Source organism: Pelophylax lessonae (assembly GCF_965119305.1).
Source record: "Pelophylax lessonae genome assembly, chromosome: 2".
NCBI classification, from domain to species: domain Eukaryota; kingdom Metazoa; phylum Chordata; class Amphibia; order Anura; family Ranidae; genus Pelophylax; species Pelophylax lessonae.
In genome coordinates this window covers 672185473-672329651 of record NC_138769.1, presented here as the reverse complement: position 1 = coordinate 672329651, position 144179 = coordinate 672185473, and the positions used below count along the sequence as shown (strand labels likewise).

Genomic DNA, 144179 nt, shown 5'->3' with positions numbered 1-144179 from the left:
GATGCCAAATATTATTTGCAGCTCCTTGATCACAGGCGGAGACACCACTCAGGTGGATGGATCCCACACAGCTCAGCCTTAACACCCGACTCTCTCCTCTCACTCAGACAAGGTTTGATAAATGGACAAGCAAAGAGGAAAGACTCATTGTGCAGTATGTATGCTCTAAAAATGTAATACAACAGCTATTGCACTTATAAAAGCAATCAGGCGGTAAAGAGGAAGAACGTGGATTGCCCCATCAGGTCCGGATCACAGTAACATAACGTCTCAACCCCTGTCTCCTTCCAACGCGTTTCCCCGTAAAAGACTACTGTGACAAACTCACTCAGGACAGGGGCTTTTGGAGGGGGCCGCAGGCTACCCTCTTGACTACTGACTATGGGCCCTGGCTTTTTAGGGAACACTGCTCTTTGTGAGGTGTATGCTGGGGGGACCCTTGGAGTAATGTTACTTTGGATTCAAGTCCACGTCTCCCCAAGACACACAGAGTCTGGGACTCTAGGCCTAGGATCCATGTTAAAGACCTAGCTGCCTATTACCAATAAAGGACTGCTCCACACAGTCCGACTCATAGCAGAGGCTAATATCATCAGCTCTATCACCTGTGTTTCACACATTGTTAATTGTGCAAATTAACTCACATATTGTCTACTGTGGGGATGTGCTTACACTTATAATAATGTACAGTATATAATACTTAAATGTAGGAGACGGATAGTCTGCTACTGGGGTCTCCTGCTATTGTTTATTTAATAATGTGTTCTGTGTTTATACTTAGGCTAATGTGTAATGTACTTTGTTTTAGCCTTGTTGCAGTGCTGAGTTAATTAGCATGTTAATTATAACATTATCTGGGTCTGGATTCCCATTCACCTATTGTTTCTGTCCAGATGGCTAGGTAATTAGCCTAGGGTAATAATGTTTCTGTATACAATTTCATCTGCATATGATAATGTAATCACGCTCACCCGACCTGGGGTGGTATATATTGTGTGTGAGTTTGTTCAATAAATGTTCCAGATCTTAACAAGCTAAGTTCTCGGCTAGTTTTGTACGAGGCGGCTATAATATCTGATATCTATGAACAAGACTGGTAAGGAGGAGGTATACTGACGGAAGCACACAAGCACATTGTGAGTCGAGGTTCCCTTACAGCTACATCTGGGAATTCTTCTCTAATTGACTATATAATCTTTGTTTTTGAATTTTTTTCACTTATTGATTCCTCACTGAATTAATAAGCTGAGGTCATGGGATAGATAGCGCACATTGTAATTGTTTATTATTTGCCTGTTTCTGGTATTTGGAAACTTATTAAAGTGCAGCAATCTTATCCTTATCCTTTTAGTCTTTAAGCTCGAGGTATATCCTATATATATATTTATCCAGTATAGAAGGGTGCGGTGCTCTGCCAAGGGTGGCGCTGTATAGATCCAAATTAAAGAAATAGCTAGCACTCCTTAAACACTATGGGTACATTTGTTAAAATTTGCATAGCTGGTCATCCATCAAAACCGCATATAAAACTGGTCTGTGCAAAGTCGAATGTGCTCAGGTTATATTTTCTGCAGTTTGAATGTGGAAAATATTGAATATGGCCACTAGATGGCACACACTAGGCTCCTCGGCTCCATCTAGTGGCCATAATGCAATATTTTCCCCATTCACACATCTGAACTCAAGGAAACTTGGAAACTTCTGTTTTCGCTCCATTTGCGCAGAACAAATTTACATGCAGATTCAATGGACGAATGTGAATTTTTATAAATACACCCCTATGTAATAGAAACAAAGGTATTAGTTGCATAAAAAAACATTTTTGGATGCAGAATTTCGGGACAATGTTTAAATTTAAAAGCTGAACTCTAGGAAAAAAAATATTTTTAGATATTTGTGTTATAAAAATAGGTGTTTGTCCTATGAGCAGGGATGCTGTTGCATAACGTATAATTATTATTGCCTTACATTCTGTCACTAATGTAAGATGAACATCCAGCACTGAGACCTATAGTCTCTGCTCTCATACAATCCATAAAGTAAAGGATAGTGGGTGACTCACACTGAACATTTACATCTCATTCTATTTAATAAGCTTTTTGTAGTAAATTCATATAATACAAGGTGTTCTGTGATTGGATGAGGAAGGTATGTGTGGATGAACGTCACAATCTCCCCTCTTCTAATCACAAATACCTTGAATTCTGTGGACAGAATACAAAACGTTTTGTGAATGGGCAAGGTAGAGTGTACACGATCTGCTATCCTTCACTGTATGCATTATATGGGAGCCAGAACTGTAAAGCTGGCCATAAACTGATAGCCCAATGAAAATATACGTACATTGTCCCCTGGGAAGCAGAACACTGAAAAAACTGAAGCGAGATTTCTTCCAAAAAAACAGTAATAACACAAAAGAAAAACGTAATATATTGCAGCTTACCAATTCTTAAATATAACCGAAGTCTATTTTTTTTTTTTTTTTTTGCTAAACCAGTTCTGGACCGGAAGGTTTTACCCCTTAATGATCAGGCCATTTTTTGCGATTCGGCGCTGTGTTATTTTAACTGCCAATTGTACGGTCATGCGATGCTGTACTGAAATAAAATTGATGTTCTTTTTTTCCCCCACAAATAGAGCTTTCTTTTGGTGGTATTTGATCACCTGTGTGATTTTTATTTTTTGCGCTATAAACAAAAAAAAGAGCGACAATTCTGACAAAAAAAACAATATTTTTTACTTTCTGCTATAAAACATTCCCAAAAATAAAAATAAAAAGAATTAAATTTTTTCATTATTTGAGGACAATTTGTATTCTGCTACATATTTTTGGTAAAAAAAAAAATCTCAATAAGTGTATACTGTATTTATTTAGATTGCGCAAAAGTTATCGCTTCTAAAAACTAGGGGAAAGGTTTATGTCATTTTTATTTATTTTATTTTTTTACTAGTAATGCCGGCGATTAGCGTTTTTTTAGTGGTGAATGCGACATTGCGGCAGACAGTTTAGACCCTCAACTGACATTTTTGACATTTTTTCTGGGTACCAGTGACATTACTACAGTAATCAGTGCTAAAAATAGGCAGTTACTGTAATAATGACACTGGCAGGGAAGGGGTTAACTCAGGGGCGATCGAAGGATTAAGTGTATGCCTAGGGGGTGTTTACTAACTGTATGGAGGATGGGCTTGTGAAATCAACACAGAGACCTGAGAATAGGAGGAACACAGGTGCTCTGTGCTGCTTCCTGAGAGAACAACGGTCTGCTGTGTTCAACAGCAGACCGCTGTTCTCTCTCCACAGGGAGTGATCACAGGTGCCCTGAGGCAATCGCGGCCGCCAGCCCCGTGAATCAACTTCCCCGCTGGATAATGGGGGCGTGCGCGCCTCCGGCTTCACACGCGCGCCCCCAGAATCGCCGAGCCAGCCTCCCACAGTATATCTGTGGCGGGGGGTCAGCAAGTGTTTAAAAATAATAAACATGTTATACTTACCTCCTCTGTGCAGTTGGTTTTGCACAGAGCCACCCCGATCCTCCTCTTCTCGGGTCCCTGGCTGACGCTCCTGGCCGCTCCCTCCTGATGAGTGCCCCCACAGCAAGCAGATTGCTATGGGGGCACCCGAGCCAAGCTGCAGCTCCCTCTGTCCACACCCATTCTCTCTCCTCAGTGGCTCACTGACTTTGGTTGACAGCAGGGGGAGCCAATGGCACTGCATTGCTGTCTCAGCCAATGAGGGGGGAGAGTCCTGAGCAGCACCTGAGTCTCTCCTGCAACATCGCTGGATAGAGATAGGCTCAGGTAAGTATTGAGGGGGCTGAGGGGGGCTGCTGCTGCACAAAGAATGTTTGTGTTTTCTTAATGCATATAATGCATTTAGATAAAAAAAATCTTCTGCCTTTACAAGCACTTTAAGGTCTCTTGCACACTGTAGCTTGAAAAAGCTCAGTAAAGATTTTTTTTTTACTGAGCTAAAATCCAGCCCATTCATTGTAATGTTCCGGTGCGCACAGGCGCGTAAGCAAGCACCGTGCATTCTTCAGTAAAAAAAAATATTGAAAAATCAGTAATTTATGCCTTATGTGCGCAAATGCTCATTTGCATACTGTGCAGAACAAGAATGTGAGAATACATTTTTGCGCATTTGCACGTAAATGCACGTGCGCAAACGCATATGTGCAAAAATACACGCAAATACATAAAAAAAACAGCTGAAAAAGTAAAGGCTCAAACAGGAGTATTGTGTGCAAGAGGCCTAAATGTGGTGGCTGCATTATTTTCTTTTTTTAAGGCTTTTTCTACTTTATTTTCACCTGGTGTTACGGAGTGAGTAACACAACTCCTGTATTAGAGTGTCTCCACTCTGGATGAAGGAGCAACAGAGACACCTTTGGACAGCAGCTTTGGTAGTTGGGGTAGGGGAGTGTTAGATGGACGGACTTGACTAACAAGTTAAAGCCCACCTAAAGGGAGGAATATTCAACTTTCCTTCAATGATGCCCGTCTGTCTCTAGCATTTTGTTCTGTGTGATGGTTTACCTCCCTCTTTATTGGCTGGCGCCAGCTGACAAAGTACCCCATCACTGTTAATTTGTTTGGACTGCTTGGCATGCTATAGGAAGTTAGAAAATATAACACTTAGGGCTCATTTACACCTGGTTTGCTCTTTGAAGAGCAATCTATGTTTGGGTTGCTCTTCAGTGAACATTTGACAGGCAGTGAGGGGGCTGGAACACCAGGTAAAAATAATGGAAAAAAAAACCTAAAAAGGAAAACGAATGCAGCCAGTCACATCTAAGAACTGGAAAGTTGCAATATAATAAATGCTTGCTTTTGGGTCTAACCCTTAACTGCCAGATCTGTACGGCGTATGGACCTACAGCACTGCTTGCAGCTGGCTAGGTCTGTACACCGTACGGACCTAATTTCTTCCCCTGCTATAAGTTCATGGTCACTTCACTGACAATGAACTTATAACAGAATTGCTAGGGGATGTTTTTTTAAATTTCAGCTTCGGCTTCTACCCCCTGTCTGCGTCTCCTCCCTCCTCCTCCTCCATGCCCAATGGCATGGCTTCTCCTTTCAGCCAATCGGGAAACAGGTCTCAAAACCCGCTTCCTGATTGGCCAGGAGGAGGATTCATGTGACAATAGCGAATTTTCATTGTCACAGAACTGGGTGGGCTCGGTGTGCACTGCTCTGCGCCGCGAGCCCACCCTTTTTTTTAGCCTGTGAGAGCCTTTGGCTCTAGTCACATGGTTTAAAAAAAAAAGCCCCATTGAACTCCATGCATCGGGCGCTCCGCATGTAGAATAGGGGGCCGGATGCATGGATAGGGGGGCGGCGCCCCTGCGCCCAATATACACCAGCCGCCACTGATAGGGACTGTAGGTTTGTTCTTACAGCGGAGTTCCGGGCACAGAAGTCAATTTTCAATAAGCATACCCCCGGGACAGTCAGGGCTAGCACATTCCACAATGGCTAGCCTCTGATCTGTCCCGGTTCGCACTTACCTTTTAGAAGAAATACTCACTTATAAAATTTCTTCCACAGCGTTTCCATCTCTCTTGTGGGCAGCTGAAGCCGGCGCGGTCCTCTTCTGTGTCTTCTTCCGCGTCTTCTTGTCCCAGAATGCGCCTGCACCGGCCCCTCTCGTCACTTCCGGTGCGGCGCCGCATTCCTCCACAGCTTCTGGGCATGCCCAGAAGCTGTTTAGCAGGGGAATGCGGCGTCGCCCGGAAATGACGAGCGGGGCCGGTGCCGTCGCATTGATTCCTGGGAGCTATGACGTTCAGCTCCCAGGAATCATAGCGAGACAGGAAGTGAGGTGGTGAGCCGCGGCTCAGAGGGAGGAAGTACCCTGAGGTGAGTATTTATGATCTTCAATTAAAAGGTGAGTGAACAAAAAAAAAAAAATAACTATCCAATTCCTTTTCAGGTCAGGTCTACCTAGCGGAGGGGCACAAAAAAAAAAATATCGTTTTTGGGCCCGGAACCCTGCTTTAAAGCGGAGTTCCGGCCTATTTTGCAACTTTAGTGATTCCTGGAGTGCTCGCTATGCTGATCAACAATTGGACATTTTCAATTTTCGAATACAAACGTTTTATTGAGCTTTGTAAACACAAAAAAGTCAACAAGCAACAAAATCAAAGTATGACATATCTGAGCTGTGCAAATACATGTTATTCCAAACAAGTGTCTTACATATCACATAGTAATAAAAGGGGAGAAGAAAATATATCATATGACATATAATGATATGTAAAGTGGCGGTGTAGTATGCTTTATAAGCGGTGATGTAGACATGCATTCGTAGAGAACATAGGAAACGGAATGACAAACTAAAGTCACCTCCATAGTCCAACTATACCGATTTTCAATTTTTTTCGGGGGTCACTTACCTTATTTTCAGGGCATTTTTGATTGTACTTCCTCCTTCTCCCCCCTCTGTCCACAGCCACCGACATCACTTCCGCCTTTGCATTGCATCCTGGGAGCTGTTTGTCATCACTCCCAGGAGGCTGGAATCTGGAAGAACTCCCAGAACACTCCCTGGAATCAGGAAGAAGGACACAGCAGATTACACTGCGGCTTCAGATGCCCACATCCAAGATGGCTGCGCCCAGACAGCGTTTTTAAAAGTAAGATTTTTACTAAAATCCAATACTGTACACCTTGTAAGTATGAGAATAGCGGTTCTGTAAAGGGCGATGGATTAGTATTATAGGGGTATTTTTTAGTTAAAGGCCGGAACTCCGCTTTAAGTTGAATTTGTTTGTAAGTCAGGACAGGTACATTTTTTTAAGTGTAATTCCAGCCCAAAAAATGATTTTTACGTTTTTTGGATAGCATAGAGAAGGGTTAACACCCCTGTAACATTTTGTTTTGCTGTCTGTACCCCTGTTCAGAAGATTTCACCCCACTTTCCGTCCCTATGACAATTTGGATTTTGAAAATTTTGGGTTGTTGTGGAAACAAGGATTGGTGATAAAGCTTCAGTGGAGACACCTTTTTCCCGTGAGAACTCTTCCAGGAGTGAATTCTCCTTCCTAGGGGAAGATTTCTCCTCACTTCCTGTTGTCTCCCTCCGTTTTGTAAGTAGGAGTCTTTTGTAAGTCCGGTGTTTGTAACCCGGGGACCGTCTGTACTGGTCAGTTTATTAGGCACTTATGTGCAAATACGATCTGCTATTTCAGTGGGCTAGAGACCGTGTTGCTCCGGGACAAAAAGCCTTCCTTCAAAGTTCAGCCTCAGAGAGGAAATTCAGGTGCACGCCTTGGTTGCAACAGAAGCATTTGGAAGAAATGGACTGGATGGCGGCACTCCAAAAAACAAGTCCTTTATTGAAGAAAACAAAAATACATGAAGGATAATCATACCACAGCGGAGATGATGACACTGGCAGCTAACGTGTTTCACACCCAAGCTGGTGCTTATTCCTAGGCTATGACTAACCACCAGCTTGGGTGCGAAACGCATTAGCTGCCAGTGTCATCATCTCTGCTGTGGTATGATTATCCTTCATGTATTTTTGTATTTTTGTTTTCTTCAATAAAGGACTCATTTTTTGGAGTGCCGCCATCCAGTCCATTTCTTCCATATTTCAGCGGGCTACTAACTTTTTACTTTATGCACTTGGTGTGTTTATTATTTATTTTCCAAGGTTTTGTCCTATAATGCAATCAAATGGAATAAATGCATTTATCAAAACAGACATTAAAACAAATATAACAAAGGGGCGTTACTATTGCACATTTTTTTAACCCGCATGTTTTACATGATGTAAGTAACATAAATACATAAGGGATTAAGCTTCATACTCAACTGTCTCAATATGACATCTGCATCTCATAGGCAAAAATAGAAATGTATATCGTCCCCGAGACAAATTAAAGACATGAAACATGAGAAGCACGTTCATTTTGATATTAATAGCAAATTTATTTTTACAGTATAAAACATTTAAAGCAGTACTCCACCCCCAACCTTTGAAATGTTTTGGGTGGTTTGAACAGGGATCAATTGCAAACCAGGTCATTATTTTTCTCTGGGATCTTGCAAAAAAAAAAAAAAAAATCCAATGTGTCCCTTGTGATGCTAACTGTGGGATTACTTGAAGTCTTCCTCCTTCGACCCCCCCCCCCCCCCCCTCCCCTTGCCACCAGAATCTTCTGGTGCAGATGGCTTAATAGTAATAAGGAAGCTGTCGTAGGCACCCTTTAAGAGGGATAACCATGCCAGTCCCCCTTCTCCATTTATAAAAACTATAGCTTCTATGAATGAAGGCACATAGAGGTGGGGAAGAGGCCTTTATCCTTTAACATTGAGATAAGAGTAATTTGCAAGGGTGGAAAGTTTTCCAACTCCAACTTGCAAGTTACATCCATTCCCAATGGTTGACCACTTAAGCCCGGACAATTGCGCGGTCGTGCGACGCTGTACCTAAACTAATTTGACGTCCTTTTTTTCCTACAAACAGAGCTTTCTTTTGGTGGTATTTGATCACCTGTGCGATTTTTTGATCATGCGCTATAAACAAAAAAAATAGCGTAAATTTTGCAAAAATAACAATATTTTTCAATTTTTTTTACCGTATATACTCGAGTATAAGCCGAGTTTTTCAGCACATTTTTTTGTGCTGAAAACGTCCCCCTCGGCTTATACTCAAGTCAAGGAAAAAAAAGTCCGCTCCGACGGGCTTAAGCTTTAAAAATGGCGCCTCCCGTCGCATACATGTCACCGCGCACGCGCCGCCGCCGCTCGGGAGAGGCCGGGAATAGCCGAAATTATACGAGCGGTGGCGGCGCGTGCGCAATGACGTGTCGGCGCCGGGCGGCACCATTTTTAAAATGAAGGCGCCTCTGGAACAGGTAAGTGAAACAGCTTCACTACCTGCCATTATGCAGGGCTGCGGGCACACTACAAGGGATGCAGTGCTGCGGGCATGGTCCACCTGTACCATGCCCACAGCACTGCATCTCCTGTAGTATGCCCACAACCCCGGATCCTCTTGTACCATGCCAGTACCCTGCATTCTCCTGCACCATGCCAGTACCCTGCATTCTCCTGCACCATGCCAGTACCCTGCATTCTCCTGCACCTTGCCAGTACCCTGCATTCTCCTGCACCATGCCAGTACCCTGCATTCTCCTGCACCATGACAGTACCCTGCATTCTCCTGTACCATGCCAGTACCCTGAATTCTCCTGCACCATGCCAGTACCCTGCATTTTCCTGTACCATGCAAGTACCCTGCATTCTCCTGCACCATGCCAGTACCCTGCATTCTCCTGCACCATGCCAGTACCCTGCATTCTCCTGCACCATGCCAGTCACCCTGCATTCTCCTGTACCATGCCCGCCGCCCTGCATTCTCACCCTAGGCTTATACTCGAGTCAATGATTTTTCCCATCTTTTTGTGCTAAAAGTAGGGGCCTCGGCTTATACTCGGGTCGGCTTATACTCGAGTATATACGGTATATGAAATTCCCCCCAAAAAAAATGTAAAAATCAAAATTTTTTAACATTTTCAGACAATTTGTTTTATGCTACATATGTTTGGTAAAAAAAAATCGCAAAAAGAGTATTTTGATTGGTTTGCGCAAAAGTTATTGCGTTTACTAACAAAGGGAAAGATTTTTGTAATTTTTGTTGTTTTTTTTTTTTAACGAGTAATGGCAGCGATCTTCGATTTTTTGTGCGGGACTGCGACATTGCGGCGGACAGATCGGACCCTTGACTGACATTTTTGACACTTTTGGGGCTACCAGTGACATTACTGCAGTAACCAGTGCTATACATATGCACTGTTACTGTAAAAATGACACTGGCAGTGAAGGAGTTAACTGTATTGGAGAGGGAGGGGTTAAGTGTGTCCTAGGGGTGTGTTTCTAACTGTGATTGGCTGTGGCTACTAGTGTAAGAACAGAGATCAACGGTCCTACATAGTAGAACCGTCTGATCTCCATTCTTACACAGGGAAGAATGACAGGCGGCTTTCTTTACATTAGCCGCCTGCCTTTCTTCCGTTGTAACGGACGATCGCGAGTGCCCGGCGGACATCGGGTCTGCCGGGCACACGCGCGGGGGGTCCGTGACCGGCGGCGCGCGCCCGCTCCCTAGACCCTCACAGGCTAGCGACGTAGACCTACGCCGCTTTGCCTGTGAGGGGCTGACTGCCGACGTAAATAGTCGTGCGGTGGTCGGCAAGCGGTTAAAGACAAATGGCCAGGTATGGTACAGGAAGAGAGGGCACATGCTTGTTGCCCTCACTTTTATGGCCCCCTGGGCTGCATGCCTGGATAAGGGTCTGGTTGGAATATTAAGGTGAATCCCAAGCTGTTCTTTTAAATAAATGTGTACTGTCATTTGCCACCATCCTGGCCCTCCACAGCAGGCTGCCTCTTCTGGTTCCTGCCTCCCAGCCATTCTGTAAATGGGCTTCTGCGGACTCCGGGAATAGGTTGCAGGGGTTACCCAGGGGGCTGTAGGGCTAGAACAGTGGGTGGGATAGGGCAACCAGAAAAAAAAAAAATCCAATAAAAGAAAAATACTCTACTATTATTTGGGGGGGGGGGGGGGGTTGGCAGATGCAAGTTTTGCTTGAATGCAGCTCTGTATTTATTAATACATACCGTAAATTCATTATGTTTCAATGCAGTCAGAGTTAGTGAGTTTATCTTGTTATTAGCCTTAGAGTAGGATATGATGTGCAAGAGCCGATCAGTTGTGCTTCACTACTCATGTGCTAACAAGAGGCATGCTGATAGAAGGAGAGACAAAGATGTCAGATCACTAGTATGCTGCTTCTTCTTTTACTATCCACTGACAAGATGAGCAATGGACCTGTTCATGTTACTTAAGAAAAAAAAATGAGAAGCAAAAAATTAGGTCTCCTACCCCACCTCAAATCTTGTGCTAAGTGCAAAGGTGTGCGCAGGGAGTGTGCCAGATGTGCCTGGGCACAACCTAATAACCCCCTGCGGCACAGATTCCCCCTGCTGATATTTCATCAAAGCCCCCCCCCCCCCCCCAAAGGGGCTCCTAGAAAAATTGTAAAACATAAAAATAAAAATAATAAAAATAAAAAACAACTCCACTGACCCCAACCTCAGCCCTACTGACATGTCCACTGCCCTACTGACCCCAACCTCAGCCCTACTGACATGTCCACTGCCCTACTGACACCAACCTCTGCCCTACTGACATGTCCACTGCCCTACTGACACCAACCTCTTCCCTACTGACATGTCCACTGCCCTACTGACCCCGACCTCAGCCCTACTGACATGTCCACTGCCCTACTGACCCCAACCTCAGCCCTACTGACATGTCCACTGCCCTACTGACACCAACCTCTTCCCTACTGACATGTCCACTGCCCTACTGACCCCAACCTCAGCCCTACTGACATGTCCACTGCCCTACTGACCCCAACCTCTGCCCTACTAACATGTCCACTGCCCTACTGACACCAACCTCCTCCCTACTGACATGTCAACTGCCCTACTGACACCAACCTCAGCCCTACTGACATGTCCACTGCCCTACTGACCCCAGCCTCTGCCCTACTGACATGTCCACTGCCCTACTGACCCCAACCTCAGCCCTACTGACATGTCCACTGCCCTACTGACCCCAACCTCAGCCCTACTGACATGTCCACTGCCCTATTGACCCCAACCTCTGCCCTACTAACATGTCCACTGCCCTACTGACACCAACCTCTTCCCTACTGACATGTCCACTGCCCTACTGACCCCAACCTCAGCCCTACTGACATGTCCACTGCCCTACTGACCCCAACCTCTGCCCTACTAACATGTCCACTGCCCTACTGACACCAACCTCTTCCCTACTGACATGTCAACTGCCCTACTGACACCAACCTTAGCCCTACTGACATGTCCACTGCCCTACTGACCCCAACCTCTGCCCTACTGACATGTCCACTGCCCTACTGACCCCAACCTCTGCCCTACTAACATGTCCACTGCCCTACTGACACCAACCTCTTCCCTACTGACATGTCAACTGCCCTACTGACACCAACCTTAGCCCTACTGACATGTCCACTGCCCTACTGACCCCAACCTCTGCCCTACTGACATGTCCACTGCCCTACTGACCTCAACCTCAGCCCTACTGACATGTCCACTGCCCTACTGACCCCAACCTCTGCCCTACTGACATGTCCACTGCCCTACTGACCCCAACCTCTGCCCTACTGACACTGTCCACTGCCCTACTGACACCAACCTCTACCCTACTGACATGTCCGCTGCCCTGCTGACACCAACATCTGCCTTACTAACATGTCCACTGCCCTGCTGACCCCAACCTCTGCCCTACTGACATGTCCACTGCCCTACTGACCCCAACCTCTACCCTACTGACATGTCCACTGCCCTGCTGACACCAACATCTGCCTTACTAACATGTCCACTGCCCTGCTGACCCCAACCTCTGCCCTACTGACATGTCCACTGCCCTACTGACCCCAACCTCTACCCTACTGACATGTCCACTGCCCTGCTAACACCAACCTCTGCCTTACTAACATGTCCACTGCCCTACTGACACCAACCTCTGCCCCACTGACATGTCCACTGCCCTACTGACCCCAACCTCTGCCTTACTGACATCTCCACTGCCCTACTGAACCCAACCTCAGCCTTACTGACATGTCCACTGCCCTACTGAAACCAACCTCTGCCCCACTGACATGTCCACTGCCCTACTGACACCAATCTCTGCCCTACTGACATGTCCATTGCCCTACTGACACCAGTCTCTGCCCTACTGACATGTCCACTGCCCTACTGACACCAATTTCTGCCCTACTGACATGTCCGTTGCCCTACTGACACCAGTCTCTGCCCTACTGACATGTCCATTGCCCTACTGACACCAATCTCTGCCCTACTGACATGTCCATTGCCCTACTGACACCAATCTCTGCCCTACTGACATGTCCACTGCCCTACTGACACCAACCACTGCCCTACAAACACTGTCCATTTTTTAACATATTTGGGGTGCACACCTTAATGCAATAGGCTGTAGTGGTAAAGCTGTACAAATATCAGGACCAGGTGGACAGAAATTAAAGTCTTTTGCCAAGTAAAACAGCTTCCTTATACAGTATATATTTTCAGATTCCTAATACTTTATTAATCCCAAAGGGAAATTATTATTTGATCTGAGTATTTAGCTGTTTGCTTGAATTTCAGCTTTTAAGTGGTTGTAAACGCTTAAAGTGTTACTAAACCCAGGAGCCTGCATTCACTATATCTGGTCTCCCACAGTACATAGAACACGGAAATGCAATTATTTTAGTAAATATAAACTGCTAAATACCTTTTCTCATCAGCAGTATATAGCAGTCTTGTAACTTCTATCAGTGTCAAGTTAAAGCTTGTAGGAGGAATTTTCATTTATCTCTGACTGTCCTATGAGGCTATATAACCCCTATCTTTCTGTTCAGACAGTGCTGATTGGCCCTGTGCTGATCACATGCACTCTTCCAAAAAAAAAAAAAAAGGGTAAGCAATACACACTAAACTGAGGATGTGCAGAGTGCCCCCAAGGGTCTGTCGTATCAGCAGAATGATTGGGGACAGTAAAAGAAGGGGAGGATCAGAGAAGACAGGATCAAACAGCCCTTTTAAACAATGCAGTGGATTAACCCCTTAGTTTTCACAGTGAATATAACAAGAATGCTTTACTGCATATACAGACTGATTTTACTGTTGTGGGTTTAGTAACACTTTATGGTGCTTTATCTTAATGCATTCTCTGCATTAGGTTAAAAATTAAACCTTCCATGATCAGTTCCGCCCCAACCCCCTAAATACTTACCAGAGCCCAATTTCTATCCAGGTTGTGCCTGGGTGCAGCAGCGTTTCCATCTCTTTCCTCCCAGGAACTCAGGCAGCAGCGGGAGCCATTCACTTCTGTTGCTGTCTGTGAAATCCTGTGAATAAGGAGCAGGGGTGTGGGGGGGGGGGGGGGCAAGACGCACTGTGTATGTCATACACAGCCTGGCTCAGGATTGAGCCTGCATTAATGCCCCCATAGCAAGTGGCTTACTATGGAGGCACTCATAAGGCAGGAGACGCTGAGAGTGTCATCAGGGAACCCCAGAAAAGGAGGTCCGGGAAATACCATTACACAGAGCAGGTAAGTATAAGTTGATGTATAGAAGATGTTTATTATTTTAATTTTTTAAAAATGTACACCCCTTCAATCACTTTAATCCTTTAACCACTTTACCACCGGAGGATTTTGCTGTCTTCCGTCCAGGCCACTTTTTGCGATTCGGCGCTGTGCGACTTCAACTGACAATTGCGCGGTCGTGCGACGCCGTACCCAAACGAAATTTACGTCCTTTTTTTCCCACAAACAGAGCTTTCTTTTGGTCAATTTGTTTTCTGCTACCTATGTTTGGTAAAAAAAATCGCAATAAGCGTATTTTGATTGGTTTGCGCAAAAGTTATTGCGTTTACTAACAAAGGGAAAGATTTCTGTCATTTTTGGTGTTTTTTTTTTTAACGCGTAATGGCGGCGATCTGCGATTTTTTTTGCGGGACTGCGACATTGCGGCGGACAGATCGGACCCTTGACTGACATTTTTGACACTTTTGGGGGTACCAGTGACATTACTGCAGTAATCAGTGCTATATATATGCACTGTTACTGTAAAAATGACACTGGCAGGGAAGGGGTTAATTTTATTGGAGAGGGAGGGGTTAATGTATGCCTGGTGCTTACTGACGTGTAGGGGGGGAGGTGACTGAGTGAGTCATGGACAGATCGGATGTCCAGCTATGCTGAACAGTCCGATCTGTCACTCCCTGTCACTATGGAGATCCCCGACGATCGGGTAAGAGCAGCGGCGATCGCCGCTGCTCCTCCCCTGGCCCGACTCCCACTGTGAATGAAAACAGCGGGAGCGAGCCTCCGGCGGCGCGCAAGCGCCGCCCAGAAGGGGGAGTGTCTGACGACGTAGTACTACGTCGTCAGACGATAACGAGCCACTCTGCCGCAGTAATATTACTGTGAGCAGTCGTTAAGTGGTTAATACACATCAGGACAAAAAAACTTCAAGGATCTGTAGACTTTTGGTATTTAACCAACTAAAACAGCGAAAAGTTGCTATGTTAAAGATAATAGGGATCGACAGATTATCAGCAGGGCCGATATTGACTCTTGCTGATATATCTGTATTGGCCCCCGGAACTGGCTGATATTGCCGATATTCCAAATATTGCTCATCTAAGGGTAAAATTATGTCACACACCATAATTCCGTTTACAAATGTTATTGAATATGCCACTCACATATGTACAAATTAAAGATATAAGCAATTCCACATTAGCAGATCAGCTGGCAGATCGGTATCTTTCACCCACTTGCCGTAAGTGACACCCGGGTGATACCGATCCGTCCGGCATAGGATCTTGGAGGTCACGTGCGTGGTCACGCCCGGCGTCATCGTATGCCGGACGGAGCAGTATCACCCTGGTGTCACTTACGGCAAGTGGGTGAGAGACGGATCGGTATCGGGTGGGTGGGAGATGGAGCGGGTGAGAGACAGAGCAGTATTGAGTGGATGCCGAATGGAGCGGTATCACCCGGGTATCACTTACAGCAAGTGGGTGAGAGATACTGATCTGCCAGCAGATCTGCTAATGCGGAATTGCTTATATCTTTAATTTGTACATATGTGAGTGGCATATTCAATAACATTTGTAAACTGAATTATGCTATGTGACATCATTTTACCCTTACATGAGCATCACCACCTAATGGTTGGAGGAGGAGAAGACTAGTCTCGGACCCTGAATTTAAATGTACAAAATATCGGCCCATATCGGCCGATACCGATTCGCGATGGCCAAAATATCGTTATCAGTTTCGGCAATGAAAAACCGATATCGGTCGATCCCTAATAGATAACACTGAGAAATGTTAAAGTGGAAATCCATGCTACAACTAACTAGGGTTAAAATGACTCCCATTCCCCTCCTAACTCCTAACTACCCTGTAGAAGGAAGATGTGTATACTTACCTATTCTTGGAGCCCACCTGTCTGGTCATGTGATCGGTCTCAGTAGTAGCTTTAGGGGAGAGGAGGGGCAGCCGGCAACGGATGACCCATAGTAAGTCTATGGGTGACATCATCGCTCAGGTATTTCAGGCATTGTCTCACCTTTCCCTTGAAGCTGGCTACTGGGGAGATCATGTGACCAGACTGGAGTGCTCTGAAAATAGTTAAAGCGGTTGTATCCCGCTTTTTGACACTTTTACCTACAGGTAAGCCTATAATAAGGTTTACCTGTAGGTACAAATAATATCTCCTAAACCGGCACGGTTTAGGAGATATTTACAATGCATGCAGCCGCTCGCGCGAGCGGTGCATGCGCTCTGAAGGTCCGGGGGGACCTTCAATTAACTTGCCGGGAGCTTGCCGGAAAAATCACTCCCGCGCGCATGCGCGGGAGTGACGTCATCGCGGCTCCGGCCAATCAGCGCGCTGGAGCCGTCTCTTCCGGCCAATCAGCGCGCCGGAGCCGCCGAACCCGGAAGAGACGACGAGGGATCATGGCAGCGCCCGCATCGATGTCCGGGGGTCCGTGTCGGGGCTTCGTTTTAAGGTAAGTTAAACATAATGGGCTAGTATGCGATGCATACTAGCTCATTATGCCTTTGTCTTGCAGGTTTTTTTTTTTTATTTTTTTTTTTCATAGGGTTTACAACCGCTTTAAGTGTATTAATCTTTCTTCTACAGGGTAGTTAGAATAGGAGTAAGATGGGGCAGAGAGCTGTTTTAAGCTTAATTACATCTAGCATTAAATTCCACTTTAATTATGACTTCCTAACGCCCAGAAATATGTTCCTTTTGTCTTAAATTCCTCCTAAAAAATAGCAGAGTGCTTCTTGGCATGCATTCCTGCAGTTAAAAGAGAAGTACATCCAAAGTATGTTTGGCTGTACTCCTCCTGTGGCTCACAGGAGTGCAGAAGGAACTGCACTCCTGTGAGCCAATTTCAGCTAACAGCGGGCTGAAGTCCGCTGTTGGCTGACATCACAGAGCCAGTCCTGACTGGGGAAAGATTGTGACCATATTGTCAGGATCCACCCAGGAGCCTGGATTGGCAAGTCGCTGATACCCCATGCCAGCCACTCCTGCCCCCTCCGCAGCCTAGTGCCCCAGTGAGCGTGGGGGCAGAGCAACAAAGAGCAGACTGACTCTCTGCTCACGGAGCTCAGAGAACTTCTGGTTTTGGGGAACCCCTGCTAAAAATTAAAAATCTACAACTCATGACACATTAGTGTGACAGTCAGTGGGAAGAATGCTCCTTACTCTTGTCATCATTGGGAGGAATTACTCCCTTACAGATAGCTAAAAGGAACAATGGTGTCATTGGAAACTTATCTGAGAGGCAGAAATTGCCATTGCTCAAGGAACCCCTAGCAACCTCAGGAGGAACCCTGGTTGAGATACCCTGTGTAATGTAATAATGGTGATGAGTCCTTTGATCTCTGCCTGTCTTTTTTGGACACAGCTTGCAGAATACAGTTCTTCTTTAAAAGAGAACTCATATCACAAGACATATGTTTAGTTTTTTTAAACTGTAAATTGAAACCATTGTGCTTCCCTTTGTACCACACCCTTTTCCTCCTAAGACTGATTCTCTTGGCAGTGGCTTTGTTTATGCGTTGATGCTAATATTACTACAACCACCATTTATTTAATATATGCTGGTGTACATTTTAGAATTATATTGTTTTAGTAATCTTCAGCCCAACAATAGGAATGGAGTGACATGAATAGAATGATTTATGACTCCAGTTTATTCAGTTCTCAGGATGAATAATACATGAGACCTGATCGCATGTGGCATTTAATTTGTTTCTAGAATAAAATCATTTGGATTTCAAAACATGAATAACAAATATTAATAGATAATGCACAGAGATAAGTAATCCATAAAAGCCAGATTTCAGTTCCTTGCTATCAGGTCAGTCCTTCAGACTGGTTGCGTTGAGTTGTTGGTACATTGCTTTATTAAATAAGCTAGTAAATTACCCAACATTAACCACTTAAGCCCCGGAGGATTTTCCTGCTCAAAGACCAAGGCCCTTTTTTGCGATTCGGCACTGCGGGACTTTAACAGACAATTGCGCGGTCGTGCGGCGCTGTTCCCACAAACAGAGCTTTCTTTTGGTGGTATTTGATCACCTGTGCGATTTTTACTTTTTGCGCTATAAACAAAAAAAGAGCGACAATTTTGAAAAAATAACAATATTTTTCAAATTTGTTTATATGAAATTCCCCCCCAAAAAAATTTAAAAATCAAAATTTTTTACAATTTTAGGCCAATTTGTTTTCTGCTACATATGTTTGGTAAAAGAAATCACAATAAGCGTGTTTTGATTGGTTTGCGCAAAAGTTATTGCGTCTACTGACTACGGGAAAGATTTATGTCATTTTTATTGGTTTTTTTTTTTTTTGTTACTAGTAATGGCAGCGATCTGCGATTTTTGTTTGCGGGACTGCGACATTACGGCGGACAGATCGGACCCTTGACTGACATTTTTTACACTTTTGGGGGTACCAGTGACATTACTACAGTAATCAGTGCTATACATATGCACTGTTACTGTAAAAATGACACTGGCAGGGAAGGGGTTAACTTTATTGAGTTAGAGGCTCGTAGGCGAGCGACGTAGCCCTACGTCGGTTTGCCTGTACGTGGCTGACTGCCGCAGTAAATAGTCGTGCGGCGGTCGGAAAGCGGTTAAGAAGAATAAAAAACTAAGAATACATTTTTAAATATGTATCAGACTTCATTCACATGGGGGTTTATCTGTGGCAAGGGACGACCATTGGCAAAAATCTGTAGATTCTTGCTGGTGGTTGGAAGCACTGCTTTCCCCCACTTTGTGCAAACAGCAGCAGTTGTCAGCATAGGCGTGTGCAAGGGGTGTGCGGGGTGTGCCTGGGCACACCCTAATCACCCTGTGTCTGTTAGTGTAGGGCCTGCTGTCTCCCGAGATCTCCATCTTTGGCACTGAGGGTAGTGAGATACTCGGTGGAGAGGTGGCTGTGCTGTTGGCTCCAGCAGATAGTGCAGCTTACCAGAGCCGTTCAGTGTGTGTGACACTGTCAGGTAATGTTACTGCTTTCAGGGGAAAGACCAGCTGTCAGAACTCAGGGGTGATGTCGGGGATGGGCGGACCGAACAGCTATCAAACACCAGCCAATGGGATGGGGTCTGGGCGGCTGCTTAATTTATGTGGCTACGCCCCTTTCTTAAGCAGCCCAATCATTGGCTGGTGTTTGACAGCTGCTCGATCCCACCCCCGACATCACCGCAAGCAGCTACAGGACAGTGTCACACACACACAGTGGGGTACCAATGGGGGGGGGTGCACTGGGGGTATCAGCCAGCGTCTTCTGAGAGATCCTGTATGGCAGTGTGAAGGCAGCTGCAGTGGCAGCTCCTTCAATCCGTGCTGCCAGCGGGGTGCGGAGCCTCGGCGAGAAGAAAGGGGGCGGAGCCTCGGCGGGAAGAAAGGGGCGGGGCCTCGGCGGAAAGAAGGGGGCGGGGCCTTGGCGGGAAGAAGGTGAGTGCCCATTGCTCAAGGGTGTTTTCTCTGTGCTGGATAGGAGGGGGATGGGGAACCTGCATATAGAGGAATTCATCCTTCCCTATTCTTCCTGCAGCTGCTGAATAACTGATTGTCCTCCTCTCCCTCCTGCAGGAAGAATAGGGGAAGATCAATTCCTCTATATGCAGCTGCCCCATCCCCCTCCTATACAACTTCCTTTGCTGACCCTCCAATGCTCTTCAGCTCCCCACAGTGCTTTTCATCTCCCTCCCCCTATTCTCTCTGTCCCCCCCAGTGCTCTCCACCCCCCTGGTTTTCCCTGCTCACCCCCCCAGTCCTCTCCACCCCCTGCGCCTTCCAACCCCCCTACAATGCTTTCCAAACCCCCTCTTAATTCTCTCCTGTCCCCCCCCCCCTCCCACCGTGCCCTTCACCTCCTCCAGTGCTCTCTGCTTCCCCTGTGCTCTCCGGCCCCCCTAGTGCTCTTCTATCTTCTATCATGTCTGCAGTCTCTGACCATCTCCTGTATCACATCTGCAGTCTCTGACCATCTCCTGTATCATGTCTGCAGTCTCTGACCATCTCCTGTATCACATCTGCAGTCTCTGACCATCTCCTGTATCATGTCTGCAGTCTCTGACCATCTCCTGTATCATGTCTGCAGTCTCTGACCATCTCCTGTATCATGTCTGCAGTCTCTGACCATCTCCTGTATCACATCTGCAGTCTCTGACCATCTCCTGTATCATGTCTGCAGTCTCTGACCATCTCCTGTATCATGTGTGCAGTCTCTGACCATCTCCTGTATCACATCTGCAGTCTCTGACCATCTCCTGTATCATGTCTGCAGTCTCTGACCATCTCCTGTATCACATCTGCAGTCTCTGACCATCTCCTGTATCATGTCTGCAGTCTCTGACCATCTCCTGTATCACATCTGCAGTCTCTGACCATCTCCTGTATCATGTCTGCAGTCTCTGACCATCTCCTGTATCATGTCTGCAGTCTCTGACCATCTCCTGTATCACATCTGCAGTCTCTGACCATCTCCTGTATCATGTCTGCAGTCTCTGACCATCTCCTGTATCATGTCTGCAGTCTCTGACCATCTCCTGTATCACATCTGCAGTCTCTGACCATCTCCTGTATCATGCCTGCAGTCTCTGACCATCTCCTGTATCATGTCTGCAGTCTCTGACCATCTCCTGTATCACATCTGCAGTCTCTGACCATCTCCTGTATCATGTCTGCAGTCTCTGACCATCTCCTGTATCATGTCTGCAGTCTCTGACCATCTCCTGTATCACATCTGCAGTCTCTGACCATCTCCTGTATCATGTCTGCAGTCTCTGACCATCTCCTGTATCACATCTGCAGTCTCTGACCATCTCCTGTATCATGTCTGCAGTCTCTGACCATCTCCTGTATCATGTCTGCAGTCTCTGACCATCTCCTGTATCACATCTGCAGTCTCTGACCATCTCCTGTATCATGTCTGCAGTCTCTGACCATCTCCTGTATCATGTCTGCAGTCTCTGACCATCTCCTGTATCACATCTGCAGTCTCTGACCATCTCCTGTATCATGTCTGCAGTCTCTGACCATCTCCTGTATCATGTCTGCAGTCTCTGACCATCTCCTGTATCACATCTGCAGTCTCTGACCATCTCCTGTATCATGTCTGCAGTCTCTGACCATCTCCTGTATCACATCTGCAGTCTCTGACCATCTCCTGTATCATGTCTGCAGTCTCTGACCATCTCCTGTATCATGTCTGCAGTCTCTGACCATCTCCTGTATCATGTCTGCAGTCTCTGACCATCTCCTGTATCATGTCTGCAGTCTCTGACCATCTCCTGTATTATGTCTGCAGTCTCTGACCATCTCCTGTATCACATCTGCAGTCTCTGACCATCTCCTGTATCATGTCTGCAGTCTCTGACCATCTCCTGTATCATGTCTGCAGTCTCTGACCATCTCCTGTATCATGTCTGCAGTCTCTGACCATCTCCTGTATCATGTCTGCAGTCTCTGACCATCTCCTGTATTATGTCTGCAGTCTCTGACCATCTCCTGTATCACATCTGCAGTCTCTGACCATCTCCTGTATCACATCTGCAGTCTCTGACCATCTCCTGTATCATGTCTGCAGTCTCTGACCATCTCCTGTATCATGTCTGCAGTCTCTGACCATCTCCTGTATCATGTCTGCAGTCTCTGACCATCTACTGTATCACGTCTGCAGTCTCTGACCATCTCCTGTATCACGCCTGCAGTCTCTGACCATCTCTTGTATCACGTCTGCAGTCTCTGACCATCTCCTGTATCCTGTCTGCAGTCTCTGACCATCTCCTGTATCCTGTCTGCAGTCTCTGACCATCTCCTGTATTATGTCTGCAGTCTCTGACCGTCTCCTGTATTATGTCTGCAGTCTCTGACCATCTCCTGTATCATGTCTGCAGTCTCTGACCATCTCCTGTATCATGTCTGCAGTCTCTGACCATCTCCTGTATCACATCTGCAGTCTCTGACCATCTCCTGTATCACATCTGCAGTCTCTGACCATCTCCTGTATCATGTCTGCAGTCTCTGACCATCTCCTGTATCATGTCTGCAGTCTCTGACCATCTACTGTATCACGTCTGCAGTCTCTGACCATCTCCTGTATCACGTTTGCAGTCTCTGACCATCTACTGTATCATGTCTGCAGTCTCTGACCATCTCTTGTATCATGTCTGCAGTCTCTGACCATCTCCTGTATCCTGTCTGCAGTCTCTGACCATCTCCTGTATCATGTCTGCAGTCTCTGACCATCTCATGCCAAGGTTCGCCATCACTGCTCTTTATATATATATATACACGCATGTGTGTTTGAGCTTTGGGGTGCACACCCTAATGCAATAGGCTGCGCACGCCTATGGTTGTCAGTGACAGCTGTCAGATTTGTACCATCTACTCATCTGAGCCATTACATGTGTAGCATTACTCCCTTGGGAGCTGCTGGCTATGGATTACCCTGGGTTACCCATAGCAACAACATCACAGTTTAGCATTTTCAAAGTGCTTGGCTCAGTCAGAAAACAGTCTAGGGGTTTTTTTTTTTTGTAGTTTTATTTGAGAACTTGGATAGGAGAAGGGATGAGTGGGATACCCCAACTTGAATGAACTATGCACAATTTGCTGGGACGTCTAGACATAACTGAGTGCGGCAAGGCCACTGCTTCACCTTGTCACTAGCAATGAAGAAGAATTTAATGAATTTGTATTGCTCTGTGAATCGCTCTTCAGGGCCCCACTAGGCACCCCCTTTATCCTTATTCTTCAGGGTTCTACACGGCCCAGAGCCCACCCGTTGTGTGACAATAGCGAATGAAAATTCGATATTGCCACACCGATCCTCCTCCTTGCTAATCTGGAAGCGCGTCCGATACGTGCTTCCTGATTGGCTGCAAGGCAAACCCCATGCCATTTGCCGAGGAGGAGGCGGGAGCGGGAGGACTGCAGGAGATGCGCCGGGGGACAGAGTGAGGAGAAGCCGCCGCCAGGACTGAAGAGAAGCCGCCGCCAGGTAAGTGCATTGGTCTCGGGGGGGGGGGAGAGCCCACACTGCATTGAAGGGGGCACGCATGATGGTCTCTGCATTGATGGGGGCATGCTGTGGCACTCTGCAATGATTGGGGGCACACTGTGGCGCTCTTCATTGATTGGGGGGCACGCTGTGGCATTCTGCATTAATTGGGGGGCATGCTGTGGCACTCTGCATTGATTGGGGGCATGCTGTGGCACTCTGCATTGATGGGGGATGCTGTGGCACTCTGTATTGATGGGGGCACACTGTGGCACTCTGCATTGATGGGGGCATGCTGTGGCACTCTGCATTGATTGGGGGGCATGCTATGGCACTCTGCATTGATTGGGGGCATGCTGCTGCATTCTGCATTGATGGGGGCATGCTGTGGCACTCTGCATTGATTGGGGGGCACGCTGTTGCACTCTGCATTGATTGGGGGCACGCTGTGGCACTCTGCATTGATTGGGGGGCATGCTGTGGCACTCTGCATTGATTGGGGGCATGCTGTGGCATTCTGCATTGATGGGGGCATGCTGTGGCACTCTGCATTGATTGGGGGGCATGCTGTGGCACTCTGCATTGATTGGGGGGCACACTGTGGCACTCTGCATTGATTTGGGGCACGCTGTGGCATTCTGCATTGATGGGGCATGCTGTGGCACTCTGCATTGATTGGGGGGCACGCTGTGGCACTCTGCATTGATTGGGGGCATGCTGTGGCACTCTGCATTGATTGGGGGCATGCTGTGGCACTCTGCATTGATTAGGGGGCATGCTGTGGCACTCTGCATTGATTGGGGGCAAGCTGTGGCATTCTGCATTGATGGGGGCATGCTGTGGCACTCTGCATTGATTGGGGGCACGCTGTGGCATTCTGCATTGATTGGGGGCATGCTGTGGCACTCTGCATTGATTGAGGGGCACACTGTGGCATTCTGCATTGATTGGGGGGCACACTGTGGCGCTTTGCATTGATTGGAGGCACGCTGTGGCGCTCTGCATTGATTGGGGGCACGCTGTGGTGCTCTGCATTGATTGGGGGCACGCTGGTCACTCATTTTTCAGTTTGCGCCCCCCCCAAAATTTTGAGCACCAGCCGCCACTGTGCCTATGGTTACGCTCAGCCACTTCAAACAAAGCCCCTTACCTAAATGCTGCCAAACGCTTAATACCTGCATATTGGAAGCTCCCTCCGGTCCCGAGCTGTGAGGAATGGACCAGGAAAGTTCATGAAATTATGGAGGCTGAGGAATGGATTTCTACCTATAAAGGTACAATTGATAAACATCGTGGCACTTGGATGGCATGGCAGGAAGACACAGCGGCTGCAGACTTTGTCTCATCAAGCCTTGATATAGCCTTACTGAAACTAGCAGACCCCAACTTTGGGTTGCCTAGCTGACTCAGTATTGATCTTCTGTTAGTAAAAGGATATAAGCCGGTGTGAGTGGTCTCGTGGAATTCAAGGTATATAATGTGTCTACTAACCCCCATCCCTCTCTTCTCTTCTCCCCCTGTTTATTCTTCTTACCATCTCATCTCACCTTCTTCCTCTCCTACTCTTCTTTTGCCCCCCCCCCTCCCCTTTTTTCTTTACATTTACATTCCTTTGGTCACTTAATATTTCTACTGCACTTAGGGGAGTTTGGTGCTTGAGGGCCTTGGATATTACTGCGCTGGGCAACACAGCAATGTCGTCCTGGGGATCCTTGAGCCGAATGGACTTTGTGGCGGGTGCCAGGGCAAACCCCTCAAGTGGTGTTCTCACCCCGAGGCCCATTAATTACCTCCCAGATCTTATAGGGTTTGGCTTGGTTTTTTCCCTCTGCTGGGAGGCATCTGAACTATATGGTTACCCTGGATGTTGGTGGTTTAAATTCCCCTTCTGTGGGTTCTGCAATATCCTAGGGTAAACAAGCTTTGACCTCTATCTTGACATTATGCTATCTTATGTTAGTCTGTATTATATACTCTCAGATATGTCGAACTGTTGTTTGTTGCTCCGTGTATTTTAGACATGCTTTGACTTATGGGGCATGATGTTCATGTCTGCTATACTGCTCTCTCTCTGTTTAATTTTTCATGTTTAAGTTGAAAAAAAGATGACATAAAAAATAAAAAAGAACCTGCTAAGGAGAAAGTAAATAATCACCTCTCTTGCTGCCCATGCTGCTGTACATCCCTTCATTAAACAGAAAGCCTCTGGTGAGGTCTCCTCAGAAACACACACTTTCAGGAGCATTGATCTTCTGTGTGCCCCGCTGTTCTGTGTTTTTTCATCCACCGGCATTGGAAGAAACCATTGAGCGTAGCAGGGAAAACAGAAGATTGACACTCCCGGCAGTGTGGGTTTCTGAGGAGACTTCACCAGAGGTTTTCTGTTTAACCGCTTGCCGACCGTATACTGTAAATAAATGGCGGCAAGCGGCTCTGCTGCGCAGGATTACATACCTAGTGCATGACCCTGCACTTCTGGGGCACTTGGGCCCTGTGATTAGACACAGCAGGAGCTGATCGGCAGGTACGGCGGACTCGATGTCTGCTGGCATCCACTGATCATTTGGTACACAGGTAGAAAGGCGATCTGCCTATGTAAACAAGGCAGATCGTCGTTCTGTCGTTCTGTCAGTACAGAAGATATGGAGCCTGTGTCTCTGCTAAGAAGGGGCACCGATCCATGCCTTCCCCTAGTACAGGCACCTTCCTCACAGTGGTAAAGCACTGATCAGGCACACATTTAACTCTTTGATCGCCCACAATGTTAACCCCTTCCCTGCCAGTGTCATTAGTACAGTGACAGTGAATATTTTTTAGCACTGATCACTGTATTAGTGTCATGGTCCCCAAAAAGTGTAAAAAGTGTCAGTTTCCCGACTGTCTGCCACAATATCGCAGTCCTGCTATGAGTCGCTGATCACCGCCATTACTTGTAAAAATAAATGAATAAATAAATATAAATATCCCATAGTTTGTAGATGCTATAACTTTTGCACAAACCAATCACTATACGCTTAGTGAGATTTTTTTTTTCTTTTTACCAAAAATATGTCGAGGAATACATATTGGCATAACTTAATAAGGAAATTTGATTATTTTACTGTTTTTTATTGGATATGTTTCATAGCAGAAAGTAAAAAATATTGTTTTTTTCTTTTTTTGTTAAATTGACGATCTTTTTTTTGTTTATAGCACAAAAAAAAAAAAAAAAATGTGATCATATAGCATCAAAAGAAATCTCTATTTGTGGGAAAAAAAGGATCACATTTTGTATAAGTACAGTGTTCCATGGCCACGCAATTGTAAGTTAAAGTAACGCAGTGCTGTATCGCAAAACATTGTCTGGTCATAAAGGGAGGTAAACCTTCCAGAGGTCAAGTGGTTGATGAAGGGATGTAAAGCAGCATGGGCAGCAGGAGAGGTGAGTATTTACCTCTACGGGTACTTTTTTTACCAGCATTTGTATTTAGGTTATGGAGTCACTTTGACATTTCATTCAATTTGCATGAATGCTTCTGACATTCATGTAACCGTTGTTTTATAAATAAACGCCTTTAGCACTTTTCGGACTGCTGAAATGCCAAAGATCCTGAGAGCATTATCCTTTGATTTAGGGGAACAACGGGGACAGGATTTATCATTCAACCAAACTGGTGCATGTGTCAAGGTTATATCGATGTCTGAAACCAAGTAAATCAGGACTTTGGATATGATTTAATAAAATAGTAAATCATGTTCACTTGTGTAGCGATGTCCCCGTAGGGCTTGCTGTGTGATGACTTCTTGGGTCTCCTTCTGATTACCTGCAAACAGTTGCTGAGTTTTTTTTCACATATCCCTCCTTACTCCCGTTTGCGCATTACTCATGAGACAGTCCAGGGTATTTTTGCATTTATATTTATTGTGTTTTTGTATTTATTGTGGAACTTGGATGGGAGAAGGGAATAGTGGGATACTCCAATTGAACTATTCACAGTAGTGAAGGACAACGTGGCCTCACCAGATTACTTGTGGAAGCAGACACACTGCTTTTACCATACTGCCACTTGTATGGAAGAAATATTCTCTCTCTAGCAGCAGACTTGATGCAACTACATTATCTTTAGTTAATATATAAATAAAGGATTGCAGTGCACATGAAAACATTTTAAATAGATAGAACCTGGAGAGGGAATGGATAAAAAACTGGAAAAGTTTCTCTCTGACTTTCTGGCCCTCAGGTTGACTACTCAAGGCCGCATGGCAACTTCTACAGAGGAAGGGTATCTGCCCCCTCCCTCTGGGACTCCGATTTCCAGTTGAAGACCCTAAGCACATGTGCCTTTGGCATTTATACAGTCTCCCAGCATGCACCGAGGCACTTTCCTTTGCCAATAGCCAGTGCTGTAACAATGCCTGTGCCCTCCCTTGTCAGGTTTCCTCCAACTTTCCAATATGCCTCCCTTTTGGAACAGTGTGAAACATTCAGAGAAGCTGAGCTGCACCTGAGCATCATGAGCACACCCTATCAATAGATCCTGCTCCCTGGTAGGCAGAGAGCACTATAAGTTTACCTGGCAATCTTCCTGGTAAGCAGAAAGACCCCAAAACTATACTTTCTTCTAGAACCTACCTAGGAAGTTGCCACACTTGCAAAGTGAATCTTCAATAAAATTAGTAAATGAGGTGAAAAAAAAAATTAATTTAAAATAAAAAAATAAAATAAAATAGGAATTGTTCTTGCACACAATTTGATGATTGTTAGCACACCATTCACTAAGCTAAATGAAGATTTACCTTGAAAGTGATAATTTTCTACTCCATTAATAAATCAGACAATGATCCCTGATGACGTCAGACGTATGCTGATGAAACACATCAGGTCCTGAGGTACGTCTCCACGTCAAATCCGGTCTTTGGAACGCAAACCGGAAACTGGAAGCCGGAACGGCGCCTCCTCAATCTAGCCGGCATTTGTTAACTCAGATGTAAGTGACTACTTTTTTCAAATAAACCCATATATTGTGTACTACACTATGAGCCTCCCTGCCTCTTTTACATCCCTATGCTGATACCCCTACCACCAACGAGCCATATGAGCGGATATTAGAAGAATCCATACACAGCCCCCACACCGCGCTCTCTACAGAGGGGATACCAGCGGAGCCTCCCATAGGAAAACCCCCCACTCCAGAGGAAGACCCCCTGATGTACCGTGCCATATAGAGGGACTTCTGAAAGCTGCCTACTGGGGCCACTTACCTACGCTAGACCCCAATGGGTCATCTGGTACGTGGGCTGCATATACGGTGGAGGATATTCACGTATCAAATTCCCACTGGAGCCTACACTTGTTTAATAAGCACAAAAGCACCTTTTGGATTTTTTCTGAATTATTGACACTTTGAAAGCACGATTCACTTTATAGATTTGCTACTGAATATTGTTGTTTGCACAAAGGACCATTTTTATCTGCACAAAGTATTTAATGTTCCACACACGTTGCACACAGTCACCTTTATACGTATTATTTATACTATTTATGAGCACAATTGGTGTCAATTTTATTTAGTAATCATACATATTATTTTATGCTATTTGTCAAATTTATTTAGTAATCATATGTATTATTTTATGCTATTTTAGCACTCTTGGTTTGTAGTGAACTAATTATTTCATACATCATATATAATCAAATTTTATGGGGTAATATTTTTACACTATTTTGTGAGCGCTGTCTTCCATTGTTTTTTGCAAATCAGGCAGTGGTGTATTAATAGCCATAGCAGCCCACACAACTACTATGGGGCCTGGGGGTAAAAGGGGCCCCATTACGCGGGGGGGGCTGTTAAGGCTAATGCATGTGAAGATAACACAGATCTAGGTCCGAATCCTTAAGGATTACAGAGGTTGCTGTTGACATTGACCCTATACCCTCTGCGACATTTTCAGTCAAGAGGAGTCAATGTAGACACACAGGATGGGGGAGACTTCAGAATTTTGGTCACAGATCCCTTTTACAGGCTGCGGTTAGGTTGACCACATTTCCAAACTGCCATTCAGGGATACATCCCCTTTCCCCACAATGCACCAGTCGGTGATGTCACAAGGGGGCGGTGCCACCATGTGACATCACCGGGTTGCCCCACCCCTTACCTATGTAAGAAATGTCACTCAGCTTACAATGCAGTCGGTGGGTAGCCGTGCTCAAGAGCAGAGCAGGGTTTATAAGCAACTTTAGTTTCTTAGATAGAAAAAGCATTTGTATAATGTATGTTAGCCAAATATTGCAGTTGCAGGCAGCCACTTAAACTTAGAGTGTAATTGTTCCTTCAATGTTAGGCTAACATACATTAAACAAATGAAATAAAAAAAAAAAACATACTTTAGACTACAATAGGAATGCAAATGACCTGAGGGATCTGGAGTAAAAATTTGAAAAAATGAAGCCTCAAGACAAATCTAAAATGAGCTTTCCCTACTTATATGTACAAACCCATGCACAATGTAGTGAAAGGAAAACAGGAATGGCTAACACCCATGGCTCCTCCTTTGTGAAAGTGCCCAACTAGGAAGGGGAGGGGGATTTATCCACCTCTTGCTGTGTTTCTCCAGGAGAGGCAGGGCACTGCACAGCATGCCAGGATGAAGTCATCGGCAATTGATGCAGCCGTTCTCTGCATCGATGCAGAATTGCGAACGGCTGCATGGGCGGTGTCATTTTAATTCCAGGACACTGTATTGTCCCAGAATGAAGGTGCCCAGTACCCAGGACAGACCTGTAAAATGCGTGACTGTCCCGGGCAATCCGGGACATGTGGTTACCCTATGTGCAGTAAAGAGAATTTGTTTAGATCTTATATTAATCTAGATGTATTGCCCCAGAGCTTCTGGTCATCCTGGGCAGCACTGAAATTATTTTTTTGCCCTGACTACTAGACCACCTCTTTCAGCATTTGCTTGCTGTCACAGCAAAATGGATGATAGGATTTAGCATTTACAGAGTAGTAGGCTAAAAAATGAATGTACAAAGTTAATTCTCTAAACCGCTGTCACCTCTTCCCTAAGCTGACAGTTCACCTGCAACTGTCCTTGATTTAGACATACTGTTTGTCAAGATCAATGACAATTGAGAGGCTGCTTGGGGGCCGCATCAAAACCTTGCTATAGGACCCCGTGATTTGTAAATGAATGACCGATGCAGCGTTCACTTCAGGGTTCCAGAATACAGATGTTAGTAATCTTAATAATCAGTGCTCTGGCTCCAAGTGTCCTCCAAACACCCAAACAGAATGCAGATAGATAAGGAGAGCTGGCAACATGCACATCTGTATCAAAGTCTTTTTTTTTAGCTGCAGAATAGTGAAGATAAGAAAAGCTTACATGTTTGGGCAAATAGCCTTAGTTATAGTCAGCATGGCTTTGACTAAGGCCAAACATACATGGAGCCAATTTCTTTTGCTTGATCAAGGAATTTGCTTGATTCCCCCAACAACACAAACAGTGTTGATGTGAGAATCCCTCCTGCCAGGCCAGTGTCTTCTGCCGGTGGGAAGGGCGAGGGAAGCCATCCTCACTGGAAGAAGACAGTGATCATTGCTAGCAGCTATAGCAGCTGCTAGCGATAATTGCAGGTAAAACATGGCATGCTGGTTGTACCCAAGTTGATCGATCAATCAACTTGGTACATTCTGCCTACCCATACACGTTTAGAATCTCCCGGCTGAGATTTGAACCACGCATGGCTTGCTTAAGGCTATTTGCCGAAATATGTAAGCTGTTCTTATCTTCACTATTCTGTAGCTAAATAAAGACTTTGATACGGATGTGCAAGTTGCCAGCTCTCCTTCTCTATCTGCCCCATAATTTGTAGTTATGCCCCTAAAAGCTGAATAACTGTTTCAAACATCACATACTGCTACAGGCCCAAAACTTTATAAATATTATTTTCTTTTATTCCAAAAAAGTACATCTAAAAACATAGAGTAGACAAGGCTAAATACATCTACATGTTCATTGTAGCTTTTTGTTCCTTGGTGTTGCCCTTTAAATAAACCATTGTATATACAATATTGATGTTCTAAAAATGATATTAAAATTTCAAACATAATCATCATTTAAAAAATGGATAGTGAGTTCTCTTGATTTTCATAGAAGCAGACTTTATCTTGACTATCGAATTGTTTTCCTTCCATGTGTCCCATTGAATGCCTGCTATGTCTATACTTCTGGTCACACGGTGGACCCCGTTCAGGTTGGCTAAACCACACTTGCTGAACCACCAGCCACTCTTGTTGTTGTGCTGACTACAGCTGTTCACTTTGGTGTCATTGAAGAAGCACGAAGGATAACAGTTATCATTGTCGATATCATAGGTGCTGAAAGGCATTGCATTCTGGTTATCTTCTTTCTTGTACCCACGGATGGCATCACCTGCACAAAAGTGTACAATTTATTTTTAGGATCTCATTCAGACCCACTGATTTAAAGCAAATGTAAATCTTAGTGCTGTTGATCTCCAGCTAACTTGAAACCACTCCCTGTCTGTATGCACTCTAGCAATGGCTGCATAGCTTTTCCTAGGGTGGCTTTCCTGATGGTGACAACAGTGGACTTTACCTGAATAATGTGTGTTGAAATTGAAACTTGTAGTCTCTATAAGAAGCCTGTGTGACAGGTGTAACAATGAAGCTGCACAACTGGGAGACAGGGACAGTGTTGTCACTCTGGAGTTGATTTACTAAAACTGGAGAGTTCAAAATCTGGTGCAGCTGTGCATGGTAGCCAATCAGCTTCTAACTTCAGCTTGTTCAAATAAACTTTGACAATTAAATCTGGAAGCTGATTGGTTACTATGCAGAGCTGCACCTAATATGGCACCCTCTAGTTTTAGTAAATCAATCTCTCTATCACAAAGGTTCTGCCTGAACAAGGATCTTCATGACAGAATCAACAAGTATAACTTTATTTTAAGATGCAGATTTAAAAAAATATTGAAAATGGCCCCTCCATAAAATTTAAATTTACCAGAATTTATCTGGACCGGTCAACTACATGCTGAAGGTACCCCCTGGAACCAGGCACATTTGAGCCACTAAAACCTCTATTTTTGCCTTATATTGTAAGAAAGTGTTAATTTATTTTTTTGCAGGCCAGCTGCTAAGTGTAATGTGAAATTTTCTGTTTGTATTGTGCAATGCCCTTTCATGTAAATCTTACTTAAAAAAATAGTTATAAATTGGGGTGGTTTCCATTTTTGTAAAGCTTGCTCACCGGATTTGGCATGGAGACACACTAAACACCTTCATCTGCCTTTGTACTTTTGCTGGGCTTCTAATGTGTCCCTGTGCCCTAAAATGAGGAACGGGCTCCTTCTAGGTATACCTGTTCTTAATTTATCCACTGTTATATATGCTCTAACTTAGAGACTTTCAAATTCAAAAGTTAGGCCACACTTTACAGAAGAGCCTTGGTGAGGCAGTGTAGCTTCCTCATGCACAATCCATCCTTTGCCTTGCTCCTGAACCCAGTGAAAAAAAAGACAATAGAAGGGGTACTTTTCCTGCCTAGAACTGTAGGTTTCAGGCACTGTAGTATGCGGCCTCATGCTGACATGTTTCATATATGTGAGAAAGCTGTCCCTGGTTGCCGAGTAGAGGTTGATGTTGGGTCCATCCATCACAAAACCCTTCTCCCAACAGCATCCTCCAGTGGTCATTGGGAGTAGCTTTCTTACACACAAGAGCTGCTGTCAGTTCACCACTCTAATGCCTCATTTCCACTGAGTGGTACGGTACGGTTCAGTTCAGTACGGTACGGTTCCGAACGGTACACCTTGCGTTTCCACTGCCAATAGTACCCTTTCATGATAGGCGTGGTGTAGCAGGAAAGCTGTGATAGACAATTCTCTGTCAACCAATCAAAGTTCTGCAGTGTAGCTCCACCCTGTTGGTACGGTACTAATGTGCTTGGTACCCCAGTGAAAGGGTCCCAAAAAAGTGGTTCGGTACGGTTCGGAATTAGGGTACCATTCACAATGGAAACTGCAAAAATAACGTACCGTACCGAACCGTACCGCTCAGTGGAAACGAGCCAAAAGACTCTGAAAACCAAGGTGTCTCCAACCTGCAGACTTTTGAAGTATTCCTTTTTAATGGCATTTTTTCACAGGCTATATGGGCAAGGCACAGTAGAGCGCAAGTGCTGCAAGTGAACTCCTGGCATGTACGGTAATTAGCCTCATTATCTATCTTGTATCCATAAACAAAAAAAGAGCCCTTCTATATAAACCATGATCTCTATGAGGACACAAAGCGATTCAGCAGAAAGTAACATCTAGGATCTCTGCCAATAAAAATATATCCTTTATTAGTAATCCATAGAACAACAGATGAGCCCTGAGCCCTGTGTGGGCTACAGAAACCAAAACTATCCTGAGTAACAAATGATGTGGCTGAAAAGCACAATACATTTGTTCTCATGGCTGGGAGTTCAGTTTTCGGTAAGAGACTCTTGGCACTGAAAACTACGTATATAGTGTAGCTGCCCAGTGTTATACTAAGAAAGAAAATATTCAATGCACCAAACGTTTAACTCATACCTTTGGTACTGTTTTAGTCTATCCTTTAACACAGTTTTTTTGTAACCTTTATATACAAAATATGAGAAACAGACATCAATAGTTAAAAACAAAAACTTAAAGGGTATGTCAAGTCAAAAACCTTTTTTGCCAGTTTTGCATAGAGTGGGGAAGGATAAGAACTCTTATAGGGTCTTTACAATTAGGCCTCACAACCAGCCCTGATGACCACATTTTACTAGACAGGAAATGGGGAAAGAAAGTGCAACAGGGACACAAACAGAAATATAAATCCAAAAAGGGGTTTTAGCCTTCTCCTATTCTACAAAAGAAAAGGGCTACAAGATTGTGGAATTCTCTACCACAAGAGGTGGTTTCTGCGGGAAGTATGGTGGCTTTCAAAAGACTCTTAGACTTACATCTCAAGGATCAGGACATTAAGGGCTATGTGAGATGATTACAGCCACGCACACCTACACAGGTTGAACTGGGTGGACTATTGTCTTTATTCAACCTCACCTACTATGTAACTATGTAAGTAAAAGCATTTTTATTGTTTGTGTTGCTGTTGGAGAGTTCCCTCATTTCCTGTCTGGTAAAATGTGGTCAGCTTAACAGGAAGTGAAGATAAATGTATTTAACCTTCCTAGCGGTATTTCCGAGTGTGGCTCGGGGTTAAATTTCAGTGCCAAAAGCGGTAACCCCGAGCCACACTCGGGGTACTGCTAGGAAGCTAGCGATGTATCCCGACGGTGTGTGGCGGCGGATCTTCCTCCCGATCCTCTGTGTGCCCCTGCTTCCATCTCCTGCGACGTGATGTTCGCAGGGGGGTGGAACCGGCGGCAAATTCAAATGTAAAACACACCAAACACACTGATACAATGCAAAATAAAATAAATTCACATTAGTTTGCCCCCCAGTGCCCTTTCCTGCAGTTTTATTGTACTTTTTATGTGTATATATATATATATACATATATATATATATATATATATATATATATATATATATATATATATATATATATATATATGTGTGTATATATATATATATAAACACACACATACATATATATATATATATATATATATATATATATACATACATATACATACATATATATATATATATATAATATATGTATACATGTATATATATATATATATATATATATATATATATATATATATATGTATACATGCATACATACATATATACTTTAACTTATTTATAGTTTTTTATTATATTATAATTTATGATTTTGTGTTTCAAACTTTATCATACCCGAGATGTTATAAAGAAGAACACACAGTAAAAAAAAAATCATATGTAAATAGTTGGTTTGGGCTGCTCATTCTTAAGAATTACATGCAAAATAATGGTACCGCTTTCAGTACCTAAAATCCGAAAGAATTATACATACCTCCAGGGAGGTTAATAAAGCCCCAGATAGCAGTAAAAATCCAAGAGTTCTAATCCTTTCCCAGTCTATCGAAATCTAGACAAAAGTTCACTTAAAGCTTACCCTTCTGCCAACATCCCCTAAGGCCCCTTTCACACCTGAGCAATTTTTTGCTTGAAGCTTGTAGCTCTAAAACACTCAATAAGCCAAATCCCATTCATTTCAATGGTCCCTGTTCACATATAAGTGTCCTGTCCCTTGAAGCAAAACGGCTGGTCGCTCAAAACAGTACATAAGGTTCATGTTGGCAAATTACAAGCGTTTTGGCCCCAACGACTTCAATAGAAATGCCTGAAAACACTTGACTTGAGCGTTTTACAAGTATTTTGTCAAACGCATTTTCTGCTCAAAATAGCAGCTCTCCCCCACTCCTCCCCCTAGTGCTTTCTATTGGCTAATCAAAAACGTCTGAAGCTGTAAACCACTTGAAATACACTTATAAAAGCTTATAATACAGTTCTAAAATGCTCAAAAACTCTCAAATAAAATTGCCAGTAAATCGCTACACTCAGGTGTGAATGCAGTCTAAAACACCAAACCTCTACACCCATCACTAACCTAATCCAAACTAAAGCTGGCCATAGATGGATCGAGATTCGACCAGTTCAGCAGGAAACTGGCAGATTTGGATCCATCGCTGGCAATTCCTACTTGGCAGAAGTTGATCATTAGAATGGAAATGTTGGAAAAAGTTAATTTGACCACCGGCTGCAGCGCTGATTGGTGTATCCTGACAACGGAAGAGTCCTGCTGTCAGAATACAATAGCACAGCTGGGAGAATTTTGTGGCAATTTTGGCTCTTAGGAAGAGGGTTGAAAAGAAGGAGATCCCACCCCCCTTTCTCTCCCTCGGGAGGAAAAAGGGATGGAAACACTAAGAGGTATTTAGAGGTGCCTTTAAATCCCTCTTAGTGTTTGCATCCCTTTTTCCTCCCGAGGGAGAGAAAGGGGGTGGGGTCTCCCTCTTTTCTACTTTATTGTCTGAGGGAAAGGTCCTTGGCATATAATTACCATTATTGTCTGATATAGTGTCAGAACAGAATCTCTCCCCATTTTTCCCCCTTTTACATGAGGAAGAGGGTTCTCCCTCGAAACGCATAAGCCAGGTCATTGTGGACGCCATCACGCCATCCAGTGTTCTGGAGGCTATTGGTTCCTATTTCTTACATGCATGTATACAGCTTACGTTTGTGAATATAATGTATGCTACCTATTTGGATTTTAATAAACTTTTTTAGTGGTAATGCACAAGGTCAGTGCGCCCTTCTCTCATGGTTGTCTTTCAGGGAGAATTCCTCCACCTCACTTGTGTGGATGGGGGAACCCTTTGTTTTTTTCCCCACTAGCACTGAGGTTGATCACAAAAACAAATAATAATAAAACATATATGGCCAGCTTAAAGCCTAGTACACACAGGCTGAATTTCAATAGAAACCGTCCAACATTCCGACATTCGACCCATGTGAATGGCAGCCGGTCTGAAGGGTCATGACTAAAAATGGTCTGCCGATTGGCTCCCAATCAGTGCTTTCAGCCAATAGCTGAGAGCACTGACTGGAGTGTTCTGGCAGGGGGGCCTCCTCCTGTTAAAACACAATAGAACAGCAGGGGAGATCGCTGTACTAACATCAGATTGTAGAAATGTGGCTCCGACTTGAGCTGTCAGGCTTTTTTTTTTTTCGTTCAACCCAGCATTTAAAAAACTAGTAGTGTGTACAAGGCTTAAGTCTTTACTCTAACTCCTATTTACTGCATGTTCATTGCATTATGTACCAAGATCCTCTGTGCTGAAAGTATGCAATGTTGAGATCCCCCAGACAGGATCAATAATTCCATCAAAAATAACAGTGTGCACCCATCCTAATTATATCGGGGGTACTTTTTTGCTTTGCATTAAAACCATAAAATTTAAAGGAGCAATGCTGTATGCATGATCCATGAAAAGTTCCTAAAATCAATATTTTTCCAACCTGCAGTTCCAAAGTATCGCCCAACATGCATTATGAAGGAGGTCTTCTCATCTTCAATCCAGAAATTATCATAGGTTGCATACGCCTGTGACCCATCTTCAGCCTCCAGTGCAATATTCAGCATGAAACTCGTGTTTTTCTGATTCAAAATGCAGAAAGTTTTCCTCAGACCCAACCAGAATTCCCCTGCAAATACAGTAAAACAAACTATGTTATGCTGCCTCAATGTGTTAAAAAAAAGATCTTATCGGTTTGACACCTTCCAGTCTGGGCCAATTCTGACATTCCATTCCTACACGTAAAAATATATTTTTTGTTTTTCTGATTTTTCTGATTAAAAATGCAGAAAGTTTTCCTCAGACCCAACCAAAATTCCCCTGCAAATACAGTAAAACAAACTATGTTATGCTGCCTCAATGTGTTAAAAAGAAATAAAAGGAAGATCTTATCGGCTTGACACCTTCCAGTCTGGGCCAATACTTCCATTCCATTCCTACACGTAAAAATATATTTTTTGACAGAAAACTACCTAGAATCCCCAAACATTATATATATTTTTTTAGGTAGAGGCCCTAGACAATAAAATGGTGGGTGTTGCATATTTCTATGTCACACAATATTTGCTCAGCAGTTTTTCTAATGCTAATTTTTAGGAAAATTTACACTTAAATGAATTTTAATGCACACAAACACTATAGAACACCCATTTTTTGGTAAAATATAAAAGATGATATGCCAAGTAAATAGATACCAAACATGTCACGCTTTTAAATAAAGTATGCCTGTGGAAAAGTGCCAAACTACGGTACCTAAAAATCTCCACAGGCAACGCTTAAAAAGCCTTTACAGGTTACCAGTTTAGAGTTACACAGGAGGTCTGGAGCTAGAATTATTGCTCTTGCTCTGAAATCTGTGGTGATACCTCACGTGTGGTACAATCGCTGTTTACATATGTGTGTGGGACCAAGGCTCCTGTTGACATCTGCATGCGAGCGCAGGGGGGAGGGGCACTTTCAATTTTTATTATTATTTATTTTGCACGTGAGCACAGGGGGAGGAGCACTCTAAAATATATATTTTTGGGGGGTTTAATTTTTTTTCTTTTATCACATTTATTTCTATCACAAGGAATGAACAACATCTCTTGTGATAGCATGGGCCGTGACAGGTCATTTTATGGAGAGATCTGGGGCTTGAGACCCCAGATCTCTACTCTGGCCTCCAAAGCAGCAGATCTGCTGCTTCATGAGGGTGTTCTAAAATTTTGTCGGACCCATGAAAATTCCGGACCTCGCCACTTCCGGTGACGCTGCGTCATAAGCCAGCTGGTGCGAGCCCCGGTGCGCATGAAAGGGCGCGGAGCAGTGACCCAGAGGCCCAGTTCTCGGGGTCACTGCTCCGCGCCCTTTCATCCCCGAGACCCGTCCCCGTCTTGGCTACCTGCGATCAAATTTTGGGGTCTCCAGCACCTTTGGTTCGCCCGTGACAGCAATTTTCCCGCGGCGGTGTGTGCGTCCTACCTCAGCCCCTCCTCCTCTCAATCAGCTGTTCGCTAAGTCTTAGAATTTCATTGGACTTTGAAAATGTCTTGTGTGCATGCGCACCGGGGCTGGCACCAGCCGGAAGTGACGAGGTCCGGAAATTTTCATGGGTCCGACAAAATTTTAGAACACCGGTAACAGCCAGTTAAACAAAGAAAACAAAACTGAAAGTGACAAAATCCTCGTTTCTGACATCACACAGTGAGAGGAACAAGATCAGTTCCTCTTGCTGTGTTTGGGGAAGCAATGCCACCAGTGGCATCCTTCCCGAGCTTCCCAATCAATTGGGAGGTATGATTACTTTTACAGGATTACTTTTACAGTGAAGAGAATTACCAGTTGAAAAAAATTATATCTCAGTCATCACTGCAGCAATGACCGAAATATCACTATTCCTATCCAGCGATGTACTGGTATGTCACTGGATGTGAAAGTGCTCACAAAAAACAATATTTCATATGTGAATCAATGGATATCTACAGTATGTAGAGTTTATAGACAATATTCAGTATCTAAAAAAGCAAATGCAGGCAACAACGTCATTTGATGACGAAACACATAGGGAGGAGCTGGAGACGCACAACGCCAGTATATGCTGGGATGTGGTGGCCATCTTGTTGGTTTGGATTGCTGATCAACTAGGTAAAGTCATGCTGTTCATCTACTTTTACCATGTGAGTGAATTTTTAACCTATTTATAATAAATTGGCTTGAAACATCTACACTATGAGGAGTGTTCGGTTTGCCTTTATATGAGTCATTAAAGCCCTGGGGGATATCGCCTGAGAGAGGAGGAAAGAGATTGCTGGCAGTCCAAGGGCTTGCTGGGGATATAAACACCGCTGGTTCAGACCTTTGTAGTGAGGGTCATGATCAGATGGTAAGAGGCTGTATTGTTGAATGTCGGTGGTGGCCTCTGTGCACTATTATAAGTTGCACTCTAGCACGTGAAACTCTTTGGGACTGTTCTACTGGATGTGGACTTTTTAATTGATTTATTGTATTTACCATTTAGGGCTGCACCACTTCTTTTTTAACATTTTAAAACTTATTAGATGGGATATTAACATTACAGAATTTCTGAGTCTTATGTAATCCATTGCAACAGAATTCAGAGAGACCCTTATGGGTTTGAGTGTATTTTCTGAAGTCTGGCAGGTGTATCTTCCTTTCTCACTCCCCATCCAATATCACCAGTCATATTAAGCAAAAAAACCTACATTGGGTGTTTTTGGAAACAGCTCTACTATATCACAAGCAGGAGTCTCAGGTCACTAGATTACCAGTATAAGGAAATGGGGTACATTCGTACACCACAGCATTATTTGGATGATATACTGAGGTATTGAGCAGGTAGGCCATGATCCTATTTTACATCTCATGACATAATTATAAGTTTTGACTGGAGTGGACCTTTAACCCCCTCCCATCAGCTCCAGCATTCCTTTAAATAGTTTGGAATGTCCAAGGGGCAGGAAGGATCCACAATCATGTGACCACTGTTACAGGTCTGCAGATGACTTATATTCTAAGAGTTTGCATTCCCACTGACTTGTATGGGGAGAAAAACATAAAAACCTCACCGACACGGACAGTCAAATCATTGAACTGTGCAATTATTTTTTGTGTATAGGGCAGCCGGTTGAAATGGTTGGGCTGCACTGAAAACCTAAAGAAACTCTTGCATGCTCGCACCGGTTTGGTGTGAACCCAGCCTAACTAGGAGTCCAACAAAGCTCTTGGACTTCCTAAAATGCAGTGCCTGATTTGGCCATTTTTGGGCTTTGGATTCAAAACAGTAGAAGTATTGTTCATTTTGATCTTCATTTCACATGGGAAACTCTGGCAAGCAGTAAGGTCTCATGTACACTGAGGTTCTTGAAAATGCTTTTCTGTGATAGGTTAATTGGCTATTGTCTAAAATTGGCCCTACTACCCTGTTTCCCCGAAAATAAGCCCGGGTCTTATATTCATTTTAGCACCAAAAGACACAGTAGGGCTTATTTTCGAGGTAGGTCTTATCTGTAATGTGCTGTGTAATGTGCTGTCTTCTCTTCCTCCCTGCCTGTCAGGAATCCCCTGTGTGAACCTTGTTTATGGTTTCTAAAATCCTAGAATCCACTTTATTCGTGTTTTATATAATGTCCAGTGTGTGTTTCTGTAATAGAATAATGTGAAATACCTTCGGTAGCTGATCTCCCACTCTGCTGTCCATCTCCTCTCATAGCTGTCGGAGGGGAATCTCAACCCCTTCCCTCTGTAGTGTTCAGAGCGGGTCACAGAAGCACAGAGTATTAGATATGAATTGTGTGAAATACCTTCAATACAGCGCCGCGCGGCACTCAGCTGATTTCCCGCTGCTGTCCTTTTCGTCTCCCCCGCTGACTGCTGGGGGTCACGGGAGCGCCGAGCAGTGCTGTAATGAAGGTATTTCACACAATTCTACTCTAATACTCGATGCTTCTGTGACCCACTCTGAACACTGCAGAGGGGGGAGGGTGACCCCCCTCTGACAGCTATGAGAGGAGAAGGACAGCAGAGCGGGGAATCAGCTGAGCGCAGAGCGGCGCTATAACAAAGGTATTTCACACTATTATATTTCAGAAACACACACTGGACATTATATAAAACACTAATAAAGTGGATTCTAGGATTTTAGAAACACTAAACTAGGGCTTATTTTCGGGGTAGGGCTTATATTGCAGCCTTCCCCAAAAATTACAGTAGGTCTTATTTTCAGGGTAGGTCTTATTTTCGGGGAAGCATGGTAGGTGCGTGTGGCTCTAGAAATCGCAATTTCAGACCCTGATAACACTGGCTAATGGCTAATACATCTCTGGTATGCATTTAAGACATGGATCAAATTTGACTTGAAAGATAGATGGCATAAATATTGATAAGTACTCAGCAATGAAGGCATTTGTTTAGGGGCTCATTCACCCTGGCGCTCAGCCCCATACAGTGTGAAGAGTCCTTTGTGTACTTTTCTGTACTATAACTTAGCTGCGTGTAGGCAGCCCATATTACTCAATGGACATGCATCGAATGTACAGACTCACCTGCACAGCCAAGTTTGACAGGTGCACAGAAACAAGTCCATAGCTCTGGATGCACAAGCTCTGCGTCAGGGTCGATGCACCTGTCCCTATGTACCTGTCAATGTCAGCTGTGCAGGTGAGTCTGTACATTCGATGCATGTTAATTCACTAATGTGGGCTGCCTGCACACAGCTCAGCACTAGGATAGAAAAGAAAACAAAGGGCTCTTCACGCTGTATGGGGTTCAGTGCCCCTGTAAATGAGCCCTAAAATTTAAAAGCAATGTTGCAAAGTGCAACCCTGTATTCCTGCTTTAATAAAGAAAATTTTAATCTTTAAAAGTAAAATCAAACTTTACATATTTTTGCCTGTTCTGTATTTCTGTGATCTTCATAATATTTGATTGGCTTTATTGCCAACACTCTCCCATCCTAAATGTTCTTTTGCTTGTCTTCCCCAAGCCTATTAAAATATGTGCATGCAACTAGAACCGTGAGTCATGGGGCACAATGAGTCACTGCAGAACAGTCTAGCCATTAGCCAAGGTATTGGAAGAAAAGTTTTAACGTAAGGAAATAAATCAGAGAATTTCATGAATAAATAACGTTTTTTCTATCACTGCCTACAAGCGCTGCCTACCCATAAACTCTAGAACCACTACTTGTTCTTAGTAAAGGAAAAAATACTTTCAACTCTGTATAAAATACGCTGTCTATAGTGTGTGTAAACCTTATAAATTAACTTTTCTAGTTGCAGGAAAAAGGAAGGCCTGTGCAACCCCACTACTGTAGAAATCACCCTAATTTAGAAAACCGCAACAGGGTAAAAGGCATCAAAGAAATAGCAGTGGAAGAGCAGGGTGACCCGCTGACATGTTTTGTGCGACACTAGCGCTTATTCATAGCATTGGCCTTCCTGCAACTTAGGTTGAAAATGGACACAAGTCCATCAAATTCCGCCAAATGAACCTCCATACACACAATCCTATACAGTCGATCTAGAGGAAGGCAAATGAAAACCTTATAAAATCAATAAATTAATACCCGCGCTGTGATGTTTAAATAAGTGAAGATAAAAAATTGTATGTTAAATCCTGAAGCTGCTGCTCACTAGGTAAAACACCAGAAAAGCTACAATTCATAAAAGGCAGCGCTAACAGGTAGAAACCAAAACTATAAATATAGTGCTAAAAGTGTATATAAAAATAAATCATATCACTGTGATCAAAATATTAAAATACTAAATTTCATATAAGATAAAGTGCATACGTGATCACCTAGTACAAAAATCAATACATATTAAAGTGCAAAGAAATATATATATCACATCATGTTTCCATGGTGCAACCATATACGAGGTGCAAAATATATAATAAGGTGCAGTACAAAAAAAGGTTTCGTCCAAAGAAACTAAAGTGCTGGAAAGGTGCTCAGATCCGTATAAGTGCCCAAGTGCTCTTCAGGAAAAGAACCTCCTATGGGTTGCACTCACCAAATTCTGGATATAAATGAGCTTTAAGCAGACATGATATCCCTTGGCCGAATGGATGGATTGAATGCAACCTCTTAGGCAAACAGAATATCCCTTGGCCGGATGGATGGATTAAATGCAACCTCTAAGAAATGGCTCCTTTAATGGTTCCTCTCCTCTCTCTCCCCAACAGTATGTTTCAAAAGAAAGGGAAGAAGCCGATCATAGTGAAGCCCGTAGGTTTTTATTATAATCAAATTTAAAAAAATAGTACTCGCAAACGTAGCATAATATTCAGCATTGGTATAGCAAAACTCTGCATGTCACTCCACATCCGTGTACGCTGCCGGCTTGCGTTCCACGGTGGTTACAGGAAATGACGTTGTAATGCTCCGCTGCCCGGAAGTGCGTCGACACGTTTCGCCCGCCTTAATGGGTGTTATCAAAGACCTATAAACACCTTGTGCTTTGACGCATTCCACCAGACTTGAAATGTGGGCAGTGAGCTACCCAAGGGTCTCTAAACACAAAGAGGCTGTAATTGCATTGGCCGGGAATCGAACCCGGGCCTCCCGCGTGGCAGGCGAGAATTCTACCACTGAACCACCAATGCTCCACGTCTTTGATAATGCCCATTAAGGCGGGCGAAACGCGTCAACGCACTTCCGGGCAGCGGAGCATTACGACGTCATTTCCTGTAACCACCGTGGAACGCAAGCCGGCAGCGGACACGGATGTGGAGTGACATGCAGAGTTTTGCTATACCAATGCTGAATATTATGCTACGTTTGTGAGTACTATTTTTTTAAAATTTGATTATAATAAAAACCTACGGGCTTCACTATGTTCGGCTTCTTCCCTTTCTTTTGAAACATACTGTTGGGGAGAGAGAGGAGAGGAACCATTAAAGGAGCCGTTTCTTAGAGGTTGCATTTAATCCATCCATCCGGCAAAGAGATATTCTGTTTGCCTAAGAGGTTGCATTCAATCCATCCATTCGGCCAAGGGATATCATGTCTGCTTAAGGCTCATTTATATCCAGAATTTGGTGAGTGCATCCCCATAGGGGGTTCTTTTCCTGAAGAGCACTTGGACACTTATACGGATCTGAGCACCTTTCCAGCACTTTAGTTTCTTTGGAGGAAACCTTTTTTTGGACTGCACCTTATTATATATTTTGCACCTCGTATATGGTTGCACCATGGACACATGATGTGATATATATATTTCTTTGCACTTTAATATGTATTGATTTTTGTACTAGGTGATCACGTATGCACTTTATCTTATATGAAGTTTAGTATTTTAATATTTTGATCACAGTGATATGATTTATTTTTATATACACTTTTAGCACTATATTTATAGTTTTGGTTTCTACCTGTTAGCGCTGCCTTTTATGAATTGTAAATAAAAAACTTAAATGCATGATTCAATTTGCTCCAGCAGGAGGAAAAACATTATTTCCTTATCCCCCAGAAGGAAATCGGGTTCAACCTTCTCTGGTGTTATTTTGATATACATCAGACCAAACCAGGGCTAAGTGAGGAGGAAAGTAGGAGAGAGGAATTTGGTTCAAAAAGAGGGTCAATTCCTGCAAATGAAGGACAGTTGGAGGCTATGCATCATCTCTCCAAAGTTTCAGTAAAAATCTTTTTTTTTTTTAATTTGCAATCATACCCATGTTTAAACTTTGGTCAGTTAGATTAGAAGGGCAATATTCTAGGCTTTGTTATGCGTCAGCCTCCTCACTATAAAAGAGTGGGTTCCCAGCAGCCTATTGTCAACATGTGTTGGTATAGGTGTGCGCAGCCGATTGCATTAGGGTGTGCACCCCAAAACTCAAACGCACGTGATATACTGTATATATATATCTATACAGTCAGGTCCATAAATATTGAGAGATCGACACAATTCTAATCTTTTTGGCTCTATACACCACCACAATGGATATGAAATTAAACAAACAAGATGTGCTTTAACTGCAGACTTTCAGCTTTAATTTGAGGGTAATTTGAAGAAGCCACGTGAGCGGAAGTGGCGTAACGCGTAGGGCCGCTTGACCGGAAGTGACATACATACGCGGAAGTGAGGACCACGATCTTTCCTGTTTGCAGTTTAAGGCGCTATATTGAACGTTGTCTGTAAGTGCATTTAATCTATTTGAGATCCGTTGGTCACCTGGAGAACACGGGACCCTGATCCATACAAGGCAGACTGAGCACCATCCCTGATTAAAGGATAAGGAAGGAGAGGAGCATTGAATGTATGTCAAAAGGCGCATGATCAGATAAATTGAGGTGAGCGATTAGCACACCCCGAGGGGTAACGAGTGAGAAGAAGCACCCCACAATTCAACACGGTGTTAGGTGGAGGGTGAACACCTCTTAGAAGGCTTTTACCACCTGGATATAGTTGTTTAATATTTTTTATTCCATTCTCCTGAATTTTGGTCACCTGCAGCACTTTATAAAGGACTATATATATTAATTGATATGTATTCACTCACTTGTTTTAGGCACTGAGCACTTTATCTGTCACTTTATGAATTTGTGTGTATATTTGCTCAACTTATTGGGCTTAGAGTGTGAGCACATTTATTTATATTATAATATTTTTTACACTGATGCACTTTATATATAATTTATTTATATGCGAATGAACACAGACCATTTATTGTTTTTTTTTATCAAATTATTTATAAGGGAATTCTTATACCTATAATCTATATATACAGTTAAGTTTTTTCACATCCACTTTGTGTTCACCAATCAATTTAGAGACTAGACAGTATACTTCCCAGAAGTGCGGTACCCCCCTACCCTCAAATTAAAGCTGAAAGTCTGCAGTTAAAGCACATCTTTTTTGTTTCATTTAAAATCCATTGTGGTGGTGTATAGAGCCAAAAAGATTAGAATTGTGTCGATGTCCCAATATTTATGGACCTGACTGTATATTATATAAACACACACACACACAGTAAATACAGACACACACTCTTAAATATAAACAAACATTTTGAAATGTATTAAAACATTTAATGTTTCTGTACATTTTAGGCTCCGTTCACATCTAGGCGTTTTGGGGCGTTTTTGGGGAGTTTTTCTGCTCTAGGATCAGCTCTCAAAACGCCCAACAAGACAAATCCTATTCATTTCAATGGCCCCTGTTCACATCTGAGCGTTTTGACGCTGTAAGCAAAACGGCCAACGCTCAAAAAAGTACATGAGCTTCTTTTTGGGCAGATTACAGGCGTTTTCCATTGGTTTCTATTCAATCTAAAAACGCCTGCACAAAAAACGTCTGTAAAAACGCCTGTAAATCGCGGTAAAAAACGCTCAGGTGTGAATGTAGCCTTACATCGTATGGTAGAGGCAGGCAGAGGGAGAAAGTGGGGGGTGAGAGAGAGGATGAGGAGAGTGGACGGGGTGTGAGAAATAGAGGGGAGGGAGGAGGTGGGAGAAATAGGGGGGGGATAAAGAAAAAGAGCAAGAGACAGAGGGAGGGAGAGAGAGAGAGAGACACACACAGACAGAGAGAGACAGACAGACAGAGAGAGAGAGAGACACAGAGAGATAGAGGGAGGAGGATGAGAGGGGGGGTAGAGAGAAAAGTGAGAGAGAGAGAGAGAGGAGGAAGTGGGGGAGAGAGGGGGAGGGGAGGAAGAGGGGGAGAGGGAGATGATTAAGGGGTGGAGGTGGAGAGAGAGAGAGGCAGAGAGAGAGAGAGAGTTGGAGAGAGAGAGGATAGGAGAAAGAGGGGTGAGAGTGAGAGGGGGCTGAGAAAGAGAGGGAGGAGAGGCAGAGAGAGAGAGGGAGAGAGGGACAGAGTGAGAGGGAGAGGAGAGGGGGGAGAGAGAAAGAGGGGATGAGGAAGAGGGGGGTGGAGAGGGTGGATGCGAGAGAGGGGGGTTAAAGAGAGAGGGGGTAAGAGAGAGAGGTAAGAGAGGGGGGTGAGACAGAGACAGGGGAGAGAGAGAGGGAGGGAGAGAGGGAGAAAGGGAGGGGGACAGGGGGAGAGAGAGAGAGAGGGGAAGAGAGAGAGGGGGGGAGAGAGAGAGAGGGGGAGAGGGAGAGAGAGAGAGGATGGAGAGAGAGAGAGGGGGGAGAGGGAGAGAGAGGGGGAGGTGAGAGACAGAGGGGGCACAATCATGGCCCCAGGCTGGTCTCCCCTAGACTCAGGCAGCCAGGATCTACAGCTGATATGTGCTGTATATTTAAACCTGCCACCTTCATTACAAGCCCTTTTACAGGAGTGTGTGCAAGTCAGGGGTTAGAGTGTGGGCTGAGGGAGACAGGGATAGGATGGAAGGCGGAGCAAATTGAGTCTCCCCCATCCTATTTGAACACACTATACTGGGCACTGCCAATCGGGTATGCAATGGTACAGTGCACCCGCTCCTAGCTCACAAGCATCAACCCCCTTCCTGGCTGGCAAGGGAGATGATGCAGCAGATCCCGTGCTGCAGATAAAATACAATGGATTACTCGGGGTGTGTAGTGCGTGACAAGGCACAGTGGGTCCCCTTTCGCTCGGGGCCTGTGTGCCTCACACACTTCTGTACACTGAATGGCACTGGGTGTAGTTTAAGGAGAGCAGACAGCCTGTGTAGGGAGGATTGGTTTAGGAACTTGACTCCAAAAGATGGTCAATCCCTCCAAATTTAGAGCAGTTGAGGACTCTGCATAATTCCTCCTCTTTGTAAAAATCTTTTTTTTTTTTTTTTTTTTTTAATGTTTTTGCAAGCATGCTATAGGATTTTACAAAATTAAAGCTACAGTTGTATATGTCACGGTTTAAAGGAACCCAGAGAGATGTTTATTTACCTATTTCATACAATTCTGCTATCCAGCACCTATGACTGCCATCATCCAACACAGCAGGATTAGTGCTAATTACAGAGCAGGAAATTCAATGTGTTTGAAAATTACACAGTCATGCCCTGTCCTGGAATTAGCACCACTGCTGAGATCAACCTCCAGCACTTGATTATTATTATTATACAGGATTTATATAGCGCCAACAGTTTGCGCAGCGCTTTACAATGTGGGGGAAGACAATACAGTTACAATACAGTTCATTACAGGAGGGATCAGAGGGCCCTGCTCGTTAGAGCTTGATATGATAAACTGACAGGTTCACTTTAAAACACAAATAAAGATGTACTTTACAAAAAAAGTCTTTTAATATTCTTCTACCTGAAAGTTCTCCAAATCCTTCCATGTAATCAAGCCAAGTTCTCTGGAAATCAATTGTGCCATCAATTCGCTTTTGAAGGACGGTCCATCCTCCTCCTCTATAATCCATGTCACAAAATGCCTATTAAGACATTATAGAAGAGTATACATCACAGTAATATAATAAAAAAAAAAAAAACAGCCATATCATTCTGCACAATTAGCTTTATAATGTTATGTAAAGCATCAAGCAATAAAGAATATTTTAGAGTTTTCGACAGAGCCTATAAAGGGACATTAAACTTTACATGTGTGTTTTGGCACACTTGTCTTTCTGGGCCTTTGCTCATATTAGTGTCAACACATCAATATAAGCTTTCTACCACCAGAAGCATTGCTTTAAGGGCTCTTTCACACGGGCGTTCCGTATGTCCGTTTTTCATCCCATCCGTTTGCGGATGAAAAACGGACATAATGTATCTCTATGTAAATACGGATGTCATCGGATGATCATCCTCTGACATCCGTTTTTTGTCAGTTCAGTTCAGTTTTTTTGAACGGAGGAGAAACCTATTTTTTCTTCCTTTCAAAAAACGGAACGGAAGCAAAAACGGATGTCAGTGGTGTCATCCGCAGACATCCGTATTTACATAGACATGCATTATGTCAGTTTTTCATCCGCAAACGGATGGGATGAAAAACGGACATACGGACCGGATGACACAAGTGTCATCCGTGTCCGTTACAAAAAAAAAAAAAAGGACCTGATCGGGCAAAAAAAAAGGAACGCTCGTGTGAAAGAGCCCTAAGACATATTAAACAATGTTCCTATTTGTAAAACTCTTACATTTGTGCTGGCACCATCATACACTTGGAGATGCTAACTATGCATCATATGGAAAAATGTTTTCGAGTTTTGGGTGATATAGTAGCTCACAAAAAGGATCGTTCACATACTCAAGATCATATATTTTGTTATGTTTTATACTAAAGTAGATTTATAAAGGAGAAGCATAGCAACACCACCATACGCCATACCACCATACGTTTGCTTTAAAAAAAAAAAAGACATTTTTATAACACACAAATGTGTATTGTGTTTTATTAGTTTTGGACTCCAGTGCTGGCACAAGCCCTATAGGCCTTAGAGTCTCCATTGGAAGCACATTTGACAGGGTGAAAATGCCGGACAGCAGTTGGCTCACAGGAAAAGAATGTTGTCACCCCAAAACAGGAAGTTTCTGAACAAATGCCTTCATGGCAGGATCACCAAATTTAATAAAAGCTGCAGATTTAAAGAGACTGAAAATGACTTTTCAAATGATATAACATTTTAAAGTTTACACGAGTGTTAGTGGTTGGTTTACATCTACTACAATTTGTTTCCATGCTTTGATTAAACTGCAGCATTCATCTTACTATTCACCATTTTTCATTCATCATATTCAGTTATAACAATGTTACTGCACTCAAAAAAGAGCGAAAATGTCAACATAGGCAAGAGGATTTTAGCTTAATAGGAAGCTTACACTGAGAGTATCACGGTCAGGGGTCAGGCTTGAAGACCAGTAGTTATAGCACTAGAGAGGCTCCCACCAAGCAGTTTGATAAGTACACAAGCAGGTCACTCTGGCGGATGATGCAGGCTCATCTGAGGTGAGGGGTCTAAGCACTAATTGGTATTCACCAGAACTCCTAAAGGTGGAGATGTTTTGCTGTGTGTTAGTAGAAGGTTGTGGTCCTCAGGATTGTCTCACCAGGAGGTGAGCAAGCTGGGGTCCAATAGCAGATATAGCAGGTAAGGATCAAGCACAGGCATAGTCAGTAAACAAGCCAAAGGTTGGTAACAAGTGGTTGCAGGTTGGGATCAAGTGGAAGTGTTGTCAAGGAACAAGCCAAAGGTCAGCAATAAATGGTTGCTTGTTAGAGTCGAGTAGAAGCATAGTTGAGGAACAAGCTAAGGTAATAAAGAGTAGTAGTGAAAATTTGAACGGCAGCAGGAGAGACAAGAACATGATATTGACTAGAGAAGAGCACAATAATCTGGCAAACAGAAAGTCCAAAGGCACAGCTTAAATAGGTAGTTCATGGGAGGGACAAGGAGTTCAAGGTTCACCAGAAACAAGGCACAAGATAGGATTGTCTAAGGGATGACTGCTAAACAGAGCAGAGTTCATGGGTTCAGATCCTGGTCTTGACAGAGAGATTATGAGGACTGCCATTGCTGAATTATCCTTCTGAAGATGCTAGTTCTGTAACTTTCATTAATATGTACAATGACCCTAACATTAAAGGCCCATTTACACTTAGGAGATCTGGATGCATGAAAGAACGGGCTGCTTAAAGTGCTAAAACAGACAATAAATTGCATTTGCAGCAAGTTTGACTGAGTTACCATATTTCATGGATTGTTAGGGAGGTTTGACTCCGCAATGAATGACACTGCAGCACACCAATGTACATAACATGCCTTACTACCCTTTATTGTTATGCTTATGGCGATGCTCACATTATTGCAGAGCACCAGTGTAAATGTGCCCTGAAGGATCCTCTAACACTTCACACCATACACTTTCCTAAACTCTTAAAGTGTAAGTAAACTCCCATGCATAATTTGTAACTATAGGTAAGCCTATAATAAGGCTTACCTATAGGTACTGAAAATATCTCCTAAACATGCCCTGTTTAGGAGATATTTACTGTACATGCTGCCGGTTACGTGACCGATGCATGTGCTCTGAAGGAACGGCCACCCGGGCTGTTCATTCAGAGTCCTGTACCGTAAACAGCGGCTCCTGCGCATTAGTGACGTCATCGTGGCTTCGACCACTCACACAGCCGGATTCTGTGAGCCTGGAAGGAAGATGGGTGAAGATGGAAGCCTTGTCAGCTGTGACAGCTCGATGCTGGAAGGGCTTCGTTCTAAAGGCAAGTTTCAAATAATGTGCTAGTATGCGATGCATACTAGCACATTATGGCTTTACCTTGCAGGTTCCAGAAAAAATAAAAAACACACAGTGGTTTACTACCACTTTAACTTTTAGTAGTTAAACTTTGAACATAATGCCTTAATGCTTAACTTCCCGAGAGTTAACTCTTAATCTGTGTCTTAACACATAACCCTTAAACCCCAACTATAGACAAAATAGATTTTTTAAAAAGATTTCTGGTTGGCGTGGGGAAAAGGTATAACCCCTGCAAGATTTTAAAGGCTGCCTATGTCCTTGTTGGCCAGGTTTATACAAATGTCCCCACACCAGCCTCAAAGTTATATCCCGTACAACAATGTATCCCACCTGGCACTTTCTGGGAAACAGCCAGAGAAATGGACTAGCAACAAAGACTTAGTAACTCTTCTTTTAAGTTTATCATATCTACAATGAATCCAAACAGTATTCAGATATGAAATGTGTCTTTAAAAAAAAAAAAAAAAAACGGTGCCAGGAATAAACACCAAACATTTAAATACCTAGCACAGTCATCGTTCCCCATGTGGTACAAAAAAAAAGTAGTGCTTTAACCTAACCCTGACACCTAATCCAATATACCTAAAGTAAACCTTTGACACTTAACCCACCTCTCTCCCCCAAAACTGAATACATATCCAACTCCTTTAAACCTATTTCTAAACTTAACCAAAATTGAAACTAAACCCCCAATGTCTGACCATAACACTAGTCTAACTCGTGAACTAAATCGAACACAGGAGAAGAGAAAAAAATGTTCAGGTGAAAAGTTGCCCTAACAATCAAACGGGGTGCTGGTGAGGTCCGCAATCCTGGCAGCTGTACTTAACCAGTTCCCATCCGCGCTACAGCCTATATACGGCTGCAGCGCGGACTCGAATTTTCGGGAGGCCGTTTTTAAACGGCCTCCCAGTGACACGCCCCCCGCGCGCTCCCGCGAGCGCGCAGCGGGGAGAATCTGTGTCGGCCGTGTCCCTTGGACACAGCCGATCACAGATCGTGGTGAATGGCCAATCACAGCGGCCATTCACCACGTGATCGGATCATCCAATGAGAGATGATCTCATATGTAAACATATGAGATCATCTCTCATCGCCGGCGCTCCTTCCTCACACGGAGCCTGCAGTGTGAGGAAGGAGGGAGAGCTGCACAGCGCCAGGGACAAAGAGACATGTAATCAGGGCACTGATTACCAGTGCCCTGATTACTAAAAGGTAAAAAACATACACAGTGCCCCCCCATCAGTGCCCACAGTGCCCTCCATCAGTGTCCCCCATCAATGCCCACAATCAGTGCCCATAGTGCTGCCAGTCAGTGCCCATCAGTGCCTGCTCATCTAGGCACTGATAAGCACTGACTGGCAGCACTATGGGCACTGAGTGTGGGCACTGATGGTGCTGCCCATCAGTGCTCATCAGTTCTGCCCATCAGTGCTCATCAGTGCCACCCGTCAGTGTCCATCAGTGCCATCCGCCAGTGCCCATCAGTGCCGCCTCTCAGTGCCCATCAGTGCCGCCCGCCAGTGCCGCCTCTCAGTGCCCAGCAGTGCCACCTCAGTGCCCAGCAGTGCCACCTCTCAGTGCCCAGCAGTGCCGCCTATCAGTGGCGCATATCAGTGCCACCTATCAGTGCCGCCTATCAGTGCCACCTATCAATGCCGCCTATCAGTGCTCATCATTGCGGCATATTAGTACCTCCTCATCAGTGCCCATAAGTGCCACCTCATCAGTGCCCATAAGTGCCACCTCATCAGTGCCCATAAGTGCCACCTCATCAGTGCCCATCAGTGCAGCCTATCAGTGCCCATCAGTGCCGCCTCATCAGCGCCCTTCAGTGAAGGAGAAAAATTTATTTTCAAAATTTACTCACAGAAAATAAGAAAAACTTTTTTTTTTTTTCAAAATTTTCTGTCTTTATTCTTTTTTTTTGTAAAAAATAAAAAACCCAGAGATGATTAAATACCACCAAAAGAAAGCTCTATTTGTGTGAAAAAAATGATAAAAATTTCAAATGGGTACAGTGTAGCACGACCGCGCAATTGTCATTCAAAGTGTGACAGCGCTGAAAGCTGAAAATTGGCCTGGATGGGAAGGGTGTTTAAGTGCACAGTAGGCAAGTGGTTAAGTAGAGAAAGGTAACTGCACTCCAGCTTGAAGGTGTGAAGTAATAAAATCCATTTATTGAAAATTCAAACGATATAAACAATCCATAGGGACAGTCAGAGACAGGGGACAAAACACAGTTGACGCGTTTCACGAAATTACATTTCATAACCAATAACTAAGCGACTGTAATTTCGTGAAACGCGTCAACTGTGTTTTGTCCCCTGTCTCTGACTGTCCCTATGGATTGTTTTTATCCTTTGGATTTTCAATAAATGGATTTTATTACTTCACACCTTCAAGCTGGAGTGCGGTTACCTTTCTCTACTTAAGTATAACTCGTGAATTAAGCCCAAACACTGACCCCAAACGTATCCTGGCCTGGAGCAGCTGCGCTAGAACCTCACAGCTCTGCTTTGGAAAATATGACCTGTCAGTGCACAGAATTGATCTTTCTAGTTCATAAATATGCAAAGTTCACAACCATTTGAAATACAATTGTTTAAAGACTTTCCTCTTTTAGCAAAGTAGGCACTGTAGGATATTTGCTTCATTACCTCAAATGAAAATTGTGTTCCTTCTGGCTGTATAATGTATATTCCACTTGGTGCTTTTGAAAGGGTTCCAAAATGGTCCTTAATATCACTGCAATCAAAGCCTATGTATAGAAATAAGAAGAAGGACAAAGTTTCTGTCTTGCATACACCTCTAATACGTTTCTTAGTTTTTGCACTCCACACACTTTGGGCCTTACCACCTCATATTTACAAGTAATACCGGTTGGAAAAAGGCAGTTACTTTCTTGCTGATCTAGTGTTCATTTTACATGGAATGGTATGGGGCACCATGCACTTCATGCTTTGTTGATGTTAATTGGCAAATTGGTGTAAACCTTTGTTTAAGCATATTTAAAGCTATGTTATGTGCGTTTCATTTTAGAAAGAGTAGCTAAGGGTTAAATTCTCTTTTTTTTTTTTTTTGCCATCCATGTCCCATATCTTTAACTTCCTGTTGTGTCTATGGAGCAGAAAGTGAATTAAAATCCCCCACTGAAACACAGATTTATAGGTATATTTTACGTTTTTTTCCACTACATAGGCATGTGGTTTGAGTGATTTTGGTTAAACACTAGCAGAGCAACACTATTTATTAAAGTAGAACTATAGGCTACTTTAATAAATAGCTACTATTTTTTTTTCTTTTTAAATAACTGGTTATTTTATCGCCATCTGTGTCCCATTGCGGAGATTTCCCATCACTTCATGTCCCATAGCTAAACAGGAAGTGATAGGAAATACCAGCTCCAATCCCTTGGAGCCCTCCAGGTCACTAGAACTAGTGTCCCCATTGGGAGATTTCCCCCCTATTACTTTTCTTGGGACAGCTGGAAATTTGGGGTTTTCTTTTACTTTCACTTTCTATATTAATGGTAAACAGAAGAAATAGAAAGGGTGATCTCCCTAATGGGGCACAGACAGCAATAAAAACTTACAAGTGTTCTGATCTCTCTCCACTCCTTCCAAAACTAATAAGAAAAAGTTTTGCCTTTAGTTATACTTTAATTACTTTTTAATTCTTACCTGTCCTATCCAAATCTAAAAAGAAATAGTTTTTGCTATATTATATCCTACATAACATTGGTCTACATCTTGCTTTTAGAAATGAATATTCTTACCATGTGTTTGAAAAGGTCTGTGAATAAAGGGGTCTGTGTGTTTTTTCAAGACTTCTGCATTCAAAAGAAGAACCTTATTGGTTAGTTCACTCACCTATAGGTGCAACAATAAAAGAAATAAATATCTTCACTGAAGTATGCAGCAATACACATTTAACCCTGCATTTTTTTATACAGATCGCTATCCTATCCTATGTATGCCATAGCAGGATTGACCCAAATACTGCAAAATACAAAATATTTTTAATATAAAGGTTTGCTTATAAAATTCTAACGGATTCAGCTTTGAGTAGTAGGGTGTTTCAGCCCTTTGTGTGCTAGGTTTAGGGTATGGCACCACCCAAGCTAATGGCTGTAGTGGTCAAACTCCACACTGTTGTACACTGGCAGGCGAACTATAAAGTCACTGGCCACAAGCCTTGCTCCTACATGCGTTTCATCTGTAGAAGGACATCCTCAGGGAGCATCTAAGAAAGGACGGTGTGGTGTTTGACATGTGAACTGTATTATTTGGGAGTACCTTTTCTTACTTAATAAAGAACTGTTTAAGTTACATATGGCGCTTTTCCACTGCATGGAACCGAACGGTTCGGCTCGCTTTTGTGGTTTTCCACTGCATGGTACAACATGGTACGGTGTTGGAATGGTTCGGTACGGTACGGCAGCGCTTTTCCACTACATGGAACCGAACGGTACGGCTCGCTTAAACAGTACCACCTAAGTTGTGGTTCCAAGAGGGCCGTACCGGTACCATATCCCACAATCCTTTGCATGCAGCCTTGACTGTTTGTCACTACTAGCCACTGATTGGTCAGAGAATTTAGTGGAAAAGCAAACCGTACCAAACCGTACCGTACCATTCCAACACCGTACCATGCGGTACCATGCAGTGGAAAACCAAACAGAGCCAAGCAGGGCCGAGTGGAGCCGAGCCGATACTTGCAGTGGAAAAGTGCCAATAGTTACATAGTTAGTCAGGTTGAAAAAAGACACAAGTCCATCTGGTTCAACCAAAAAAAAACAAACAGTATTGAAAACCAAACCATACAATCCCATATACACAATCCTATACCCGTTGTTGATTCAGAGGTAGGCGAAAATAAACCCCACCAAAGCATGATCCAATTTGCTACAGCAGGGGGAAAAGATTTTAGTGTTATTAGCCTGTGTTGGGTTGCTTTTCTTCCTAGTATTCCTGAGGTAGGCTGTGCGTCCTAGAGTTTTGGCTGTGTTCCAGAAGGAGAAACACGTGCATGCAGTATACAAGCATACAGTAAGTAAGCATACAATGGATCCAGTGGGGTTTTACTCATGTAGAGATCATGTATTTCTGGTAAGAAGCTGGTACTTTTGGTGGTTTGAAAAGTTGGGAGCACGGAATGTTTGACTTCAACAAACACGTGCTATATTGGGTTTTAGCGTTTTACCCTATGTTGATTTTCTTTTTCCCCTATTAATCCTGAGGAAAGCTGTGCATTTCAAGATATTGACTGTATTCCAAAAAGAGAAATATGTGGAAACATACCGTGTGTCCAGTGGGGTTTAACGCTTTTCACAAGCGCATTAGATCTCTATAATGCTGAGATCACATATATCCAGTAAGAAGTTGGCACTTTTGGTGATCTGAGAAGATGAGTGCACCTAATACTTGATTTCAGCGCAGAAGCTTCATACCGCGTGTATATAGCCCTTTAAGCTATTTGTGGACATTGGGTATGGACTTTATTTTTTACATACATTTTATGAATAATTGTATCAGTAAACTTTTGATTGTACTTTAGATTTGTGTAATCTGTATATTTTCTAATATTTTTATTGATGTAAACACAGCAGACTTATTTTGTTTTTTGTGCACGGGTATATTCATTCACAGACTGGTTTTCACATGGTTTTGCGCACTGTTTTGGTTATATTATATATATATATATATATATATATATATATATATATATATATCACACACCCTTTTAATGCTTTTTAGATTCTTATAACAATTTCATGATATAACTATTGTCTGTTTTTTATAACATTTGCACCTGATTGGAGAGGAAGTCCAGAGATTTTTGATGTTCTTCCATCATGGTCTTTACCATTCTCTTTGTGCTCCTAGCATAGGAAATAAGAGAATTTTGTAGATTTCCTTAAAAGAAAAACATAAAATGTGGTTTAATATTGTGGCATTGAGATTCTAAGAAATCTATATAGTTCTTAAAAGAGTAGAGACAAATAATGAGCTATTGCCTATCTATTTAATGTAACCACTTTAGCTCTCACATTAACCTCCCTGGCGGTAGGATTGTTTCGGATTTTAGGTGCTGAAAGCGGTACCATTATTTTGCATGTAATTCTTAAGGTCGAGCAGCCCAAACCAACTTTTTACATATGATTTTTTTTTACTGTGCGTTCTTCTTTATAACAATTTGGGTATGATATGATATTATTTTGTAATGTAATCCAGGAGACGGAAGCCGGGGCTCACAGCATCGGGCGGAAGATCCAGCCGCCGTATGCTGCAGTGACACATCGCGGGATCCCGGGGACAAGGTAAGTACCCTCTACCAGGATCCAGCGATGCTCCCTGGCGGTACCCCGAGTGTGGCTCAGGGTTACCGCTAATGGCACTGAAATTCCACCCTAAGCCACACTCTGGAATACTGCCAGGGAGGTTAAATCCCCTGTAATTAAAAAAAAAAAAAAAAGCTTTCTTTAGGAAGGTTTTGTATTGCAAAAATTATTTTATTTTCCATGAAAAGTTTACAGGCAAAATAATGTAACAGAAGGAAAAAATACTTTTTTTTAATATATATATTTTATGTATTCTTTGAATGCAATACTAAAAACTAAAATGAAAGAACACAAATGATAAAATGTTTACATTTCATCATTTTCGTAAAAAAAAAAAAATCATAGAACAAAATAGGTATGGGCATGAAAGCTAATTTAATGTTGTATGATAATTGTTCTGGTTATAGCATATAACGTACAAAAATAAATCTTCATGTTGGATCAATAAAAGGGGTGGGGGAGGCACACTTACTAGAGGGATGTGCAGTAGCAATTGGAAGCAAATGGCCCAAACAGTTGTTTATGCCGATAGTTCTCTTTGAGGTGTGATTTACTGAAACATGCACTACAGTGAGGAAGAGGAGCTTTGCATCCTACTTCCATTGTTACCCGGACCTTGTCTGACCTAGGCAGTAAATAACTGCATTTGCAGTATACGTTTATGAAGTTTATTTTTTTTTTTTTATGCAAAACCACACTTTTATATCTATGGGAAGTTAATTTTGATAAAAACAAAACTACAGCTATTTATAGTAGTATTTATTTCCATATCTATATATGGAAATAAATATCTATATATGGAAATAAATAATTTTATGGTATTTGTAAAGAACTACTGTTATGGAATTCCCTGAACTAACACAGACACGTGGGGGAAAATCAAAGCATAAAACCTAAAAATGGAATTCTCTTGTTTGCTTCTTTTCCATCTATTACATACACCATTGGAGACATTTTGTTATATATGCTCCATAAGTGCAAAAGTATCTGTTGAGCATTTCTGAAATTCTGAGCTGTCCTGTGTCTTGCGCACAACCCATGTGTAGCGGACGCCCCGATAGAAAGAGGGGTTTCGCCGCTAGAGATGTTCTCTTCCCCCTAGTGGGAGGGATGCTGTAGAGTAGGGATTTAGCGATCCAAGCAGAAGGGAGATAGAGCTGGTATAGCTTTCTCCCACAAACATGAGATGACACTCTATGCTGTGAGTCTAACCAAGAACTGTTTATTACATTCCCAGACATACAGTTACACACAGCTAAGGGGATCTCCCCTTAGCCTTGCAGGGGGGGGGGGGGGGGGGGCTGTAACATTACATTACATTAACTCAATGCCATGAGTCCTGTCATCTTCCTTTGTTCAGAGGATGGATAAAGCGGAAATAAAATGCAATAAAAGGGCAATGTCCCAAACTCATAGGAAAATGACACGAAGGGGTTTACAATCCAGGGACAGGGTGATCCGTCACACATAGTGACCGTCACACCATGTGTTATCTCAAGTAGCCCTCCCAGGTCTTATCATGGACAATATAACAATTACTCTCCATGTTGTAAGAATGAGAAGAGTGGGAGGAATTCAGTAGTTTGACATAGGGCAGACACCATTCCTTGAAATTTCCATACAGAAAAAGGCATGTATTGTCAGACCACAACAGAAACTTAGGAACTAAGAACAATTCCAGCACATCAACAGGCATGCTTCTGTATGGAGAAATGTCCATGTATTGCAGAGATGTGCTGCATATGCTTTTTATATTAAAATATTATCATTTGTCATTGGGACATGGTGAGGTCTGGCACCAACAAAAGAATTAATCCAATAAATCCTAATGATCTAACATTGTTTTAGCTGAAATAAAAATATATTTTTTGAGTTTTACCAAAGATTTTCTTTTTTGCCTATTAGGAAAGAGCAGTGTGTTAAAGGATCTGTCATAACCCTTGTACAGACATACTATTTTGAGCATACAAAAGACTGTAGATATTAGATTCTCAGCGGGAGACAAGGAGAGAATAATTCAAAGCGATTTAGCCAAGTGAACTGCCTTTTCATCTTGCTTTAGTGTCTTTAGGTTATACGTTGGGATATCTCATATAATATTTGTGCCTTAAGGGGAAAAAAAAGGAAGGCTTTGGGTTCAGCTCAAAATAAGTACATTTTTATTGTAGCTGGAAATAATGTGAGATGTGTATGGCAGATGAATTAGAGCCATTGCCAACCAAAAATCCTTCTCAAGGCTCCCACAGACTAGGGTTGTCATGTTTTGACTTTTTCTATGTCCCCAAATAGGATTGATTTGGCTTCATGACCCTCTTGTTTTCCATTTCAAAAGTTTTTTATTAAAGGTTTTCACGGATATTAAAAACAAACATTAGTACAAAAATGGCTCATATAGCAGAAACAAGGTGCAATACAAATAAGATACATATGATTAGTATATCCATGGAATAAAACTTAATCCAAACAGGTCAACAACATTATTTAAGGAAAGCCATGGTCATCATCCAAACCACACCGGCACATCATCTACCGACTCAACTGCAGTCACCTCAGAAGTGGCGAGCCAGGTAAAAAATTGTGCCCGGACAACCTGTTCGGGATAGCTGAGCATACCATAAGAGAAGGGTGAGAGGTACAAAGAAAATAAATTGAAGAGAAGAAGGAAAAGAGGGAAAAAGAAGAGAGGTCCAGGGCAAAGTCAGCGACATTACATCATTCCTCAAGAGCTAAACAACAAGGTACATTAATGAACCAAGGATACATGCACGGCCTCCAAGTCTGTTCAAACTCTTTGACGAAGTCCTGCAAAATGCTGACAATATTTTAATGCAACACGATCCAAGTAGTTTTTTTCTTAGCCTGCGCTACAGCAGGTTCCTTCCAGGATCTGGCTGTGGTCATCTTGGCCCCCAGCAAAATAGAGACAATCAAACATTGGAAGCCTCTAGTTAAACCAGGTACAGGAATGTTGAGAAGTGCAAAATTAGGAGTCTGGGGCTCAGACTGTCTTATTACCTTACGCATAGGCATGCACAGGGGGTGTGCCAGGTGTGCCTGCGTGCACCCTAATCACTGCATTCAGTGCAGATTCCCCCTATTGCCTGGGCTCCCCCCCCCCCCTTGTGTCCAATTCTATAGGCCTTAGTCCCGGTTCACACTTCTGTGATGTGGGAACGCTGTGAATATACAGCGTGTTCCCGCATCGCATCCGTACCCCTGGCAGTTCACACTGCCATATGCGATACGCAGGGGATGTCAATTAAAAGTTAACGACACCCCCAGTTGAGATCGCATATCGCAGTGCAATCTGCAAGTTCGCACAGAATCGCATCGCACTAGTGTGAACCACCATGCGATCAGATTCTGCTGCGGATAAAAAAAAAGGGTCATGTGCGTGTTTAGTGTGATTGCAGTGCGAATTCAGCCATACAAACTGTATGGCTGAAATTTGCACCGCACAGACATCGCATGTAATTTAGGAGCAGTGCGCTCCGAATTACATGCGATCTCTGTGATCGCACTAATGTGAACCGACCCTTAACATCTCATCCTGGAACAAAAGGCCGGGTTGTTGAATAAATGTGCTAAGGGACAAAAATAAGACACTAAATCATTATTAGAGCGAAGCCTATCCCATAACGCCATTGAATGAGAGAGGGTAGGTGCTAAGATGGGCTCCATGACCCTCTTGAAGTGAAGAAAATCAACTCCCCACAAGCACAAATAGAGAAGTAAATTTTGACTGAGTTTCTAAATTTTCCAACGCGATGAAATAATAAAAAAAATAAAAAAAGTGTTGACTGGAATGAAGCTCAAAAGAGATCATGTTGTCATCTTTACAAGAAAAAAAGAAAAAAAAAAAGCTTAATGGAAACCAGGTCTTTTAGTACTTACTTAAGGCCCGTACACACGCACCGATTGCTGGCCGTAAATTTTCGGCCAACGTCCGATCGGCCGATTGTCGGCTTGTTAGTATGATGCTTCCGAAAACCGACTGCGACTTTTCGGCCGCACAAAATCTGTTGTGCAGGCTATAAAATTTTTGTTGGCCGTCAACAGAACGGCCGATTGTTCGTCAGTCAGTACAGATTTCGGCAGACAAAAATGTGATGAGCAAGACTGGGCATGCTCAGAGAAGAAAAAAACCTGGAAAGTAAACCAGAACATGACATCACTTCTGAAGTTGGTTTCTGTCGGCCAACAAAATTCCAGTGCAAGTCTAGAGCACATTTTAACCAACACAACAACACTGGATCGGTCGGCCAACAATCAGTGCGTGTGAACGGGGCATTACTTGTCACATTGCCCTCACCACAGTTCTGTATTCATAACATACTGCCACCTATAGAATTGTCCTCCACACTCCTTGGAATTTTGGATGTCTGGTCCCCCTCTCTAGTCTTTAGTTTCTTCCACTAACCTGTACATCACCAGAGCAGCCAAAAACACTACAGGGTGCAGTAGGGGGGTTCGCCATTTGACACATCTGGAAGTGTGCAATGTGCTGAAGATTCTTTAGGTAGTCTTATCAATTGAATGCAGTGGAGAATGGTGGTGCAGTCAGCAGGACAGGAAAATAAAACTTCCTTTTTAACATTATTGTAAGCTTTTAAACACAAAATCCACCTTGGTGTGTGCCTGTTCTGTGTGTGTTACCTGTAGCAATGATGGCTTGGAGGAGTCCAGAGAGTGTGGCTGTTTTTAAAGCCAAGGAAAGCCTTTCTTTTGTAACCCGTATAAGCAATTACTAAAGACAAGGCTTATCTTTGTAACTAAACTAAAGCATAAAGACAGGCAGTAGCATGACTAGTTTGAAAAAGAACCTGTCGGGAACTAGCATTTGCTAAGAATGTGTATCTTCATCCTTAAGCCATTATAATATTGTAGCCTTATATCACTTGGATAGGTGTGTGTGTGTGCTGCTATTTACTTGTTGTCTTTTCCTGGCAAAAAAAAAAAAAAGAAGAAAAGGTGACAGCTTAGCATGTACACTTTATTACCAAAAGTATTGGGATGCCTGCCTATACATGCACATAAACTTTAATGGCATCCCAGTCTTAGTCCGTAGGGTTCAATATTGAGTTGGCCCACCCTTTGCAGCTATAACAGCTTCAACTCTTCTGGGAAGGCTGTCCACAAGGTTTAGGAGTGTGTCTATGGGAATGTTTGATCATTCTTCCAGTGCATTTGTGAGGTCAGGCACTGATGTGCAAGAGAAGGCCGCTCTAATTCACCCCAAAAGTGTTCTATTGGATTGAGTTCAGGACTCAGTGCAGGCCAGTCAAGTTCCTCCACCCCAAACTCGCTCATCCATGTCTTTATGGACCTTTCTTTGTGCACTGGTCCAAATCATTTGGTGGAGGGAAAATTATGGTGTGGGGTTGTTTTTCAGGGGTTGGGCTTGGCCCCCTAGTTCCAGTGAAGGGAACTCTTAGGGCGTTAGCATACCAAGACATTTTGGGCAATTTCATGCTCCCAACTTTGTGGGAACAGTTTGGGGATGGCTCCTTGCTGTTCCAACATGACTGCGCTTCAGTGTACAAAGCAAGGTCCATAAAGTCATGGATGAGCGAGTTTGGGGTGGAGGAACTTGACTGGCCTGCACAGAGTCCTGACCTCAACCCAACAGAACACCTTTGGGATGATTTAGAACAGAGATTGCATGTCAGGCCATCTCGTCCAACATCAGTGCCTGACCTCACAAATGTGCTTCTGGAAGAATGGTCAAACATTTCCATAGACACACTCCTAAACCTTGTGGACAGCATTCCCAGAAGAGTTGAAGTGGTTATAGATGCAAAGGGTGGACCAACTCAATATTGAACCCTACTGACTAATGGGCCATACACACTAAAAGATTTTCTGAAGACTTTTTCCTTTAGATTTACCAAAACCAGATAATATGAGGTCAAATCTAAACACTTTCAATTTGTATACAATCTAGCAGGCCCTTGCACTACATAGAAAAGGTAAATCTGAAGGACAAAGTCTTCAGAAAATCTTATAGTGTGTATGGCCCTTTAGACTGGGATGCCATTAAAGTTCACATGCGTGTAAAGGCAGGCAGTCCCAATGCTTTTGGCAATATAGTGTATGAGAACGTTTGTAGACCTATCTCTGCCTATTTTCCATTTGAAAGATTTTTCCACACTTCCTGTCAATTTCAAGGGTGTCAAACAGAGCAGGAAGTGAACACAAATCCTCCAAATAGAGACACAGCAACAATAAAAACACATTTTCAGTAGAGTTAGGAAGGCCTAGATCTCATATTTGTCTGCGTCTCCAAGAGGGAGATTTCTCCCTGCCATCTTGGCAGTAAAATATTAAGCTATAAAATATTAAGTCATAACAATATAAGAGGCTAAAATCTGTCCTTGAAAAAACTCATGATAATAATTTGCTGTAGGTGAAGCATGGGGCTATAATTTGGAGGTTGTTGTAGTACAACATTTATTAATTGGTGCCGCCATGATCTTTTACTGGTTTTTATATTTTGCTTTAATAAAATGTATACTTTTAACGACATTATCTTGTTATAAGCACCTTAAATTTATTTTTTAAATAACACAATATATGTTGCTATGTGCCCTTCCATTGCTCCCACAATAATTAATGAAGATCTGCACAGTTTTACACAACTGGTGTGAACGAGTCATTAGATTAGATTATTACAAATGCACATCAATAAATAGGAATGAGCGGAGTGCTTACAGCTCTTAGGGTCCTTTCACACGGCGATCCGATCAGATCCGCCTGTCAGTTTTTTAGGCGGATCTGATTGGATGCTCCATGCATTCCTATGGGGCAGTAGATGTCAGCGGAAACATGTCCACTGACACCCGCTGCCATCTGCATCCGATGTGGTCCGTGAAATCCGGATGGATGGAAACCCTATTTTTCATGCGTCCAGGGGATCGGATTGGATGGGATCGGATGAGAATGGAAATGTGGTCCGCTCTTATCCGATTCCCCATAGAGATGCATGGGGCTCTGACACCTCCCTCTCCGCACACAGAGCGGAGAGGGAGCTGTCACCTGCCTGCTTAGTGGGGATCAGTGTATCGATCCTCCGCTGAGCAGCACATATCCACCAACGGAGGCGGACCGTGTGAAAGAAGCCTAACGGCAGAATTACCAATTTCATTGTTGGTAAACTTCCACTTAAGCAGAAACTCTCAAAAAAGAAAACATACAGCATCAAACAGATACCGGGTTATCATGTATAGAGATCTTTATCTGTATAAATTACAAATGGCAGACAAAACCAGTGTATTGTGTTTGTTGTTTCTAACTTTTTTTTGTGTATATGTGTTCATTATTTGGGTTCTACTTCACCCAAATAAAAGACCTCTCTCACCCCACTTGAGTTGCAGTGTTATCTCAAATGTGTAGATTTATTACAGGCAAATAGACTACACACTTTGCAAGTCCAGAGCTTATTAAATGAGATGAAGTATTGCTGATTTCCATCGTCCAATCATTGCAAGCAAAAATGCTGGGTTTATTTTTATCTTTGCATGTGTTTGAGTGTTCTTTGCAAAGTGAAGCCTTATCTCATTTACTAAACTCTGGAGGAACTGTACTTGCAAAATGCACAGTGTATTTGTCTTTAGTAAATCCACTGGTTTTTCGCTTCCCAGTCCTTCAAGATTTTTACACTCCTGGATGTGCAGAATACTCGCATTTCACAAACATTTTACAAAGTTCTCCTGCTTTTCATGTCAATTTCATTAAACTGAGGACTCTCAGTTTCACCCATCCCAATTATTGAATGGTTCTTCAGCTGCTTGTAAAAATTAGAGAGATTTTTTTTTTTCAAGAAAATCTATAAATCCTTGGTCTTAAAAGGGAAGTATGGCCACACTTTTCTTGTGGGTCACAGGAGAGTATTTAATTGTATTTTCCTGTGACCCAGAGTCAGCTTATAGCAGGCTATTGCTTGCTGTCATCACAGAACCCCTCCAGGCTTTGCAAGGATTCCAACCATATTGTCAGGATCCATCCAGCTGCCTGATTGACAGCTGTCCCGGCCTCCTCTCCAGCCCAGGGCTCCAATGAGTGTAGAGCAGCAGAGCAAAAAGCAGTGATAGTCACTGCTCTGTGCAGACTGGGAACTGAACGATCAGCAGGCATGTAACTGTTCATTTCTCAGGCTTAGAGCAGTATATTTGTTTTTTTTAATTCCAATACTTCTCCTTTAACTACCTCCCGCCAACTATATAGACTAATGATGGCGGGCGGGATGCCCTCTCTTTCTGGGACGACGTCATATGATGTCACCCGTGTCTCATTGCACGCCAATGGTGGGCATGCTGTGTCCCTAGGAAACGGCACAACCCTGATCTCAGTAAAGAGCCAGTGAAGAAGCTCTTTGCCCATGTGATCAGCTGCGTCCAATCACAGCTAATCACATGTAAACAAGGAAATGCTGGTTATCATCTCTCTTCGCCTCACACTGAGAGTGTGGGGAGAGGAGAGGCGATCAGTGGCATCTCCCCACAAGGGAGACCTGTACTGATAATCAGGGCACTGATCATTAGTGCAGTCCCAACTGTGTCCATCAGTGATGCCAGTCAGTGCTGCCTTTCAGTGCCCATTAGTGCCTGCTCATTAGTGCTGCCTATCTGTGCCGCCTATCATTGCCCATCAGGTTAAAGAAGCTTGAGCATCAAAGTTATGATTTACACACTAGAAAAACTCTAGAAAAAGTGGTGGTGACTCATGGGAAGTGTACAGTAGGGCAGTTAAAAATTGTTCACTTCAAACAACCAATCAGGACACATTTTTTGTTTTTCACAGCAACCAGAATGCTGCAGTAGGATGAGCAAAATTTCAATTTATCAAACAATTCAGAAGTATGAAGAACCTCAGAAGACACTTACTGCACATGTTGAGTTTTTTCTCCCTCATTATTAAGGACATTTCTTGGCAGAGTTGAGCACATTGTTGGTTACTTGCTGGCACACTTGTAGACTTCATTTTCCTCCTTGAGGAAGAAGTTACATTTTTAAGAGTTTCTTCTACAACGTTGACTGATGTGATCCCATCCATTGCATTCCCCTAAGAGCAAAAAATGATTACAGGTAAATGAGTTGTTGCATAAAATGGACTGCATTCTTCAGGGCATTTCCAAAATACCGTAAATGAAACTTTTCTCATTATTTTACTTATTTTCTGTGATGGTATTTCAAAAATAGAATTTCAGATGCTCTCTTTAGTGCCTATACAGGTGCATCTCATAAAATTAGAATATCATCAACAAGTTAATTTCAGTAATTCAATTCAACAAGTGAAACTCATATGTTATATAGATGTGTTACACACAGAGTAATATATATATCAAGCATTTTTCTTTTAATTTTGATGATTAAGGCTTACAGCTAGTGAAAATCCAAAAGTCAGTATCTCAAAAAATTAGAATATTACATAAGACCAATAAAAAAATTAAAAAAAGAATTTCTAATACAGAAATGTTGCCTTATTGTAAAGTATGTCCATGTACAGTATAGTATGCACTCAATACTTGGTCAGGGCTCCTTTTGCATGAATTACTGCATTAATGCGGTGTGGAACGGAGGTGATTAACCTGTGGCACTGTTGAGCTGTTATGGAGGCCCAGGTTGCTTTGATAGCAGCCTTCAGCTCGTATGCATTGTTGGGTCTGGTGTCTCTCATCTTCCTCTTGACAATACCCCACAGATTCTCTATGGGATTTTGGTCAGGCGAGTTTGCTGGCCAATCAAGCATAGTGATACCATGATTATTAAAACAGGTATTGGTACTTTTGGCAGTCTGGGCAAGTGCAAAGTCCTGCTAGAAAATTATACCAGCATCTCCATAAAGCTGGTCAGCAGTGGAAAGTATGAAGTGCTCTGGAATTTCCTGGTAGAGGGCTGAGTTTACTTTGGACTTGATAAAACACAGCGGACCAACACCAGCAGATGATATGGCTCCCCAAATCATCACTGACTGTGGAAACTTCACACTGGACCTCATGACACTTGGATTCTGAGCCTCTTCACTCTTCCTCCAGAGTCTGAGACCTTGATTTCTAAATGAAAGGCAACATTTTCCACAGTCTATGATGATTTTTGCAGCGCACTGTGCCAAATTGCACGGCAATTTATGGCAGCACAGAACATCACACTGCCATACATTGTCATGAGTGAAATGTACGTTTTCACATAAAGTTTAAACAGAAAAAAAAAGGGAGCCGTGTAACGTTCTAAATTGCGCACTGCACTGCCCCCTATTACAGCTGGTAGCAGAGAGATGCCAGAGTGGTGAATCGCTCTGGCAGATCTGCATTGTTGTGTAAAAACAGCCTTAACCACTTACCGCAAAGTGACGTAGGGCTACGTCGGCAAACTTTGTGCTGTTATACCGGGGTGATGCCTCTAGCTAGAGACATCACCCCAGTACTGTTGTTTAGAGCCGGCGGTCGGCTTTCCGGCGGTAACGACCGATGCGGCTCGGGAGCCGCTCGGTCGTTACGCCGGCGAGCGGGAGGGGGTTTCCACCCCCCTCCGGCCACCTTCCACGACTTTGCCCGGATCTCCCGTCCCACAGGCTGGATGGAGTCCCGTTCAAAGCCAGACGCGGCTTCAATCGGGTCTCTGATGACGTAACCCGGAGGCGGCGTACATGACGTCACGTCCAGGTTACTCTGCTGCTAAAGGCGGCAAATTTAAAAAATGAATGTATTCAAAAATGCTGTTTGTGGCGTTTTGAATACATGGAAGGGAGGGGTTTGGGGTTTTACATAGTGGAGGGGTTTGGGGTCTTTTAGACCCTCGATCCCTCCATAAAGAGTACCTGTCACTGCATATTGCTGTCACAAGGGATGTTTACATTGCTTGTGACAGCAATAAAAGTGATCAGATTTTTTTTTTTTTAAAAAACCTGTGATAAAGTTAAAAAAAAAATAAAAATAAATAGGAAAAAAAAAAATGTTAGCTGCCCCTGTCGCTGTTAGCTCGCGCACGAAAGAAAACGCATATGGAAGTCGAGCCGCGAATGAAGTTGCTGTTCAAACCACACATGTGAGGTATCGCCGCGATCACCAGAGAGTGAGCAATAATTTAAAAAAAGAGCTACACTCTAACTCTAAACTGGTAACCGCTAAAACATTTTAAAGCGTCGCCTATTGAGATTTCTATTGACCGTAGTTTGTCGCCATCCCACGGGGGGGGGGCGCAATTTTAAACCGTAACATGTTGGGTATCTATTTACTCAGCGTGACATCATCTTTCAGAATATACAAAAAATGTGCTAACTTTACTGTTTAGTATTTTTGAAATGTAGTGAAATGCGATTTTTTTGTAATTTTTCCAAAAAAATGGCGTTTTAAAGACCGTTGCGTGACAAAAAAATATTGCAATGACCGCCATTTTATTCTCCAGAGTCTTTGCTAAAAATATATATATATATAATGTTTGGGGGTTCTAAGTAGTTTTCTAGGAAAAAATACTGATTTTAACTTGTAAACAAAAAGTGGCCGAAATAGGCCTGGGGCTTAAGTGGTTAAGGGGGCAAATCCTTCTGGGGCTGAAGTGGTTAAAGTAGACCTTGACGGTCAGAAACATGTACAAATGTAAAGAAGCATGAAGATATACAAAACAAAAACAGAGATTACATTGCATAAATCAGAATAATACCAAGGCCTTGAGGTATTAAAATAAAGCAGCATACATAATAAACCCAAATGTAATAAGCATGGATAGTTTTTCCAGAAAATATTTGTGATGTACTATCAGGAAAATGTGTACAATGAAACATTGGTATAAGAATTATAACAGAAAATAAAACTTTGGGGATACAAGAAAGTATAGTATAAAAATCAGGTTTTTGAAGACAGAGACCTGTCCTATTGATCCCATTTTTTATTAACAATATGCATTGAGTCATTAACCGCTTGCCGACCGCCGCAAGTACATATACTGCGGCGGTCAGCCCCGGCCAGGCAAAGTGACGTATATATACGTCACTAGCCTGTCACCGGCTTGTGAGCCAATAGCGGGCGAACACGTCCGCCCCGGCTCGTTCACTAAGGAGTCCGAGTCCGATGTCCGCCGGTCACACTGCGATTGTCGGTAGAGAGGGAGAAAGGCAGGCGGCTAATGTAAACAAGCCGCCTGTCATTCTCCCCTGTGTAAAAATGGAGATCAGACGGTTCTACTATGTAGGACCATTGATCTCTGTTTTTACACCAGTAGCCATGTCCAATCACAGTTAGAATCACGCCCCTAGGACACACTTAACCCCTCCCTCTCCAATAAAGTTAACCCCTTCCCTGCCAGTGTCATTTTTACAGTAACAGTGCATATGTATAGCACTGATTACTGCAGTAATGTCACTGGTAACCCCAAAAATGTCAGTCAAGGGTCCGATCTGTCCGCTGCAATGTCGCAGTCCCGCAAAAAAAATCGCAGATCGCAGCCATTACTCGTTAAAAAAAAAAACACCAAAAATCTTTCCCTTTGTTAGTAAACGCGATAACTTTTGCACAAACCAATCAAAATACGCTTTTTGCGATTTTTTTTTTTTACCAAACATATGTAGCATAAAACAAAGTGGCCGAAAATGTTAAAAAATTTAGATTTTTACATTATTTTTGCAAAATTTACGCTCTTTTTTTGTTTATAGCGCATGGTCAAAAAATCGCACAGGTGATCAAATACCACCAAAAGAAAGCTCTGTTTGGGGGAAAAAAAGGACGTCAAATTCGTTTAGGTACATCGTCGCACGACCGCGCAATTGTCCGTTAAAGTCACGCAGTAAAAAATCGCAAAAAACCCCCTGGTCAGGAAGGGGGTAAAATATTTCGGGGCTTAAGTGGTTAAGTATACGATAAATGCGTTCAGATAGTTTAATCATTTCCATTCTTACTAATACTTGTGGCCATGGGAGAGAGAGGTAGTGCACCAATTATAAGTTATCATCCATTGGATAGAACTAAAAAGGGTGTAAAATAATCTGATGCAAGAAGTAGGTATATCTGGTATAGAGGTAAATAAAAGACATAGATGAGGAGTTAGGGGGATTGTTTTCCCTGCTAACTGTGATATCTTTGTTTTAGTTAGACACCATAGAGTTTGCAGAAATTTACAGCTCCAAAATGTATGCACCAGGGTACCTTGGTCAGTGCAACCCCTGAAACAACATGGGGATGCTGATGAGTAAAAGTAATGTATCATGGGACAGTAGGCCGGATTTCTTAACCTAAATACTTATCTAAAATTAAAAAGCAGACAACTGTATTTGTGGAAAATAATTGGCCGCGGCCGTTTATTATTGGTTTTAAAACTTTAATAAATAGATGATAAAACATACAACACTTGTGACAACCCAGCCACCACGGCTCAGGCTGCATAATAAATAACTCAGTTAACCACTTAAGCCCCGGAAGATTTTACCCCCTTCCTGACCAGGGCCTGTTTTGCGATTCGGCACTGCGTGACTTTAACGGACAATTGCGCGGACGTGCGACGCTGTACCTAAACGAATTTGACGTCCTTTTTTTCCCACAAACAGAGCTTTCTTTTGGTGGTATTTGATCACCTGTGCGCTTTTTGATCATGCGCTATAAACAAAAAAAGAGCGTAAATTTTGCAAAAATAACAATATTTTTCACATTTTTTTATATGAAATTCCCCAAAAAAATTTAAAAATCCAAATTTTTTAACATTTTAGGCCAATTTGTTTTATGCTACATATTTTTGGTAAAAAACAAAAATCGCAAAAAGCGTATTTTGATTGGTTTGCGCAAAAGTTATTGCTTTTACTAACTAAGGGAAAGATTTTTGTCATTTTTGTTGTTTTTTTTTAACGCGTAATGGCGGCGATCTGCGTTTTTTTTTTGCGGGACTGCGACATTGCGGCGGACAGATCGGACCCTTGACTGACATTTTTGACACTTTTGGGGTTACCAGTGACATTACTACAGTAATCAGTGCTATACATATGCACTGTTACTGTAAAAATGACACTGGCAGGGAAGGGGTAACTTTTTTTGAGAGGGAGGGGTTAAGTGTGTCCCTAGGGGCATGTTTCTAACTGTGATTGGCTGTGGCTTGAGCTGTAAGAACAGAGATCAACGGTCCTACATAGTAGAACCGTATGATCACTATTCTTACACAGGGGAGAATGACAGGCGGCTTTGTTTACATTAGCTGCCTGCCTTTCTCCCGGTGTAACGGACGATCGCGAGTGCCTGGCGGACATCGGGTCACAGGCTAGTGACGTACCCCTACTTCACTTTGCCTGTGAGGGGCTGACCGCCGCAGTATATGTACTTGCGGCGGTCAGCAAGTGGTTAAAATCATCACTTCCACATATAAATAAAAACCGCCCCCTTTTGCTAAACGCAAAGGTGACCTACTACATAAAAACAGCCACGACAAGGGAAGGAAGGGGTGGGGAACTGCACTGGTCGAGTCTTCTGAGGCGAATGAGCCCCCTCTGAGGCGATCCCCTCCTTATATAGGGTCCCCAGAAGCTCTAGAAACTTCCTCAGGTGCTCTCTTCCTATTGGTGCTCTAACCCCTGCAGAGCTAAAAGACCAACCCACTACAGGTGTTTTCCTCAGGATACAACCATTCTTCCCTCCCCTTTTTCCCTGAAGAAAAAAGGAGGGAAATAATGATTAGTCTTGACTAAAATCTATCCCGCCACTCTCCCAAGAGGAAAAGGGGGCTATGCAGCCTTCTCTTTTCCCTTCATGGAGGGTGCCATATACCATCTTGTATGCAATTTCAAAGGTGTTTCTCTAATGTTGAATGGGTACACTTATGTAGGGTATCAATCACGGTGTTCCATTCATATATTGGGAAGGAGCAGCCCAGGTCTGACTCCCATTGAAGCATGAGTTTTGATTTTTCAGGGAGAGGAAGTTTGTTTATGCAGCAATAAAAACGAGAGATCAGACCTTTATCTCTTAGTGATGGAATACAAATCTGTTCAAATAGAGAACAGGGAGGTTGAAGGATTAAAGAGTAATGTTCAAGAAAGAAGTTTTTAATTTGTGTATGTAGCACCCTCCAAGGTAGGTGCTAGGAAAAGTCTAGTAGGCCTTGTCTGCTTATCAGCAGGGCCATGATTTTCAGTTAGGTTGTCATGGTTTTCAGGTGTGGCTGTTGAGACTGGGGAGTCTCCCCACTGTGCTCAATGAGGGCTCTCATTGGACAGAGAAGGAAACCCGGCCAATGGCACACCCAGGCTTGTATCTATCCCAGAAGGGCAGATTATGCCGCACAGCATTCTGGGAAAGGGTATACATTTGAGGGGAGCACATGACGCAGCGACTTTGGGGTAAAGCAGAGTCCCAGGAGGGAGGGTATGGCTGTCTCTCCTCCTGTCAGGAAGAATCGGGTATCACAGGCTGCTTGCCTGAGGGGATACAGGGCTCAGCTGAGCTGCAGGAAGGATCCAGTGTGCTGAGGACCAGCGGAGCTGTGGGGGTCGAGTTTCAGGAAAGCATTCTAAGTAGTGAGTATCTATTCTGAGTAGTGAGTAGTGAGCACTATCAGTGCTGCTCGTCAGTGCACATCAGTGTCGTTTGTCAGTGCCATCCTTCAGTCCCCATCAGTGCCAGCCGTCAGTGCCCATCAGTGCCGTCCGTTAGTACCACCTATCAGTGCCGCATATTAGTGCCACCTATCAGTGCCCATCAGTATGGCATATTATTGCCTCCTCATCAGTGCCACCTCATCAGTGCCCATAAATGCCACCTCATCAGTGCAGCCTATCAGTGCCGCCTCATCAGCGCACATCAGTGAAGGAGAAAAAATACTTACTTACAAAATTTACTGACAGAAATTAAGAAAAACTTTTTTTTTTTTCAAAATTGTCAGTCTTTTTTCTTTTTTTAGTATAAAATAAAAAACCCAGAGTTGATAAAATACCACCAAAAAAAAGCTCTATTTGTGTGAAAAAAAAAAGATAAAAATGTAATTTGGGTACAGTACAGGGTACCGTGCAATTGTCATTCAAAGTGTGGTAGTGCTAAAAGCTGAAAATCGGGCTGGGCAGGAAGGGGGTGAAAGTTCCCAGTATTGAAGTGGTTAATTCTAGAATGAGATTTGGAAAAAAAAAATATGGGGCTCTGATAGAAAAAGTAGGACATCATCGGCATATGGACTTAAAGCGGAGTTCCACCCAAAAGTGGAACTTCCGTTTTAGGTACTAATAACCCCCTGACATGCCACATTTGGCCTGTCATTTTTTTTGGGGGGGAGCGGGTACCTAGTTTTGACAGGTACCAGCTCCCACTTCCGCTCGGAGTGCCACGGCGCCCTGAACTGAAGTTCTCCTCTCCCCCTCCCTCCCTGCAATCTTCTGGGACACATCAGAGGTCCCAGAAGATTGCCGGCCAATCAAGACACGCAGCGCAACTTGCGCATGCGCAGTGCGTACCCGGCTGTGAAGCCGCAAACTGTCACAGCCGGGTGCCCACACCAGTGATGCCAGCGCCGCCGAGAGCAGAGGGAAGAGGATCGCGGCTTTAGGCGGCCGCATCGCTGGACCGTGGGACAGGTGAGTGAAAAGGCTGGAACTCCGCTTTAATTTAAATTCTCTAGGGCCTTTAGTGTAGCCCTTAACCACTTAAGCCCCAGAGGATTTTCCTGCTCAAAGACCAGAGTCTATTTTGCGATTCGGCACTGCGTGACTTTAACGGACAATTGCGCGGTCGTGCGACGCTGTACCTGAATGAAATTGACGTCCTTTTTTTCCCACAAACAGAGCTTTCTTTTGGTGGTATTTGATCACCTGTGCGATTTCTATTTTTTGCGCTATAAACAAAAACATAGAGTCAATTTTGAAAAAATAACAATATTTTTCACATTTTTTTACATGAAATTCCAAAAAAAAATGTAAAAATCAAAATTTTTTAACATTTTAGGCCAATTTGTTTTCTGCTACATATTTTTGGTAAAAAAAAAAAAAAATCGCAATAAGCGTATTTTGATTGGTTTGCGCTAAAGTTATTGCGTTTACTAACTAAGGGAAAGATTTATGTCATTTTTATTGTTTTTTTTTTTTTTTAACTAGTAATGACGGCGATCTGCGATTTTGTTTGCGGGACTGGGACATTGCGGCGGACATATCGGACCCCTGACTAACATTTTTGACACTTTTGGGGGTACCAGTGACATTACTGGTTGAACTGGATGGACTGAGGTCTTTTTTCAACCTCACTAACTATGTAACTATGAAACTATGTACTACAGTAATCAGTGCTATACATATGCACTGTTACTGTAAAAATGACACTGGCAGGGAAGGGGTTAACTATTAGTGATCAAGGGGTTAAGTGTGTCCCTGGGGCATGATTCTTACTGTAAAGGGGCGTGGCTTGTGATGTAACCACAGAGACATACGATCCTACATAGCAGGATCGTATGATCTCTGCAGTTACACCAGGGAGAATGACAGACAGCTTTGTTTACATCAGCCGCCTGCCTTTCCAAGGGGAGATCGCGAGTGACTGGCGGACATCAGAGCCGCCGGTCACTCACGCGGGGATGTCCCTGAACGAGCGAGGGCGGGAGCGCGCCTCCGGCGGGGCGAGCTCGCCCCCTGCAGGCTCCTGGGCGAGTGACGTAGTACTACATCGCTTTGCCCAGGAGGGGCTGACTGCTGCAGTAAATATACTGTGGGCGGTCGGCAAGTGGCTAATATTGACGCTACTTCTATTTGCACAGGCTAGGGGTTAATTTGCCAGAGTAAATAAAAGTTGAGAGAGGGGGCACCCCTGTCTGGTGCCTCTCCCCAAGAGGAAGAACTCTGAGTTACAACCTGGGAGTTTAATTCTAGTTTGGTGGGAGTGGTGTAAGGCTTTAAAGACGTGTCTAAATGAATTGCCTATGCCAAATTTAGGAAGTAGATAATTTAAGTAGGACCAGCTTACACAGGGCTGGCCAAAGACATTGTGCTGCCTGGGTCCGAGAATGAAATGCTGCCCCTCCCCCCCCCCCCCCCCCAAAAAAAAAATTCATGACCTCCAAGAGGCCCCCACATTCTATAGGACTATGAAAGCAGTCAGAGGGGTGTGAGTGTGTACAGAGTGACAGCAGGAGCAGGACAGAGCAGTAGACACTAGACAGATGAGCGCACCAGGCTTTCTACTGTCTATAGTGCCACAGTGCCCTGCAGTGCTGTGGGCATGGTACAGGAGAATGCAGAGGCTGCGGGCATGGTACAGGAGAATGCAGGGTGGCGGGCATGGCACAGGAGAATGCAGGGCTGCGGGCATGGTACAGGAGAATGCAGGGCTGCGGACATGGTACAGGAGAATGCTGGGCTGCTTGCATGGCACAGGAGAATGCAGGGCTGCTGACATGGTACAGGAGAATGCAGCGCGGCAGGCATGGTACAGGAGAATGCGGGGCTGTGGGCATGGTACAGGAGAATGCGGGGCTGTGGGTATGGTACAGGAGAATGCAGGGCTCCGGGCATGGTACAGGAGAATGCAGGGCTGTGGGCATGGTACAGGAGAATGCAGGGCTGCAGGCAGGGTACAGGAGAATGCGGGGCTGTGGGCATGGTACAGGAGAATGCAGGGCTGCGGGCATGGTACAGGAAAATACAGTGCTGCGGGCATGGTACAGGAGAATACAGTGCTGCGGGCATGGTACAGGAGAATACAGTGCTGCGGGCATGGTACAAGAGAATGCAGGGCTGCGGGCATGGTACAGGAGAATGCGGGGCTGCGGGCATGGTGCAGGAGAATGCAGGGCTGCAGGCATGGTACAGGAGAATGTAGGGCTGTGGGCATGGTACAGGAGAATGCGGGGCTGTGGACATGGTACAGGAGAATGTGGGGCTGCGGGCATGGTACAGGAGAATACAGTGCTGCAGGCATGGTACAGTAGAATGCGGGGCTGCGGGCATGGTACAGGAGAATGCGGGGCTGTGGGCATGGTACAGGAGAATGCAGGGTGTAGGCATGGTACAGGAGAATGCAGGGTGCGGCATGGTGCATGAGAATGCAGGGCTGTGGGCATGGTGCAAGAGAATGCAGTACTGCGGGCTTGGTAGAGGAGAATGCGGGTCTGCGGGCATACTACAGGAGATGCAGTGTTGTGGGCATGTACCATGCCCGCAGCACTGCATCTTCTGTAGTATGCCTGCAGCCCTGCATAATGGCAGGTAGTGTGGCTGTGTGTGGAGCAGTCTCACTTACCTGTTCCAAAAGGGCGCCTTAGGATTTAAAAATGGCGCCGCCCGGCACCAAAAAAAAAGGACCGCGGCCGGCCGGCCTGACATGCACACTGCGCATGCGCCGCCACCCCTCGGAGAAGCCTGTAAACGTTTGGCTATTCCCATCGGGACCCATGGTAGGGCCGGCCCTGGGGGGAAGATGGATGGGAGTAGTAGTGTATGAGGAGATGTGAGTAGTGGGAGGGGGGAGACAATGTGAGTAGTAGTGTGTGAGGGGGGGTGGAGAGATGAGGGGAGTAGTAATTGAGGGGGGCACGATGGGACTAGTAGTGGAACATGGGGGGCACGATGGGACTAGTAGTGGAACATGGGGGGCATGATGGGACTAGTAGTGGAACATGGGGGGCATGATGGGACTAGTAGTGGAACATGGGGGGGGGCACGATGGGACTAGTAGTGGGGGGTATGATGGGAGTAGTAGTGGAACGGGGGGTATGATGGGAGTAGTAGTGGGGGGTAGGATGGGAGTAGTAGTGGGGGGTATGATGGGAGTAGTGGTGGGGAGGTATGATGGGAGTAGTTGTGGGGGGTATGATGGGAGTAGTGGTCGGTACCTCCTCCCCCCCCCCCCCGGTAGGCGGAGCCTCTTCCTGGCACTCCGGTCGGGTCGGGGGATCTCCGGGTGGCTCCTCTTCTTCCCGCTCGGATGGGGGGGAGGGGGTTCCGGTCTCGGTGGGTCTCCCCGGGGTCCTCGGCAGCTCTTCCAGCTTGTGGCTCCGGGTGACGGTTCGAACCTTCCCCCGCTTCCCCTCCAGGGGCGTCGCCCGCTTCCACTGCCCGAAGAACTGAGTGACCCGAGTCTGCGCCATTCTGTACCGATCACATGTTTGGCTATTCCTGGAAATAGCCGAACGTTTGCTTTTCCGAGCGGCGGCAGGGCATGCGCACTTGCGCAGTGTGCCTGTCAGGCCGGCCGCGGACCTTTTTTTTTTTTTGGAAAAGCCGAAGAAGAGAAGAGGTCGGCCGGGGGCCCCTCTCTAAGTGCCGCCTGAGTCCCATGGTCCCACCGGGACCCATGGTAGGACCGGCCCTGAGCTTACACTATCAAAACCTTTTGTATATCAAGGCTTAGAACACATACTGGGAGAGAATGCAAGTTAGAATCTTGAATTATATTGGTGACCAAGCGATTATTGTCTGTAATTTGTCTGACTGGTATAAAGCCTGTTTGGTCAGGGTGGATCAGGGATGTGATAACTGCAGCCAATCTATCTTCTAGTAGGAGCCCAAAAATGTTTAAGTCATTAAGGTCTCATGCACACTGAACGTTATGAAAACATCAGTACAAAGCTGTAGCTGTAGAAGGAGTTTTTCAGCTTTTTTGCAGTAACATTTTTTAGCTTTTTTCAGCTGTAGCGTTTTTTCGCTTTTTTTAGCAAAACTATACTCCCACAAAAGCTTATGGTTCAAAAACATAGAAAAACGCAGAATAGCTGCGTTTTTCTGAGTTTTTTTTACCGGTTTTAAGCTTTTATCAGAGTTTGAATGCCATTACAGCTGAAAAACGCCTCTTAAACCCACCAGTTCTGGGCTTTTTTTCCAGCCAGAAAATGCCCCTGCCAAAAACTGCTGATAACAGCCAGTGCAGGGACACATAGGATAACATGCTGGGGAGGAGTTTACTGGGTGCAGGAAAAAACGTCTGACGCTAAAAACAGCAGCTGTATAAAACATCCAGTGTGCATGAGGCCTTATAACAGATGTAGCAACCTCCTAGGTAGGTGCTAGAGAGAAAGTATAGTTTTGAGCTCTGTCTGCTCACCAGAGGGGCTGCAGTTAAATCTATATTGCTCTCTGCCTACCAGAGAGAAGGATCTGTTAGTAAGGTCTGTTGATTGTGCTCAGTATGCAATTCATTCAGTCTAGAGAGTGTGTTTCACGCTGGTCCAATAGGAAGGCATGTTGGACAGTGGGAGGAAACCTGGCGAAGGAGTGCATAGGCTTTTGATACAGTCCTGATGATTGGTAGAAGGCAGGCTGCCTCAGTGCATGTTGGGATACTGTAAACCCAGAGGCAAATGTACCCGAGGTCTTTCGTTGGAGAGTGGAGTCCCAGAGGGAGGGGGCGGCTGCCTCCTCCTCTGTAGAGGTGCCATGCAGTCTCAGAAGGTCGTTCTGAGGACCAGAGGAGTGGTCGACAGGAGCTGAACCCAGGGGTCCAGGGAAGCTGATTGAGAGGGGAGACACTGATGGTCCTGTTTCTGCAGTATCGTGAGTACAGGAACTCGTGTCAAGGAGCCTGACCTGAGGGGGGCCACCCCTGCTCATAGGATAGTCAGTGGGCAGGTGTCAGCAGAAAGAGGATGCTAGGGAGAGTATCCTGAAGATAGCAGATCGTCCATCAAGTCTCCTTGTTAGAAAGAGTAAAGAAAACAAGAGACTGAACCCCATTCATCTCAGCCTGGCTGTTCCATATCTATCTGCAGAGATTTTAACCACTTGCCGACCAGTCACGTTGACTGTACTGCGGCAAAGTGTCTCGTTCCCGTCCAGCGACGTAGACCTACGTCGCTGGACTCCTCCCCCTGTTGGCGGGGCGCGTGCGCCGCCGGAGGCTCGCTCCCCCTGTTTTCAGTCACAGCGGGAGTCGGGCCAGTGGAGGAGCAGCGGTGATCACGGCCGCTCTTCCCCGATCGTCTGGGAATCGAGTCTGGAGATCCGTCCGCTTGTGTAAACAAAGCGGGCGGATCTCCTAAGTGACAGACAGTGACAGATTGCAGGGTTCAGCATAGCATTCACCTCCCCCCACACACGTCAGTAAGCATCAGGCATACATTAACCCCTCCCTCTCCAATAAAATTAACCCCTTCCCTGCCAGTGTCATTTTTACAGTAACAGTGCATATGTATAGCACTGATTACTGTAGTAATGTCACTGATACCCCCAAAAGTGTCAAAAATGTCAGTCAAGGGTCCGATCTGTCCGCCACAATGTCGCAGTCCCGCAAAAAAAAATGGCAGATCGCCGCCATTACTCGTTAAAAAAAAAAACACTAAAAATGACAGAAATCTTTCCCGTAGTTAGTAAACACAATAACTTTTGCGCAAACCAATCAAAATACGCTTATTGTGATTTTTTTACCAAACATAGGTGGCAGAAAACAAATTGGCCAAAAATTTTAAAAAATTTTGATTTTTACATTTTTTTGGGGGGGGGGGATTTCATATAAAAAAATTTGAAAAATATTGTTATTTTTTAAAAATTTAAGCTTTTTATAGCGCAAAAAGTAAAAATCGCACAGGTGATCAAATACCACCAAAATAAATCTCTGTTTGTGGGAAAAAAAGGACATAAATTTTGTTTGGGTACGGCATCGCACGACCGCGCAATTGTCAGGTAAAGTCGCACAGTGCCGAATCACAAAAAGTGGCCTGGACGTAAGACAGCAAAATCCTCCGGTGGTAAAGTGGTTAAGATAGAAGTCCTCAGATATTGTGAATAGTTCAATTGGAGTATCCCACTATTCCCTTCTCCTATCCCAATTTCTCAATAAACAACAAAAAAAAAAAAAAAAAAACAACACCACCCCCAGACTGTTCATTTCTGCCAAGAGCCAACAGGAACAAGGAGGGATTTAGGAGCTGCACTTAACCATAACCGTGTGTTGGTAACCAGGGGAGCCCATAGAGACAGTATCCAGCAGTCCCCACGGGGGTAGTGCTACCCAGAGATTGGGCGAAAATGTTGTGGAAGGGTATGATCTTTATGTGGTTTGGGTAGAAGGGACATTTTAGCTAAAAGCATTTCCTCTGGGAATTGATTTCCTTGTAGGATGTGATTATATAATATAGTTAAGTGGGGGGCCAATATAGGAGAGAATTTCTTGTAATAAGTGGAGGAATACACATCTGGACCAGGTGCAGTAGATGTTTTAAGGGATTTAATAATATTAGTTACTTCCAAGTCTGTGCAGGGGGCGTTAAGGGGATCGATTTGTTGACTCAACAAAGTAGGAAGCGGAATTCTCTCTAACCATTCCCTAGAGGACAGGTGGGGGGATGACTGTGGGGCAGAAAGTAGATTTTTATAATAATCTGAAAAAATATCTAAAACTTTTTGAGGGTATGTCACTAATTCACCACTATGCTTATGTAATTTACAGACATGAACTGGTTTAACTGACTGATTTTGTTTTCTAGCAAACATAGTAGAAGCAAAGTTGCTGTGTAAAATAAATTTAGCTCTAGACCATCTTAGGGCTTTTTCAGTATCAGTAATATAATGTATCTAAGGCTTGGCATTTGGTTTGAATCTGGTTGAAAATATCAAGAGACGGGGATTGGTTTTGTATATTGTAAAGGCAGTCTAAATCTCTTGTAAGGGTTCTAATATCTGATAGCCTATTTTTATTTTTAGTTGCAGCTATACTGAATAAATGCCCACTAATGATGGCATTGTGTGCAGTCCAGAGAGTGGTAGGGGGCATGTTGATGGTGGTGTTTTGAGTGAAATAATTTTCTAATTGTGTAGAGAGTTGTTGTATAATTGTGGAGTCCGTTAGCAGAGAATCATTAATATGCCACCTAAATGGTATAGGACCCATATGAGAAGTGCTAAACGTGACAATATGATGATCGGACCATGGGCACGGACGTATATCTGATCTAGAAGAGTTAGCTAACAATATTGGAGTGCTACAGATATAGTCCAATCGAGCATAGCTGTCATGGGGATGGGAATAGAATATGTAAGCCCTTGCACCAACATTATGAGCTCTCCCTGTGTCCACTAATTGTAAATTATATAAGGACTCGGAGCGTACCAAGGATTTAGGGGGCACGATTCTGCTTCTATCTAGTGCTCGGTGGGCAGCCAGGTTAAAATCCCCACCTTTAATTATATGTGGAGAATGGTAATGGTCTAAGATATCAAAAATTTTAAAAAACGTGCGTTGAGAGTCATTTAGGGAATATATTGAGGCTATTGTTAGTAATTGCCCTCTAAGAGAACTTGTTACTGGCAAAAATGGCTTTCTGGATCTTTATATATGTGTCTTATTTATCAAAAACAATTGAATTGCGAATAAAAAATATCTACGCCTTGGGAGTTCAATGAAAACGTCATATAGTGGAATTGATTATATGTTTTATCAAAATAATATGGGTAATTGGATGAAGAGAAATGGGTTTCTTGTAATATTATATCCGCCCCCAGCCTTTTATAATGTCGAAAAGCTTTTTTGCGCTTTTGTGGCAAGTAAAACCTTGCATATTATGTGATAAGATTTTAAGTCCCATTAGAAATGGTAAACAGTAGTCTAGAATAGAGAGGCAAAAGGATGGTAGATATAATGGCGAGATATAGAGAAAGTGAGACAAGGTAAGGGGGCCTTATCTTTATGATAAAGACAATTCCACTGTGATGATGATCCCGTGGGGGAGCTATAGTGAATAAGGTGGTAACAATAGTAGCTTTATAAATTATATTACCTCTCCCTAAATGCAATCTCAGAACACTTCAGTTATTCACAAGTTGTAGTGTAAGTATTTCAGACCTTCCAAATAAATGACATACACTGTAAAACATATGTTCAACAATAATGTTGAAGTAGAGAAAATTTAAAACTTGGGGGTTAGGAGACAACATGTATCCTAACCAAACAAAAAAAGAGTATGTGGACTAACGCATCCAATACTTATACACGACACCCCATGGGTTAAGCACCTATAATAAAAGATCAAATAAAAAAAAATATCAATGTCTGATCCATATTTGGATTCTGAGTGTAGGGGGGACAAACAAGCAAAGGCGAAGAGACCAAGCCTCTAAAACATCTTGAGTTTGAATAAGCGTGCATCTAGTATATTTTTAATTAGCTTTTCAAAAGAAAAGGACAAAAATATGTTGGGCAGTGTACAAATGAACCCAGAAAAGAGTGGATTATGTAAGAGGAATAAATGTTATTTTTTTTTACAATACAATACAATACAAAGGGGGGGGGGGGAGAGCAGTGGAGAAAAATATTTTCCTCCCGCTTCCTTTTTACTTCTATATTCTCTTACGTCTCTATCTTCTTTTCTATCCCCACAAGGGAGGTCTTGAGAAGAAATAACAGTTCCTCTTTCTAGTTCTGGTATTCTGTAATGTCTTCTCTGTGGATCTGAATCTTTAGGTATGTTCTGTAATTATATTTTGTTTCCCCTTTTTCTTCTTCTTTTCCTTTTTCTTTTATTCTCCTTCTTTCCCTTTTACCATTAGCGAGTAAGATATTGGTAGTAATGATGAACTATTGGGCGGTGAGGTTAAGCAGCTATATCTCTGAAAGATTGTCGCCATCTTCTCTGATCACAACATAAAGGAAGAGTGGCCCAGATCAGTGATGGTCTGGGTGTAGAAGGAAGTCGAAAAGATGGCTCAGGTTCCAGCAATCCCAGTTTAACCAGGAGCTGCTTGCCCTCTGTGATGTTGAAGACAGTGTATGTGGTACCATTGTGCTGTACTGTTAGCCTAAAGGGAAATCCCCAACGATATTGTATATGTGCTGGTTGTAACCAGGGCCAGCCCTACCATGGGTCCCGCTGGGTCCATTGGACCCAGGCGGTACTGTGAACAGGGGCGGCCACCGCTCAGCGGCAACGCCGCCACCTCTATGTCCCGGAAATGCATTGTAAGAAGAATGGCAAAATTCCCGGCATTGTGTTAGCTCAGTGTTGCGGCAGCTGGCTGGGCAAAGCAGTACACGAAATAGCACCATCTCTGCCTCAGTGCCTCCAGCATATTAGTCACCTCCTGTGTACATTTATGCTGGCACCGGCCCTGCTCACATGCAGCTTTACCCAGCTCAGATCAGGTATAGTGCATGGTGTCGGCCAGCACAAGCTGCTACCTCCATACAGTGACTTTTGGCTGCTCTCCTGAGTTCTGCCCTACTCCTCCTCTCTTCCAATGCCCACTCTCTTTCTGAACACCTGACCCACCTCTGAACTGGATGGACTATTGTCTTTATTTAACCTCACCTACTATGTAACTATGTAACCTCCACCACCCATTTCTCTCCCTGCAGCGCCCGCAATGAAAAGAAATTCCCTCCCACTTGGGAGGTAGCAGAGCCTGGGGAGGCACCATTCCAGCCTGGAGACACTTGCAGCTGAGCTGGAGGCGTGTGTGACATGATGGGGAGGAGCAGAGACCAGCGGGAGGAGCCAGTATGGACGGATCTCACAGGCACAGTCAAAGGTAGGGCAAAGTTCTCATTATACAGCCCAGTGACTGTACATTATGGATCCCACAGGAAAGATTAAAAAATGAGGACAGAGAACAGGACATAGACAAATGGGGGTAGTCAGAGAATTGTACATGGGGACAGAGCAAAGGAGATGGGGAGGAAACAGAAGACATGGTGATTGGTGAGATGTGGACAGAGCAAGAAAGATGGGAACAGGGCAGGGAGATGGAGAAGTTAGAGCAAAAGGCAGTGCGATTGACAGTGTTGGGTTGGATTGCATAGATGTGAACACTCATGCGATCTGATTCCGGTGCAGGAAAAAAAGGGTCCTGCACCTTTGTGCAGATTTGGTGCCATACAAAGGAATGGCTCAAATCTCACCATACAAACACCGCATGTAATTACCGGTACATGCCGTTTCCCGCACCCCAGCTATGTTAACCCAACCTAAATGTCTGTAGACAGGAGAAGAGCACCCGTACATTTTCCAGTTTTGCCCCAGCTCTGCACATGTGTAGTTCTAGAGCTGGCCAATTGTTAGACAGCTGAGCACGGCCTGACTCAGGTAGCATGGAAGGTATGGGAGGGTGCACGTGACATCAATCGATTGGCGCCTGTTTCTACTAGTTTGAAGAAGACAAGCAGGAGAAGGAGGAAGGACCAACAGCCTGCCTGAGCCAGAGTAAGCTGGCAGTGCCCTACAGGCTGCATGCCTGGAATGGACAACGATTTGGGAGGGAAGTGCAACTAGGAACCCTAAGGTAAAGAGGGAGTGAGGAGGACACTTATTTAAGGGGGAACTCTGCTAACTCTTGTGTAAAGAGGAACTCTGATGTAAGGGGGTTCTGTCATCAGAGCCCTCTTACATCAGAGTTGCCAATGCTCCCCTCTAAATCAGGTTGTCCAGGGCCCCCTTTTATCAGAGTTCCCCCTTACAGTTTAAAGGGGAACTCTGCAGATTCTGTTGAAAGAGCTCATTCAAACAGGTATTGAGTCTCGTTCTCCACACAGAGCTGCTGTCTGCTGTGTGTTCATCTTGGAGCTGCATGCAGGCAGCCCATAAAAGTGGATGCAAACGCAGTAGCTGCTTTAGATTCATATATCCACTCCTACCCACATGACAAATTTTGACATGCAACTTTGTCCATGCAGCCACTGCGTCTGCATCCACTTCTATATACTGCCTGCATGCAGCTGCAAGGTGGATGTATACACAACAGACAGCAGCTCAATATGGAGGATTGGTCTGAATGAGCCTTAAGGGGAAATTCTGGGACTGTGATGTGATTCCTGGCCCCTGCACTCTATACATTATGTTGTACATTACATAGTCCCGAGACACAAGGTGTCCATTGTCTCAACAGTTTCTGGTTTTAATGAAGTTCTTCCTCATGGTCCGCTTTGACAGACAAAATTATACTGTATACTTTTTGTGTGTATAAAAGCATATGTAATGGAAACATTTAAAAAGATTTATTTATGTGTGTGGGGCTGTTAGTTGTGGTACAGTAATTAGTATTATTTTGTGGTACAATCACTGTGTTATATGTGTTAAGTATACAAAGCGATTAGGAAGAATCTGTTCATACATACTGGCTACACATTGTGGAGGGGAGGGGAGTGGCCGGAGGATGGTGGCGCACCAAAATGCACCTTCACCAAATCCCTTATCAAGTGTTGAGCATTGGCTAAAAAGAATCCCATCCAAACTAATGTGGTAATTTGCAAAAATTGAGATACAAATTAAGCTGTTGCCCACGGCAACAGCACAAGGTCCAAGCCTAGGTTCACAGCTTCATAGTTCTGCATGCTGCGTTTTCAGGGGCATAGCAGCCCATGATGTGAATGGGCTACTTCACCTGGATTTCATGCAGAAAAAAAGGTCCCCTGAACCTTTCTTTAAGACGCAAACGCACAGAAACCACATGTGCTTTGTCACCATGCGTTCCATGCCTGGGAAACCGCATCACATTGGGAGTGCCATTAAGAGTTAGTGGCACCCCCATGTGTTTTCTTAAAGCAGCACATTTCTTGTGCAGTTGCATGTGGATATGGGAACAAGTGCAATTTACACGCACTCCCACACCACACAGATGTGAACCTAGCAAAATGTTTAGTTTTAATTATCATGATATAAAATAATGGATGTGAGGGCCTTTAGGTGGGCGTATTTTATTTTTTTATTTTTTTTGGGGGGGGGGGGGCTTTCTTGGGCCAGCCCTGGTTGTAACACTGAAGTAATTTCTGGATTTAGATTGTCCAAGTCCTCTACCTGAAATTGAAGATAAGAAAAGTTCTAGTATTTCGTACTCTTTTCAAAGATCATCTGCGCGAGGGATAATTTGTCATGCTTTGTTTCTAATAGGTCAGTGTGGCTGCCTAATGCTGCAATTTCCTGAGTGAGGATATTTGTTGATTTATGCAACTCTGTATCTTATCAGCCAGCTTTTCATATATTATAGTTAGACTTGCATCTAAGTCAGCTTTAGTGAGCTGACTGGATTACTCACTGTCTCTTTGGAGGATAGTGGTCTCAAGAGGGGAGCCGTTGGAGGCTGCAGGAGTCTGACAGGCCTGGGTGCCATTTTGAGACATCCTTGTCTTTTCCTTCGTCTGGAGCAGATATGTGGTAAGGGAGTGATGAGACGAGCGGCCTCGTGTTTTTCTGCCCAACGGCATGCACGGGGTTGTTCCACAGGGGTGCTGGTAAGAATCGGCAGGAATACTTGCTAAATAGCCCTTGAAATTGTGCTGTTCTCGCCGGGTCTAGCGGAGCTGCTACAGGAAGCTTCCCTCTAGCATCGCAGCCCACATGCGCCCCCCAAATCTTTTTTAATCCAAGCTGCTTTCACTTTCAGTATTCTCACAAAGGCAAGAATGACATACCCCATTTGCCCGAAGTATACTATTATACTCACGCATCCCAGCAGGCTTTGGGGAAATCTCGACACACTGCACATGCACTGCAATGCATCATCCAAGAGCCAGCTGCAAAAACCTGAAAAGGACAGCCAGCTCCCGATGATGTACGCAAAGGAGTTAGCGACACGAGACCCATTGCACGGCAGCATATTGCAGCAAGACATTGGGGTTGATATACTAAAGGCAAATAAATAGACTCTGCAAGTGCAATTGCTCCGGAGTAATTGAGGGGAAGCTCTGCTGACTTCCGATCCTGACTTAGAATCCTGACTTCATCCAATCAAGTGCAAGAAAAAATGCTGTTTTTTTTATTTTCCTTGCTTGTGATTAGCTATTTTTTGCAAAGTGAAACTTTACCTTATTTACTGCACTTTGAAAAGGGCACAGTCTATTATTTGCCTTTAGGAAAGCAACGCCATTGTGTTTTGGTATGTGTATTGAGGATAACTCACTCAGTGAACAAGGTAAAAGGGGATCAAAAAGAAAACAACATGGGGGGTAGAGGGGGGAGGGTGTGAAGGTAAACAAGAGCAGTAAAGTAAAATAACTATAAAATGCTATTAGGCAGGAGATAAAGTACATATATGTACAAATGTAAATCTGACTGCCCCTATATACATACAGTGGGTACGGAAAGTATTCAGACCCCCTTAAATTTTTCACTCTTTGTTATATTGCAGCCATTTGCTAAAATCATTTAAGTTCATTCTTCTTCCTCATGAATGTACACATAGCACCCCATACTGACAGAAAAACACAGAATTGTTGACATTGTTGCAGATTTATTAAAAAAGAAAAACTGAAATATCACATGGTCCTAAGTATTCAGATCCTTTGCTCAGTATTTAGTAGAAGCCCCCTTTTGATCTAATACAGCCAGGAGTCTTTTTGGGAAAGATGCAACAAGTCTTTCACACCTGGATTTGGGGATCCTCTGCCATTCCTCCTTGCAGATCCTCTCCAGTTCTGTCAGGTTGGATGGTAAACGTTGGTGGACAGCCATTTTTAGGTCTCTCCAGAGATGCTCAATTGGGTTTAAGTCAGGGCTCTGGCTGGGCCATTCAAGAACAGTCACGGAGTTGTTGTGAAGCCACTCCTTCGTTATTTTAGCTGTGTGCTTAGGGTCATTGTCTTGTTGGAAGGTAAACCTTCGGCCCAGTCTGAGGTCCAGAGCACTCTGGAGAAGGTTTTTGTCCAGGATATCCCTGTACTTGGCCGCATTCATCTTTCCCTTGATTGCAACCAGTCGTCCTGTCCCTGCAGCTGAAAAACACCCCCACAGCATGATGCTGCCACCACCATGCTTCACTGTTGGGACTGTATTGGACAGGTGATGAGCAGTGCCTGGTTTTCTCCACACATACCGCTTAGAATTAAGGCCACAAAGTTCTATTTTGGTCTCATCAGACCAGAGAATCTTATTTCTCACCATCTTGGAGTCCTTCAGGTGTTTTTTAGCAAACTCCATGCGGGCTTTCATGTGTCTTACACTGAGGAGAGGCTTCCGTCGGGCCACTCTGCCATAAAGCCCCGACTGGTGGAGGGCTGCAGTGATGGTTGACTTTCTACAACTTTCTCCCATCTCCTGACTGCATCTCTGGAGCTCAGCCACAGTGATCTTTGGGTTCTTCTTTACCTCTCTCACCAAGGCTCTTCTCCCCCGATAGCTCAGTTTGGCCGGATGGCCAGCTCTAGGAAGGGTTCTGGTCGTCCCAAACGTCTTCCATTTGAGGATTATGGAGGCCACTGTGCTCTTAGGAACCTTAAGTGCAGCAGAAATCTTTTTGTAACCTTGGCCAGATCTGTGCCTTGCCACAATTCTGTCTCTGAGCTTTTCAGTCAGTTCCTTTGACCTCATGATTCTCATTTGCTCTGACATGCATTGTGATCTGGAAGGTCTTATATAGACAGGTGTGTGGCTTTCCTAATAAAGTCCAATCAGTATAATCAAACACAGCTGGACTCAAATGAAGGTGTAGAACCATCTCAAGGATGATCAGTAGAAATGGAAAGCACCTGAGTTAAATATATGAGTGTCACAGCAAAGGGTCTGAATACTTAGGACCATGTGATATTTCAGTTTTTCTTTTTTAATAAATCTGCAACAATGTCAACAATTCTGTGTTTTTCCGTCAATATGGGGAGCTATGTGTACATTCATGAGGAAGAAGAATGCAAATGGCTGCAATATAACAAAGAGTGAAACATTTAAGGGGGTCTGAATACTTTCCGTACCCACTGTATATAACTACAATCGAAACACACAAACAAGAAAACACAAGATCCAGAATAAAAAATACAGACAGACAAAAAAACAATGGGGTTGATTTACTAAAGGCAAAAAGATTGTGCACTTTGCAAAGTGCAGTTACTCCAGAGCTTATTAAATGAACAGAAGTTCTGCTGACTTCCATCATCCAATCATGTGCAAACAAAAAGTGCTGTTTTTCTTTTTTTTTTTTGTTTATTTTCCTTGCACATGATTGGGTACTCTCTGCAAAGTAAAGCCTTACCTCATTTACTAAGCTCTGGAGCAACTGCACTTGCAGAGAGCAACTGCACTTTGCAAAGTGCACAGTCTATTTGCCTTTAGTAAATCAACCCCAATGTTTATATTGTGGGGGGGAAAGTACTGCGCTTCAGAGATCTAAAAGTGTATGATAAGCTAATATATTACATAAGTATTATTCATGCTGGGTTGTTATATTTACAAAAATAAGAGATGTTGGTGTATAGCATACAATAATGGAATTATCATATAAATAATAAATAATCAAATCTTCCACTTGAACTAATTGTACAAACGTGCATTCCTTATGTGCAAATATTTAAAGTGCTTCAAGGGAAACACTCTGTGGTGGGTATATAGAGATATAAAATGTATTTACTGTGCCGTAATCAAATAAGTGAAAAAAACTTTAAATAAAATTAGATGGTGTTATAAATCAATATATAAATCAATATATAAAGTGCAAATGCTTAAATAAGTGCCAGATGAATAAACAATAACTCCCATGTGAAATCCTAAATTATAAAAAAGTCACTAAAAATATATGCTGGATTGTCCAATATATAAGTGATAATCCTCTAAAAAATATATTGATTTATAACATCATCTAATTTTATTTTAAGTTTTTTTCACTTATTTGTTTACCGGCACAGTATATACATTTTATATCTCTATATACCCACCGCGGGGCGTCTCCCTTGAAGCACTTTAAATATTTGCACATAAGGAATGCACGTTTGTACAATTATTTAAAGTGGAAGATTTATGTGATTAATTTATTATTTATATGATAATTCCATTATTGTATGCTATACACAAATAACATCTCTTATTTTTGTATATATAACAACCCAGCATGAATAATAATTACTGTATTTTCTGGCGTATAAGACTACTTTTGAACCTCAAAAAAATCCCCCAAAAATGGGGGGTCGTCTTATACGCTGAGTATAATATCTCCAAGGTAACCTAAGTATAAGTATTACCGGTAGATGAAAATTAGGGGGGGGTCGTCTTATACGCCCAGTCGTCTTATACGCCGGAAAATACGGTATGTAATATATTAGCTTATCATACGCTTTTAGATCTCTGAAGCGCAGTACTTTCCCCCCCACAATATATTCTCTGGTTAACTGTACAAGGTAACAGATTTCTGTATTTGCTGCATCAGGGAGATATTTTAATTTTAATTTATATAAACCAATCCGTGATAGCGCAAGACTCATATCTATAAAAAATCCCAATGTTTAGTTTTATTATGTATTCAATAAAAATAATCCCAAAATGTAGTATAAATACAGCTGGTAGAAGTACCTTAACATGTCTTTCCATTCCTGTAGTGTAATCATTTAACCAAAATGACTCACATTTGAAAATCCGAGCAAGATAAACAAACAAATTTCCAAATGACAATCTGGTTTCCTCATCTATTTGGGAATCAATTTAACTTTTTGCTTCCAGAATTGAAACTATCCATCCCTATTTAAAAAAGTCTCAGTGCCGGGTCACACTTGTGCGATGCGGTAAGGCTGCGAATTCGCAGCCTGTTCCCGCATCGCAAATGCACATCTGGCAGTTCACACTGCCATATGCGATACGCTGGGGGTGTCAATGAAATGTTAACGACACCCCCAGTTTGATCGCAGTGCGATCTGACAGTTCGCACAGGATCGGATCGCACAAGTGTGAACCACTATGCGATCCGATCCTGATGCGGCTGAAAAAAAGGGTCATGTGTGACTTTTGTGTGGGTGCAGTGCGAATTTAGCCATACAAAGTGTATGGCTGAATTTGCATCCGCACATCCGATCGCATGTAATGAAGGAGCAGTGCGGTCCGATATTACATGCGATCGCCGCACACGCTATAGTGTGAACCGGCACTTACAAGACCTAGAGAAATGGTCTCTTTCACAATATTTATGCGTTGGGAGGTTATATTCCGTTAAGATGAATATACTCCCCAAGATCCTATAGTTGTTTAGAACTCTTTCAATAGGTATCCTAAATCTGACCTTCTTGCATCCAAAAGAAATTAGCAAAATGTATCTGGGGCAAAAAAAAAAGAACCCAGAATCAACAAGCACACACTCCATACACACAAAAAGGAAGACTGCTTGCCAGAACAAAATATTTACATGCGACGCAGTTATCATTATAATCTTTCACTCCCATACACTACAAACCCAAAATGAACTGTACTTGAATGGCACTTGTACAATCCAAAGCCAACTGAGCACCTAATGTGGCTTCCAGCTAGGTACAGGCCTGCAACAATGTGCCCCTCGCTTTTGTTTTCTCTCAGCCTCTGGGACTGCCTTTACACCATACACCTAAATCGGCATTTCATATGTTGATCCCATTTCTCCACAACCCCACTTTCACCCTGGGCCTTCAACCTACATATTTTGATTAGTGAATGGATCCTTATGAGGTTAGCTGTCTTATGCAACAATAAGGGAATCCTGTCAAGGTCAATCCTCCACGATAAATTCCACATGTCCAACAGACTTTTTTTGATATTACCAACTAGCTAATTATTGTACATGTTTGGGACATCATATACATTTTTAAATATAATGACACCTTTCTAGTGGGGGGGATTTACTAACACTGGAGTGTGCAAAATATGGTACAACTCTGCCCCAATCAGCTTCCAGGAAAAGCTTAATTGAACAAGCTGAATTTAGAAGTTGATTGGCTACCATGCACAGATGCACCAGATTTGGACCCTCCAGTTTTAGTAAAACCAACCCCAATATCTTTATAGGACTCCTGACAGGATGACATGTCGCATATCTACTATGTGGGCTATCCTATTTCCTTGTATGGAATCGATAGTAACTGGACCTGGAGAACGGCTTAGAACTATAAGATTGGCAGTCAATAACCTCTAGAGCAGGGATCCTCAAACTATGGCCCTCAAGCTGTTGCGGAACTACGCGTGCCATGAGGCATTGTAAAACTCTGACATTCACAGGCATGACAAGGCATGATGAGAACTGTAGTTCCTGAACAACTGAAGGGCCATAGTTTGAAGAACCCTGCTCTAGAGCATCCAAATCATAAAGTCAATACTTTTATAGAAGCAAATTACATGGTTCCACCTCACATAGCTTGCTATGTTCCTAGTGCTTCACCTAACTGCTCCCAGGGTTGAAGACTGTGGCGGGCACAGTATACTACATGTGGTGGACTTGCCTAAAATTCTAGAGAGTTTGGATTAGAATATAAAATGTAATATTTTCCCTCAAGAAAATCGGAGAAAATCCCTATCAGAAGCACTATTAACACGACCCGTTACGAAAATACCCAGACACCCTGCAGAATACTGATTGCGTTCATTATCATAGCAGCAAGTGCCCTATCTCTAGATCCTGGAAGACTTAGTCCATGCCTTATGAATCAGACAGAGCCAAACTTTCCTGGATAATGCATAAAAATTGTGAAGTCCATGTATAGATCCCGCACGTGAATAACGTCAACAGTGAATATAGGAAAGGTCCCTTTCCACCAGCATGCAGACACACTATGCAATCACCAGACTTAATTGACCCCTATTACAGGGAGTCAAATTACACATATGGGAAAATCTAAGATGTCATACATAAGGTCACAGGAATGAATTCAAACCTCCGCTGTCATCCTTTCAATACATACACATATATTTTATATATATATATATATATATATATACAGTATATATATATATATATATATATATATATATACAGTATATATATATATATATATATAGCGTATTCAAAGCTCCAGTGTTGCCATATAGAGAGGGAGAGGAAAGAACACTCTCATGGTGCAGTATTTCAAATCATTTATTTAAGAAAGAAGGTTGTATTGCACTTACATCAAGGAAGGCAGGGATCCGCAAGTATTGTATAGGAATCGTCGATTTGCGCTCCACCTGCATTTCAGCTGACCAGAAATGACAAATCTGAAACACCACCCAATGCCATTTTGTCAGCCTATGTCTGAGATCCTCAGTATACGCACTGAGGACGTTATTCACGTGTGGGATCTTTACATGGACTTTACAATTTTTTCTATTTTCTATCATTTAAATGAAGATGTATTTGTTTATTTACTATTGTTTGTTTACTATGGTGATATATATTTTATGACATAAGAGCGCAGTTTCTTTTCACGGTGTTTTTTACACTTTTCAACACGCAGCTCTTTATTGTAGTTTATTTATTTTTTTGGTTATTGATTTGCGTGGCTATTGAACCTATTGGTTCCTATATATTTTCGTTCCTGGATAATGATCAACTGAAAATTATCTGCTGTACTGAAGGATAAGAAACCTTCAGCAGTGTCTTGGATCTCTGGATACAATTAATCGTGAGAGCCTTGAGGTGTAGGTAGATGGCTCGGCAGAACAGAAATCCCCATACCTCTTTTTTTTTTTATCCCCTCTTTTTAATACAACCCCCTTTCCAAACCCTACCTTTTGTTTTACATTGATCAGTTGACTTACGTTAGTGTTCTTTAAAAATATTTGCATTCTCGTTCTTTATCAGATATGGCAAATCAAATGCCTGTTTTTTACTGTCTTCATAGAGCCTTTGTCAAGTTGCTTTGGGTTTGTGTCAATGACATCAATATTAGATGCTTTCAAGATCATTCAGGATTCACAGACAGGTGCACTGAGCTTCAGTTGACCTCTTTCTGATCTACAATTGACTGGTGAAAAGTGGGTTTTGCAAAGCCCAGATAATGTGAACAAAAGCTGGTCAACACAGGCCCTTGAGGAAATAAATGGTTATTAGTGAATCTTTTGCACATTTTTTTTTTACTTAGAGTTCCTGCCAGTAACAGCACTTTCTGATGCAGACTGCTGATTGCAAGGCAGGGGTTTAGTGTTCTCATCCAGCAGCCAGAAAAGCTGTCACTGGCAGGATCTCCATGTAAGAAACTGCAACAATCAAAAAAAAATGATTTTCCTAAACCACCTCCCTACCACTGTATTGGAAATGGCAGGGAGATGAACGTCTATTCCCGGGAGCGCCATTTATAAATGGCAAAAAAGCATATCAGAGATAGCCCTCTGGCAGCCAGTGAGCCCAATATTGTCTGTGTCCAATGATGGCTGGGTTCAGATATACAGTGTACAGAGCTGATCTGAGTGGCTTGGTACCATATGATCGCTGTAAATACAATTACAATGATCACAAATGTAAACTGTACTACTGTTTGCATCTAAAATACCATCTCTTCCTTTTACAATGGAGGAAGAAGATGGAGGTGGAAGAAGGATCATTTATTAGTTTCAGAGCAAAAACAAATTAGCAGATTCTGGGTAGGAGGGGGTCATTTACCCTTTCAGCTCCTCCTCCTTCCCTGTATATCAGGATCTCCATCCTGTCTCCAGTATCACCTAACCTCCCTTATATTCCACATCTAAACATTAACCCCTTCATCTCCATCCTCCCACTGTATGTGACCTGTACCTTACCCCATTAACTCCTCCTCACTCCCTCCCTTTGTATGAGCTATAAAGCTGCGATTTCATAGGTTACTATTACTAAGCTCCAAGTTTTATCCAACTCAATACCAGCATGTGTCTTCATTTCCAAAATATTGTGGCAGAAAATGAGATCAACTTGGGGTGTCTACTTTTCATAAAGAGGTGTTTGTACTATTCTGGCATTTTTATTTGCTATGCTTTATAAAGCAATGTAAACTGTTTTTTTGTTTTTTGTTTTTTTTTTTAATTATTGGTGTTTTTCCCTTTATATAGTAAAAATAAAAATCCTTAGTGAATATTAAATACCACCAAAAAAAGCTCTGTCCCAAAAATTGATATAAAATTAATTGGGTACACTATAGCATGACCAAGTAATTTTCATGCAAACTATCATCAGGTTGGTACCTAATATAGTGATGTCAAACATACTAAAAATAGGCTGAGGGTTTTCCTTTACTTTAACTTCTTCAAGGTTATTCACAAGCTTTTGGTGGCAGTAGCAACTATGAGTTTGTGCTTGTTTTCTTCAGCTGACTCCTGGGTGTAAAGTAAAAGGAAAAGGGATCCAGAGGGGTTACTTTTACAGTGCAGGAGGTGTAGTTCCCCCACCTCCATGATTATCAGGCTCTCTTGCTCTTCCCAGGAGCCCACGTCAAACAGTTTCAGGATGGTGAGCTGCAGGAGACTGAGGAACCGTTCCTCTATCTCCGCAGTGAATGAAGCTGGAAGAGCTCAGCTTTTAGCGCTTCCGGTTGCAGGGTTGCAATTCCAGCAAGCAGCAAATGAAGCAGGATCTGTGCTTGAGTAGCTACTGTGAAGGGCTGGGGAGAAAAATATACCCCTGATGTCCCCATTAAGAGAACTTGTCATCTGCTCAATTCTATCACATGGGGGCATGTTAACACCCTTGTGATAGCAATAAAGTTAAATGAAAAAATGTTATTATAATAATATAAAAAAAAAAGAAAAATTCCAAAAATCAAATGGAACTCCCTTTACCCTGCACACACCTGCAAATGCAAAGGTGGACACAAGGTGCGCACCTGTATGCAAACCATGATTGCACAACACATGTGGGAGCAATAAGTTTGGGGGGCAATAATTCATGGTTAACTCTAAACAGTTGAGCTGAAAAGCCTTTTAAAAAGTGTCACCTATGGATTTTTAGGTACCATGTTTTTTTTTTTTTTCAATTACACGGGCCCATACAATTTTAAGAATTGACTTGTTTGGTTTCTATTTACTCAACACAACCCCATCTTTCATATTTTAACAAAAATCTGAGCATTATATTGAGTGTGTTTACACTAAAATTCTTTTTTTTTTTTTACATTTTTTTCCTGAAAATGTGTTAAAAAAATGTTTAAAAAACAGTTGTGTGAATATTATATGACATAAAAACCACTATCTTTTCATTTTACAGGGCCTCTGCTTTCAGAAAAATATATAATGCTCTGGGGTTTTAAGTAATTTTACAGGAAAAAATGCTGATTTTTAAATGAGTACAAAAATGTTAAAAGTGCTTTAGAGGGGGACTGGATACAGTATCTTCTGCATATGTGTTTTTCCATCAGTTTAACTTGTCAAAGTTTGGGAAAGGTTGATTTTTGGGTGTAAACATACATTTGGGGGCTCTTTATGCTTGTCTATTTACCCTGCAGTTAAAATACATAAATATGCAGTTCAAGTAGAAATCATTTTTTTTCCATTTGGCTGATTGCTGCGTTTTTAATAGGAATTAAACTTACACAAATAGGTTTCAAAATGATAATTTCCTGTTCAGGACATTTCTTCCTGAGCATATACACACTGATCAATTATTTATCACAGATTCTATTTTAAAAATAAATAAATAATAAAAATAAAAAAAACAGTTTTGTAAGGGTCCATTCACACTAGCGCGACTTGTCAGGCGACTTGGTCGCCTGACAAGTCGATCGCTCGGTCGCTCGCCATTGAGTAGTACAGGACCCGTTCTAATAGGAGCGACACAAGTCGCTCCGACTTAGAAAAAGGGTCCTGTACTACTTTGGGGCGACCTGGAGGCGACTTGCATTGACTTCAATTATATGAAGTCCGTGCAAGACGCGCTTCACAGGTCGCCCCACAAAGTCGTGTCGCGCCAGTCTGAATGGGCGCTTAAACCTATTTATTGCACTAGGACCAATTGTTGCTCTTATTTTAATCAATAACAATCAATCACTTTATCAAAACAATAATGATTTTATCTAACCACCAGTTTAGTGCAATCCATATTTAAGGGTTCATTTACACCTGCTGTAAGGGGGGGTACAAACAGCCATTTGAGCTGCATTTTTATTGTTTCCAACAGCCCCCCTTTATGCTGCAAAGGCCGCCAGATGGGGGTGTACATATGCTACGGCCATGATGCTTTGTTGCCACTGCAAGAATTATACCCCTGTCACATTTGTTGGGCAGTACCCCTGCAGATCGAGACTACCATTCAAGTGAATGGGGCTGTGCCACAATGTAATTCACACGGTTGCGGTGTGCTGGTGCAGCATATACAGAGTTAAAACAGGCGGTTAGTAGGTGACATATCGCCTCATCACCGCCTATCAAATGCCTTTGAATAGCAATCGTGAATTGCTTTTCAGGAGAGTGGCAAAACATGAAGCACATCTAAACCTAGCCTAAAAGGTGTAATTCCTTTATAGAAATAGCTTTCAGTATTTAGTCACATTCAATTACACTTGTTCTGTAAAGTTGCAGATGTTTTTTAGCTTCTCCAAGACACTTCTTCAGTTCCAAGATGCTTGGAGAAGTGATGAAAGGTCTTCAGTATTACAGAAGTCCGGTTGAATGTGATTAACTACCACTTTTTTCAAAACGAAGTTAAGATCAGGAACATAGGGACATGACCTCGAATTAGCAGGAGGAAAGTCTTATTTTATCGCAAGAGTAGTTAAAAAAGAAGTATGGGAATGTTTTTTTATTATCATACTTGCCTAAGTGCAGCATCAGTCCGATGCCGGCTCTAAGACTGAGAACCAAGCGATCAAACATTGCTGATCGCTCAGTTCCCAGATCTCTCTAAGCAGAGAGGTGGCTCTCTGCTCTGCCCCCCCCTCGCTTACTGGAGCGCTGAGCTGTTGGGCGGGGGGGGCCGGCTCAGGCTCTCAGCGGCTCGTTGAGAGGCTGAGTCAGGTGCTGGTCCAGACACATGGGCAGATCCCGACCAGATCATCACAATCTTTCCTGAGCCTGCACTGGCTCTGTGACTTCAGCCCTCTGTCTGCTGAAAACGGGTTTGTTCTGCACTCCTGTGATCCACAGAGAAAAGTACAGCCAAATGAACTTTGGTTGTACTTCTCCTTTATTGCTTGGGGTACACTTCCAGCAGAGGTAGTAAGTCAGTCAACTGTAAGTGAATTCAGCCATGCTTGGGATAAACATAGAAAGACATATAATTAAAGACATATATATATATATATATATATATATATATATATATATATATATATATATATATATATATATATATATATATATATATATATATATATATATATACTATGTTTATATATATATATACTATGTATATATATATATATATATATATATAGAGAGAGAGAGAGAGAGAGAGAGAGATAGATATAATATTATTATTAATTTTCTATATCTTTTTTATAATAATAATAATAAAAAAAATAATATATATATATATATATATATATTAAAAAAATATGTTTTTAGTTATATGTCTGTCTATGTTTTTCCCAAGCATGGCTGAATTCACTTACTTTTGACTGACTTACTACTACTGAAACTGAGACTGCCCAATTTTTTATATTATATACATATATATATATATATATATATATATATATATATATACATAGTTGCCAACATTTAAAATAAATTTCCAGGGACACTTTGCAGCACAGCTATCAATTGCCACACCCATGTCCCTGAAGCTCCGCCCACTCTGCATAATTAATCTCGCCTATTTACCAGCTTATAGAGTCTACTCAATATAGAGAGAATTACAGGAAATTAAAAAGGGAATTTCAAACTTAAGGCCACAGTAGCAGAGTTGGAATAATTCTCCCATTCAGTTGCACTACTTCTGCGTAACATTTATGGGCAGCCCTATTAACAGGCGCTTCCAGGGACAAAATAAATGACCTGGGACAGGCTCCTATTTGCAGGGACTGTCCCAGGAAAAAAGGGACAGTTGGCAAGTATGTATATATAATGAAAAAAAAATGGGCAGTCTCAGTTACTAGCTACGCTTCCACCTAGATAAATGAGAACCTTCACTGACTTTCAAAGAAATGAATGTAATTTCAAGCAATTGTAACTACATGTACATGACCAGGGTGAGATCATAGTAGTCATCCCCAGATGATAAATAGGTCCGGGGTGAGGGATTCAGCCATTGCTGATTTTCTGGCAAGTCAGCATATATTTTTTTTTAACTAAACAAGAAATGTATAAAGATTCGGGAAATACACATCTTTTTCTTAAACAAATGCTCCTGCCTCCTATCATCACATTACTACACAGAAGTGGAAGCAGCTGTTGGTGAGAAGAAAAGGTTACACAAGGCTACTTCAAGCATGTTCTCCACCAACACAATACAAAGCCAGCCCACATGTCATGTATTCTAAAAACATTAACCAGCATCTCTGTACTGTTGAACCATATGTGAAAGGAGTGTTATTTTAATGTATGCATCTAGAGACCGATTTATAAAAATTGAAAAAAAAAAATAAAGAACAAAAGCAGACTTGTTACTCATAGCCAGATCATATTAAAATATTTTTTTTTCACAGGGAAAAAAATATGATGCATTTGGTAACTATGGGGAATTGCTTTACATTCCCTCTGAACCTTCCCCCAGGTTTTGTAAAAATGCTCCAGATACATTGTTGAGAAAGTGACGTAAACTTTCTAATGAATTCTATAAAGTCATTTACAGTAATTACAAAAAAGGATATTTTACATAAATCTAGTTAATATTTAAACTTTAGGCACTTGGTCCAGCTAAAAGACAGAGAACATAGGAATTATTTTCCTTTCTTTCAAAATTTTTATTGAGAAAAAGATTTGCATACAAAAGAAAACAGTGAACAGACACCAGGGCCAGTAGTGACGAATATCATAAAGTCAGGTCATACGTGCCACAATCAGGTAGACCCTGTATATAGCATAAGCCAGGGGAGTCAAACTCAATTTCATTGTGGGCCCCATCAGCATTATGGTTGCCCTCAAAGGGTCGGTTGAATCAGTAAGACTAGAGATCTATAGAACGCCATCCCTCTTTCATCAGATGTCAAGAGCCCCCCCCATTTGAAGTCAAAAGTCCCACACCCTCCCTTACATCACAGTGCACCCTCCCTTACCTTGTGCTGCTGCCAGGAAGAAGCTGGGAAGCAGACAGTACATGGTCTGGAATAGGACTGGAAGAGGTCTGGAGTCAGCTGCCAGAGTATACTGAATGATGAGACCAGGGGAGGCAAGGACAAGGGTATGCTGTGGCAGCACAGAGAGGTTCAGGATCTGTAGCAGTAATTCTACTCTCCTCTCAGCTGAGGGGCAAAGACAAACCTCTCTGTGGCTGCACGGAGAAGCGCAGGATCTGGCAGAGGAGTTCTGTCCTCCTCTCTGCTACCGATTGCTAAGACAAGGTGGGGGCAGAAACAAGGGGGTTGCCACAGCTGCAGGAGAGGTGTGAGGGCCACATGAAATGGCCACATGAAATGGCTAGATTCGGTCCTTGTGTTTGACACATGTGGCACAAGCAAACAAATAATAATGAAGTTGGGTTATTAATATAACAGTACATTCCACTAGGGAGACGAGTGGAGATAAAATTACAACCAATCACGTGCCTAGGGAATAGGCGATACGAAAACCAAAGATTCATAGAACACAAATACAGTAGTTGAAACAGCACCTGAGGCAGTCTAGTGTACATATATGATGTGGGTCAATGAGCTAGGCCAAAATTTAAGGGGGCTATCACGATGGCCCCTCAAAAACCAAGGGGCGAAAAATTGGCCCAATATGTAGGCAAGGACCGTAGTAGGTAAAACAAATTATAAGGGAAAGAAAGAGCAAGGAAAGAAAAAAAAAGTGGGGCGTAGGACTTATTTTCTAGTTGATGATCTAATGCAGAGGAATACAGTACTTACTCGGAGTCTGTTCCTCCCAAGTGCCAGAATGTAGGTGGGCACTCCTACGTCATCAGCCCTGGCCACTGGTTCTGCATTGTACGTGATAAATTCAGCAAAGAGATAGCAAGACTAGTCAGAGAGAGGAAAGCTTTTGGGGGCCAGCCTTCACAACTGGATTTGTGGAGGAAGACTGCAGGACCATGGAATAAAGTATTTTGTTAAAGTAAGTATGCTGTTAGATCTCCTAGATAAACAAGTATTATATTCTTTAACACCTGGGACGGCAATGTTAATTATTACATTTTTTCATTACAGGTATATAGTGCCAACAATTTACACAGTGCTTTACATATACACTCACCAACCACTTTATTAGGTACTTCAATTGCTTGGTAACACAAATTGCTAATCAGACAATCACATGGCAGTAACTCAATGCATTTAGGCATCTAGACACGGTAAAGATAACTTGCTGAACTTCAAACCGAGCATCAGAATGGGGAAGAGAGGGAATTTAAGGGACTTTGAACGTGGTATAGTTGTTGGTGCCAGACGGGCTGGTCTGAGTATTTAAAAAACTGCTGATCTACTGGGATTTTCTTTTCCAAAGAGTTTTGAGAGTATAAAGGTCATATAAAACATATGGAACAAATAGTAACAAGAGCACAATCTGGCATCATAGCAATACAATAGGATAGCGGGTATCAAAATCATTGCCCAGAAATAAATCAGGTGTTTTCTTGGGTGAGTCCACAGAATGTATTATAATGAACAGGTATCAGCACCTCGTCCGTAGAATACTTTGCTTCCAGTGATCCCTACATGCAGCACAACTGAGACAGGGCCTTTTCCTCAGAGCCACCTTGGTGGCTCTGAGGAAGAGGCTAAGCCTCGAAACGCGTCAGCCGTCATCTCAACAGGACTATGGACAAATAAATGGACTATTCCTGGCACTCAAGCGATTGAGTTTGATATAATTATTTTTAACTTCTGTTGTGAGTAGCCATTTTTATGATTTATTAATAAAGCCATATTATTGAGGATAATGCGCTAGGTCGGTGCCCTTCTTTGTTTTCTGTTGTTTGTAGTACTGTTGGACTACCCCAGTCCTTTAGGGCAGCAAGACTCTAGCCATCCGAGACGCCATATGTGAGTCCCCTGGGAAGTGTGTTCGGGGGAGCTTGGATTCGAAGCGCAGGAGAAAGGTGGCATCACCATATCGTTTTGGAGCAGCTGAGACAGGGGCAGAGTGTGGGAGGGGTGCGAGGAGTATGAGGGTGACTATACTAGAGAGAAAAGGAAGAAGGCCCTGTAGCGGGTAACTAAATAGCGCAAGGTCTACTGGGATTTTCATGCACAACCGCCTCTAGGGTTTACAGAGAATGGTCCAAAAAAGAGAAAATATCCAGTGATCGTCAGTTGTGTGGATGAAAATGCCTTGTTGATGTCAGAGGAGAATGGGCAGACTGGTTTGAGATGATAGAAAGGCAACAGTAACTCAAATAAACAACTCATTACAACTAAGGTATGCAGAATACCATTTCTGAACCCCTAACACATTGAACCTTCAAGCAGATGAGTTACAGCAGCAGAAGACCACACCGGGTGTCACTCCTGTCAGCTAAGAACAGGAAACTGAGGCTACAATTCATACAAGCTCACCAAAATTGGTCAATAGAAGACTAGAAAAATGTTGCTTGGTCTGATGATTCCCGATTTCATCTGCCACATTCAGATATTAGGGTTAGAATTAGGCGTAAATAACATGAAAGCATGGATCCATCCTGCCTTGTATCAACGATTCATGCTAGTGATGGTGGTGTAATGGTATAGGGTTATTTTATTGGAACACTTTGGGCCCCTTAGTACCAATTGAGCATCGTTTAAACTCCACGCCTTACCTGAGTATTGTTGCGGACCATGTCCTTCCCATTGTGACTACAGTGTACCCATCTTCTGATGGCTCCTTCCAGCAGGGAAAATGCACCATGTCACAAAGATTAAATCATCTCACCACTGGTTTCTTGAACATGACAATGAGTTCACTGTACTCCACTGGCCTCCACAGTCACTAGATCTCAATCCAATAGAGCACCTTTGGGATGTGGTAGAAGGGGAGACTTAGAGGAATGTTTCCAAAACCTTGTTGAATCCATGTCACGAAGAATTAAAGCAGTTCTGAAGGCAAAAGGGGGTCCAACCACCATGGTCGACCAAAAGAAGTTGAGTGCACATGCTCAGCGTCATATCCAGTGGTTGTCTCTGGGAAATAGACGTATGAGTGGTGCCAGCATTGCTGCAGAGGTTGAAGGGGTGGGGGGGTCAGCCTGTCAGTGCTCAGACCATACGCCGCACACTGCATCAATTTGGTCTGCATGGCTGTCATCAACAGTGGTGCCAGGGGGTTTTACACATATGCCCAATGGCTTAATTCACTGGGAGTGTGTAAAATCCCCTGGCACCACTGTTGTACTATGTAGGACAGTGGCAGTGTCTTTGCAGCATAAAGGGGAGTGGTTTGGTGGTGGTAAACGTGGCTCAGCCATGCATTTTTACTGCCCTGAAAACATAAATGAAAACAAGGCCTAAAAGAAAGCATCTCACTTACTGTGTATAAACCTGACAAGCCAAGTGTTGTCTGTCATATGGAAACAATCCATTAGCAGTGTAGCCAACAGATCACTTTCATACACACCCGTTATTGACGCCCACCCCCCCCCCCCCCACACACACACACACACTCACACCTCAGCTATGTTTCCTGGGCTCCATGCACCCATTGGCAGACGCAGACCTGGGACTGCCATGGCAGGTACCAACAGATGGAAGGAAGGGAGATCAGCGAACTTTCAGCGTGCATTCAATAGTGTCAGTAGTGTGAACATACAAACAGATTATGGCAGCTTGATTCTTCTATTAAGCTTTTGCATCAGGTTTCTCAAACCTTTGGATGCCTGCGCGTTATATGATAATGACTAAGCCCCTCCCCTTCATGACATTGTCAAAAAGGGGCGGAGCATGGGTGATCTTAAAATTACGCCCCCGCCCCCCCCTGAAAAAAGTTCTGCGGATGCCCATGGGCCCAATTTGGACATTGTCACTTAGGGGTGTATTCATTTTGTTGCCAGCAGTTTAGAAATTAATGACTGTGTGTTGAGTTATTTTGAGGGGACAGCAAATATACCCTGTTATACAAGCTGTACACTCACTACTTTACATTGTAGCAAAGTGTCATTTCTTCAGTGTTGTCACATGAAAAGATATAATAAAATATTTACAAAAATGTGAGGGGTGTACTCACTTTTGTTAGATACTGTATATCATGTATTTACATCACAAAATATCTTCCTGTATGTGTTTTATTTATTAATTTTAGGCAAAAGCATGTTCTTTATCTACTTTACATTACAGTGATTGAAAACAAAGGATGCATGCCTCTTGAAATTAAATTAGAAACAAAACTAGAAGCAAAAACACATGTTGTCAGAAAGTCAAAGCTGATGCAATAGGAAAAACAGCAGCCATAAAATGTTAAGCTAAAATTACAACAAAACATGTACATTCTTTACTTCTTAAAACTTCAGGGATTTAAACTCTAGTATTGCAATAGTACCTTGCTACCTTCTTAAACCATAAAGAAAAAATCCATATACTACAAAAACAAAATATCTGTAGCGTATACCATTGTATGTACACTATCCCTGGAGATGTAATGATAGATGAATAGACAGATAATCAGACCTATGTCAATAGTGACATGGTGGGAGTTAGTATCTGAAATGTCTGTGGCTCTGCATCATGTCACATATTACATGAGAGCTATAAAAAAGAGAAGATTTAACCACTTAAGCCCCGGAAGATTTTACCCCCTTCCTGACCAGGGGTTTTTTTGCGATTTTTTCACTGCGTGACTTTAACGGACAATTGCGCGGTCGTGCGACGCTGTACCTAAACAAATTTGACGTCCTTTTTTTCCCAAAAACAGAGCTTTCTTTTGGTGGTATTTGATCACCTGTGCGATTTTTTGATCATGCGCTATAAACAAAAAAAGAGCGTAAATTTTGCAAAAATAACAATATTTTTCACATTTTTTTATATGAAATTCCCCAAAAAAAATGTAAAAATCTAAATTTTTTAACATTTTTGGCCAATTTGTTTTATGCTACATTTGTTTGGTAAAAAAAAAAATCGCAAAAAGCGTATTTTGATTGTTTTGCGCAAAAGTTATCGTGTTTACGAACTAAGGGAAAGATTTTTGTCATTTTTGGTGGGTTTTTTTTTAACGAGTAATGGCGGCGATCTGCGATTTTTTTTTTGCGGGACTGCGACATTGCGGCGGACAGATCGGACCCTTGACTGACATTTTTGACACTTTTGGGGTTACCAGTGACATTACTGCAGTAATCAGTGCTATACATATGCACTGTTACTGTAAAAATGACACTGGCAGGGAAGGGGTTAACTGTATTGGAGAGGGAGGGGTTAAGTGTGTCCTAGGGGCGTGTTTCTAACTGTGATGGGACACGGCTACCAGTGTAAAAACAGAGATCAACGGTCCTACATAGTAGAACCGTCTGATCTCCATTTTTACACAGGGGAGAATGACAGGCGGCTTGTTTACATTATCCCACAATCACTAGAAACCGTAGCAGATCCAGAAGTCGATACAATAAAAACAGAAAATCAAGCCGACATAGGGGACAATCATCTGGTAGCGAATCTGATAGCACAGAAAAGTCGGTGACTTTTTTAGTCCCGGGCTCAGACTTAACAGCAGGGGAAATACACACCCAACACACGGAACCACCGGGGGGGTCGCAGAGAGGCAGGGGACACTCCAAAAACAAGGACGGGGATACTCAAAACAACTTAGGTCCCCAAAGAGAAACCAGATCCAACACCCTGAGGAAACACCGCTAGAGACTATATCTAGTGACCTCAGAGTGGTGAATCTCTCCACATTCAATCTACAGGAGAGACATATTAAATTACTCAGCAAGGGACTCTCCTTTGCACCCACCTCCTCCATGACCGAGTTTGACGTCTATAAGGACATCTGCCTATTCTTGAGAAAGGTACTTTTCAAGATGTGGCATAACAGGGAAGATAGTTGTCCTACCCAAAGTATCCCCCCCTCAGAGGAGGACTCTGAGTTATTTGAAATCCTGGCCTCCCTCCTCCTGGAAAGCAATGAAATGGAAGTTGATGACAGATTAGAGGAGCCCATACGCAGGGATGCTAACCTTCAGATTAGGTCCAAAAAGATGCCCTCCCTTTCCAAGCATAAAAATATAAAGATATTTTTGGAATTGGTCCAACAGGACCTTACCAAAATAAAATGGACAAGGGAGGGACAAGATAACCTCTCCAAGGCCGAAAGGATAGCCCTTAAGGAATTGAAAGAAGCCACTGGTGTGGTTATCAAGGGCAGCGACAAGGGAGGCAATGTGGTCCTCATGAGTGAAGAAATGTATACTAGTGAGGTATTCAGACAACTTAGTGACACTAACACATATTTAAAGCTCCAGGGGAATCCCTTTCCCTCCCTTGTCGCTGCCCTCAATCAAAAAATCTCCTTAGCCAGGGAGGCAGAACTAATCTCTAAGAGAGAGGCGGACCACCTAACCATAAAAAGTTATAATATCCCAACTTTTTATATCATCCCTAAACTGCACAAATCCCTGAATAACCCCCCAGGAAGACCCATCGTCTCAGCGATAGGGGGACCACTTGAAAAGATGGGTCAATTCATCGATATACTGATCAAGGAGATGGTGACTAGCCTGCCCTCCTATGTACAGGACACCAGGGATGTCCTCCAAAAACTATCGCAAACTCCCACCATGCATGACATCATTTTGGTTGGGATCGATGTAGAAAGTCTGTATACTTCCATCCCACATCAGTGGGGTTTACAGGCAGTCACTCATTTCCTTGACCAACATCACCCACACCTGGGGGCGCACAATGAATTTGTCGTCGAGCTCCTTGAATTCTTACTCCAACATAACTATTTTCAATTTTTACAAAATTACTATCAACAAATTAGAGGTACATCCATGGGGGCACCGTGGGCTCCGGCCTACGCGTGTCTCCATTTGGGCCTCTGGGAGGAGCAGGTGGTCTATCCATCCCCGATGTACCTCAGCCACTCACGTATGTGGCTGAGGTACATCGACGATGTCCTGCTCCTCTGGGGCGGTACCCAGTGCGAATTGGAGGAATTCATGTATGAACTCAACGACAACAACCGCAATATTAAACTTACATTCAATGCCTCTTCCAGTCATCTCCCCTTTTTAGACCTGCTCATATCCAATGAAAGTGGTAGGCTTAAAACAACTACATACCGTAAGGAGACTGCAGCCAACACACTCCTGGCAGCTAGCAGCCACCACCCGAGATCCCTGGTTCAGAGCATCCCAGTGGGTCAATTTCTCCGTCATAAAAGGAATTGCTCTGAACCAGAGGATTACCAGGTGGAGGCCAGACAGCTCCATAAGAGATTTCATGAAAGGGGCTACACACACCAGACCATCAAACGTGCCCGCAAAAAAGTGGCCTTGAGACCCAGGACAACTCTCCTGGGCAATGGTGATAATTTAACCCCTAAAAAAACTTTGAAAGAGACAACTTATCCCCGTATTATTACACCTTTCGGCACACAATGGGAACAGGTCAGGTCAGTGTTAAATAAACATTGGCCAGTCCTCACAATTTCCCCTTCAATAGAACGCATTGTTGGATCACGCCCCCTACTTACAGCCAAACGGGCACCGAGCCTTAGGGACAATCTCTGTCATTCAGAGTTTACACGCTCACGAGGAGAAGACAATTGGCTTACCTCGTTGCCTAGATTAAAAGGCATGTTCCCATGCGGGAGGTGTACAATCTGCAAATCGGTTTTGAAATGTAAAACCTTCTCAAGTTGTGATGGACGGAGGGAGTTTACCATAAACAGCTTTATCAATTGCCAAACAGAGCGCGTTATTTACGAACTTATCTGCCCCTGTAAGAAATCTTACATCGGTAAGACAAAACGTCAGCTCAAAGTGCGGATTCTGGAACACATCTCCGACATCAGGAAAAAAGTGGACAACAGAACCGTGCCCCTCCATTTCTTGGAATATCACGGGGCTGACCCGGAGGGCTTGAGGGTTAGCGGGATCTATGCACTTAAATTGCCAGCTAGAAGGGGGGACTTTGACAATGTCCTCCTTCAAAAAGAAAAGATGTGGATATACATGATGGGGTCTCGGGTACCCCATGGTTTAAATGTTGAATTCAACCTCCAGCCTTTTCTTAATGTATGAATAGATCCCCCTGACCATCATCCTCCTGATGCCCGGGATCTGAGGGGCACGGTTCTGCTCCCACTTTGCCAACTCTCTATAACTCCTCCCTTTCTTATTTAGCCATTCAGTATTTATATCTGCTATGTAATGTACATTTTCTGTATTCCAGGACAGTGTAAGAAGCAGTCTCTATCAGCAATAGGTCACTAGTTTTATGACCTACTTCCAGCCTGTTCAATTTTCGGTACCATTCACCTTTTATAGGGTATTGGTTATCTTCCCCTCTTTCCCTATAGGTTCCCACGGTGGTGTGCAATTACATAGACTAATTAGTTTTATCTGTGATGTCACATTCATTGTACAATGTGTTTGTATTATGCAGTATTTTTATTCTCATATGTATTTCTGTTCGTTTACAAAATGAACGCCGACATTTCCTGTGGTGCCACCCCGCATGATTGACCTAATCACTTTACTCCAAGATACGGGTGCCTTCTATCCATTGGAGAAATAATCTCTATTGATTTCCCATGAATGGGTTAAATGCTGTAATGGTAGTGATATGGTTAATTTGTTGTAGCCAATTAGGTCCATCATAAAGGCGGGCACCCTGGATTACACCACCAGCTCTGAAGAAACCGACAGCCCGTCGGTGAAACGCGTCAGCGTTGGCGTTGTGGCATTCCTCACATGCTGTCCCCCTGTGCAGTATAGCCCCCACGGCTTGCCATCTCGTTGGTCACTGTCAGCGGCTGTTCCCCTTACCTGGCACCCGGCGGATCGATCCTACTGGAAGTGACGCTGTTCACTCACACCAGGAAGTAACCGAATCCTCCATGCCGTGGTAGCCGACAACCGGGTCGAACGCCGCTCGGAAACAGACAGCGGGTCGGACCGCACAGTTCAGCGGGACTGAGACGGAGCTCTATACCTCCTTGGATCCCACTTGGAGCCCAGCTGGATCACATATCCTTACTACATCTGCAGGTAAAACTTGCATTTACACTTATACCTGTGGAGCTATTCCCCTGCTGGCTGGACCCCAATTTACCGTATGAGGACATTCCCACTTCACCGGCATATCCAGCAGCCAAAACCGGGGGCGTTACTGGACTCCAGCGACCGATTAGCACAAACTTTCTACCATTCACCCCCTTCTTTTTTGAAGTTGGAGCTCACAGCCCCCACACATCTCCGTTTTGAGAGGACTGCACAATCTTCCGTGCCCCGTGTATATACCCACATGGATGTGCTGTGAGTTTCACCCAGTAACAGTGGGTCATTTACTTTCATTAATTTCCATCTAAGTACGTTTTCCATTGTGCTATTGGATGCATCCATAGGTCATTACATACCACCTGGCAACCGTACCGAGCTCATTGTTCGATACATGTCTGGTGGTATGTGAGGTCACGTATGAGTTATATATACTAGTATCGGGTTTTCTTGTCTTTATTCACCCTTGAGTGTATTAGCCAGTCCAGATATATTACTAGATCATCCTCATCCGGTATTGACCGGCTCCAGTCTCTACTGTTACATGTGTCTTATGCCACTTTTTATTATATGTTTTTTAACAATGTCCAAACAGTGTATCTCTCCAATGCCTTGTATTTAATCTTTTTTTCTCATTTTTTATTGGCACAAGTGCCTAAATAAAATTTACCGTTTTGCACTAATTTCCTTGCTCGAGTATCCTTAGTTGGCTTTCCGTGGGAGTGCTCCATGTTGGATCACTACCACAATTTTTGTTTTTGCATTATTGTATATACCAACGGTTACTCTATGCTTTTTCTCTAGTCCTAGCTGTGTTACCATACACAATTGGGTGACTAGGCATATTATATGTTCCAGTACTTTTGAGGCCCACTACGGATTACCATATATCCTGTTTTGTTTGGCTTGTTTACATTAGCCGCCTGCCTTTCTCCCTCTCCACTGACGATCGCCGAGTGACCGGCGGACATCGGGTCCGCCTGTCACACGCACGGACTTCCTAGGGAACGAGCCGACGTGGGCGAGCGCCTCAGCGGGCGCGCGCTCGCCCGCTATCGGCTCACAAGCCGGTGACAGGCTAGTGACGTACCGGTACGTCACTTTGCCTGGCCGGGGCTGACCGCCGCAGTATATGTACTTGCGGCGGTCGGCAAGTAGTTAAAGTATATCTAAAGCCAAGCCATTTTTTTTTTTTTTTTCATTTTGGTTGGAGTAGGAAATAGTTTTGTTTCCAATTATGGAGATTTCCCTTTACCTCCTGTTCTGTACATGCAAATGGAAGCGATAGTAAATCTCTTGAAAGTGCGGAAATCCCCTCTTGGACAGCTGTCACTGGAAAAGGTATTCCCATTGAAAAAAATCCCCTCTACTTAAAAATGTGGGTTTTCCTGCTGTGACAGTGGACAGAAGCAAAAAATAGAGAGAGTGTCACAGTTTCCTGCCTTAGAGATGAGCTTTTACTGTGTTGCAGTAGTAAAACGTCCATTGTTCCTCAGTGATGTGTCTTGTTCTATGTCACTGCACACTGTAACTTTAGTAGATATTGCATAAGGAGGGACGTGCTGAGCTTGTGCCCTCTCCACCAGTCCAGCGTACCTCTGTTACCTCTCACCCAGTAACAGAGTGGGGTCCTGCTGAGCACATAGTACAAAACGTCATGCGTGCTCCTTAACTCCTCCCGTACCTTATGACAAGGCCATAGATCTCCATAAAAAGGGCAGAGTTCCGGTTCCTATTGGATATCGACCGCTAGGGAGGGAGCCAGCATATCAACCCCCTCATTTAACCAGGTACCTTGCCTAACTTGGTTGCTTGGTGTCTTAAACATGTGCTAAGTTACTCTTAGCAACTACACTCCTTATTTGTCTTGCCACATTAACTCTTTTGTAGTGGTGTTACTTCATACCCCTTTTGTGCCTTACAGACCCTGCTTCTTTTGATATGCCAGAACCCACATGCACCCCTTTGAATAACTTCAGACCAGATTTAGAACAGCTAATGTAACTTTACTGGAGATACTTCAACATTACAGTACAATATTAACAATGTCCAATGCCTAAACCTAACTACAGTTGTGTGCCTGCCCAGGTATACCACCATGAGGGGATAGTCCATGCTGGTACTCTCCATATTTCGGATGTTTTTCGAAAACCATGATGCCATCAGTGGACTGCAAGGTGCAGCAGTACTAGTACCATGAGCCAAGAGCAGAAACAGAACCTACCTACAGCCCTGGACCTCAGCCTTCCCCCTGAGTAGGGTCCTTCCTAATCTCAGAAGACCTAAGCATGGAAGCCACAAGGTCACCATAACAACCAACTTCATATTTCTCTTAGGAACAGATAGTACATATTAGGTATAGTTATTTTTAGAAGTAATTCCTCTGACAGGTTCACATTTAGACAAACTAAATTTTAGACCAAACATTTCTAAAAGAGAAGTAATGTGTCTGTACTGAAGTCTGGTTTGTAGACTTAATAATGTTCAAATGTTCCATCCTCTGAGTTAATGGAATTGCAGGACAATCAAAACAACACGCCATGCAGTCTGTCAAATATATTAACTGGCACTTCTGCAACTGTCTTTACACGCCTTGCTTTATAGGTATATAAACTTTCCAGCTTCAAATTTTTCTTTACTGGCCAATAGAAACCAAACATTCACACATTCAGGCTGTGTCATTATTCAGTACCACTTTACATGTGACTGAAGGGCAGTGTGATTTAGACATTTACTTAGAATTTTTCCTGTATGTAATGAAAGGAGAAATGGGCAAAAATAATAAAAAAAAAACAGACCAAAGGACGATCAAGTCCAGTGCTTATCAAATTCTAAGTCAGCATAAGGATTTTGCAACATAATGTATGTTTTTCTATTTTATAACAATTATTTAAGAGAACATTGGAAAAATGTGGTAAAAAGGTTTTTGGCTTGGAAAAAACGGTATTTTGAGTTAGCCTGTCTCAAATCTAAACCTAAGACTCACCATACAGTAGTAGAATTTTGTTAAAAATCTTGTTTGATTTTCTATTGATTAGTTAGGTCAAATAGATGAAATATAGGAAAAAGTGACCGCACTCCGAAAGTTCAAATCAAAAAAGGAGTGATTTATTCTTCATCAAATAACATCAAAAAATCAAACTGTGAGACATGGGACAAAAGAGGTCAAATAGATGCTCGATTTCAAGCGCAGTTATAAGAAAAGGATAGAAAACTTCTCGAAGAATACATTTCTAACAGTGAATGTGTTTTTTCCTTTAGTAAATTATATTCATTCCAAAACTTAATTTTAAAAGTAAATAAAATGTTTATTCACTTTCAAATGACAAGTCATCAAATGCACTGCAAGATTTTGTGCATTCATATGAACATTCATTCAAAAATCTACTAGTGTATGGCCAACTTAGGGATTTCCAAATGTGCAGAATACATCTAGCAGATTTAACAAGACAAGGTCTACTGACTTGCATCCAATGCCCTCTTCAAGCTCACTGATATGCAGGGCATTCTCATGGCTTTAAGGTGACCTGTCATTTCATAAAACATATAGGCTTCCACAACTGACCTACACTCTCGGATTCTACCACCTCAACATAATCAGATGAATACACTTCCCTCGCTCTATTCTTCAGGTATTTTCTCTTCCCTACATTTCCCATGGGTTAAAATACCTATACTGGTTTCTTGTTAAGATCTAGATTCTTGACCTTCACCCATTGGGCCAAAGACCTTCTGTTGCATGATCTCACTAGTATGCCATGAGTCCTTGAAAACTAAAGTTCCACTAATATTGCTGGACTGTATAGTTTCAAAGTATTGCTACCATTCCTTACAGTGGCCAAGTTCAATAGCTACTGTTACAACCGATTTACCTTATTTCTTCAAGGTTGACAATTAGTTGACCGCATGTTGGGCCCTCTTTCCTGCCAGTGTTATGTGTATCACCACTATTCCATAGATGAAGTTTAAGCAATCATGATGCACCAAGCTGCTTTCTATTAGGCTGTGGAACCAGTTTTCCTCTCTAGTTTGGTTGTCTTGCCTCTGTCCTATGGGTCCTGACACTTTTCCTTATGGGGAGCTCTTCAAGATTGACATCACCCTATTTCCAACCATTACACTCCTGAAGAACTGGATATTCACCAGGAAACACATTGAGAGTACCAATCTATCCTTCACCATATATTAGCTTCAATTCTGGACTATTATTGTCTTATGTTAAGATATCTTGTATAGCAATATCATTATTATTTATTTTTATTATTATATTCAGGATTTATATAGCGCCAACAGATTACGTAGCACAATAGTTATGTAGATGTTGGACAAGATGATTTTTATGTATGGGTTTTCTGTTACCTGGGTGTATTGAAAGTTTTTGAACTTCTCCATGTTTATTTTAAATCATTGCACTAAATAAAAAATTTATAAAATGTTTTTGTAAAGTGGGCACCCTAAAAGTCTGCATATTTCTATTTATCTAGCTTGATATCCGATGCGTTATCATGATTGAAGCCAATTTATATGTAGCATTCCTGCTCAGTGGCTCAGAAAGTACTGAAAGCATTGGAGCAATTTGACAGCCAGGCGATTTTAGTTTCAATAGAGATCAGCAATAGCGTACTTCTCACTGCACATGAGCCCAAGTGAGGTTCCAGCTCAACTCCATTCTTAACAGTTCAATGATTCTGTGACTATCAGAATTTTAGTTCAGCAGGATCCATGGATGTACACAAGATCGACACAGTGAAATAACGCATTTCAAATAGTGTCCTTTATAAGGCATGAAAATGTGCAAGATGATCCATATAGCAAGTAATTCCCAATTTATCTTTTAATTGCTGTAAACTGGTTGCTTCAGGTCACTGCACCAAGCTAATTTGTTCTACCGGATTAAAAAAATACTTTATGCACTTAAAAAATGTAAGCCACATGTTGTTATCATAGGGATAATATCATGGAAAATATGTAAGTAATAAAAAGCTTACCTTTACAGAGTGGAGGGAATAGTTACTACTGGTCAATGTACTTTCTCCTCTGTAGAAAACAATGTGGCAGAAAATCAATACAGCTGTAGAAAACTGCTTCATCTTTAATATGAAGAAATGCAAACCCTTCAAGATAAGCCGTCAGATCGTCTTCTGAAAACACTGCAGACCGCAAATGCTGGAGCTGAGACTGCTGGAAGTTTAGTTGTACACTCAGAGCCAGCACCACTGCCTGGATCTCATCATGAGAAGTGACTGTCTCATTTCAGAAGCCTGCACCCTCTTTGAAATCTTAAATGGATCCACCTGCTATTAATTAGTATGGTGTAGTAAAAGAAATTGTCAGCTATTATAAACTTGTGAGGATTGTTATTACCTCATTATATTATTTTACATATTCCTGGCTTGGCCAGGATTTCTAATGCCCTGTACATTTCTAATGCCTCGGACGACAAAACTCGCTTTCGACCTGATCGCACGATAATCTGATCGTTAGTACACAGCTTTTGACAGCCAATCACAACAGTTGGTCCAACAAAATCCGAAGGGACAAACAGGAAAACTTCTGTCGTACGACAGCCTCACGAACGACAATCGTTTCATCAGTACACTATGCGTCCGCTAAAAATCAATCGACAGAGACCGCGCATGCTCAGAAACACTAAAATAGCCCCGAAAAAGCCTGGCTGCCATTGTTTTTGTTTTGCACCATCTGATACATAGCTAGGCAACCAGGAAGCTTTTCTAGAATCGTATGACAAAAATCATACGGTTTGTACGCATTGTTGAATTCGATGTTAGTATCATGCAACAAAATGCGAACGATAAGTCGTCCAATTATCTGAACATGTGTAAGGGGCATTCGTTTGTGCAGAGTAAAGGATCAGCCCACCCAAAACTGACTGCATTGGTTACCGGTTGAACTCGTCAGGTTAGATCCACTACTGGCCTCTTCCTATCTATCCAGGGCTTTATTATGAAAGATCTTTTTGTTGGAGGTCCAGTCTTCACCTGCTCAGTGGGGCTAAAGCTGAATTTAAAAATTCACCAAAACCATATAATATGAGGTCAAACCTAAACACTTGCAATTTGTATGCAATCAGGCAGGCCCTTGCACTACATACAGTAGTTGTAGCGCTACCCCCGCAGGAGCCGTTTAATCTGTTGCCGACCACCGGCCGCCTTTTTACTGCAGCAGGGTGGCTCTCCTGCATGAACCAACGTAGACCTACGTCGGTCGCGCACAGGCAGCTAGGGGGCGAGCGCGCTCCGCCGGCGGCGCGCTCCTGCCCCCCACTCAGCAGTGGGGAAGCCGATGCATGGGTCAGGCAGGCTTCGATTGCCACCTGACACCCGCGATCATTCCCCGCTGAGAGAGAAGAAGGGTCAGCTGTTGTAAACACAGCTGACCGTTCTTCACCGTGGAATGATCATAGAGCTCATGTGATCCTTCTATATAGGTTCACAGGTCACTATAATCCTTTCACAAGCCACGCCCCCCCCACAGTTAGAATCACTCCCCTAGGCTCACATTTAACCCCTTGATCACCCACAATGTTAACCCATTCCCTGCCAGTGTCATTATTACAGTAACAGTGCATATTTATAGCACTGATTACTGTAGTAATGTCACTGGTACCCCCGAAAGTGTCAAAAATGTCAGTTAGGGGTCCGATATGTCCGCCGCAATGTCGCAGTCCCGCAAAAAATTGCAGATCACCGCCAGTACTAGTTAAAGAAAAAAAAAACAATAAAAATGACATAAATCTTTACCGTAGTTAGTAGACATATAGAAACATAGAAACATAGAATGTGTCGGCAGATAAGAACCATTTGGCCCATCTAGTCTGCCCAATATATCTGAATCCTATGAATAGTCCCTGGCCCTATCTTGTATGAAGGATAGCCTTATGCCTATCCCATGCATGCTTAAACTCCTTCACTGTATTTGCAGCTACCACTTCTGCAGGAAGGTTATTCCATGCATCCACTACTCTCTCAGTAAAGTAATACTTCCTCATATTACTTTTAAACCTTTGCCCCTCTAATTTAAAACTGTGTCCTCTTGTGGTAGTTTTTCTTCTTTTAAATATGCTCTCCTCCTTTACCGAGTTGATTCCCTTTATGTATTTAAATGTTTCTATCATATCCCCTCTGTCTCTTCTTTCTTCCAAGCTATACATGTTAAGGTCCTTTATCCTTTCCTGGTAAGTTTTTTCCTGCAATCCATGTACTAGTTTAGTAGCTCTTCTCTGAACTCTCTCTAGAGTATCTATATCCTTCTGGAGATATGGCCTCCAGTACTGCGCACAATACTCCAAGTGAGGTCTCACCAGTGTTCTGTACAGCGGCATAAGCACTTCTCTCTTTCTACTGCTTATACCTCTCCCTATACATCCAAGCATTCTGCTGGCATTTCGTGCTGCTCTATTACATTGTCTTCCCACCTTTAAGTCTTCTGAAATAATTACTCCTAAATCCCTTTCCTCAGATACTGAGGTCAGGACTGTGTCAAATATTCTATATTCTGCCCTTGGGTTTTTACGCCCCAGGTGCATTATCTTGCACTTATCCACATTAAATTTCAGTTGCCAGAGTTCTGACCATTCTTCTAGTTTTCCTAAATCCTTTTCCATTTGGCGTTTCCCTCCAGGAACATCAACCCTGTTACATATCTTTGTGTCATCAGCAAAAAGACAAACCTTACCATCGAGGCCTTTTGCAATATCACTTATGAAGATATTAAACAAAATTGGTCCCAGTACAGATCCCTGAGGTACCCCACTGGTAACATGACCTTGTTCTGAATGTTCTCCATTGACTACAACCCTCTGTTGTCTGTCACTCAGCCACTGCCTAATCCACTCAACAATATGGGAGTCCATGCTCAATGACTGCAGTTTATTGATAAGTCTTCTATGTGGGACAGTGTCAAAAGCCTTACTAAAATCTAGATATGCAATGTCTACTGCACCTCCACCGTCTATTATTTTAGTCACCCAGTCAAAAAAATCTATAAGATTTGTTTGACATGATCTCCCTGAAGTAAACCCATGTTGTTTTTCATCTTGCAATCCATGGGATTTAAGATGTTCCACAATCCTATCCTTTAATAGGGTTTCCATTAATTTGCCTACTATTGATGTCAGACTCACTGGTCTATAGTTGCTCGATTCCTCCCTACTACCTTTCTTGTGAATGGGCACGACATTTGCCAATTTCCAGTCTTCCGGGACGACTCCTGTTACTAATGATTGGTTAAATAGATCTGTTAATGGTTTTGCCAGCTCACCACTAAGCTCTTTTAATAATCTTGGGTGTATCCCATCAGGACCCTGTGACTTATTTGTCTTCACTTTAGACAGCAATCTTAGAATGTCTTCCTCTGTAAAGACACATGCATCAAATGATTCATTAGTCATCCTTTCAAGTGGAGGTCCTTCTCCTTCTTTTTCTTCTGTAAAAACTGAACAGAAGTATTCATTAAGGCAGTCAGCTAGCCCTTTATTTTCTTCTACATACCTTCCGTCCTTTGTTTTTAATTTAGTTATTCCTTGTTTTAATTTCCTTTTTTCATTTATATATCTGAAGAATGTCTTATCCCCCTTTTTCATAGACTGAGCTAGTTTTTCTTCTGCCTGCGCTTTAGAAGTTCTTATAACTTGCTTGGCCTCTTTCTGCCTAATCTTGTAGATTTCCTTATCTTCATTGCTCTGGGTTTTTTTATAATTACAAAATGCTAGCTTTTTATTTTTAATGATTTGGGCCACTTCTGCTGAGTACCACAGTGGTCTCTTCCTTTTTTTGCTTTTACTGACAAGTCTAATGCAATTTTCTGTTGCCTTCAATAATGCACCTTTTAAGTAGTCCCATTTCTCCTGGACTCCATGTAATCCGTTCCAGTCTGATAAGGACTCATTTATGACTAATTTCATTTTTGAAAAGTCTGTTTTTCTAAAATCTAAAACTTTTGTTTTTGTGTGGTGTGACTCTTTCACAGTTCTAATATTAAACCACACTGACTGGTGATCACTGGATCCCAAGGTTTCGCCTACAATGACATCATATACCGAATCCCCATTTGTGAATACCAGATCCAAAATGGCCTCCCTCCGGGTTGGTGCCTCAACCACTTGTTGCAGAGACAACTCCAGTAGGGAATTTAGAATATCTGTACTCCTGGTAGAACTTGCTATTTTGGTTTTCCAGTTTATATCTGGAAGATTGAAATCTCCCATAATGATAACTTCTCCTTTCATTGTCATTTTAGCTATTTCTTCAACTAGTAGATCATCTAGTTCTTTGACTTGACCAGGTGGTCTATATATCACACCTACACGAGTTACTGCATGATTAGCAAACTGCAACGTAACCCAAACTGACTCTATGTTGGCCTCACCAACTTGTATTAGGTTAGATTTAATGCTATCTTTCACATACAGGGCCACTCCTCCTCCTTTCTTGCCTACTCTGTCTCTTCTGTATAAAGAGTACCCTGGTATGGTTATGTCCCAGTCATTTCTTTCATTAAACCATGTAAGGGGGACTTTGTTGGGGACTCTAATGTAAGTGGGCTTTGATGGGGATTCTGATGTAAGGGGAGATCCTGATGGGCTTGGGAAGTTTCTATGCTTTGTTTTTTTTTTTTTTTTTTTTCATTTTATTGCAGTTTTCAGAACATTACAGAAACAGAAAACACACACACACATTTAAGAACAGCCTGACAACTAGACGACACTTGACAAACAAGACCTCAGCACAAGGCCAACAATATAGCTCAAAGGCAAATGTATATTTGTGATAGTGATCGACTGATATCATTTTTTTAATGCTGATACCGATATTTTGGTCATCGGATATCGGTATCGGACGATATTTTCGGACATTACATTTTTTTTTTTTTGTTTAATGTCTACAGGTACTGTGGTGGAGGGATCTGGCGGTCTAAAAGACCCCAAACCCCTCCTCTGCACTTGGTGCCCCTCCTCTGCACCAAGTTTGGCTGTTTTGAATGCTGTAAGTTTTTTTAATTCGGCGCCGCCAGTACCCGGAAGTGATATCATGTCATGACATCACTTCTGGGTACTCGGCGCCAAATTAAAAAAATGGAGACCCGGTCAGATGGCGGCGGTGCAGGTAGGATGCCCAGGTCTCCCGGTGGAATGTGAGACCCGGGCGAGCCGCGGAAGGCGGCGGGAGGGGTGGGACGTCCCCTCCTGCTCCTTGCAATGACAGCCGAGCGGCTTCTCAGCCACATCGGTTGTCATTACAAGTCAGCCAACCGGCGACTATGGACACCGGTAGGGGGGTGATGCCTTTAGCTGCAGGCATCACCCCGATACAGCACTTTCCCTAAATATCGGCAATATCGGTAAATCCAAAGGCCGATTCCGATATATCGGGGAAAGTGCATATTGGCCCCCAATATATCGGTGTTGCCGATAATCAGTTGATCCCTAATTTGTGATAACAGTAAATCTATTACATCTTTAACTCAAGCATAGCATGTTATAAATTACTTTACTGACTCCCAAATCTGATAACCGTCTACTGGTCCACCGTACTAAATAACAGATCCTGGAGATAATACACACTAAGGGCTCTTTCACACGGGCTTTCCGTGTGAGAGCTCCGCTGCGGTCCTTTTTTTTTTTTTTTTCACGGAGCGGATGACATTTCTGTCATCCGCTCCGTAGGTCCGCATATCATCCCATCCGTTTGCGGATGATATGTGGACCTAATGTAAGTCTATGGGGATTGCGGATGTCAGCGGATGACACCGCTGACATCCGATTTTCCTTCCTTTCCGTTTTTTGAACGGAGGAAAAATAGGGTTCTGTTCCGTTCGAAAAAACGGAACAGAACTGAAAGGAAGGAAATCGGATGTCAGCGGATGGTATTCCGCTGACATCCGCAATGCCATAGACTTACATTATGTCCGCAAATCATCCGCAAAAAAATAGGATGATTTGCGGACATACGGAAAGCCCGGGTGAAAGAGCCCTTACCCTGCCCAGATCAAAGGACGCATCTTACAAAGTCACAAAATATCAGCATCTTTGCTTTGTTTTACTGAAGTTTTTTTTTTTTTCTGTTCTAAATTATATGCTGATTACACAAAAAACACTATTCATTCAATGATTTGTTCACAGTTGATAAAACTGATTTTTTTTTTTTTTAGCCTGCAAATATTTGCAAAATACAGTATTTCCTCTGCAGCAGTCTTCTTGAGGGCAGTTTGCTTTGAAAAAATCCTGAGCGTCTCCTAAGTATAGTATCATATTTTTTACACCACTTAAAGTGATACTAAACACACATTGTTTAATTTACATTGTCCTTTTATTTCTGTGGATGATGGCACCGTAATTCATTTAACCACTTTACCACCGGAGGATTTTGCAGCTTAAAGACCAGACCCCTTTTTTCAACTTGGCACTTTGTGACTTTAACTGATAATTGCTCGGTCATGCAATGCTGTACCTAAACTAAATTTACGTCCTTTCTTTTCCCACAAACAGAGCTTTCTTTTGGTGGTATTTGATTAATTGCGAAATTAATCAAATACCACTAAAATTAATAAAAAAAAGAGTGAAAATTTTGCAAAAAAATGACATTTTCAACTTTGTCTTTTAAAAAATATCCAATATACTCAATTTATGTCATTTTTTTGGCCAAAATATATTTAGCTACATGTCTTTGACAAAAAAAAAATCAATGAGCGTATTTTTATTGGTTTGCGCAAAAGTTATAGCGTCTACAAACTATAGTGTAAATAGTGAAATTTACGCAGCTTTAATTTCTGACTGCCTATCTCATTTCATGAAGTGCTAAAATGGCGGAGCAGTACAAAACCCCCCAAAACTACCACTTTTTGGAAAGTAGACATCCTAAGGAATGTCCTGACAGGCATGTTGAGCTCATTGAATATTTATTTTTTTTGTCACAGGTGTTTGAAAAATGACTAAAAATAATTTTTTTTTTTTTTTTTACACAAAGTTGTCATTGAAATGATATATTGCTCACACATGCCATGGGTATATGTGTAATTACACCCCAAAATATATTCTGTTGCTTCTCCTGAGTACAGGGATACCACATATGTGGGACTTTTTGGGAGCCTAGCTGTGTATGGGACCCCGAAAACAAATCAATACCATCAGAATTTCAAAGGGCGTACATTTTTCATTGCATTTTCTCACTACCTATAACGGTTTAGGAGGCCCTGAAATGTCAAGATACCACAAAACCCCCCCCCAAATGACCCCATTTTGGAAAGTAGACACCCCAAGCTGTTTGCTGAGAGGCATGGTGAGTCCATGGAATATTTTATATTTTGCCACAAGTTTTGGGAAAATTACAATTTTTTTTTTACACAACGTTGTCACTAAAAGATAAATTTCTCACACATGACATGGGTATATGTGGAATGACACCCCAAAATACATTCTGCCACTTCTCCTGAGTATGGGGATACCCCATGTGTGAGACATTTTGGGAGCCTAGCTGTGTACAGGACCGCATAAGCCAATCAACACTCTCAGGTTTTCTAATGGTGTAAATTGTTCATGTCACCTCTGCACTACCTGTCACAGTTTCGGAGGCCCTAAAATTCCAAGATAGCACAAAACCCCCCCAAATGACCCCATTTTGGAAAGTGGACACCCCAAGCTATTTGCTGAGAGGCATGGTGAATCCATGGAATATTTTATATTTTGCCACAAGTTCCGGGAAATATATATATATATATATATATATATATATTTTTTTTTTTTTTTTTTACACAAAGTTGTCAGTAAATGATATATTGCTCACACATGCCATGGGTATATGTGAAATGACACCCCAAAATACATTCTGCTGCTTCTCCTGAGTACAGGGATACCCCATGTGTGAGACTTTTTTGCAGTCTAGCCGAGTACAGGTCCCCGAAAACCAACCCCCACTTTCAGGCTTTCCAAGGGCGTAAATTGTTGATTTAACTCCTGACTACCTATCACAGTTTCGGAGGCCCTAAAATTCCAAGATAGCACAAAACCCCCCCAAATGACCCCATTTTGGAAAGTAGACACCCCAAGCTATTTGCTGAGAGGCATGGTGAGTCCATGGAATATTTTATATTTTGCCACAAGTTCCGGGAAATATATATATATATATATATATATATATTTTTTTTTTACACAAAGTTGTCAGTAAATGATATATTGCTCACACATGCCATGGGTATATGTGAAATGACACCCCAAAATACATTCTGCTCTTCTGAGTACAGGGATACCCCATGTGTGAGACTTTTTTGCAGTCTAGCCGAGTACAGGACCCCGAAAACCAATCATCGCCTTCAGGCTTTCCAAGGGCGTAAATTGTTGATTTCACTCCTGACTACCTATCACAGTTTTGGAGGCCATGAAATGCCAAGACAGCACAACCCCCCCCCCCCCAAATGACCCCTTTTCGGAAAGTAGACACCCTGAGCTATTTGCAGAGAGGCATGTTGAGTGTTTTGCAGATCTCACTTTTTGTCACAAAGTTTTGGAAATTGAAAAAAGAGGAAAAAAATACATTTTCCTGTTTTTTTCTTCATTTTCCAAAAAAAATGAGAGCTGCAAAATACTCACCATGCCTCTCAGCAAATAGATTGGAGTGTCTACTTTGCAAAATGGGGTCATTTGGGGGGTTTTTGTGCCATCTTGGCTTTTTATGGACTTCAAAAGTGTGATAGGTAGTAAGGAGTGAGATCAACAATTTACGCCCTTAGAAAGCCAAAAGGTGCGCATTGGTTTTCCGGGTCCTGTACGTGGCTAGACTCGCAAAAAGTCTCACACATGGGGTATCGTTGTACTCAGGAGAAGCAGCAGAATGTATTTTGGGGTGTCATTTCACATATACCCATGGCATGTGTGAGCAATATATCATTTACTGACAACTTTGTGTAAAAAAAAAAAAAAAAAAAAAAAAAAAATTTTCCCGAAACTTGTGGCAAAATATAAACTATTCCATGGACTCACCATGCTTCTCAGCCAATAGCTTGGAGTGTCTACTTTGCAAAATGGGGTCATTTGGGGGGGTTTTGTGCTATCTTGAAATTTCAGGGCCTCTGAAACTGTGACAGGTAGTCAGGGGTAAAATCAGCAATTTACGCCATTAGAAAACCTGAAGATGTGGACTGGTTTTCGGGGTCGCGTACACAGCTAGGCTCCCAAAAAGTCTCACACATGTGGTATCCCTGTACTCAGGAGAAGCAAAAGAATGTATTTTGGGGTGTCATTTCACATATTCCCATGGCATGCGTGAGCAATATATCATTTAGTGACAACTTTCTGTAAAAAAAACAACAAAAAATAAATAAATAAATAATTTTCCCAAAACTTGTGGCAAAATATAAAATACTCCATGGACTCACCATGCCTCTCAGAAAATAGCTTTGGGTGTCTACTTTTCAAAAAGGGGTCATTTGGGGGGTGTTTGAACTGTCCCGGCATTTTATGCTTAATCTTATCCACACATCACCCACTCTTCTAACCACTTGAAAACCAAGCCTTTTCTGTGCCTTTTTGTTTACATGAAAAAATAATTTTTTTTTACTAGAAAATTACTTTGAACCCCCAAACATTATATATTTCTTTAAAGCAGAGGCCCTATAGAATAAAATGGTGGATGTTGCAAATTTTTTTGTCACATGGTATTTGCGCACAGATTTTCCAAACGCAATTTTTGCGAAAAAAATACATTTTTTTTAATTTATTGCACAAATACACTATATTCCAATTTTTTTGGTAAAATTTAAAAGATGATCTTATGCCGAGAACATAGACACCTAACATGACATGCTTTAAAAATTGCGCATGCCTGCGCAGCGGCAAAAACATACGTACATTTTTAAAAACCTTTAAAAGTCTCTACAGGTTACCACTTTAGACTTACAGAGGAGGTCTACTGCAAGAATTACTGCACTCGATCTGGCGATACCTCACATGCATGCTGCAATTGCGCTTTACATATGACACTAGACCAACGCTTGCGTGCGCCATTGCGCGCAAGCACGGGGGAAAAGGGGGGGGCTCGATTTTTTTTTCTTTTTTCTTTTGCTTTTTTATGTTATTTTGACACCTTTCCTTTCATTTTTTTTTTTAATCATTTTTATTGTTATCACAGTGAATTTAAATAACCCCTATGATAGCAATCTGTAGTGACAGGTACTCTTTTTTTAAAAAATTGGGGTCTTTTAGACTCTAGATCTTTCCTCTGACCTTAACGCATCTGACCACACCAAAATTGGTGTGATAAAATACTTTCCCAATTTCCCAATGGCCCTGTTTATTTCTGGCGAAACAGACGTCATGAAATGCTCGTAGCCTCCGGCATCTTAGGCCATAGAGATGATTGGAGCCATTCTCATCTCCAATTAGCTCTATGGTTAGATAATTGAACCACCGGCTGCACTCTCGGGTTAACTGGTGGGACAGGAGAGCCCGAGAAAAACCACGGAAAGTGGCGGTGGGGGGGGGGGAGGCCTCTCCCACTGCATGTAAAAGCAGTCTAGCGGCCAATTACCTGCTAGGATTGCTTTTACATGTAAGCCGACCGCTGGCTGTAAAAAACGATACCAAGATGATGCCTAAATCTGCAGGCATCATCCTGGTATAACCACTCAAAGTCCAGCAACGTACCAGTACATTGCTGGTCCTTGTTTGGCATATAGGTTTTTTTTTTTTTCATGCAGCCTGTGGGCTGAACAGAAAAAAAGAGAACCTATCAGAAATCAGCACAGGAATAATGCGTAGTATTACTCATCATTAACCGCCCAAACAACCACCCACTGAATTTAATGATGGGTATACACGACACTATCCATGTATACCAAAATAGGATTTTAACTGCAGTGCTGAAATCAGAAAATCACCACAGCTGCTATCAGCAAAGGTATCCATATATGCTGAGCTCAAACACTGTTTGTGTCAGAATATATAAAATCAATGTCATGGTAGCCGACGAGTACCTGCAAAAAAAAAATGGTCATAAAAGAATGAAAAAACAAACAAAGGACATTAAAAGTACAGTAGGAAGAGTAGAAGGACATATAAAATGACTGACACAACAACAGTTTTTGGATCCTCCTCATTAACCACCCAAACAACCACCCACTGAATTTAATAATGGGTATACACGACACTATCCACGTATACCAAAATAGGATTTTAACTGCAGTGCTGAAATCAGAAAATCACCACAGCTGCTATCAGCAAAGGTATCCATATATGCTGAGCGCAAACACTGTTTGTGTCAGAATATATAAAATCAATGTCATGGTAGCCGACGAGTACCTGCAAGAGAAACAGGTCACAAAAGAATGAAAAAACAAACAAAGGACATTAAAAGTACAGTAGGAAGAGTAGAAGGACATATAAAATGACTGACACAACAACAGTTTTTGGATCCTCATCATTAACCGCCCAAACAACCACCCACTGAATTTAATGATGGGTATACACAACACTATCCACGTATACCAAAATAGGATTTTAACTGCAGTGCTGAAATCAGAAAATCACCACAGCTGCTATCAGCAAAGGTATCCATATATGCTGAGTGCAAACACTGTTTGTGTCAGAATATATAAAATCAATGTCATGGTAGCCGACAAGTACCTGCAAGAGAAACAGGTCACAAAAGAATGAAAAAACAAACAAAGGACATTAAAAGTACAGTAGGAAGAGTAGAAGGACATATACAATGACTGACACAACAACAGTTTTTGGATCCTCATCATTAACCGCCCAAACAACCACCCACTGAATTTAATGATGGGTATACACGACACTATCCACGTATACCAAAATAGGATTTTAACTGCAGTGCTGAAATCAGAAAATCACCACAGCTGCTATCAGCAAAGGTATCCATATATGCTGAGCGCTAACACTGTTTGTGTCAGAATATATAAAATCAATGTCATGGTAGCCGACGAGTACCTGCAAGAGAAACAGGTCACAAAAGAATGAAAAAACAAACAAAGGACATTAAAAGTACAGTAGGAAGAGTAGAAGGACATATAAAATGACTGACACAAAAACAGTTTTTGGATCCTCATCATTAACCGCCCAAACAACCACCCACTGAATTTAATGATGGGTATACACGACACTATCCACGTATACCAAAATAGGATTTTAACTGCAGTGCTGAAATCAGAAAATCACCACAGCTGCTATCAGCAAAGGTATCCATATATGCTGAGCGCAAACACTGTTTGTGTCAGAATATATAAAATCAATGTGTGGTAGCCGACGAGTACCTGCAAGAGAAACAGGTCACAAAAGAATGAAAAAACAAACAAAGGACATTAAAAGTACAGTAGGAAGAGTAGAAGGACATATAAAATGACTGACACAACAACAGTTTTTGGATCCTCATCATTAACCGCCCAAACAACCACCCACTGAATTTAATGATGGGTATACACGACACTATCCACGTATACCAAAATAGGATTTTAACTGCAGTGCTGAAATCAGAAAATCACCACAGCTGCTATCAGCAAAGGTATCCATATATGCTGAGCGCAAACACTGTTTGTGTCAGAATATATAAAATCAATGTCATGGTAGCCGACGAGTACCTGCAAGAGAAACAGGTCACAAAAGAATGAAAAAACAAACAAAGGACATTAAAAGTACAGTAGGAAGAGTAGAAGGACATATAAAATGACTGACACAACAACAGTTTTTGGATCCTCATCATTAACCGCCCAAACAGCCACCCACTGAATTTAATGATGGGTATACACGACACTATCCACGTATTCCATATTAGGATTTTAACTGCAGTGCTGAAATCAGAAAATCACCACAGCTGCTATCAGCAAAGGTATCCATATATGCTGAGCGCAAACACTGTTTGTGTCAGAATATATAAAATCAATGTCATGGTAGCCGACGAGTACCTGCAAGAGAAACAGGTCACAAAAGAATGAAAAAACAAACAAAGGACATTAAAAGTACAGTAGGAAGAGTAGAAGGACATATAAAATGACTGACACAACAGCAGTTTTTGGATCCTCATCATTAACCGCCCAAACAACCACCCACTGAATTTAATGATGGGTATACACGACACTATCCACGTATACCAAAATAGGATTTTAACTGCAGTGCTGAAATCAGAAAATCACCACAGCTGCTATCAGCAAAGGTATCCATATATGCTGAGCGCAAACACTGTTTGTGTCAGAATATATAAAATCAATGTCATGGTAGCCGACGAGTACCTGCAAGAGAAACAGGTCACAAAAGAATGAAAAAACAAACAAAGGACATTAAAAGTACAGTAGGAAGAGTAGAAGGACATATAAAATGACTGACACAACAACAGTTTTTGGATCCTCATCATTAACCGCCCAAACATCCACCCACTGAATTTAATGATGGGTATACACAACACTATCCACGTATACCAAAATAGGATTTTAACTGCAGTGCTGAAATCAGAAAATCACCACAGCTGCTATCAGCAAAGGTATCCATATATGCTGAGTGCAAACACTGTTTGTGTCAGAATATATAAAATCAATGTCATGGTAGCCGACGAGTACCTGCAAGAGAAACAGGTCACAAAAGAATGAAAAAACAAACAAAGGACATTAAAAGTACAGTAGGAAGAGTAGAAGGACATATACAATGACTGACACAACAACAGTTTTTGGATCCTCATCATTAACCGCCCAAACAACCACCCACTGAATTTAATGATGGGTATACACGACACTATCCACGTATACCAAAATAGGATTTTAACTGCAGTGCTGAAATCAGAAAATCACCACAGCTGCAATCAGCAAAGGTATCCATATATGCTGAGCGCTAACACTGTTTGTGTCAGAATATATAAAATCAATGTCATGGTAGCCGACGAGTACCTGCAAGAGAAACAGGTCACAAAAGAATGAAAAAACAAACAAAGGACATTAAAAGTACAGTAGGAAGAGTAGAAGGACATATAAAATGACTGACACAAAAACAGTTTTTGGATCCTCATCATTAACCGCCCAAACAACCACCCACTGAATTTAATGATGGGTATACACGACACTATCCACGTATACCAAAATAGGATTTTAACTGCAGTGCTGAAATCAGAAAATCACCACAGCTGCTATCAGCAAAGGTATCCATATATGCTGAGCGCAAACACTGTTTGTGTCAGAATATATAAAATCAATGTGTGGTAGCCGACGAGTACCTGCAAGAGAAACAGGTCACAAAAGAATGAAAAAACAAACAAAGGACATTAAAAGTACAGTAGGAAGAGTAGAAGGACATATAAAATGACTGACACAACAACAGTTTTTGGATCCTCATCATTAACCGCCCAAACAACCACCCACTGAATTTAATGATGGGTATACACGACACTATCCACGTATACCAAAATAGGATTTTAACTGCAGTGCTGAAATCAGAAAATCACCACAGCTGCTATCAGCAAAGGTATCCATATATGCTGAGCGCAAACACTGTTTGTGTCAGAATATATAAAATCAATGTCATGGTAGCCGACGAGTACCTGCAAGAGAAACAGGTCACAAAAGAATGAAAAAACAAACAAAGGACATTAAAAGTACAGTAGGAAGAGTAGAAGGACATATAAAATGACTGACACAACAGCAGTTTTTGGATCCTCATCATTAACCGCCCAAACAACCACCCACTGAATTTAATGATGGGTATACACGACACTATCCACGTATACCAAAATAGGATTTTAACTGCAGTGCTGAAATCAGAAAATCACCACAGCTGCTATCAGCAAAGATATCCATATATGCTGAGCGCAAACACTGTTTGTGTCAGAATATATAAAATCAATGTCATGGTAGCCGACGAGTACCTGCAAGAGAAACAGGTCACAAAAGAATGAAAAAACAAACAAAGGACATTAAAAGTACAGTAGGAAGAGTAGAAGGACATATAAAATGACTGACACAACAGCAGTTTTTGGATCCTCATCATTAACCGCCCAAACAACCACCCACTGAATTTAATGATGGGTATACACGACACTATCCACGTATACCAAAATAGGATATTAACTGCAGTGCTGAAATCAGAAAATCACCACAGCTGCTATCAGCAAAGATATCCATATATGCTGAGCGCAAACACTGTTTGTGTCAGAATATATAAAATCAATGTCATGGTAGCCGACGAGTACCTGCAAGAGAAACAGGTCACAAAAGAATGAAAAAACAAACAAAGGACATTAAAAGTACAGTAGGAAGAGTAGAAGGACATATAAAATGACTGACACAACAACAGTTTTTGGATCCTCATCATTAACCGCCCAAACAACCACCCACTGAATTTAATGATGGGTATACACGACACTATCCACGTATACCAAAATAGGATTTTAACTGCAGTGCTGAAATCAGAAAATCACCACAGCTGCTATCCGCAAAGGTATCCATATATGCTGAGCGCAAACACTGTTTGTGTCAGAATATATAAAATCAATGTCATGGTAGCCGACAAGTACCTGCAAGAGAAACAGGTCACAAAAGAATGAAAAAACAAACAAGGGACATTAAAAGTACAGTAGGAAGAGTAGAAGGACATATAAAATGACTGACACAACAACAGTTTTTGGATCCTCATCATTAACCGCCCAAACAACCACCCACTGAATTTAATGATGGGTATACACGACACTATCCACGTATACCAAAATAGGATTTTAACTGCAGTGCTGAAATCAGAAAATCACCACAGCTGCTATCAGCAAAGGTATCCATATATGCTGAGCGCAAACACTGTTTGTGTCAGAATATATAAAATCAATGTCATGGTAGCCGACGAGTACCTGCAAGAGAAACAGGTCACAAAAGAATGAAAAAACAAACAAAGGACATTAAAAGTACAGTAGGAAGAGTAGAAGGACATATAAAATGACTGACACAACAACAGTTTTTGGATCCTCATCATTAACCGCCCAAACAACCACCCACTGAATTTAATGATGGGTATACACGACACTATCCACGTATACCAAAATAGGATTTTAACTGCAGTGCTGAAATCAGAAAATCACCACAGCTGCTATCAGCAAAGGTATCCATATATGCTGAGAGCAAACACTGTTTGTGTCAGAATATATAAAATCAATGTCATGGTAGCCGACGAGTACCTGCAAGAGAAACAGGTCACAAAAGAATGAAAAAACAAACAAAGGACATTAAAAGTACAGTAGGAAGAGTAGAAGGACATATAAAATGACTGACACAACAGCAGTTTTTGGATCCTCATCATTAATCGCCCAAACAACCACCCACTGAATTTAATGATGGGTATACACGACACTATCCACGTATACCAAAATAGGATTTTAACTGCAGTGCTGAAATCAGAAAATCACCACAGCTGCTATCAGCAAAGGTATCCATATATGCTGAGCGCAAACACTGTTTGTGTCAGAATATATAAAATCAATGTCATGGTAGCCGACGAGTACCTGCAAGAGAAACAGGTCACAAAAGAATGAAAAAACAAACAAAGGACATTAAAAGTACAGTAGGAAGAGTAGAAGGACATATAAAATGACTGACACAACAACAGTTTTTGGATCCTCATCATTAACCGCCCAAACAACCACCCACTGAATTTAATGATGGGTATACACAACACTATCCACGTATACCAAAATAGGATTTTAACTGCAGTGCTGAAATCAGAAAATCACCACAGCTGCTATCCGCAAAGGTATCCATATATGCTGAGCGCAAACACTGTTTGTGTCAGAATATATAAAATCAATGTCATGGTAGCCAACGAGTACCTGCAAGAGAAACAGGTCACAAAAGAATGAAAAAACAAACAAGGGACATTAAAAGTACAGTAGGAAGAGTAGAAGGACATATAAAATGACTGACACAACAACAGTTTTTTGATCCTCATCATTAACCGCCCAAACAACCACCCACTGAATTTAATGATGGGTATACACGACACTATCCACGTATACCAAAATAGGATTTTAACTGCAGTGCTGAAATCAGAAAATCACCACAGCTGCTATCAGCAAAGGTATCCATATATGCTGAGAGCAAACACTGTTTGTGTCAGAATATATAAAATCAATGTCATGGTAGCCGACGAGTACCTGCAAGAGAAACAGGTCACAAAAGAATGAAAAAACAAACAAAGGACATTAAAAGTACAGTAGGAAGAGTAGAAGGACATATAAAATGACTGACACAACAGCAGTTTTTGGATCCTCATCATTAATCGGCCAAACAACCACCCACTGAATTTAATGATGGGTATACACGACACTATCCACGTATACCAAAATAGGATTTTAACTGCAGTGCTGAAATCAGAAAATCACCACAGCTGCTATCAGCAAAGGTATCCATATATGCTGAGCGCAAACACTGTTTGTGTCAGAATATATAAAATCAATGTCATGGTAGCCGACGAGTACCTGCAAGAGAAACAGGTCACAAAAGAATGAAAAAACAAACAAAGGACATTAAAAGTACAGTAGGAAGAGTAGAAGGACATATAAAATGACTGACACAACAACAGTTTTTGGATCCTCATCATTAACCGCCCAAACAACCACCCACTGAATTTAATGATGGGTATACACGACACTATCCACGTATACCAAAATAGGATTTTAACTGCAGTGCTGAAATCAGAAAATCACCACAGCTGCTATCAGCAAAGGTATCCATATATGCTGAGCGCAAACACTGTTTGTGTCAGAATATATAAAATCAATGTCATGGTAGCCGACGAGTACCTGCAAGAGAAACAGGTCACAAAAGAATGAAAAAACAAACAAGGGACATTAAAAGTACAGTAGGAAGAGTAGAAGGACAAATAAAATGACTGACACAACAACAGTTTTTGGATCCTCATCATTAACCGCCCAAACAACCACCCACTGAATTTAATGATGGGTATACACGACACTATCCACGTATACCAAAATAGGATTTTAACTGCAGTGCTGAAATCAGAAAATCACCACAGCTGCTATCAGCAAAGGTATCCATATATGCTGAGCGCAAACACTGTTTGTGTCAGAATATATAAAATCAATGTCATGGTAGCCGACGAGTACCTGCAAGAGAAACAGGTCACAAAAGAATGAAAAAACAAACAAAGGACATTAAAAGTACAGTAGGAAGAGTAGAAGGACATATAAAATGACTGACACAACAGCAGTTTTTGGATCCTCATCATTAACCGCCCAAACAACCACCCACTGAATTTAATGATGGGTATACACGACACTATCCACGTATACCAAAATAGGATTTTAACTGCAGTGCTGAAATCAGAAAATCACCACAGCTGCTATCAGCAAAGATATCCATATATGCTGAGCGCAAACACTGTTTGTGTCAGAATATATAAAATCAATGTCATGGTAGCCGACGAGTACCTGCAAGAGAAACAGGTCACAAAAGAATGAAAAAACAAACAAAGGACATTAAAAGTACAGTAGGAAGAGTAGAAGGACATATAAAATGACTGACACAACAGCAGTTTTTGGATCCTCATCATTAACCGCCCAAACAACCACCCACTGAATTTAATGATGGGTATACACGACACTATCCACGTATACCAAAATAGGATATTAACTGCAGTGCTGAAATCAGAAAATCACCACAGCTGCTATCAGCAAAGATATCCATATATGCTGAGCGCAAACACTGTTTGTGTCAGAATATATAAAATCAATGTCATGGTAGCCGACGAGTACCTGCAAGAGAAACAGGTCACAAAAGAATGAAAAAACAAACAAAGGACATTAAAAGTACAGTAGGAAGAGTAGAAGGACATATAAAATGACTGACACAACAACAGTTTTTGGATCCTCATCATTAACCGCCCAAACAACCACCCACTGAATTTAATGATGGGTATACACGACACTATCCACGTATACCAAAATAGGATTTTAACTGCAGTGCTGAAATCAGAAAATCACCACAGCTGCTATCCGCAAAGGTATCCATATATGCTGAGCGCAAACACTGTTTGTGTCAGAATATATAAAATCAATGTCATGGTAGCCGACAAGTACCTGCAAGAGAAACAGGTCACAAAAGAATGAAAAAACAAACAAGGGACATTAAAAGTACAGTAGGAAGAGTAGAAGGACATATAAAATGACTGACACAACAACAGTTTTTGGATCCTCATCATTAACCGCCCAAACAACCACCCACTGAATTTAATGATGGGTATACACGACACTATCCACGTATACCAAAATAGGATTTTAACTGCAGTGCTGAAATCAGAAAATCACCACAGCTGCTATCAGCAAAGGTATCCATATATGCTGAGCGCAAACACTGTTTGTGTCAGAATATATAAAATCAATGTCATGGTAGCCGACGAGTACCTGCAAGAGAAACAGGTCACAAAAGAATGAAAAAACAAACAAAGGACATTAAAAGTACAGTAGGAAGAGTAGAAGGACATATAAAATGACTGACACAACAACAGTTTTTGGATCCTCATCATTAACCGCCCAAACAACCACCCACTGAATTTAATGATGGGTATACACGACACTATCCACGTATACCAAAATAGGATTTTAACTGCAGTGCTGAAATCAGAAAATCACCACAGCTGCTATCAGCAAAGGTATCCATATATGCTGAGAGCAAACACTGTTTGTGTCAGAATATATAAAATCAATGTCATGGTAGCCGACGAGTACCTGCAAGAGAAACAGGTCACAAAAGAATGAAAAAACAAACAAAGGACATTAAAAGTACAGTAGGAAGAGTAGAAGGACATATAAAATGACTGACACAACAGCAGTTTTTGGATCCTCATCATTAATCGCCCAAACAACCACCCACTGAATTTAATGATGGGTATACACGACACTATCCACGTATACCAAAATAGGATTTTAACTGCAGTGCTGAAATCAGAAAATCACCACAGCTGCTATCAGCAAAGGTATCCATATATGCTGAGCGCAAACACTGTTTGTGTCAGAATATATAAAATCAATGTCATGGTAGCCGACGAGTACCTGCAAGAGAAACAGGTCACAAAAGAATGAAAAAACAAACAAAGGACATTAAAAGTACAGTAGGAAGAGTAGAAGGACATATAAAATGACTGACACAACAACAGTTTTTGGATCCTCATCATTAACCGCCCAAACAACCACCCACTGAATTTAATGATGGGTATACACAACACTATCCACGTATACCAAAATAGGATTTTAACTGCAGTGCTGAAATCAGAAAATCACCACAGCTGCTATCCGCAAAGGTATCCATATATGCTGAGCGCAAACACTGTTTGTGTCAGAATATATAAAATCAATGTCATGGTAGCCAACGAGTACCTGCAAGAGAAACAGGTCACAAAAGAATGAAAAAACAAACAAGGGACATTAAAAGTACAGTAGGAAGAGTAGAAGGACATATAAAATGACTGACACAACAACAGTTTTTTGATCCTCATCATTAACCGCCCAAACAACCACCCACTGAATTTAATGATGGGTATACACGACACTATCCACGTATACCAAAATAGGATTTTAACTGCAGTGCTGAAATCAGAAAATCACCACAGCTGCTATCAGCAAAGGTATCCATATATGCTGAGAGCAAACACTGTTTGTGTCAGAATATATAAAATCAATGTCATGGTAGCCGACGAGTACCTGCAAGAGAAACAGGTCACAAAAGAATGAAAAAACAAACAAAGGACATTAAAAGTACAGTAGGAAGAGTAGAAGGACATATAAAATGACTGACACAACAGCAGTTTTTGGATCCTCATCATTAATCGGCCAAACAACCACCCACTGAATTTAATGATGGGTATACACGACACTATCCACGTATACCAAAATAGGATTTTAACTGCAGTGCTGAAATCAGAAAATCACCACAGCTGCTATCAGCAAAGGTATCCATATATGCTGAGCGCAAACACTGTTTGTGTCAGAATATATAAAATCAATGTCATGGTAGCCGACGAGTACCTGCAAGAGAAACAGGTCACAAAAGAATGAAAAAACAAACAAAGGACATTAAAAGTACAGTAGGAAGAGTAGAAGGACATATAAAATGACTGACACAACAACAGTTTTTGGATCCTCATCATTAACCGCCCAAACAACCACCCACTGAATTTAATGATGGGTATACACGACACTATCCACGTATACCAAAATAGGATTTTAACTGCAGTGCTGAAATCAGAAAATCACCACAGCTGCTATCAGCAAAGGTATCCATATATGCTGAGCGCAAACACTGTTTGTGTCAGAATATATAAAATCAATGTCATGGTAGCCGACGAGTACCTGCAAGAGAAACAGGTCACAAAAGAATGAAAAAACAAACAAGGGACATTAAAAGTACAGTAGGAAGAGTAGAAGGACAAATAAAATGACTGACACAACAACAGTTTTTGGATCCTCATCATTAACCGCCCAAACAACCACCCACTGAATTTAATGATGGGTATACACGACACTATCCACGTATACCAAAATAGGATTTTAACTGCAGTGCTGAAATCAGAAAATCACCACAGCTGCTATCAGCAAAGGTATTCATATATGCTGAGCGCAAACACTGTTTGTGTCAGAATATATAAAATCAATGTCATGGTAGCCGACGAGTACCTGCAAGAGAAACAGGTCACAAAAGAATGAAAAAACAAACAAAGGACATTAAAAGTACAGTAGGAAGAGTAGAAGGACATATAAAATGACTGACACAACAACAGTTTTTGGATCCTCATCATTAACCGCCCAAACAACCACCCACTGAATTTAATGATGGGTATACACGACACTATCCACGTATACCAAAATAGGATTTTAACTGCAGTGCTGAAATCAGAAAATCACCACAGCTGCTATCAGCAAAGGTATCCATATATGCTGAGCGCTAACACTGTTTGTGTCAGAATATATAAAATCAATGTCATGGTAGCCGACGAGTACCTGCAAGAGAAACAGGTCACAAAAGAATGAAAAAACAAACAAAGGACATTAAAAGTACAGTAGGAAGAGTAGAAGGACATATAAAATGACTGACACAACAACAGTTTTTGGATCCTCATCATTAACCGCCCAAACAACCACCCACTGAATTTAATGATGGGTATACACGACACTATCCACGTATACCAAAATAGGATTTTAACTGCAGTGCTGAAATCAGAAAATCACCACAGCTGCTATCAGCAAAGGTATCCATATATGCTGAGCGCAAACACTGTTTGTGTCAGAATATATAAAATCAATGTCATGGTAGCCGACGAGTACCTGCAAGAGAAACAGGTCACAAAAGAATGAAAAAACAAACAAAGGACATTAAAAGTACAGTAGGAAGAGTAGAAGGACATATAAAATGACTGACACAACAACAGTTTTTGGATCCTCATCATTAACCGCCCAAACAACCACCCACTGAATTTAATGATGGGTATACACGACACTATCCACGTATACCAAAATAGGATTTTAACTGCAGTGCTGAAATCAGAAAATCACCACAGCTGCTATCAGCAAAGGTATCCATATATGCTGAGCTCAAACACTGTTTGTGTCAGAATATATAAAATCAAAGCAGTCTTGCAAATCTGCTGTCTGTCGGCCGAATTCTGTACTGACTGGCGAACAATCGGCCGTTCTGCTGTCGGCATACAAAAATTTTAATGCTTGCACGACAGATTCTGTTCGGCCGAAGGTGCGCTGTCGGCTGTCGGAAGCATCATACTAACAAGCCAAAAATCGGCCGATCGGTCGTCGGCCAAATCTTTTCGGCCGACAATCTGCACGTGTGTACGAGGCATTACTCTGACTCGGTTTGTCCTGACCAGCAGTCTTGCTTGCTGAAACACTGTGGTCGATGGCTGGCTTTGTGTCACCCTGTTGTGGGTGGCTGGCTGGAACACTGTGGTGGCTGGCTGGCTTGCTGGAACACTGTAGTGGGTGGCTGGCTTGCTGGAACACTGTATTGGGTGTCTGGCTTGGTGTCACCCTGTTGTGGGTGGCTGGCTGGCTTGCTAGAACACTGTGGTGGGTGGCTGGCTTGGTGTCACAATGTTGTGGGTGGCTGGCTTGCTGGAACACTGTAGTCGGTGGCTGGCTTTGTGTCTCCTTGTTGTGGGTGGCTGGCTGGAACACTGTGGTGGGTGGCTGGCTTGCTTGCTGGAACACTGTGGTGGCTGGCTGGCTTGCTGGAACACTGTAGTGGGTGGCTGGCTTGGTGTCACCCTGTTGTGGGTGGCTGCCTTGCTGGAACACTCTGGTGGGTGGTTGGCTTGGTGTCACGCTGTTGTGGGTGGCTGGCTGGCTTGCTGGAACAATGTGGTGGGTGGCTGGCTTGGTGTCACCCTGTTGTGGGTGGCTGGCATGCTGGAACACTGTTGTGGGTGGGTGGCTGGCTTTGGGTCACCCTGTTGTGGGTGGCTTGCTTGCTGGAACACTGTGGTGGGCAGGGCTGGGCCGGACTGGAAACAAAAACCAGCCCTGGAAATAATTTCATACCAGCCCCAGTGGCGTAGCGTGGGTTGTCCGCACCCAAGGCAATGCAAGTAATTTGCACCCCTAACCAGCGGACATTTAGCGCTCTCTGGGTCTCTACCACTCATACAGAATTTACAGTAAACCCCTTATGGTACATTTTAGGATTCACCACTCCTTTTCTTTGTTCTCCTTTTATCTCTCTCTATCCTAATTTTTCAGGGTTTTTTTCCATCTCTGTCGCTCTCTGTCCGGCTTTCTTGTTCTTTCTCTTATTCTTTCTCCCTTTTTCTTTGCTCCTCCCCCACTTTTCCTCACTCTTCCATGTATTCTCTCTTTTTATTCCTTCTCTTACTCCTTGTTGGGGGGGAGGCTGGGAGAGTGGCGCAGGCAACAGGGACAGCCCCTCTGGGAGGCCACAGGCTCTAGGAACAGCCCAGCTGCCCCCCCCCCCTGTCCGCTATCTAATACACTGCTGACCCCCCTCCTTGCTATCTAATACACTGCTGACCCCCCTCCTTGCTATCTAATACACTGCTGACCCCCTTCCCCGCTATCTAATACACTGCTGACCCTCCCTTCCCCGCTATCTAATACACTGAACACCCCCCCTTCCCCTAATACACTGACCTCCCCCGCCCTTCCCCTAATACACTGCTAACCCCCTCCCCGCTATCTAATACACTGCTGACCCCCCTCCTTGCTATCTGAAACACTGCTGACCCCCTTCCCCGCTATCTAATACACTGCTGGACCCCCCCCTCCTTCCCCTAATACACTGCTCACCCCCTTCCCCTAATACACTGCTGACCCCCCCTTCCTTTAATACACTGCTGACCCCCTTCCCCGCTATCTAATACACTGCTGGACCCCCCCCTTCCCCTAATACACTGCTCACTCCCCCTTCCTCTAATACACTGCTGACCCCCCTTCCTCTAATACACTGCTGACCCCCCCTTCTCCTAATACTCTGCTGACCCCCCCTTCCCTTAATACATCGCTGACCCCCCCTTATACATTGCTGACCCCCCTTCTCTTAATACATCGCTGGCCCCCCATTATAAGTTGGCGACCTCCCCTTTCCTTAATACACTGCTTACCCCGCCTTCTCTTAATACTCTGCTGACCACCCCCTTCCCTTAATACATCGCTGACCCCCCCCCTTATACATTGCTGACCTCCCCTTTCCTTAATACACTGCTGACCCCCCTTCTCCTAATACACCGCTGACCCCCTCTTCCCCTAATACACTGCCGACCTCCCCTTTCCTTAATACACTGCTGACCCCCCCTTCTCTTAATACTCTGCTGCCCCCCCTTCCGTTAATACATCGCTGACCCCCCCCCCCCCCTTATACATTGCTGACCTTCCCTTTCCTTAATACACTGCTGACCACCCCCTTCCCCTAATACACTGCTGACCCCAGCATATCGGCCCCCGATATATCGATGTTGCTGATAATCAGTCGATCTCTACTATCTATCTGTCTAATTTCTATTTATCTAATTTATTTCTATCTATCTAATTTATTTCTATCTATCTAATTTCTATCTAAATTATTTCTATCTATCTAATTTATTTCTATGTATCTATCTTACGTATTTCTATCTATCTATACTATTTAATATCTATCTATCTATTCATTTTTGAACTTACCTGTATAGTGTCTTTATAATTGGCATACTTGCCATATTTTATGGTGGATTCACATTAACCTTTTCAAAAAACTGTCTTGTTTTTGGTACTCAGCAAACATATCTTTGAGAGGGATATTGTCGCCATAGCGATTCAGGAGTCTGTAGCAAAGGCAAATACCTACTACTACTACAATCACAAAGACTAAGCCCACAATCCACAGCCACGTAGTAAGGGAGGCCACACTGTCTGCGATCCACCCTCTGTCCTTAATGTGGTTGTCTGGGAATGTTTTCTTCTGGTCATAATCCACCTGCTGATCTTCATTGTAATATATAACATGAGAGTCATCCTTATTATATGTGTTCTCTGGGGTAGCAAAGTGTTGTCGTCCCAGCTTTGCTCTTTCATGCAGTGACCTTCCAGGCCCTGCACCTCCATGCAGTGCCCTTCCAGGCCCTGCACCTCCAGGCAGTGCCCTTCCAGGCCCTGCACCTCCAGGCAGTGCCCTTCCAGGCCCTGCTCCTCCATGCTGTGCCCTTCCAGGCCCTGCACCTCCAGGCAGTGCCCTTCCAGGCCCTGCACCTCCAGGCAGTGCCCTTCCAGGCCCTGCTCCTCCATGCAGTGTCCTTCCAGGCCCTGCTCCTCCAGGCAGTGCCCTTCCAGGCCCTGCTCCTCCATGCTGCATGTCTTTCTCCTTTCTTCCATTGTTTTCTAATCCATTCTCATGCTGCAGCTTCACCCAATGGATTCGCTTTGCCCCTAAGCTGTCCTTCATTAAGCCCTGCTCCTCAAAACTCTTCTCATTTTCTCGCTTTTCTGCTCCAAATGTTGTTTTTTCCTGCAGTCCATTCCTGTAGCGAAGGGGAATGGGGAGTGCCCTCGCCTCTGATATTAAAAGGCTGAGGAATAGAAATAAAATCACTTTTCTAATCATTCTGAATGTAGAATTCAGTAATAGGTCTGTACTGTTTACACGTCAGTTAGAGACTATCTGCAATAGGTCTGTACTGTTCGCTTGTCAGTTAGAGACTAGCTGCCGTTCTCCCAGTGCCAGCCTTTTATTCTTTCCCGCCAACAGCCGTTTTTATGGCCCCGCCCACAATCGTCACATGACCCCCACCCACAGCCGTTTTTATGGCCCCGCCCACAGTCGTCACATGACCCCCGCCCACAGCCGTTTCATGGCTCCGCCCACATCGGCTTTAAAACCCCACCCACGGCTGTTTCGAAAGTCTATAGGTATAGAATTCAGTGCCTACCCTTGTAGCCAAATGTGTAAATTAGAGCTAACTTTATGATCCCGTATTTCCGCAGTCCGGTATTCCGTCCCTACCCCATCAGATGGTTAGGGAATATATATATATATGTATATTTCTTTTCATCCTAATATTTTATATTTGGTATTTAAACTTTATCTTTAGTAGTTAATTATATGTAGTATTTCTTATTATCTATTTTTTATTATTATTTAGTATACTTAGTATTTAATATAATTATATATATATATTAGAACAGGAGGAGCCGCTTTTAATGGCTAGAATGTCTGTATTAATGACACAGCCCCGCCTTCTTCCCGCCCCCTCTCAGTTCTGCCCTCCCACCCCGCCTCCTCTAATTAGTCAGCTATGCATAATGTTCCGCCCCGCCCCCTGTAAGGACTCGATGACGGTGTTCTGTCAGAATACCATATACCCTATCAGAATCCATACTAGTTCAATCTGGGCGTGGTTTCTATGTACACGGACATGACGTAGAAAAGAGGGGCGTGGCCTACCTCTACCTAGCAACCGAAGCTTACACCCCTGGCAACAAGATGGAGAGAACACACTGACAGCTCACCGAGACCGGACCGGGGAGGAACCGGAGACCGAGCACCGAGACATCCGCCATGGACTGACTGACACCTGATCCGTGTGTCCTGATCCTTCCTGGGTGTCACGATGTGTGCTCCATTGCTGGATATGGAACTACACAGCCCTCTACACCTGTCATACCGAACACCCTGCGATGTCTGATCTACACCCTATAGACTTTTATATCATCATTGTATAGAATATCTCCTCCTATACCTGTACACCTTACTTAACTCTGCACCCCCCTCCCCCATCACCTCTGTACTGTCTGCACCCCCCTCCCCCCATCACCTCTGTACTGTCTGCACCCCCCCTCCCCCATCACCTCTGTACTGTCTGCACCCCCCTCCCCCCATCACCTCTGTACTGTCTGCACCCCCCTCCTCCCATCACCTCTGTACTGTCTGCACCCCCCTCCCCCATCACCTCTGTACTGTCTGCACCCCCCCTCCCCCCATCACCTCTGTACTGTCTGCACCCCCCTCCCCCATCACCTCTGTACTGTCTGCACCCCTCTCCCCATCACCTCTGTACTGTCTGCACCCCCCTCCCCCATCACCTCTGTACTGTCTGCACCCCCCTCCCCCCATCACCTCTGTACTGTCTGTACCCCCCTCCCCATCACCTCTGTACTGTCTGCACCCCCCTCCCCCATCACCTCTGTACTGTCTGCACCCCCCTCCCCCCATCACCTCTGTACTGTCTGCACCCCCCCCCATCACCTCTGTACTGTCTGCACCCCCCATCACCTCTGTACTGTCTGCACCCCCCATCACCTCTGTACTGTCTGCACCCCCCCCCCCATCACCTCTGTACTGTCTGCACCCCCCTCCCCCATCACCTCTGTACTGTCTGCACCCCCCCTCCCCCCATCACCTCTGTACTGTCTGCACCCCCCTCCCCCCATCACCTCTGTACTGTCTGCACCCCCCTCCCCCCATCACCTCTGTACTGTCTGCACCCCCCTCCCCCATCACCTCTGTACTGTCTGCACCCCCCTCCCCCATCACCTCTGTACTGTCTGCACCCCCCTCCCCCATCACCTCTGTACTGTCTGCACCCCTCTCCCCCCATCACCTCTGTACTGTCTGCACCCCTCTCCCCTCCCCCCATCACCTCTGTACTGTCTGCACCCCCCTCCCCCATCACCTCTGTACTGTCTGCACCACCTCTGTACTGCCTGCACCCCCCTCCCCCCATCACCTATGTACTGTCTGCACCCCTCTCCCCTCCCCCCATCACCTCTGTACTGTCTGCACCCCCCTCCCCCCATCACCTCTGTACTGTCTGCACCCCTCTCCCCCCATCACCTCTGTACTGTCTGCACCCCCCTCCCCCATCACCTCTGTACTGTCTGCACCCCCCTCCCCCCATCACCTCTGTACTGTCTGCACCACCTCTGTACTGTCTGCACCCCTCTCCCCCCATCACCTCTGTACTGTCTGCACCCCCTCCCCCATTACCTCTGTACTGTCTGCACCCCCCTCCCCCATCACCTCTGTACTGTCTGCACCCCTCTCCCCCATTACCTCTGTACTGTCTGCACCCCTCTCCCCCATTACCTCTGTACTGTCTGCACCCCCCTCCCCCCATCACCTCTGTACTGTCTGCACCCTCCCTCCCCCCATCACCTCTGTACTGTCTGCACCCCTCTCCCCCATTACCACTGTACTGTCTGCACCCCTCTCCCCCATTACCTCTGTACTGTCTGCACCCCCACTCCCCCATCACCTCTGTACTGTCTGCACCCCCCTCCCCCATTACCTCTGTACTGTCTGCACCCCCCCTCCCCCCATCACCTCTGTACTGTCTGCACCCCCCCTCCCCCCATCACCTCTGTACTGTCTGCATCCCCCCTCCCCCATCACCTCTGTACTGTCTGCACCCCCCTCCCCCATCACCTCTGTACTGTCTGCACCCCTCTCCCCCATTACCTCTGTACTGTCTGCACCCCCCCCCTCCCCCCATCACCTCTGTACTGTCTGCAACCCCCCCCCCATCACCTCTGTACTGTCTGCACCCCCCTCCCCCATTACCTCTGTACTGTCTGCACCACCCCTCCCCCCATCACCTCTGTACTGTCTGCACCCCCCTCCCCCATCACCTCTGTACTGTCTGCACCCCCCTCCCCCCATTACCTCTGTACTGTCTGCACCCCCCTCCCCCATCACCTCTGTACTGTCTGCACCCCCCTCCCCCCATTACCTCTGTATTGTCTGCACCCCCCTCCCCCATCACCTCTGTACTGTCTGCACCCCCCTCCCCCCATCACCTCTGTACTGTCTGTACCCCCCCTCCCCCATCACCTCTGTATTGTCTGCACCCCCCCCCATAACCTCTGTACTGTCTGCACCCCCCTCCCCCCATTACCTCTGTACTGTCTGCACCCCCCTCCCCCATCACCTCTGTACTGTCTGCACCCCCCTCCTCATCACCTCTGTACTGTCTGCACCCCCCTCCCCCATCACCTCTGTACTGTCTGCACCCCCTCCCCCATCACTTCTGCATTCTTCTCTACCATCACTGTCCACACTGCTCACCTGTCATCTCACTTCTCCCAGCACCCCCATATCATAGAAGTCTATACTTTTCTCCAGATCATTGGATGAACTCTAATCTACCCTCTGCTCCACCGATCTATATACACCACATTGCATCCCGCCGATCTATATACACCACATTGCATCCCGCCGATCTATATACACCACATTGC

At 43.0% G+C, this 144179-nt stretch overlaps 1 protein-coding gene across 1 annotated transcript; it reads right to left on the bottom strand.

The window, feature by feature from the left end:
- Positions 1-31166: 31166 nt before the first annotated feature.
- Positions 31167-114648, bottom strand: ANGPTL5 (angiopoietin like 5). Its single transcript, XM_082247840.1, has 8 exons — positions 114438-114648; positions 66597-66774; positions 57186-57289; positions 55150-55243; positions 54032-54132; positions 48427-48547; positions 37180-37365; positions 31167-31601 (listed from the first exon to the last, which is right to left on the bottom strand). Exons 1-8 carry the CDS (start codon positions 114537-114539, stop codon positions 31282-31284), a joined length of 1206 nt encoding a protein of 401 aa, XP_082103966.1. The 5' UTR covers positions 114540-114648; the 3' UTR covers positions 31167-31281.
- Positions 114649-144179: the final 29531 nt, after the last annotated feature.

Coding starts and splice junctions, on each gene's coding strand:
- ANGPTL5 (XM_082247840.1), bottom strand. CDS start 114,539: ATGAAGCAGTTTTCTACAGCTGTATTGATTTTCTGCCACATTGTTTTC. Junction 55,244..57,185: donor TGGACTTCCTCTCCAATCAG/GTGCAAATGTTA, acceptor TTGCACCTATAG/GTGAGTGAACTAACCAATAA. Junction 48,548..54,031: donor GAACACAATTTTCATTTGAG/GTAATGAAGCAA, acceptor ATGTCTTAATAG/GCATTTTGTGACATGGATTA.